Source organism: Chanos chanos, chromosome 5 (assembly GCF_902362185.1).
Source record: "Chanos chanos chromosome 5, fChaCha1.1, whole genome shotgun sequence".
Lineage (NCBI taxonomy): Eukaryota > Metazoa > Chordata > Actinopteri > Gonorynchiformes > Chanidae > Chanos > Chanos chanos.
Genome location: NC_044499.1, coordinates 41,842,187 through 41,985,540, shown reverse-complemented (window position 1 = coordinate 41,985,540; position 143,354 = coordinate 41,842,187). Strand labels below are relative to the sequence as shown.

Below are 143,354 nucleotides of genomic sequence, written 5' to 3'. Positions count from 1 at the left end.
TTTTTATTATCCTGATAAATTTACTTGTTGACACAAATATATAAGAGAAATATATTATTGTGGGTTCATTCATCTGATTTCGAATAGCTGGATGTATGTATGTGTTTGTCTTTGCTCTGGCTTTTTTGGATTAGTAATAGTATTCCTGGGCCTTCACTTTGTCTCTGTAACCTTATCATTAGTGTAGTCTCCTTTTGGAATGTGCTTAGTTTCTAAAAATACAGACTCCAGGCGTGATCAATCTTTCCAATTTTTATTACATGCCGGCATGAGTGAGTACAACTTACAGAGTAAAGAAGAGTCATACACAGAGGAGAGTGACTTGCCCTTTTATACCTTTAGAAAGCGACTCTTGGAAGTCGGTCGTATAACCAAGGGCAGGTTGTTTTACCATATGTATCAAGTGGTCTTGAACAGCACGGTTCTCTTTTCCTGTCACATACACAAGTTACACTAAGTGCCAACATTTAGCAGGATGTTCTTTTCTTACAGTGCGTGGGTTTCACTAAAACTTTCTGTTCAACATCAAAATCTCTATACATTTCCTAATATAGCACTCGCGATGGTTTTAAAGTTATTGCTTCCTCTCTCTCTAATTTCCCACTCTCCTCTAGACATTGTATAGTCAAACATTTGGATACATTGAATATGCAGCTAGATACATGTTAAAATATTTCCCACATTAGGCATCAGCAAGAGCCAACAAGGGACCCTGTGATCCTCAATGCCTTGCTGTACATCTGTAAGACTATGCATGACTCCGTCAAGTAAGTTTCATGCTTTTTAATTGTCTGTTTGTGTGTGTGTGTGTGTGTGTGTGTGTGTGTGTGTGTCTATGAGCATGTGCATGCGATGTTCAACCACTTTGTATGTGTCCCACAGTGCTTTAACTCTAGATGATGAGAGGAGATCATTAGCACTACTGATCAACGGCTTCATTCGCATGGTGAGTCACATAAGGCCCAACCATTTGTGCTTAACACACCACATGGGCCACATGGCATATGTTACACTAACACAGGTTTTTGCCGCCCTCAACAGAAGTCAGTCTTAACCCTTGAATAGCAGGTTAAAAGTAACACTACCCATAGATACAAGAGGAACCGGCCTGTTCTGGTTATTTATTTATCCTTTTATCTCCAAAGGTGTCATTCGGACGCGACTTTGAGCAACAGCTAAGTTTTTGTGTGGAGGCCAGAGCGACTTTCTGTAACTTGGAGCCTGTCATTATCCAGCTCATCCATGTCAGTACTTATATACCTTCTGCCTGCTGTTTCTTATCTCTGTGTGTGCATGTTTGTGTGTGTTCAAGATATGTCGGCAGTGTTACCCCTATACGTTGTTGGGAGGGGATGTGTGTGTGGGGGTGTATCCAAGTGTGTTTATGCTCTCTTAGGATCTCTTTATGGAGTTTCTTACCCACAGAATTACTGTCAGAGTGATGATTTGTTCAGGTAATGCTAAGTACTACAAGTGCCAGACTCTCTGTAAGTCAATTGAATGGTAAAAGGCTTTAATTCCATGACATGTTTAACAAATCCTATATAGGGCTTTCTAACAGTCTAGTTATGAATGTACTGCACTCCCTCCCTCATCATAACACCACCTTATAACACAACAGATTGTGATAAACAGTAGCAAGTCCACAAAAAAAGAGCTATTGATGGCATGTGTAAAGGTTATCTGTGCCCACAGACTGTCAACCAGCTGGCGATGGAGACCAGGCGAGTAATGAAAGGAAACCATTCACGCAAGACAGCCGCCTTTGTTAGGGTTAGTCCATCAATTACAAATAGATTTGAACTGTCTGTGAAGGAAACTGGCCCGGGTATTTTCATACAGAGCATGTCCTGACCCCTGTATGACCCTTGTTTTCCACACCAGGCTTGTGCTGCATACAGCTTCATCACCATTCCTTCCCTCACCAGTATTTTCAGCCGCCTCAACCTGTACCTGCTCTCAGGACAGGTTGCGCTAGCCAATCAGTGCCTTTCCCAGGGTAAGATCAACAAACGGTCCAATCAGCTGCTCTCTTTCTTTTCCTTTTTGACTTTGTGAAGTGGTGGAAAAGGCCTGAGTTTCACTTAGTTTTGATGTCTGGCATTTTTCCAGCGGATGCGTTTTTGAAGACAGCAGTCAGTATTTTACCCGAGGTGCCACGCACTATAAGTATTGAGGGCAAATTGCGCTCCTCCGAAAGTTTCCTACTTGACTTCATCAACAACTTCCTCTCCACATTGCTTGTGGTGCCGGTAAGATGAAATGTTGTCTCGTGGTCCTACTAGCTCTGCCAGTCAGAGACGTGTTTGGAACATTGACTGGTACATGGCATGTCTTCTTTTGACAGGCTTGTCTAGGTGTTTTCACTTTGCCATAGACAATGTTTTATTTCCCTGTCTTTTTTATGTGAAGGCAGCAACTGACTCTGAGGAAAACACCCATGTCCTGTATGCATTTGTCTAGTATGTGTTTGACTCTTTCAGGACCACCCAGAGCAGGGAGTGTTGTACCTGGTACGGGGCCTTTTGAACATGGTGCAGGACTACACATGGGAGGACAACAGTGATGCTAAAATCCGTGTCTACATAAGTGCTTTGCCATTACTTGCAGCACTGAGTCAGGAGAGTTACCTTTACACTGTTCCCAAAGGTAAATTCTACACATGTGACATGCTTTCAATTACCTGATTTCTATCTGCATTTCATTTTTTCCCCCCCACTTGAACGAGCAATCTACACTGTGTCTGCTTTAGTGGATTCAAATGAGACACTTTATGGAGGAGATCCAAAGTTTGTTGCCGAGATTAACAAGTTATGTGAGACGCTGATTGGGCAAGTGCTGGACCATCTGAAGAGCCTGGGGCGAGATGAGGTAGGAGCTTTGCATTCCTCACAAGACTCCAAAATTCCTGTACGTACACACACACACACACACACAAACAACTGGGAGCAGCGAAAAAGATTAATGGCTGTTCTGTACAAACAGTTCGGTTCTAAGTGAAATTTTTGTCTGGAGATAAAGCACAAAAATTCTGCAGTTTTTTTCCCCTCTCACTTTCTGTATTTTTGTACATGTCTGTGGGGTTATAGGGTTTGCGTCGACAAAGCAGCCTGGCCTTCTCTCTTTTTGGATGTCTGCTGGCACATGGAGACTTGCGTAACAACAAACTCAACCAGCTGGCCGTCAATCTGTGGAACCTCAGCCACAAGCACGGTTACTGTGAAACACGCACCTCGGTTCGTAGCGTATTTTTTTTGTGTTTATGGCTAACGTAACACGTTAAATAAGAGGTGCCAATGTGTGATCCGTTAGCAAGGCTAAGCACATAAATGACTAAGTGTTGCTATATCCTGAGTGTTTAACTCTTAAGTACAATATCCGGACGCTCCAAAGCCTCTCTCTTTCAGTCCTGTTTGTTTATCCTCATATTCTCTCTCTCTCTCTCTCTCTCACTTTTCCTTTGCGTTACTGGTCAGGTTCGCACACTGGAGTACATTAAACATCAAGCCCTGCAGCAAGATATGGCACATCTCTCAGAAATGTTGCTACGACTTTCTCTGCAGTCCAGAGCATGAGAAAAAGGTTTCGGCCTGCGCTCTCAACTTCCTCTCATCTTCAGGCATTGTCTCTGTAAACGCTCCTCTGCAATAATCGTTTAGTGTCTCCTTAGACCTCTGCAATCCGGAAAGGAACATCACTTTCGGTCACGGTTGTCTCTCTGCCGTCATGAGAGAAGTATTTGCTCATTTTCAGTTTTGAAAAAGACTATAGACTCATATTAATTCAGCGACTTTCTTCTGTTCTTATTACCATAGCTAAATGACTGGATACCTACATCTGCAGAAAGCTTCCCCTCAGTTCTTTTCACTAGAGCATGGTCATGTAGTCACATGGGAGCCATTACAGCGAGCCAATTATCCCTTGGTAAACAATGAAGAATGTACACGTGGAGGCTTTCTCATTGGACGTTTCCTTGTTTGATTCCACTTTCATTCTGTAATTCCTTTTTGTATAGTGAAACATTAAACGTTATGAAACAAAAAGAAAAATATACTAAAACAACAGCTTGTTGGGAGTGCTAATAGTCTGATCTCTCATAGCTTAGCTTGTTTTGAGTGTTAATGAACTAATCTCTCAACTTTTTTAGCTCTGACAAAAGATTTTTCATTTGTCTCTTATAACAAATCTCGATTCTCGAAGGTAATCACAAACAATGCTGCAAGGAACCAAGTCCTCAGTTCAAACAGTCAAATTCAGCAGGGGAAATTTGTCTCAATATTTCAGTCCATTTCAACTGATTTTACAACCAAATAGAGCATTACATCACAGAGAGCATATTTCATTCTCTGCTTTAACACAGTTTAAGAAGCATTCAGATTCCCTTGGCATTTTGCTCTTACAGGCTTGCTTAAATCTAAGTGCAAGAAAAATTGCAATAGAAAAGTCAGCATCAGTCATGTTTATTTAAGTAATTAAGGTATCCTTGAAAATCATCCATAATCCCCCTCTGCATCCAGCATCCAAAAATTATCCAGTTTCACGTTAAAACACACTGCCTGGCAAAGAACCCAGTTTTACAAAGGTATCAGTGACGCATTTTGTGTATAGTTCTTCATGTATAAGCACATTATACATTCAATTGACAAGCCCAACTATGCTGTCTGTTTTAGACAGTGCATTGAGCTATAGGGAAATATGGGGTGTCTGGTCCTCCTCTTCCTCAGGTTCAGCTCAACCAAATGCTGACCTGAGCACTTCAGACTAATTAAAGACCTAACCCAACATTTTAAATACATGTTTCAAAGCAAAATTTACTTCCAAGAAAAACATGCAAAGTTCATGTTACTTCCTGTTTTATGTCATTACTGATTTGGTCCATTGTAATGATTACTGAATCCAAGTGGGCAACATTTTTAACAAATCACCACTGTTCATGTCAAAAACTAAACCCTGATAAAAAGAAAATACAAGATAATCAGGTGGCCATATTTATATTCCTAAAAGTGAGGCAGTTAAAGAGAGCATTAATGTAGCACACATGCTTCTATTCATTTCTCTCCTTTTATTGAGTTCATCCAAACCTCAGAGATGAAGAGATGCAGTTATGTGTATCAAAGCAGAAAAGTGACCATTACACTCAGGACTGCTAACCAGACTCATGTAATGTTAACTCACACTCCAGTTCACGTGTCACACGCTGTACCTTCATCAGCATCCATAAGCGCATTCACACACTGTGCTTTCTGGTCGACAGAAAAAAAAAATGTCAAATGTTTCTCTGACACCATAACAGAGAAGTAGTGGTTGAGTGAGAATGAACGTGAAGGTACAGTAAATACATCCCTGGTATACATTACTGACACACATACAACCAAGCCACTCACTGTATCTAACATACCGAAAATATCAAATTCATGGATTATAAGTTATTTTGTAATGTCTGTTAATACAATCACTATCTCCACCCCTTGTGGTTGGATAGGAAGGTAAAACTGGATCTTCCCCTCTAATAAATGAGGGTTTTATAAACCCATAGTTAAACATTGGTGTAATGATGAATGGGAAATGTTAATAAGATCGAAATGCAAATGTTTTTTTTTGTTTGTTTTTTTTTCACTGGTGCATTTGTTACTGTGGATCAGATGGGAGAAAACTGAAGTCCAGGAAAATGGCTGTTGCTTTCCTCCTTTTTAAGAAACTCTACAGAGGCCAAAATCCAGAAAAAAAAAAACTGAAAGAGAGAAACACCCCCAGGAATAGCTAACAGTTTGGCTGGGCCCAGATGGTTCTGGTATAGTATAGTTTGGGATGTACTGGAGCCCTGCTGTGGTGGGTTTTTTTTTTTGGGGGGGGGGGGGGGGACTGATGTTAAGGGATCAGCATGCCACTGCCCATGGGCAACTACTCCTCAGTCCTGTTCAATCCAGCTCAATGGGGCTACTGTCCTCCTGAGCTTCCTCACCCTCCTCTTCCTCTCCAGAACCCATTAGACTGTTCAGCAGGTTTCCTTACAGATTAAAAGATCACAATTAAAATCTGTTTTAGGTATTAGGCAACGCAATTTGGATTCTGCTTCATTTCAATTCACACATCATTTTGTATTGCACTAAAGAAAACTAATCCCAGCTTTGATTTTCGAAGATTATCTTGCAAAAAATAAAGGTTTTAAAATAATTTGGTTGTATGAAATAAATACCTTTCACTTATTTCACATGGAAAACTGGTGATGGAAAACTACTGTAATTGACTTTCTATTCTTTATTTTTTTTGGTTTTCATTCACATATTTGCACTAAATCTTAATAATCTTCTGCACTTACCTAGCAACCCACCATATGATGAAGACTGTTTGGGGGGAACTCCAAAAAAGACCTGTCCTATTCTGTCCAGGTACTAGTGCAGCATGCGGTCGAGAGAAGACAAAACACAATTAGTTTAGCATTTAAACATAACTAAATTCAGAAAGCAAGCGACAGGAGTATGCAAGGTTTAGAGCTTAGTAACATAAATATCCAGTGTCTGGAGTGAAGCAAATCATAAATGACACATTACCTCATTGTACATTGGATCCCTCTTCAAAGATGGCTGATACTGTTCACATAACACTGTGAAGACTGTTAATTTCCCACTGTGCAAGAAAACACAAAACATCACATGAAAATGAAATGAAAATATCTACTCTTATTTTATGAATATATGTGATGTAAAACACCTCACAAAAATGGTCAAAGAATGTGACTGCTACGTCAGTCTCTGAAACTTTGTAGAATACCTAAAAAGGCAACAGGAGGACTAAACAAACATTCAGAAACGATGACCTTACCCGTCCACTGCCAAGAGAAGGAACCAGAGGAAATTGAGGAGTGGCTGCACAAAGGGGGGACCTTTCTCTATTGACGGGTGTTTCTGTGTGTATGTGCTAAAAACCACAGACGCACTAGTTTTGTTCTTTAGACAGAGGAACCTGGGAACACATTAAGGAATAGGCTTTAAAAAAATGTAACGTATAAATGTTAAAATAATTGTTGCACCATAAAAACAAAGTGACCATATGTGAAGTTACGCCTTTATTACTATAAATTTTTTCCTGTTATAGATTTAGTCTAGATTACAGTATCCAAGTGTGCATTCGGCATTTTTACAGTCATCTCATCACCTTGCCTTATTTGAGCATATCGACATGCTTCAGTAACAGAGCTGACTAATCAACATCACATGTGTGGTTAAGGTGTTGGTAATGATTATATTACTGCCTCATATAGTGTCATGACAGTTTGTAGAAAGTCTTGACAGTGACACCCTGATACTCAGTTTTAACGGTCAGGAAAAGCACTGATAAATGTCCACTCACTGTAAGACGGCCTGTGCCACAAACATATCCACCTCGCTACGAAAGCCCCTGGCTGCAGAGTACTCCACCAGCATCTGGGCACAGCCCTCACCATCCGTGGAATGCAAGAAGTGGTATCGGGATTCGCTGTAGTTTTGTTCTACATACAGAAAGTTCATATTCATAAAGTGAATGGTTTGATATGTTGACAGAACTTTTACAATGCAAAAGTGGTGGTCTGCTGATAAGGACACTGCACACAGAAAAAGTGACTAAAGGTCATCTGTGGCAAGTGTCATGAACATACGCTGTTTGTCTGCTGTTTATACAAGCTGTGGTCAGTTGTTCCATGTAACCGAAATCCTACCTTTCCACAACGTGACAGCCAAAAGCTGGTGCAGCTTTGGGTGCCCAAGTTTCCCCGAGCCACCAGTGGACCACTTTAGTGCTCTGGAAACAAAAGCTGCCCTCTCAGGAGAGTTCGGGTCCATCAGGCTGAAAAGCTTTGCCAGATGCTCTGTAACATAAGTGTAGTCAACCCACAATTTCTCTATCAGAGAGCAGACATCCACACAACTTCTGTCGCAGACCAGACACACAGTGTCTATTATCAATGACTTGTGTTCAGTATGTACACTAAGAATTACACTTAAGTGTAGGGTTTCACTACCGAACTACTGCTTGGTTTAAAATTTCAAAGTTAACAAATAAGTATGCACAAAATACAGTTCAACCACCACTGAGATGTAAGCTGTGCACTGCACTACTCTGACATAAAAGGAGAATACTGTGTAATGAGAACAATTAGCACAGTGACAAATGATGACATAGGCAAATGGAGTAATACTCACTTAAACGAAATTCAACTCACCTAAAGTGTCATCATCAACCTCTGCACCAGATTTCTCCAAGGACTCTAGTACTAGCATGGACAAGTCTGCTGCACTGTTTTGCTGTTGATGGGACAAACATTCTGAGTCTTAAAAGATAAGGTTATGATATGCCCTAAGGGCTGGTTTCCCACACACAGGTTTAGTCTAGAATTGATAAGAGTAAACTTCTGAATGGATTATTTCCATTCATGATGCAAACTAGTCTAGCCTACAGGGCTGTATGCTGCAATATTTAATACCTTAGGAACAGGTATGATTGTGAACTATTTACACAGGCATGGTTCATCAGTAATTTATAAAGTGCAGTGCTGGACAAAGGTGAGACTGGCGACTCCTTAAAGAATCCATACCTGGTTATAACTGAAGAAAAGCAAAGCTCCATTGTACATCAACTCCCTGGCCTCTGCATATTTGGCCTGTGACATATACCTGTACGAAGTAGGCAAGGAAAAGACAGTCGATATTTATGTTTTGGATGCAGGGCGTTAGAAGGGCTGTTGATGTATCCTGCTTTGCAGGTGTATTCCATCATCGACACTTTAAGACGATTTTTTAAATGGACATCATGAACTTTAAGAACCACACCAACGAAAGATTTTATCATCTTGGTTAACAATTATTTAAAAAGGTAATTTAGTTTATCTTCGATAGAGTTCAGAAACTGACCAGATAATCCAAATGCGGATGTGAGCTGATTAGCTTGTTGCCAGGCTAACTGCCTTGCTGATTCTGAGTTAAATCACAACATGAACATGACAGCGATGGACAAAATCAGTGACTCGCATCACCCAACCCTTATGTGACAGGTCTCTGGTAGATATGAGACCCTCTTTAGGCATTCCGAGGATGTCATGATTAGAGACACTCATCTGACACCTTGAACCTGCCTCTGAACCAAATATTTATGTGTTAGTTTTCAATCATGCCATCTTGATTGCAGACCTATCGTGATGCCAAACTATGCTAAGCTAAGTTAGTACTGGAGGCTAAATTTAGCTAGTGGATGATTAGCTTACATAGCTACAACGGTCTTAAATAACAGGGTCAGTGCTATCACAGTGAAAATTATTTTCTAAAAAGCTATGTTCTTAGTCGGACTGTTACATCGTTACACTTCCTAAATAAGTATAATGCAGAGAACAAGCGACAAATGACAAAATATTGCTTGGCCAACACCACACACTAGCATAAAACCTCTATACGAGGCAGCTGATAACTTTGCCTGAGTGACGTTTGTTGCGTCCAAACAGAGGGCAGAACACAACCACGAGGCGGTACAGAATAATCAATCTACCAATCAGCTAATAACATGATAGGGGCTAGGTAGCAAACAGAATGATCTGGAAAAGGCAGGCCCGAAAACCCATTGACCATTCTTGCTGGCAGCTGGAGAGTAATCTTACCTAAAAAATAAAGTGCGATACATTTGATGGGCCTCATAATAATCCCCTCTCTCCACGCTGGCACGCAACTTTCCCTCGACTCGCTGAACCCCCCCACGGTTCCTTGCACTGGAGCCCTTCAGAGCCTCCTGCTCCGACATCATTGTTTGTTCCCAGCTACTAAGCCCGGGCCAATCGTTACCGACGACAGTGAAAAGAAGGGAGTAGTATGACCCGTACGACTTGCCGTACTCACTCATCCATTGTGTAAATGGTGAGTTTACCATTAATTGAGCTAATGTTTTAGTCCAGCAAAGCTAATAAACTGGGAATTTATCTACAGTTATGACAAAGTTATTTCACTCTTCAGAGTTTCAAAATTTGATTTAGGATTGGCGATGCTTAAGAAAAAAGAAGGCAAAAGCAAAATTCCATTAAAATTAATGGAATTTTCCCGTTATCTTGTAGGGGAAGTATGTTTGATTCGGTGCGCTGCTAGCATGTTGTTAGACTTGGTCTGTGTCTTACTATGATTCTCAAGAGTTAACCACTGACATCAATGTAGCACACTTCTCAACCATGCTCATGACAACGGTGCATCCTCATGATCATGTCTTGTTTTATATCAGGAGAGGGCAGTGTTGGTCCTACATTAACAAGCCCCTGTATTTTCTGTTTCACATTTACAGTTGCAATCGGAAATATTCAACCCCCTCACTTCAAAAGACGTTATAGTGATGTGAATCGAGGTCAATGAAATATGACAAAAGGCCTCATCAAACAACAACAACAACAAAATGTTTATATACATTTGAATTATTTTGAGAACACAAGTTGACTTAACTTTGAGTTCAAATGAAAAATGTAACTCTTCACAAATGTGCATGTGCACTATTATTCAACCCCCAGCTTCAGTACTTTGTGGCGCTACCTTTAGCCTTTATAACTTCAAACAAGTGATTTCATTAAGTGCTGACAAGCTTCTCACATCTCTCTATTGGAATCTTTGGCCATTCTTCATGTGCAAAAGCCTCTAGCTCATTGATGTTTGCCCTCTTTATGTTTGCCTTCCGCTGCCTTCTTTAATTCCCACCAAAGATTTCCAATGGGATTTAAATCTGGGGGCTGAGAAGTCCACTCCAGGATCTATTTCTCAACTAAGTTTTGGTTGACCCAGTGTCCTTCAGTTGCAATGAAATAATTTCCTCTCCTTAATCTTACCTGTGATTGTAACTCATCTTGAGCACCTTCACAGGTGGGGTTTATATATGCATCAAAGCTGAAGCAATCTAAGGATCATTATAGAGTTCCCAAAGGCTTAATTATGTTTTAACTCCACTTTAGGCCATAAAAACTAGCAGAAGGTTTTAGAAACAGCAGTATGGTACAGGGGTTGAATAATTGTGATATGGCTAGATTAACCAGATACCCTGTTACTCACGAATACTACATCATACATTTTCTTGGTTGATTTTATATATCTCTCAACTGATAAAGAAGTCATCTAAAGCAAAATCTAGCTCTTTGAAAAAAATTTGGGGGGTTGAATACTTCCAACTGCAACTGTAGCCTTATCTTCGAAATTGAACTCTCTTAAGAGGGCGCTTGGTAGTTTAAATAATTGTCGTAAGAGGTACTGCATTGAGAAGACACATTGTTTATTAGGTTACAACACACAGAGGTCTAAAATGGTTTTTAATTCCAAACATCTTATATACATTTAGTGCACATCACGGTACATTCTGGCTGATATTATGTTACTGGTTGGGGATTTAAGCAGCAAGACGAGTGGAATGAAGGAAAAAAAACAAACAAAAAAAAAACAAAGTATGTACAAGTTGCATTTTCATTTTCAGTCTGCAAGACTTCAACATTGTAAACATCAACCGATACACCTGGCTTTGAAGATAAGCGTTATCTACAGTATCCATGTCTTTCATCTGATATAAAATGAAGTGGGCATTCTCAAAGTCTCCCTGCTTAAAATGCTTTACATAAAGAGTGTATCACATCATAAAATACATCAAATATAAAGATACATTTATTACCCAAAATATAGATTTTCTAGATTGTGTTGCTTCATTTTGATATTTCATCAGTGTCATTTGTCCTGCTTGGAATAGGTCTAGGAACACCTGGTCCTTGTTTATATGACTGAGGGGTAGGGGCTGTATTCTTCCAGTAGTCATTAGCATGTGCCAGCTCTTCAGACCTAAACAACATATTAAGTGTTCAGAATCAAAGAAATAATGGATCAACAACAGATACAGCTAAATATACATATGGAAAATATACATACAGTACTTTTCATATCATAAATCACGTACCTAGTGTTTATACTAGAGGCAGCAGCTGGATATGGAGGAAATGGCTAAAATAAGGGACAAAGAGTGCAAAGTTAATACCACCGTGCAAGGAGTATTAAACACTGACACAGAAAACTGACAGAGAGCTTAGGCTTCAAGCTAAATATCTTGGGTTCCCAAACTGCTGTAAGCCATCAAGAGGTTGTAAGACAGGTTCCTATCCCAAAAGCACTTTCGGTTTCATACTGCAGCAGGACCGTTTTTGTTTAAAACACGTGCTGTTCCACACAAATTGCAGCATACTACATTACTATGTTAAACATCAAAGTAAGAATGTAAAAAAAAAGCTTGTGTTCTGTTTACCTGGGGATTTACTGGGGGGACTTGTGTAGGAGGCGGTGGAGATGTAGTTCTCTGTGTGTTGCCACTGGACTTGTTACGTGACCTGATTTAAATGGATGTTTTCAGAATGGTGAGAGGAATGTGGCATATTGCCATTTAGCTAAATGAGTCATTCAAGGATGTGCTTGCCATTAAATTCTTACTTTCATGGGTCAAAGTTTACAGCTTGTTATTTTACATGCAGGTTATCTGCATTTTGTTAAATTTTAATTTAATAAAATGAATTAAAAAAAAACACATAAAATCAAGATATTCATGGACTACAAATCCCTTGGCTAAAGGGAAGAATGCTATACATTCCTCCTGAGGAGCCCATTGTGTCTATAGAGAAGAGCCAAAGCTGTCGTCCGTATGCACTAATTATTCCTGCTGAAGACATTGAGGATTTTCTAGATTTACCTGTATTGTCGAGAGCGACTGGCCCTCAGGCAGCCAGTCAGTGCATCTCTCTTGAACACATAGAGAACAGCAAATATGAGCAGGACCAGGAGGGGCAGCACCAGTAAGAAGAAGATAAGCAGGCCGTTCCTCAGAGAGTAGTCTGAAGAGAGAGAGTCAATTTATGGTGCAAAGCGGGTTAAATGAAATAAATTCATTTGTAATGAATCATGAAAACAAAGTTCCTTAGAACATCCTCACACAATTCTTGTAACGCCGGTTTCTCAAGTGGGTTGTGACTGTACAGAAAGTGATTACGGAAGGGGAAAAAAAAAAAAGAATGACTGTACCGATCTGAGCCGGGCCACTGTCGACACTGCCTCCTCGACCACCTCTGTTACAGTTAGGGGGACCCCAACCATCATTACAGTGACAGTGTCCCTGGTCATTGCACACCTGAAGGAATATGAAAACCATCCTCATCAACCTGTTTTTGCTGAGGAAACAAATATTCAACAGGAGAGTCTACTGTACAGTAATGACTGTTAGAATTGTTCCGAAAGGCCAAAGCTGGCCAAAACACGGCACTGAGCTGAACAACTATCACATTAGACACATTAGGTTCCCACCTAAAAAAGGAATAAACAACCAAGACCCAACAGTGTTGTGTTCATACCCCATTACTGTTGCATGTAGTCTGGGCATCACAGCCAAGGTCTGTTTCCAATGCTGATGCATTCACACACTGAAAGTCCACGCAAACCTGACCGGGCAAAACACAACTGTTACTCTACAGCCTCCTCCTGGAAAACTACACTATATGAAGGCTTTTGAATCAGTCCTACAAAAACACACCTATTTCATACCACACCTATTTCATTAGGCCTGATCAGAATATTGCAGCGCTTCAGCCCTCCAGATGGAGTGTAAAATTGTTGAAGAATGTGTCCAGACACCAATTTTGTATGATATAAAGCATATGAAATCATTTGTTTTCTCTTAATTGTACGGCTAATTACCATACGCTTACCTTCCCTGCAGCACAGACAGTCCCTGTATTTACATATCCAGGGTCTTGGACATCTGGGCCAAGGTTAAAGTCTGCATTCCTACATGAAATTCCATCTTCAATGTTCTCAATACTGATGACAGCTCCAGCTGGTGGAGCATTGGCATCAAAATTGGTGCACTGAATTTTACCACACAGAGAGTTACTGGGGACACATACACAAAAACAGGGGTATCATTAGCCTGATCTTTGGTACTAGTGTGAAATGCTTATGGTATAAGAACCACACTTGCAAATCTAAAAAAGAACCTCTAAAACCTACTACACAATTCTGAAGCACATATTCTGATAACATGTTTCACTACAACTATCAAACTACAACACTACTATGATTGCAAAACAAACTCTCAAGACTGTTATCTTACAGAAAGAAACAGCTACTCACGCCACAGTGCATGGAGTATAACGGGAACCAGTGTATCCACAGTTGCCAAACCTATCACCCCTTGTGTTGACATGTCTAAAACACTTATCATCTGCTTTTATCGCCCCTTAAGGAGAGAGGAAAATAAACTTAAGGGTAAACATTGGTAAAAGGCTGTGGGAAAAACACTACTATTTCCCCAACACGGGTCATTATGAGACACAAAATAAGAGGCACAGTGCTTTAGTGACGATGTCAAATAGGTCTATGGTCCTTAATGAAGGCAAAGAAGAAGTAAGTATCACACCCTAGAATTAAATTACCCGAGCCAAACAGCTGTTCACACTGGTAGCTGAAGAGCTGGCATCGGCCTTCATAGCAATAAGCAGTGTTCCCTGCACAGGGCAGGCCATCCATGAGGTAGAAGTCTGCTGGGCAGGTGGCTGAATTTCCATCACAGAACTCGGGCAGGTCGCACTGATTAACAGACCTCCTACACGGTGTGCCAGACACCTGGAACTAAAGCAGAACATAGAACATACATTAGTGTCCATTCGGTATATATATATATGTATATATATATATATATATTTTTCTTTATTAAAGTGACTGAGAAAAGGCCACAAGGCTTTGTTGGAGCTATAACTGAGAGAGCTGAACAAAGCCTAACCTGACAGTCTTTACAGCAGCTTCCCGTAGCACAGGCAGATCCTGCAGTGAGTGTGCAAGTGGCTGCATTGCAGCACTTATTGTTACACTCCTGCAACGCAAAACAAACAAATCCAGTCAATCACGGGGCGAAGCAGACACAGACGCTAGTGTTTGTGCCAGGAATGAGGATGTGATATAAAAGACTACCTCTGGTGTGCCACAGTCGCATTCCTCTCCTTTCTCCAACAAGCCATTCCCACACTCTGCCACGGTAACCACATCATCCTGGGAGGGCTGGTTAAGCAGACACACCCCTCCACCACGTAGGATCAGTTTTTCAAAGTCACTTTCACTGCACGTGCTGAACTGAGTGGCCCCTCTAACAATGTAAAATGAACATAATTACCGAATGATGATTAAGGTTTGGTTTTCTCAAGTGTGGTAAAGGCGTAGCAGGAAAGGAAGCAAGCCAGTAACTGAAAGGTTATGGGCTTGATCCTTAAGCATAATGAGTTTCTGCCACTGTGGCCCTGAGCAAGGCATTAAACCGCCGCCTTAGAGGTGAAAAATCACCGACACGGAAAATAGTCGTAAGCCACACTCTGTCCAGCAGGGCCAGATAAATAAATAATGTATTAAATGTAAAAAAAAAAAAAGAGGCCATAACACAATAAAAGCTCAACTGAAAAATATGCAGAATTTTTTTTTAGTTTTGTGTTTTTGTCTTGGTTATTGGTCTGTTTTACGTTAGTTCATTAAAGTCTTTCCAGATGTTTATTACATCAAAACAGGATGCAAGAATTATGTAGCGTGTGATATTGTTGTTGACAATAAAAAAGAGCAAATTACACTGTGTTATTTCAAAGTAAATGAATAAGGAACCGTTTTACTGGCTCCAGAAAATTATGATTCAGTGTCGTTCTGCACCCAAATGAAAAGAATTGACATGACACTCTTCCTCAGTCAAAAACAAAATACTAGTTCTTCAAGGCCTCTCTGAAAAATCTCAGAAGTTCAAACCATCAACACTGCAGAATCTGCAGTCAGGCCAATCAGAAGGTGGGGCAGAGTTCTAGCTGTCAGCTATTCGGTCTGTACATATGTCCATATGGTCTCATGAACGTTCTTAACTATGCAGTCATGTCAAGTTGGAAAGCCAACACATTCCAAATGCTAATGGGCGTGTCAAACAAACCAATCCATTATAAACATATCTATATAACATCCAAATATGAGATTCCAGTTTTCATACTATTGTATGATGATGTGTTTGTATTTTAAAAATGCATGACGTTCTATAGGTACTGACGTGGCAGAGGCTCCCATGATGCAGCCACCATCACAGGAACAGCGGGAGTTGTCATGATTCATGCCCAGATTGTGACCCAGCTCATGGGCAAGCACGGTGGAGAAAGCCGCCAGATTGTTGTTGCTGAACTATAATGAAAACAGATGATTCAATTTAACACTCGGATGCAAAAAAAAAAAAAAAACACATTTGAAAGGCCATTTAAAGAACAAAAAAACTCTGAAATGAAGTGAAAAATGATTAAATACACAAGATATAGATATTGTACAAATATAACAACCATATTGTAAATTCCAGTGTCATACTTTAGTATTTAGCAAACAATTACAGTAGAACACAATTATGCTATACTATAACATAAACATATTTACAAAAGAATCTGAGGTGTGTAACAGGCCAACAAAGAACCATTTTTCTCCATTGCCTTCCATTCATATTTGTTTATCCATTATGGCCCATACAGTTGTCTTAAACAGCCTCAAGCAGTCAGCTGTGCAGCTGTCATTTAGAAGACACACCTTTAATGAATAATGCACATTAGTATCAGCTTGCTGACATACACATGGCCGCAACACTCTGGATTAACAGGCGTGACATCCAGCTAAAGCTACGTTTAAAGAGTTAAAGGCAAAATGTTAAAGGGTTCTGACCACGTTGATTCCTCCACTGTTGTGCGCAGAACAAACTGTTCCTACGAATGCCATCCCAAGCACGCCTCCACTGTACGCTCCTGATCGACCGCTGTTAAAAAAGAGGAAGAGGAAGCATGACGAGAAGAGGGAAGAACACCAGCTCAAATTACCATTAACAACTTCTCAGGCAATAATCAGACCGTATTCCAGAAAGCGGGTTTAATGAAAACTCTGAGTTAGTTAAGGAAGAGGAAGTAGTAAACCTCCAAACAGAAGAGCCCTCTGGCTTTGTTTTGCCAGGAGAATTAAGCCTTAGGGCTCTTTTGTTAGGAGCTCTTCTGGGATACCCCCCAAGACAAAGACATAAAGAAAACAACTGATTATAAATCATTTGAATATTATAGTTAACGTTTCCATAAAATCTGAAGGGGAGAAGACTCATATGGTATGAACTGATTTTCTACACTTACACAATGAGCTGCCCAACATCGTGCCTAATCACAGGTAAGAGCTCCGACCTCCTCCAACGAACAAAGTTGCCCAATACCTCCCCCGGAGCCCCTTCCACACTGAAAGGATTTCCCTCCTGAAAGATATTCAGGCCCACCAGTGCCACACGAATATTCAGCTGCCTGTAATACTATGACGGACAAAGAGACGGTTAATAGCCATTAACCGGAACGTGACATTAATACAAGAACCAGAGAGAAGAGTCACAGCAGTTACAATGGGATTATACGTTGACTGCCTTCTGTACTGTTTTAAGACAAAAGCAGTGTTCTCACCGAGTCCAGCAGATGAACTAACTCTACCATCTCCTCTCGCACTGCAGTCTCATTGCCCTGTTTGAAATCGTACTGGGAAATACAAGGCAAACAAAGAGAATTTTGTCATATAAGAAATGTTTAAATCAGATAGGATTTGAGAAATTTGTTTTCAGAATGAGTACACCTTTGTGAAAAACCTACCCTTTGTTTGTCTACCACTAGCACCAACTCCACATATCTGGTTTGAGGTAAATTACGTTTTCTCTGTCAACACAACAAAACAGACAAAGAGAAAAGACTAAGTTTATAAAGAGCTGCACCTAATACAAGTGTCAACAGGAAAGTAGTTAAGTAAGAAAGTAATATTTTCCTACCCGTAAGAATGATCTCAAAGACAAGGCAGGGTCATGAGCTGAGTGGTCGTCATCATGAGATGAATCATCGGCCAGTCCACACACAAATGGCACTGGCTGATTCTCCCTCAGTGAAAATAAAAGATGTTCATTGGCTGAAGACCGGTTCAGGGCAGGCTCAAGACCATAGCCCTCATTGCCAATAAAAATGACACCCCTGGGATAATACACAGAACATGAAAAGTCACACTCAATATTTTGTCAGTTCTGTGACCTGTGAGGCAGAATGATCACATAAGAAAAGTTTGTTTAGGTGGACCAACCTACTCTCAGCTCTCACTCAACGGTAAGCATTAAGGATCTCAGTTAACCAAACTGTGTGCGGGAGACTGGTTTGTGTTGGCATAAACAAACTGTTATATTTAAGCACAGGATTGGGTCAGAGGTTAAGAACATGAGATACAAGAGACTAATACTGCCCACCTGAGACCTTGACAGGTGCTGAGTGCCACCAGTGAGTCCTCATATCCCTCCACATGCCCATAGTAATAACAGTGCCTCTGTAATGATCAAACCCCCATTAGAAAAGCAACATTAAGTATTCCTTGTCCTTTAAGAATCAGCAGTGAATGAAGTTGCCAATAGTTGTGACCATAAAAGATTCTGATAGCGTACACAGATTTACCAAAGGTTGCGCCCTATTCAAAAAAATACAGTTGGCAGAAGTTCAATGAGGGCGCAAAGTACACAAGTATTTTACTTTTCCATAGAACTCTTTTAACATATCGCATACCTCATTCCAGATATTGTTCTTAGAAATGTTTCATTTATCCACCAACAGCATTTTTATCTGCTCATATAAAATTCAAGGTCTACGTCATGACAACAGTCGTGACAACACATGTACAATGTTTGTAGAAATGTATCATTCTTCGCATTCTTTTACATTATTCCAAATATTTATCTCAAATATTTATCTTGTAACATATCCATACAATACTATCTAGCATTAAGATTTAAATAGAAATTCAAGGTCTTCTTACATGTCCTTTTGAATGTTTCTTCACAGAAGTACCATTAGCAGCATGGGAGACCACCACAAAGTTCTTAGCTAAGAAATCTCTGAGAAGATAAACACACACAAAATAAGCAGGACAAATTTATGTAAACCCATTAAACTGATTGGTTCATGACTGGTATTAAGTCATATGAAGTATTGTTTCACATAGGGTCCATGGCCTACTTGTTCCTTTTCAAGTGGAGGAAATGCTCTCTGCCATCAATGGCAATTGAGTATGTAAGGTGTTCGGAGTTTTCTTCCTGGGAATGGAAATATGAATACTTGAAGATAAAATACACAGCCTTAGGTCTATATTTACATATAGCTAGCCTGTATCTAATGGATACCTCTTTGTAGTTGTGTGAACTGCTGGACTCCCTCTTCCAGCGCTCTTGTACAAGCTGAGGATTTACAACTTTGTAGTTTTTTAGTTCTAATGTCTGGTATGGATCTGCAAACAGAAAGAGTCTAACTTAAAAACTTCTCGCACAGCGAATCACGTAACAAGCTTGTGGGGATAAAATGATAAAATTTTATATTTGCCCACCAAGATCATCAGACAAATTGACACATTAATTAGATCCAAATGAAAGATGTTTTATGCACTGATTTCATTTTTGCTTTCAGATAATATCCGTGTGTGTACACACATACACACACGCACACACACATATATTCCAAGACACAGGCTACATTCTAAATGTTTCTTGAAATTAACATCTTTTCAGCCTTCAAATCAAATGTATTGCGACTTCGCATACATTTTTTATTTTTGAAAAATTTCTATAGTAATAGTAAGGAGCTGTACACGGCATGTCAAAGGTTTTCCGTGTACAGTTTCCTCTGATGAACAAATTACCCAAGAAGTATGCGAAACATATTTATGTGTGACAAATCATATCAAGAACAGACATAGAACTAGTGCTCTTTTGTTTTGCAGTCCGAATGCTGCAGTAGTTAAAAGTGTCGTTATGAAATCGATACTGTGAATTTTTCGTAAAAGGTATTTCTTACCTGTGCTGTGAATTCCACTAATAAAATACAAAGAAACTACAAAAATATGCCATTTTTGTGTACCCATGGTGTCGCCGCGAACAATTTGTCTACTGGCTGTTGTTACGTTAGTCGTAGTCAGGTGAGATCAGGTGTGGGGTGTGCCAAGGATTCCAATAGGTGGACTAAACTAGCGCTAAAGTCTATTAAGAGCAGTTCAAAACAAGTTTAACAGGTCAAACATGATTCAGAAATATTACAGCCTATAGCGCGTTATGTTCATCTAAACGATTCTCTTTTTAAAATTCAGCCATTTCATCTTACAAGTATGGCAAGTTGCACCTGAAGCTAGTCGCATTGTGGTTCGCATCAGCGACGTGCACTATTGTTTGTTGCAATTTCCGGTGCTTACTTTGGATAACTGTCAACCTATTTTTGTTTCACCATATATCATAAATGAATAGCTGTGAAAGAGACGTAAAAAATGAAAAATTAAGAGAATCTAGGACAACCTGTATTCAGCCAGGCCCTTCGGAACCGGACAACATGTATGACCTATATAGGTTTACAGTACAGAAGAAAATAAAAAAAAAAAAAACTTGTGCTCACTCTCTAATAATAATCTGTCGTAAAAATGGGGCTAATTACATGCCCTAGAGAGTCTCACACTCAGTTTTTTAGTTAATCACTATGTAAAGACTGGCAATCAGCTTTCACTGATCGAAAATTAATTTGTATGTCTCTCCCTCTCTCTCATATATATGTGTGTGTGTATATATATATATATATATATATATATATATATATATATGAGAGAGAGAGAGACACACACACACACACACACGCGTATACATGCATAGCCTATGTGTGTGTGTCTGTGTGTGAAAAGATATTTCTCAAGGGAAAAGGACCTCGACAGAAATCAGTATTCCAGTATGAGGGTAATTTTTTTATAGTATTCATTTCATTAAATTCCTTCATCTGCTCATCATAACAGATATTTCTCAGGGGAGATGCAGGGGGAAACTGTTATCAGTAATCAGAATGCGTGTGATGTGGATGGTGTTCAGTTTTTCTTTTTTATACAACAAGGTGTAAATATATTTTGTAGGGAATTGTCTTGGTATAGATAGATAGATAGATAGATAGATAGATAGATAGATAGATAGATAGATAGACTATTCATGCCGTTCTGAGCTGACGCACCATTGACTCATAGGTAATGTAAAGGAGTATTGTATTTTCTCTTGTAATATATGATGGGGTTTCATATAAATTTAACTGATATGAAAAATTTTTACAGTCGTAACACGATAAATTATAGAAGTACAAGCCGATCAAAGGCTCGTTTGGAGTCTGATAAATGTTTTTTATTCAGGCAAACTGAGACCCGGGATATGGGTCCTTCTAGCACAAACGTCGCTATTTATTTTCAGCCAACAACAACGGTTGCATAGGCATGTGCACTTGGAGCTCAACGAAATCTTAGAAATAAAATTTTTGAACGTGACACAGCTTTCCCCCTGACCACTTACTTCGGTTATAACAGTTAGGTAATGAAGTGTATGAAGAGAATGAAGTGTATGCTTTTTGCCAGGTTTGATAGCTAGCCACTGAAGTTAGTTTAGCAGGAAGCTAAGCAGCAGAAGTAGTATTATCTAAACAAATCTGAGCCGCTGAGTGTATTTTGCTTGTGACGTTTGGGAATGTGTTTATTACTCTCAACATTTAAACTGATTAAGCTTGTAGGCTAACGTGTGGGTTAAATTTTGGGAGTGGAATATGGCTGGTTCCGACATGAACCCAAAGAATGGCATTCCCGTTTCCGGACATACAAACTGGCTGTGCAAACCCTCCGAGACTCAGATTGCTGGTATACTCATTACGAAGGAAACAGGGGACAACCACTCCATCTTAAACGATGTCGTTACGGGAATTACTACCGAGTAAGTAGTCCTTAGCTCTTTGTTGAGATGTGAGGGAAGTAGTCTCCCTACACATCTTAATCATTTGTTTGCCACCAGGAACTGCCAGGATGAGACAGTGTTCCTTGAACAAGTTGACGAAACCTCACCGTGCATCATAAAGCTACACTGCACTCCAAATTCTGGCAATGTCATCGTCAGTCTACTTATCATCAGTGAAGCTCGTACCATAGAAGTGTATTCTGGCTCTGGCGACTACTGCGGTACCTGTCGCGGGGAGAGGGATCATGGATGGCACGCTGACAGGTATAAAAGGGAAAAGGTAACCGTAGAGTTCAGTCAGATATCACAGGCCAATATCACATCTGCTTTTCAGCAGGCATGATTCATAATATATCATTAACCTCTCTGTGTATTCAAAAGCATTGTCAAGACTACAAGAATCAAGCATCAAACCTATTTTCCTTTCTTTTTTGAAATACCTGGAGGGAATTCATTTATTTTTAAAGTCAGAAGATTATCAGATGTATTCTGCAAATTAACGCATCACTCCTCTTAATGTGTTTCTGTTTTAAGTACTGTGGAGGAAAAGCTGTTCTACAGATGTCATTTGGTATTGGAATCCCCTGCCACATCATGCGAGGTTAAGGTAGGCTGTGTTTACCAGAGCTCTGCCTTTTAGGTTTACTTTAGATAACCCAGTTAGGTTTTATTGCTGTGGCTTTTTAAGAGCCATGGGTGTTCATGTTATACAGAATGCAGACAAGTCAACAATGTGATGTGTGTGTGACATTTTGCATTTTCTTTCTTAGAGCAGCATTCAAAATACTTCTAACAGTATTTTTATGAATAGGATAACAGTGCCTTGAAAGATGAAGAGCTGTATTGCTTGTACTGTAGCCTTAATAAAGCTGAACATCTTTATTACAGTTACAAGTAGTTGGGGCACATTTGTGATCCAGTCCCATACACCCACATGTATAAATGAGTGAAAAGACAAGACAGGGACAACAGATTGATCCTGAGTAAAGGGACATCTGAACCACTACATCTTGAACAGATATGTCATAAAAGTCAGAAAGTTCAAAATGTTTCAAACTGCTTGCCTCCCCATGTTGGATTAGCTGCTGTCTCTTGGTGGGCGCACCTGCGTGGGCGTGGCTCGGATCGTTGTCGGACTGCGGTTACTGAAGGCCACACAGCGCTCCCACCCTGCCGGGCCTGGCATTGACTTGCAACGGGTACAGACCATGATGGAGGAGATGGGCACCACCCTCTCACCAGGGGCCAGAAGCCTGATGGACATGGTGCAAGTCCAACAGGTCTGCCAGCAGTATTATTAACCACGCTTTATAGCTAATTATAAAGATAGCCTTTAAGATAAGTTCTGGTAGATCTGGAAGTGTTAGTCTCTGTTTCCATCTGTTAAAGGAATCACCCCTCTTATAACTCTTGTAAAATTCACTGCCTAGGCAGTTCTTTTGGATCTGTACTGTCTGGCCAAAAAAAAAGGTTGCACTCACTAAAATTTCGTTGGACTATGTTTAGCTTTGATTATGGTGCACATTGGCTGTGACATTGCTTCGACAACCTTATGCAATGTCACAACACCTATTACCATTCAGAGTTGCATTAATTTTTGGCCGAGATCTTGTTGACGACGGGAGAGTCGAAGCGCTCCGTAAAGTCTTCTCCAGCACATCCCAAAGACCTTCAGTGGGGTTAAGGTCAGGACTCTGTGGTGGCCAATTCATGTGTGAAAATGATTCCTCATGCTCCCTGAACCACTCTTATACAATTTGAGCCCGATGAATCTTGGCATTGTTGTCCTGGAATATGCCTGTGCCATCAGGGAAGAAAAAATACACTGATGGGATAACCTGGTCATTCAGTACATTCAGGTACTCAGCTGACTTCATTTTGTTGCCACATAACGTTGCTGCGCCTAGACCAACTGACCAACTAAAGCAACCCCAGATCATAACACTGCCTCCAGAGGCTCCAAATCCAAACAGCGACTTTTTTTTGGCCAGGCAGTGCAGTTTGCTGCACTTGAATTCATTTTTGACATCTGTAACTCCACTGTAGTAAGTTTTCTATTTATGAATTATCATCAGATGAATGTTTCATTGTTTGTTACTCAGGGTTCTTCTGCTCTGCTTAGGTTTTGTGCTGGAATATCTGATTCAAATAGTCAAGGGTTTCATTAGTTGAACAGGGTATACCAACAACGCCAAGTAGAAAGTGGAAACTGCCTACTCTGCAACATTTGTTTTCATTCAGTTCACCTAACATGGTATTCATGTACATTATTAGCTGATACATTTCACTGAACTGTGAATTTTGACTGATACTCATCTTGTTTAGAATTACAGTGCTTTTCTTAGAGTTTATTGTTCATTATGAAATAACATCAGTACCTTTACCTTTACCTTGCCCTTGTCATTATATCCCTAGAGTAAAGCAGACGTCCTGGGTGGCTTTCTCCCTTTGCTCATGGGTGGTGGGGCATTGGCTGGATTAGCCAAAGGAGCCAAAGTACCCACAGCCACAGAGCCCAAACACCCATCCTCTGTGAACTCCACACCCTGTGAGGAAGCCGGGTCAGACGGGGCAAAATCGCCCACGCTACAATGCCCCCAGTCTGCTCCTCAGGCCCTGCCGTTCACCATGAACCACAGCAAAGTCTCAGACATGCTGTCAGCGCTCCTGAACGGTCAGCCTAGTCAGCAGAGTAATCCCGATCTGCTCCCCATGCTGCAAAGTGTGTGTGGTCAAGTCACACAGCTCCGCTTGGACGCTTCCACCTCACCAGAAAGCCAGAGGAACGGACCAAATGGGTCACGGTAAGCTCAGCCGGCATTAAACACCTCTTCTAATATGCACAAGTACCGCTTGAGGACGAGGGTTGAGTAAAAATCCAGATGTTGCAGTTATGAATGAGCTATGTGATGATGACTGTGGTTTCTTGTCCCATTGACCGACTATCCATCCAAAGATAAATAATGGTGAGGCTAATGCAAGGTAACCTAAACAACTTTTCTTCCTGAACTCTACAGCTCATGCCCATGACTCAGATAGGAATGAACCTTAGATGGTAAGGTAACGAATCCAACAGACAGTGTTTCTTAAGCTCACCCTTATATGTAAACCGAATAACGTCTACCCCAAAGACCTAATAATTTACAACATGTGTTCGACAGTTCCAGAAAAATAACAGTCCAGCTAACTCACTGAAGCAATCTCTCTCTCTCTCTCTCGCTCTCTCTCTCTCTCGCTCTCTCTCTCTCTCTCTCTCGCTCTTTCTCTAACTGACTTTACACATTGCTTATGAATTCAGGGGACAGTGTTTTTAATGGCTGTTCTTGCTGGTAGATGAAAGTGCTTTTCTGTGTTTTGAAGGGAGGAACATGTGTGCTGTGAAGTTCTAGAGAAGGCTCTGGAGAGACGCTTGGAGGAAATGGAACAGAGGTTAAAAGAGCACATGGATCAGCGTTTGAATGCCTTGCAGCAGAAACTAGAGCTTGCTCTCCAAATGGTCCTCACCCAAACACCAAACCCTACATAAACACAAACTCAAGTATGATTAACAAGAGAACTCATTACCCAAATTCAGTGTGAGGACAGTATTCATGAAGTTCAGCAAAATCTGCTAATGTTCATTAACATTAGCTAACTGTAACATGTTAATGTTAACATGTTAAACTCCCGTTACATTTGAAGTAACTCAGTCTGTACTAAATGTTTATACTTTGCAAAATGTTCATGAACAGTGTTGCCTTTGCTGCTGCAAAAAGTTTAAGAGGTTGTATTTTGTACCCTTAGCTACCAAGCTAATTATTTTTTAAAAGGTTTTTATAAATCATAAAAACGAAGTTTAAAATGATGTTGGCAGTTTCTGCCATGTTCACATTTAGGAATAATGCACTAATTTTGCTACACAGGTACTGATCTCTGAGTAGATTTTAATATTCTTGGCTGGGTTAGCTGAATCCCTCAGCCCTTGTTGATATTGTTTGCACGTGCAAACTATTGATACAACGTGTAATTAGTCCATGGCAGACACACTGATAATGCACTGACGATTTCACTACTTTTAACTCAGAACCACTGCATGTTCTTAAAGCTTTAGTCAGTCCTCTCTCTTTTTGTTTGTTGTGTCATAGCGTCAAATTGTATGCACGTATCTAAATGTTCTTTAAACGGTTTACAGTAAATATACTAAAGAATTTATGAAAAAAAATTATAATATAATAAAATGTATTTATACTAAGCAGAACCCTTCTCTCTTTTTCCTTTGCAATTTTGTGGGACGTTATGTAACCTTGTTCTGTGTGATTATGTTCTGTTAATGTCCAAGCTGTGGGAGTCATTGCCATGGTGGGATATTGATGACTGTGAAGAAAAGCTGCCTTAGTTACAGTACATGCCAGGAGGAAAACACAGCTGAATAAATACATTTTTCACAGAATAAAGCACCAACACGTAAAAGTTTTAACGCTTGGTATAGAGAGTCAGTAATGCTAACTTGTGCAAAGTGATGTTGGTTGTTCTGGAAAAAAACAAGCACATAGGCAGAGTACGCTCACAGCATAACTGGTTGTCGTGCATAGTTCTTTACTCCCTTAATAAAATTATGAGTTGTCTTGTTTTTATTCTAGTGCATTTTCAAAACAACTTTGTGGTGTCTACTGTCTGTCCATGCCCAGGCACCTGGAACCGGGTATAGGTCAGCGACTGAGTTGATACTTGCCAATATGATGAGGAGACGTCCACTTCTGACGCGTTTAAACCTCAGACACATGGGTCAGGGGTGAAGCGTGGGTAGAAGTGGAACACAGCTGTCTCTAGGCAAACAACAACCCACTCACCCATGAGTGTTAAACAGGCCCAACTGTATCAACACAAACCGCTGCCGCTGCCCTCGCTGTTGACAACACAGTCAAGCCTTTTAGAAACCAAAAAAAAAAAAAAAATCTAAAACCTCTTTGAACATTTAGTTATACAGTTTTGGCTCTGAGTTCTAATGACTAGACTTGTTTTTATAGCACTGAATGAAAAACCATATTCTGAATTCTTTATGACCTTTTCTGCTGAAGAAAAATCAAGAAATTCATCAGTTTCATGCTCAAATAATCCATGTATTACATTGTGGATTAACAATTAAATATTAAAAAGATGGATAGATTTCAGTCTCGTGATACACAGTATGTCAGAGTGCAGCCGCGTTGGTTCACATACATCAACTCAAACAATAAGCACCCTCATGGGCTAAATAATAGGACTACTTTACAATGTAAACACGTGTATGGTAAACGATTACATTTTATTTTACCCACAAATCCCAGATGTATAGCTTTATGGTTCCAAACACCACTGTTCCGGGTTCAACCACCATTCAAAGATATTTACAATATAATCCCCCTAATTGTTTAGTGTGTGTTTTGCATAACACACACGCAGAAACATGGATGTACAAGGTACCCTGTCGATGAATAGCAGAGGGTTATTTGTTGCATAAGAGACACGTTGTCCCCATTTTTCAATAGTTGTTCTTGATTCATACTAGTGCTGTTTGTAGCGCAACACCCTGACAAGTCATAGAGGGGAGGTAACACCAACAAAAAAAAAAAACCCATAAAACATGATTTTGATTTGAGTAAAATGACCTAATTCTGTCTCTACTTCTCCTGCATGATGTTTTTGGCTTTGGCCCTGGCTGTCCTCATTGCGACCTCAGACAAAGTCACACTTCCTTTCAGAGCAGCTGAGACTACAAGTGTGAGATGACATACACAAGCCTACCATGTTATTTATTCCCTTTATGAAGTCATTTAATGAATCCAAATGGCGGGAAAACATCCCAGTGGACTCATTCCACTGTACCCAGTGCATGACCTCGTGTGTGTGTGTGTGTGTGTGTGTGTGTGTGTATGTGCACATATGTAATTATGTATACTGGGGATTGTAAATGCACAGGCTTTTACAAATGTGTCTAATCAATAAATGTTCTCAAATTGATTTCATAGATCTATACTGTGCTATAGCTACATACTAGTAAGTAAAGTGGAGCTGTTATATAACCATTCCATGCATTGTATATACAGTGGGTACATGCACAGTATAGTGTGTGTCAGTGGAGACACACATTGTTTCAATAGATCGCCATCAGAGGGCAGCATCACATGAAACGTACTTCCATTCAGTGAAGAGAGGAATCCTGTGTCTTGTGTAACACTTTTTGGCATAGCGGCAGAAACATTTGGCATAACTAAAGACTGCATATTATGTGCTGGGTGGATTTCTAAGGGAGGATCGGGGAGTTGTCAGATTTGCTGTACATTAAACACTCATCACTGAAAAATGTGGACAAAGCAGAAGGTTTATCTAAGCTCTAAAGAACTTTGGAAGACAGCGTCGCACGCACATCCCTTAACTGTCTCTTCAACCAGATTGTTCATACACAATTAATCATTCAGTAGTCTGTCTTCAGGACCACAGAAGACAAGTATTATACGTGGATTAATAGGAAAATATGTGTTGAAACACGAATATGACCGATAAATGTGAATTTTAGTGAAGAGAAAATGTGGAGCCAGTCTACAAAAATCAAAAGAACACACTATTAATACTCTTATAAAATCTCCAATGAAGAATGAGTGGAACCATGTTCCAGCATTGTCCCTGTTCTCTGTTTGTTGCACTGCCAATTGAGGGGAGTGCTCTGCAAAACTACATGTGTTCATTTTGATCGAATCATTTCATCCATCAACATTCATGAAGAGAGACCCATAACACTCAAAAGATTTAAAAACAACACACTGGAGTTCTTTTATTCCCTTCAGAAATCGTTGTCAAACACAGAGCATCACAAGAACAGAATAAAAGAACGATGTCCTACAATGACCCACTTTTCTGTCATTCACTTAAGTGGGTGTCTCATGGAACATGTATAAATACAAAGGTGTACATAGTGCTTTTTCAATGTATACATGGAGAGAAAATGAAATTCACAGAGCAGGGCTGAAGTCAATTTCATTCCTACCCCCCCCCGGGACTCAAGATTTAATTTGATTTTCCTATTTGCAGGAGGAATACACTTCCACATCTCATTTCTTGCTTAAAGTAAACTGGCCCAACCCAACCCTGGGAAGACAGAGAGGATGACTGAGAAAATGAAACAGGACAAAAAAAAGTGGGAGAGAGAGAGAGAGAGAGAGAGAGAGAGAGAGAGAGAGAGAGAGAAAGAGAGACAGCAAAATGCAGGGAGACAGAAAGAAAGAAAGTATAGCTTTAGCCTCTCAAGTTTGTGGGAAAGAGGATTTTTTAGACACTATTCTAAAATGAGCTAAAATGAGTGCGGCCCCAGACGCACACTCTGTAAAGGTCCATAATTTTAAAACACTGAGAACCAGCTCATTGAAGAGATGGAGGTCAAGGGTCAATCTCCTCGGGAACGATGTTGAGGATGACGTCCTCGTTGCCGCGTCTGACCACGGTCCGTAGCATCTCGTCTCTCTTGATGGCAGTGCTGACATCACCGGCCGAGCTGACCTGTTGGCCGTTGATGCTGATAATGACATCACTCTCCCTCAGCCCCCCTCTGGAAAAGACATGGAAAGTATGATGCTGCAATGCCAGTTCTCAGCACACTGCATTTTTTCCCAGAATATATTTAGCCAGAGCAGGCACTGTCTGGGCTTTATGGCGTTTACTGCACTACCACACTCTCAGTGTGCCGTCAGTTTTAACGAGACATGTGTTCACTTTTAAAAGACAATTTTCAAATGTTTATCCGCTTTATAATGAAACGCACCCGTGCAGAAAATTTTGGTTTAGCTGATTTAATGAAACCAAAGTTGTTTAAATATGTACTGGAGCTAAGCGGGAGGAGCTCTCTCATGCTTTTTGAAACAGGTTCATGTGAAACTGACCTGTACTTAAGACTCTAACTATATGAGACCACTGGCAGTTAGTGGTAATGATATATGCGGAAAAAGCCACCTACAGCATTATTTAACAGTTAGGGAGTGGTAATATGGCACATTGGAGTTTTGCCCCCCTTTTTAAAGCCACAATGTGGGCACAGTCATGGCATATGAGAGTGTTCACAGTTTCACAGTGTGTGTACTGTGATTCTGCAGAGGCTGGGAATGCCAGCGTCACAGACCCTCACACTTCAAATACAAGCAAAGCCTACACACAGTGAGAAGAGAAAATCTGAAGAGGTCTTGTAGAAAATGCAGATAATTTCCTGTTTTAAACAAACCAAACCACAGAGGAGAGGGATATTACTAGGTCTCCTGAGAGAGATTGCAGTCTCAGCGCGATTATGCTATTATGTGGGAACAAAAATATGCAGACAGGACATTCTTGGAGAGTCAAAAACACAATGCTAAAATGTTCTGGTAATGATGGCCATGTACAGAAAAATGTCAGTTTTGCAGAAAACACCCTAAAATTTACATTTGACTGTATCTGAATGGCTGACATGAAGTCAATGTAAAGTGCACAAAATCCCAAAATCCAAGTTCACTGCACGTGCCTGACTGCAATCTCAGCTAAAGCCTCCTAATGAATAGGAACACGTTGTTCATTATTAACAAGCTGCTCTGTGACACATTCATGTTTTGACAGGGTACTTACGCTTCAGCTGGGGTTTTGGGAATGACTTCAATGACATATGCCCCTGAGGTGACATCAGGGAAATCAGACTGTCTATCCTTCAGCTCTTTTGCAAGGCTACATGAGAGGGAGCAGTAATAAATGTTTAGAATTTAACACAGCACTGTAACATGATGAACATGTTCTTAAACACATTCTTTGTATTCTTAGTCTTATTGTTATAGGCTTCAGTATAAAGAAGGACTCAATGCTTACGTTGGTGTGAGAGTCATCATCCTTACACCAATGTACTTCTTTTTTGTGGTTGTTTTTCCTAAAAAAACCAAACAGGAGACGGTCAGCAGAACCAGTCCAAAGCAGAGATGCTGATCAGCAAGTTCCATTCAAACAGCAGTATTTCTTACTTAGTCATAATGGCTTAGCTTAAGCCTTGCAATATTTATGTCAATGTATGAAGTTTTTCAAGATGATTTATGACTGATTACAGAAGACCAGAGGAGCTGTATTACATTTTGATGGGGGTAGTTACATAAGCTTAGGCTCTACAGCAAAAATTGCATTATGTAATTGGAGCCGTACCTTTAGCTTGTCTATCATGGGATTCAGCAAGAAACTGCCGGATCTTGTCGGAAGGAATGGCAAAGGAAATCCCTGCTGTGACCTTAAGAGTATTTATTCCAATCACCTCACCATCCTGTAAACAAAAATAACATATGTCTGGAGGAGCACTGCATTAAAACACACACACACACATTCCCACACACACACACACACACACACACACACACACACACACACACACACAATCTGCCTACAAAAACATGTTATCTCTTGACTTAGCTGACTTCTCTGATGATAAGATATGGTTCACACAAACACATACACACAGAAACATACAGGTATTCATTTTATAACAGACACTGTGTGCAGCTATCAAGACATTCAATGATGCTCTAAGAACAACGGCACAACAATCATAATTCTCAACTGTGCAAACAAGCGTGTGCCAATCACAGCGTCATATGCTCTTATTTCCACACTCCGTATTAGAGATTCATTTGTTTACTTCTGAATAGACCCATAAAATAAAATTTAAATGCCATCTTACCAGGTTCACCAGGGGTCCTCCTGAATTTCCATACTAAAAGAGAAGAGAACATTCCCTTAGCTCACATGTCTGTAAATTCCATCATTCTGAAGTGAAAACGTAATGTGGCCGGCGTTAGAGACTTTGGGAACTCACGTTGATAATGGCGTCGGTCTGGATGTAGTCCATGTCAGAGTTACGCAGGCCCAGCTCCTTTCCCCCACGCTGTGTAGTGCTGACAATCCCAGTGGTAACTGTGTTCTGGAGAGAGAACGGGCTGCCGATGGCAACCACAAACTCGCCTGGCCTCAGGTCAGCCGACCGGCCCAGGAGCAGCACTGGCAGCTTCATCTGGAACATAAAGAGAAAACCAGGTACTGCTGGATGTCCAATAACTAGACAGTCTATTGAAGACCTTGACGGTATGAAACAAGGCTATTCTAGTATATCTTACTGCTGTCCACTTTATGTGGCACTGCATAATTTGATCAATATTTATTTTCTCTGGCTTATTTTCTCTGCAGTCCTCCGAAGGGCTCTATACTACCTAAAGCCCCTGCATTTAGATATTTTATGGCAATTGATTTTGTGATCTTGGATGAAAATAGAACACGATGCATATTGTCAGTGGATGATATAAGCATACTTTAAAGGCAGGACTGAATTGCCAATTCATCTACTTTTTCAATTGTAATGTTCAAAAGAGACAGATGATTAACATCAGTATATTAGTACCATTTGAGACAGCAATACCATTTGGCCCATAACAAATGCACCAGGAGACAGGTCATAAGTCTTTGCATACAGGCATGGACCACTGTAAGCAAAACTGGTTTATAAACAATAGTGTCAGAAAGGAAAGGATTAGAAGTATAAGGAAAGGATAATAAAGGGTAGGAAAGTAGGAAAGGATTACAGATTTCCCTAAAAATGTGTATGGTACTGTTTGCTTTTCAACAATTTTGTGACATTTTAAATAACTTTGTTGTACTTCATACTGACTTATCACATATAATAGTAATATGTACTGTTTTTGTCTCTATTTGTCTGAACTTGTACCACCCAGCAAAGCGTGAGAACTGTCCACCATCAACATGTGAACCGATAATACACATATAAATATGAATACAAATATAAATCTAGGCTCTTCTACACATAGTGACCATGAGGCTAAATGTTTTTTTTTGGATTTGTGTGTGTGTGTGTGTGTGTGTGTGTGTGTGTGGGAATGAGTGTGAGCATGTGTGTCTGCATGAAGAGTAACTTGTGACTCTCTGTATGGAGCAGCGGGGTCATCACAGGAATAGCAGTCTGTCTGTAAATCATATTAGCAGATGGAAGTGGAAGTGACAGAAACGTTGGAAGGCTTGTGATGGGAAAGAGAGAGGAAGAGGCTTAGGTAAATGAGACATTTGTCATGAAGGCTTCCAGTCACCAGACTTTCACAGAGTCTGACAGTCATGTAATGGTTACCAAATAATACTGCCCTGAATAGACATTTAGATGGAGCATATTACAGCCTCGACCAGTGAATAATGACCGAGACATCTGTCTGCCTTGGGTTTTTCTGTCTCACACGCATTGACACACGCACATACACACGGACACACACACACACACGTGTGTGTAAACAACAGATCATCTTCATACATGAGAGAGGAATATGAGCTTCATGAGTTTGATTCTCCATTTCAAAAATGGACTGGCTCAATATAGATTCTCCCACACGGTATACCTAAAAGAGAATCTACTGAGGAAGGGTTTGGGGTTATGTCTCATGTCTCATGAAGGACCATGAATCACACATAGTTTGCATTTGGTCCACAGGAACAGATCTCCCTGCTATTGACTGTTTGGCTGTTCCTACCACCTTCTTTCTGCTCCAAGAAAATAAAAGTCAGTAATCCACCCTATCTCTTCATCAGGTTACAGATGCTATTTACATTGGCTGCCATGTGAACAACTGAGCCAACAGAAACTCATAAGTTTCTCAAAGGAGACTTCTACAGGGAGATAACGATGAAGAGAGCCCTGCTTTTTTGAAACCGTTACAGTGCGAGAACATGAGAGGTCGGACTGTGCGTTCCAGGCTATCTTTTTCACAACTGTGCTATCATGGTACGATCCTGAAAATAACAGTATGATTCTTCCCTCAGAAGGGCCTGAAAACCCGATCACCCAAACTTCACAGCCAGCATCTCACTCTAAAACACCCAAGTACAATGTGCAAGGTTATATTTACACTGAGAGATGTCTAGACAAAGTTATACGGGCGGGTTACCAGGTTACTTACTTAATCTGGAATTTTGTTTCTTAACCAGTACAATATAACCATGAATAACAATGCTTTTCTGTGACTCGTAGTGAGTACGATTCAGAACGGTAGAATAGTGTTACCTGTGCCACTATCTGTTATCTCTGACCTCTGACTTTCTCTGTCATTGTGTTTCGAGCAGGCCCTCATCAGCGTTTATTTCGGGAGCATCTGGAGACTGCAGTGGTTTTCTGTTTCTGTCGAATCGCAGTGAAACGTAATCGTACACCACTTTGGCCGGCCTTCACTCAGAATCAATATAACAAGAACCTAAGCCGAGCGCCTCTTTGTTATTCCTTTAGCACTGCGTAAGAGAACTATTTCTTTACCTAACATCACCTCGCAATCGTTCCCCTTTAACGCGCTGACATTTAGTGCTGACCTTGCAGTTCCTGGCTGTAATGCTAATCAGGCATTCTGGCGAATATGATCAGGCACTGAAGGGTGAACGTGAGTGGGGGTTGGGGGTGAACGAGAGACAAACCCTCAGCAAGGAGAAGTATGGCAAAAGTCTATGAGGAGTGAGCCAGTTGTCATGGTTGCCGTGACAGTATGTGTGATTGACGCGGCATGCGCTGGAACATTCTTGTGAGGGCTTTTGGGTGCCATCCAGCCAACAGGCCTGGACTGGCTTGTTTTTGTTGTTGTTGTTGGTGGTGGTGGTGGTGGTTTTTCTGTCGCTTTGTTTGGAAACAGCTCTGGATGACCAGAGGCAGAAAGACAGAAAGACAGACACTTTGCTAGAGAAATCTCTACTCATAGTAGTTCTATTGGTTTGTAATGAATAGTCTGCCTCACTAGAGCTCTGAGTGAATCTTCACGCATCACTTCATCATGCTGTGTCCTAAACAGACGGAGAGCAAAGAGCTTGTGATAAAAAGAAAAGTCAAATGCTAAATGTTCATTGCAAATGTAACACATCATTATTCATGCACCACGGTTTTTAAGATGACTTTTAGTTGCGCATGGGAAAGCCAGAGAATTATAAAACAAGAACACAACCCCCCTTTAAAGCACTCAGTGAACACATTATCCATGTTAAGCCTGCGTGGAGAAAAAAAATGCTGCTATAGCCTCTCCACAGAGCCAGAAAAGTGAAGCTGTTTCACCTTCATGAGACCACATTACACAAACTAGATGTTGTAGGACGGTTTCCATTTGGCCTATGTCACTCGGGCTTACATTCAAAGGACATTTTTTTTCCCCCTCCTCTTTAATCTAAACTGCAGTACTGAACCAAATTGGTTTTATTGGAAAGTGTATAACTCATAAATTGTTCAAGGTGACTCAGATGTTGTGGGACTGTTTCCATTTGGCCTGTGTGACTTACACGTGGATCCAGATAGAAAAGATAACCTTTTTTTTTTTTCTCCTCTTTAATCTAAACTTCAAAAAAAACAAAACTTAGTTCGTTTCACTGTGAAGTGTATATCTTTTTTAAAATCACGTTCATAGTGCTCTCTCAGGCCTAATAAGAGTAAATAAAATGAGGACATTCATGGCTGTACTTTCAGATCCAGACCTCCGCTTCTTTCATCGTCTTTTGGTGAACTCAGTGGACTGTGGGCTGGTTGCATAGAGTCTCATGGTGTGTGGCTCAGCAAGTGAACAAACACAACCCATAGCCTATAAACACTTTACCATCTGACCGATAGTCACGGAGTCACTAAGATGAGGTTTTACTGTTCGCCAGAACCTTGAGCAAAACAAAGATTTCATGAATTTAAGTCTTTAGAGATGAATATTTAAACTTTGATGTCCATGCGAATTTAGCTACACACCAAAGTCCAAACAATCTGTGGCAGAGGGAAAAGTTAAGCTAACATTTACTTTGGTTTTTCATATGAGGGGCAACAGAAAGCTACTGAGACCGAGGCAACTTGGTTTGGAGGAAAAAAAATCACCATATCAACCAAAAAAAACCCCCATGGTTCTTAAAAATATACACTTGTGTTGCATGACAAACAAGTAACAGTCTGTAAAAGGCAAAAACAGGTGTGTTATTTTTCAAATGCTTGACAGGTTTCCTAACTAAGACCACACATCAATCAACATAATGGAACAAACAGGTGAAATGAGGAAAAGAAGCGGGTATGTTTAGTCATTTTTTTCTCTTGGTTTTGTATGATCATATTTCCTTTTGACTGCTTCAAAGACCAGATCTTAAGAAGTCCAGATCTTAAAGATTAGATGTGTTTTGTAATGTTTCAGATTCAAAGAATGGAGTGAAAACCTGGATACAATCACAGGCCACAAGCACTTTGTAAACATCAACCACATGACGGGCCTCTTCTGAAACTTCTTTAAATGATTTGCACTGTGACGAGAGATCTTAGCTCTCACATGCTGATATAAACACATTTCAGATGTAACCAAGTGCATATGAGGGCTGGATCTCTTCTGTGAATCCACCACATCTTGCCAAAAGGGTAGACCTGACTGAAGGTTCGTTTTCTATGAAAACAGAGTAAATCAGAGCTCAGTTTTGACCAAGGCTCCCACAGTCACAGTCAAACAGTATCGGATGCAAGTGTCTGTTTAAAAATGCTAACAGTTTGACATTACTGATATCTGGTACTGAAGATCTTGCAATGTTTTTGCAAGTCCTAATAATTTAAGCATGAGTTTTAGATTATACAACATAACAAGGGCAGTTCCTTTTGGGCCCGTCTGAATGATAAATATACATACTGCACAGTGAAATCGTAAGCCTAAAACTGGAGGTACACTAACTTCCATTCATACATCCACTATCATTTAACTGAAAACAAAACAAAACGAAAAACCTCAAAAGGGGATACGCCTTTGATTTATCAGGTTAAAACATCGTGGAGCCCACTGTGTGGTTTTCATTAACTCTACATTAATCCTCCACCTTTGAATGGCACAATCACACTTATTTATTTTTTTTAGACAAAGAATTTGACCTAGTTTTAGTATGTAGTACTACACGTCATGGAGAAAGACTGTAAGACTGTAGTCATGGAGGACAAGACCAAACCTTTGAAAATATGCATTCAGACAACTCAGAAAGAGTGATGACTGTATCTATGCCAACATTTCAGCACAGACAGACATCCAAGCATGTCAAATCTCCCTGTGTACTTCTTTTGATTCACACCAAACAACATGGTGCGTAACCACAGTTATGTGCACCTGTGGTCTTGCTTTATGGTTTGGGATCTTCGTGGAAAATATATTATGACACTCAACCAGTAAAAACCAGTACAAGATTATGCTGCTGTTTACTGAGTTTCATATTTATCCTCACTTGCATGTGGAATCAGAAGCTAGCTGAAAAGAAAAGGCTCCCTTTCATAGCAGAAGTGAAGTACAGTCAGTGAGATGATTCTGGGCAGTGTGTCAGTAGGCTTCACAACAGGAACCTGGATTTGAACCAGCAAAAATCTGGTGGAAGTCAGGCTTAAAACTCACATTAAACCAGACCTATATCCAAAAATTAGACTTTAATATGTTTCCCAACTTTGAAACACTTGATATATTTTGAGAGGGTTATATCCTGAGAAAAATATATTGATGTCACATTGGTATAAGGTCTTTTTTGTTAGCAGTCATCAGAATTTACCTTGTGTGTGTAGAACTGGCATGATTATTCTTCCTTTTCTTTTTCTCTGAATGTACTGATCTGGTAATACTGTCTGAGTTTGAATGGTATTATGGAAACTGCACAGCCCATCTATAGCCAATGAGCTTTCCAGTCATTCGGATCTAAAACCATTAGGGGAGAAAGGGAGGAGGTAAGCAAAAAAAGTTCATGTAACATAGCGTTAGCCCTCTGTGACCTGGTATGAACACACGGCTCTAAATGCTGGCAACAGATTAAAAAACGGTTTTCAAGTACAGTCATAATGCACATTGTGAATTTGTAAAATGTGCGTGACAGGACTGTGTGATTCATCTAATACTGCTCTGAAGTGTAATTAAGTGTTAGCTCCAAAATCAGGATACCTGCAGCAATAATTATTTGCTATTAACGATTCACAAATGCACTGTGGAGTTGCATCGCATCACTAACTACGTGACAGACTGCCTTTTCAAACATATGGCCTGGAACATTAAGAAACATAACCTTTATTCTGAGGATCAACAGAAAGACTAAACACTACTTGGTGGAGAAAAAAACCCCAAAACACTGGTGTGGACAACTTGCATAAGACCGCTTAAATTACAAAGCAGATCTGTGTCAAGTTTGTCCCTCTGTATAAACTGCCTTTCGGTTGCAAACAGCTGCTAATTGTACTCATGACTGGTATCAGCTCCCCACCACCCACAATAACAGACCAGCCCAGAAGAAACCAAAAGGTCCTCGCTGGCAAAAGCTATGATTTAGCACCACAGGTTCCTGCATGTGAGCAAACACAACACAGTGTGGAAGTGAGTCATCCTTACAAGAATTCACTTAGGATGGATGCATGAGCTCAAAACAATGGTAATTATTCTGCAGATGAGCGCCAGCAAAAGACATTGGCATCATCTAAGAGAAGCTCTCCAGATCCGATTGAAAGGCATGCAAATAACGGGCTTCTATTCTGATCCAAATCAAAAGCCAGCTGGCTTTTCATCAGCGCATCAGATCTATGCAAACACAATCAAAATATTTGTGTGTTTTACAACATCTGTTTGATCCATACTGCTTTTGTATAATGGAAAAAAAATACAGAGAGATGGCGTGTTTTCTTAAGGACTTTGTGAATTATCGCAGTTCATCTAAGTGCATGAACCTAAAACGAAACTATGTGTGCACACCTTTCCGTGCCCACACACACTCCACTCTGTCTACTGCATTCAAATAACATGTTTATCCTTGTAAAGACAAAACTTGCTTTCTCTCTCTCTCTCTTTCTCTCTTTCTCTCACACACAGACAGCAGCATACACTAGAGAAAAGCTTTGTAACCCAGATCTGAATCAGACAGATTCCAAACTGCAATACTATCTCTCCTGCCAAGACTCCATTTCTCGACATCACTCGCAATCAAGGCCAAAGCCTGCTGGGACTCATCCTCTTACACTATGGAAACTGGAAGACAGGGAGCACAGGCAGTAACATGCCCCAGTAGTGTCAGTCCTTCCTGTTCATCTGCGAGGACTTCCACCAGCATGGCCAAGTAGCAAAAGGTGCATAACTGCTACTGCAATCAGTCCAAGCCTAGTTTCCAGCACTCTGTCAAAAACAAGGTCAGGGAGTTTGGCAGGCCCTCGTGTAAATGGTCAAACACTCTAAAGTATGGCTGTAAATACCATCTCTGTTTCAGTGCACCTACCTTGAACAGTGGATCGCAAATTAAACACTTTGGAGTTATTTACCATGGAAATAAAGTTTCCAGAGGTCAGATTAAATCAAAGTTTGGTTTGCCCTCACACAAAAAAGGTATCAATGGCAATTTATAACCCCACCAAAACAGTGGTCAGTAATGCTAATTTTCCATGAATTAGTGGGGAAAATGTGAGAACTTTGAGCTAATAAGAAAATAAGGGAATCCTGTGCAATCTCAAATGAGTACCAAATTGAATAGAATATGGGTGGTTTACAAAACAAACACCTGCAAATAATCAAACCAACTCTGTTACTCAAGAGTGAGTCAGCTAATAAGGAGAGTCAGACAGAGCTTTGGGGTTGTGGGATGATTCACTGCAACGTGGCAAAATCTCCCCAGTTAAGAAAATCCAGTTAGTTCTGACATCCATGCAAACGCTCCATACCAGATCCATCTGAGTCAAATTACAGCAAAATTATTTTCCAGGAGAACCTTTTTAAATGGCTTATGCCTTTCATTACTTTCTGGATGCCTTGCAAGTAATTAACTGACAACATGAAATGATAAGTCATAATTACTGTTACTTCGGACCTCTCCTTTCACCTTTTCCTTTGCAAGGCAGCAAGTTGAGACTGGAGCCAAAAATAGTCAATCATTTGACTTTGTATGTACTGTTCTTGGAGCAGCTGGGTTTTAACACCATTACACTCTCCCGGCCCCACAGGACCCTGAATCCGAATTGTTTCATGGAGCTTATCAAGGGACTCTGCCCTCCTGCTATCAGTACATAAGCCTGCAGCTCTACAGGGTTATTACTCTGGTCCTCTCCTTACTATAAGAGAGGACTGCCAAGCAAAGCATGCCACAGTCTGTCTCTACAGAGAGACTCAGTGAGAGAGACAGAGAAAAAATTAGTATAATAACCCAACTCTGTGAGGTAGCTTGCTCACATACATCATATTTCATCGTTCATGATATACTTTTATCAATAATCCTTTCATTATTTTGTATAAAATTATAAATCCTGCATTTTAATCATAAACCATTTCGAAGGCTAAAATTAAACTTGTTATGAAAGCTTTGCTCTTCCAATGATTTGAAAGCCATAATAAATAAAGGAATTTTGCGACGGGTAGCATTTTCATTCGCATAGAATTTTGCGACATTTTCAGACAGGTAGCGACATGAAAGTTACTGATGTTATTTACCTTTTTTTTCTGTAGGAGACATCACATTCCCATGCTCTAGATTTGTCTTACCCACTTACACAAGAGACAGCTAAGCCTTACCGGGGCGTCGATTTTGATGAGGGCGATGTCAGCCTTCTCATCCACATCTTTGATCTTAGCATCAAAGGTGGCCCCAGTTTTCAACTCCACCTTCACCCTGTGTTTGTTGGCCACCACATGGGCATTAGTCACTATCAGACCATCCTCCGAGACGATGAACCCTGAGCCGCTAGCCACAGCCACTTCCCTCTTAGTAAACACCATCCTAAACAAATGATCGAGCAGACAGAGGAAACAGAAACATAAACAAAAAAAAAAAAGAGGCCATGTGTAAGATGTCTGATAAGAGAGACATTTTGAAGAGCATCTTTAAGGACTGAGTACTTCACATTAGAGCAGTTATGAAAGTTATGAAATTCCACTGAGAAATGACATCCAAAAATGCATGGGTTATTTTCCAAATTACAGAGCTCTGTTAGTTCAAGCAGGAATCACATACGCAGTACATTTCTACATGCCTTCTGAACTTTACCTCATACAGCTGGTTGAGCACATAAACAAATAACATTCGCCCTTAACAGCTGCACAAGTAAACATGGAACTCTACACAACCTTATAGCATTCAGATGTGCAATGTACTGAGCAGTCTCTCATCTATTTTTCAACAGAGAGTTATACACAGATATCTATTGGCAAAAGGTCTCAGCTCAGCTGCCAGAAGTATGAAGAGTGTCAAATAACACTGCAGGCCTCCCTGAGGCCTCTCCATCTACACTGCAGAATAAAGTAGTATCATAAAACCAGATAGAAGGAATGTGAGTAGACCTTCTCGCTCTGAACATTTTCCCCCAAAATAAAGACACGGGAAGAGACACTCTAGCATGAGAAGGGAAGAGAAAGTCCATCGCTGACGTTGAATTGATGGGGAAAAGAAAGATAGGAACCATATATTGCTATTTTTTTCTAAATAAAGCTTAGCAATGAAACAAGTAGACTTACTGAAGCGAGTTTCTAATCTTTTGTGTGTTTTTTTTTTTTTTATGGTCAGATACGAAAGGGATGTCTTACTTGCGGAATAGTTCAATATGAACCACGGCGGGGGCAATCTTTTCCACCACATCAGCAATGAAGTTATATCTATGTCGCAGGCTATCTGGATTCTCCTCATGACCTGTAAAACATCAACCAGAGATGAAAAGGTTATATGGATGTTACACACAACAGTCAAGCATACAAATGCATAAGACCTCCATTTGTCCAGAAGGAAACAGGTTTACATTAAAAATAAAATATGTTTAAAGTCCACAAAGCAAATCCAACCCATAAAAGTTTGGAGATCTAACAATAATTCCTAACTGCAGAGGATACCTTCACAAACAACGTTACTGCTACTGAAGCCACATAATTTGAAACCAAGGGGGAAAAGAGTCATGAAAAGGGAAGAGATTGAAATAATCTTTTATTTACATTTTGTGTTTCAAAAGAAATGAGATAAGCACTTGATTTTAACTGGTAGCGAGTCTTTGATCCACAAACACTTTGCAGTAGCATGAGAATTCAGTAAACCAAAGAAAAGTGTCTACAGACTAACTTCAGGTAATTCAGCTGGATGTTTTTGTTTTCCAAAATTTAAAAAAAGGTAAATTTAATGGTCTTATTTCCAAGGATGTTAGTAATTCTGCGTGTCTTAATGCATACAAGTAAAATCCCAAAACTAGAGACATAACTTGACCAAGTGAGTAGTCAATAAATAGGTCAGTGTCAAACCTTGAAACAGGAAAATGGGACTTGATTCAAATAGGCCCAATAGCAGACTCTATGTAAGATCCTTAAGGAAGCTATAAAGAGCTTATAAAACAGAGGAGAATGACTAATGATTTTTTCTAACCACTGACACGTAACACTCTCTTTCACCTTGCATAACCCCGATTTCACAACATCTGTGTGCAAAACATCTGCTCATGTGCTTCCTTTCCATTGGTTGTTTTAAATTAGTTATTCCCCTGAGGGTCTGTATCCGACTCAAAACACTTGCCCATTTAAGTCTCCTGAATAAATAACACCTTCAGTCAAACCTACTTAAAAAATAAATGATTTTCTTTTTATTCTTTTTTTTTTTTTTTTTTTTTACTAAACTCTCCCTTACCATAAGATACTTTTCGAGTTGGGCCAGCAGACAGTTGACATAAATGAACAACAGATGGTCATAGCTGAATGGAAGCCACTGCACATAAGCTATGTGGAACAGCTATGTGAGGAAAACATCCTAGAATTTCTACGTTGTATGGCTGGAGAAAACAACAGAAACTGATTTGTTTGTAGTGCTTCATAAACTAAAACTCCTCCGTCTGAGCTCATATTTAGCCAAAATCCCATGAACACTTAAAGTCATAAACATCAATATGTGACCTCAATCATAATTGTGGAATACCCCCCCCCCCCCCCAAAAAAAAAAACACTTTTAATAGAATCAGGCTACAATTTGCTAGTAATATTATTCAACATCTGTTTGGTCTGTAGTGTTTTGTAACTTGATTCAGGCTACACATGGCATTAAGCTTGGCTTAAAAAAACATCTACAGACACTTTAAGATCTAAAGCTTTTATTCTTTTCTCTTTGAGACATGCTGTGGTAATTACAGGCCCTAACGTAACGCTTTGCCATTCAGCAGGTGCCTGAGGTGTCCCTGAAAAGTCAGACATGGGCAGGTTCAGAGACGTACTCCAATTGAATGGGATCTTCATTTGGCATATTTACATGGCCCTACGAATTTTCAGTGTTTAAGATTTAAAAGAAAAACACAGTTTTGAAGGAAGTCTGGAACAAAGCCCTAAGTCAATGCATTGTCTTCTACATAACACCCACAGTTTGAGAACCTTAAAACATGTGGAAATAGATTTGTATTTGTTTTTTCAAGATAGAAATATGCTACAAATACTTTGAAGTGGCACATTTTTGTTCTTTCAAGGTTTTCCATTATTTAAAAAGTAGGGCAACACTTTCGGTGGTTGCTCAACCTGAGTAATGCTCGTTGATCTAAGTGGGGTAAAATAATAACCCTAGACAAGCAGTCGTGTTCTCTTACAAGGATTTCCTCCTCTGCAGAATTTGGGCCAAGGCTTGTCTCTTCTTGCCCTTAAAGTGGTTCTAACATTTACATTTATGACTCTGGGTCAGCTACTCAGCCATCTGAAGCTCTGTTGCTAACTGTTTGTACATCCTCATGAGGAACACAAATGTAATTCAGAGAAACATAGCTTATCATGCTTTGATCTGATTTGTCAAATGGAACAGGATTCCATTACAGTACAGAATCAATTCAAAAGTAAGACAGTAGAAACCAGTGCAAACCAACTAACAAAGTTTTTGTTCACTGGCTCAGACATCGTTAAGTGCTCAGTTCTCACCTCCTTCTTATTTTGGTATAACATTTTCTGTACATTTCATCTTAATCAGTTTATTGTTATTACAGTAACATCAACAGAAGAAAACTGTTTTGTCATATTTCTATGTACTGAGCACATTCCTAAGCAAATACAGTACGTTATTTACTTTTCATGGCTATTTAATGACTATGATCCTATGAAATGAATGGGAGATATGAGGTGTGACATTAACCAGGAACGAAGCCCACACCAGCTCATCAATATACCCTTGCATCCCTACTGATTCCCATTGTGAATATATATATATATATATATATATATATACACACATATATACATATGTATATATTGGCTGGTACTGTGTACATATATATATATACACAGTACCAGCCAAAAGTTTGGACACACCTACTCATTCAAGGGTTCTTTTTTTATTGTTTTCTACATTGTGCTTTGTTTACACTTTTTTTGCTGACTACATAATTCCATGTGAGTTATTTCATGGTTTTGATGCCTTCAGCATTGTTCTACAATGTAGAAAATAAAAATAATAAAAAATAAAGACAAACCACTGAATTACAGGCAGCTACTATATCTCCTTTCAATACATGTCTATATAAGGAAGGAAGAGAGAAAATCTCAAATAATGGCTCATTTTAGTAATGCCTCTCTGAATACATATTTTAAGACTCTGGTGAGTCTTTAAGAGTATGGCAACTTTTATTACTGTTACAGTTACAGTTTTATGTAATGTGATGTGTTTCGCGGGTTTGGGGAACTTAATTATTTCCGCTGGTAATGGTGGGTGAGTTTGAGAAAGGAAGTTTCTGTAATGCAATTTACATGACGCTAATCTACCACGGCACAGTGTTTACTAAACACTTTAAGAGGTCACTGATAAGACTGCAAATGTTTCTGACACCACTTTACTTTAGTAAAAACATGTTTAATGTCAAAGCCAGTGTTTCGCAAATGAACAACCCTTCTACTGTGCAATAGTGTTGGTCACTGAAAGGTCTTCAAGTACAGGATAACTTAAAGTGTGCAACTGGAAGCAGCTGAGAGGGATTTTTCCTGAAGTTGATGCTTTGACATCTGTTTCAGTTTGAATAAACCTGGACTGCTGGACACACTGCAGATGTCCCAGTTCAAAGCGTTCTTACGATTAAATATTTGCCAGTTTAGTTACATTTTTTTATTTAACCAGGATAGTCTAATCAATTTACAAAGCTGTTTTGTTTTTTTTTTGTTTTAGCTAACCCTGGGGCATATATAACAAATAGAACTAAATCGAAACCATGTGACATAATATTTCAAGCTACAAAATAATTGTTTTAAGCACATCTTATTTCCTATTTGTATAAATGGTTACAGATATGTCTGGTGTTTAATTACAGTTTGTTCAAGGGCAGAGGTTCAAAGGACTACAGACTTCCGAGAAAAAGCCATGTTCTGGGCTGCTGGCTGGACCAGTTGATGAGGGTCCCATTTGTGGTATATTCTTTTTGCAGCTCTGGTTTGCCTCTGTAGGATGGGTGGAGAATCCCACATGAAAAGGTCCCATGATCATCCTGGTAATTTGCATCAAGATGCCTTGAACAGAGACACTGAGGTGTTTTTCTGTATCCTTTCTGACAGGGGCTGTGCAACCAACATTGTGGAGCAGATCCCTAGTGTTAATGTGTTCCTACTTACAATGCCCTGCTGTGATTTGTGGTTCCTGTTAATGATCATTTCGAGTTGGCATGGTTCTGTTTTATTGCATTGTTGTAAGGTTGGCAGTCAAAGCAGGGGTAATAGAGAGATGTTATTATCATAGTGTGGTAAAATGTCAGAAGAATTTCTCTGAGGACAAGATCTCTGACCCGTTTCAGGGCTCCAAGCCCAGCATTAACGTCTCCTGTGACCTATTTTGTGCGTTCAACCCATCTCAGTGTAGAATCCAAATTCATCCGCAAACGCTTATTCCAGCCAACTTGCTTGTATGGGTCAGACTATCTGATATGTGCATGGTTTGTCTAATCTTTTTAGACTGTCATACAGCACTGCCTTTGTCTTAATGGAGTGTAAGTAAAGTCTGTTATACACAGACCAAGTCACTGTCCTCTTTATGTCATATGATGCTGCCCCCTCACATTCCCTTGTGGTCCTTGCAGAGGAATACAAGCTGTGTCATCTGCTTATTTGTGTATGGGACAATTCTCCATGCACTTCCAAGTATGGCCAAGACTCTTGCCTGTTAGTCTAAGACAGAAAATGTCTATAGACTCTAATCAGCTAAAACTGTTTCTAATCATCGACCGCAGAAAATTTAAACTCTGGGCATGAGTTCAGCTGTAATGGTATGGAAAAACAATTAAACGTAAAACATTAAGGTTGGTCAGAAAGTCGTGATATTAAGTCGTCGATCATACCTCCCTGAAACATGACTTGAGTTAGATTAATGTAATTAATGAGTCAGCTAGAGATTCATTTAAAACAAATCGCTGCATAGCGCTCTCAGTGCCCCTTTAGCCTTGACTGGTGAAACTTGCACCCATAATTGTCCATGCTCAGTATGTCCACTTCTCCCTGTTCCTTGTCATTCCTTGCCAGTCCTAAACTGCACTCAACTCTCTTACTGCTGTGACACGGGTACTTTATGAGTCTTTCCACGCAGCCCTGGTCCTTCCTGCTGTCATGCCCACCAGCTGGGATTAGACTGCAAGTTGCATTTTCCCCTCCGACGCTGTCTCAGCACTCAGGGCAAACCAAGCTCTGTGTGTGTGTGTGTGTGTGTGTGTGTGTGTATGTGTGTGTCTGTCTGTCTGTCTGTATGAATTGGCAGCTCTGCAATATACCCACTGCTTAAACTAATGTTTATCTAGACACAAGCTCTTTCAAGCCTTGTTGGTGAATCGGGAACTGTTTTTGACCGCACATAACTGAGGCAAGTTTTGATTCAGGTTCACAGTGGCTCTCTATAGTTCACCTACATCTCTCTGAAAAGACAGCTGTGACCAATTCAAGTTTCAAAACTACCCTACATTCTTGTTTTTACACAAAACAAAGGTGAAATTGTTAAAGAAGCATGCCTGAAGGATGACAGCGCCTGCACAGGCCACTTTGCAAACAACTACACTACACTGTTGAGTCTTGATAAGTGACAGTCATTCATTGTATACACAGCGCAAGAATCAATTCACTGACACTCTTCAGCATGCCATACCAAGAAATTAGGTTAAACGAAAGTAAGGCACGATGACACTAAAAAATCTGACCTAGTTCTAAATCCGTTTAGAATAAAGTATTATATAACGGGAAGTTCAAGGAGCCAAAGGCATTACGTCATGGTGATGTGGGAAGTTCTAGCTAGGCCAGAGAGTCCAGGAACCTTGTCCAGCTCATGGTAATGGATGGGTTTCGGCATCACTTCTCTGTTCGAAGTTAATGACATAGTTTATGACGAGAGAACTGTAGCAAGCATGCAGGTGTCAATCATTTGATGCTTAAAAGCTAAAGACACAGGACTGGCAATCACGCCTAATTCTCTCTGCCCTTAACACGCTACTAAATCTCAGCCATTAACAGGACTGAAGTAAAATTATATATTAATGTGTGTGTAGTATTGATATGTATGCAGGATGAAGAGAGGAGTGGATGGTCATTGTAGCAGATACAATGTGAAGCAACTTTTATTTTGACATGATTAGTTGAAGAACTTTGATCACATGTCAAGTTGCACACTGATTTTAGATTTATCTAGAAAAAGTAGTGAAAAAAAATCATATCTTTGGGGGAAAACTTAAGCCATGCTAAATTATTCCATCTTCAGATTTCCAGGTTTTGCAGTCCAAGTGGGTCAAAGAGTCCTCTTTGAGTTCTTATGAAACCGATCCATCCCCAGCCATTTTAATGAGCAGGGTTTTGGGAAGCATAACCTGTCCAGTTGTCTGCATAATGGGATGGGCTTAAAAGTTCAAAACAGAATCTCACGCTGGCAAAGCAGTATGAGGGTCAGAGGTTTTATTTTGCCATGGAGTTATTAACTTTTAATACAAATGAGCCTAGTTGTAGAATTGTCGAATGTGAAACAACATCATCTCATAATCACATAAAAAGAAACACCACATGCTAATATCAAAACTGCAACTTGAACTGGAAGTAATACTTGAAATTCTCGAGCTTAGTTCAGGTTACGAGCTTAGTTCAGGTCAGTTTCTCTTAGCACAGCGGATATATATTATCACTTAACTCCTTAATAAAATGGGTTTGACAATAATAATAATAATAATAATAATAATAATAATAATAATAATAATAAAGACAATGTTACCTTTACCGCAGGCACCTCTTTGAATTAGGATGACTGGTGGTTGCTGCAGTTTTTGTGCTTGGTTGCTTACTCTCTTCAATTCGCAGATGTTCCTGTAAGACACACCGTCACTGCCGCACACCGGCTCGGAACTTTTGCAAGTACACACACCGGTTTTCCCTCGTCTCCTTACGGTAGAGGTGTAACCCACCCCATCTGACACCACGCATTCCATGCCCTCTCCACATTCTGGATCACCCAGCCGTCCAGTGCCGCCGCAGATCTCACCCTCTCCGGACGCGCACACCGGGCAACAGTCGCACTGGTCTAGGATGTCTCCGGCCAAACAGTCAGCGGGTATCGGGGGGCAGAGGGATTTGTCACAGCGTTCAGGACACCCGATGACATATCTTTTGGTGATCCTTGCCTCGCATATTAGGGGAACTAGAAGTAAAGCCGTGCACACAACGTACGAAAGCATGCTTAGTACAAAATTACTGTTAGATGATATCGCAGAGGAGAACTTTGAAATTCAGTGAGTTCACAACAACAACAACAAAAATAATTCAATCCGCAACTGGATTAACGTCGACAGCAGATAAGAAGGCTGCTACTTTCAGGTCAGCTTAATTCAGATGTCAGTTCTTTTCTGAATTTATTTGAATTTCTTCGATGACCGAGTTTTTAAAGGATACGTCCCTAGTTTCAGACAATATAAACAAGAATCCGGATTGGTGGAACTGCGTGACGTCGACTTTTGGGATGCGGCGCAGTGGGAAGTATGCAACCCCACCTCCCGCCAATGGCTGAACGTTAATATTTCAAATAGGTAAAACATCAGATGAGAGAATGGGGGTCATAAAGAACAGATGAAAATGTGATTATAAGGCTTGAAAACAAGGAGGAATCAAGTCTGTGAGTTTGCGCTGAGTTAGTGTACACTGTTTTCACCTGAAAAAAAAAAGTTTTCCCAAATCTTTTTTCCCCAAAAGTTTTTATTATTATTATTATTATTATTACGAGAAAATAATAGTTTGCCTACTTTTGTATGTAAATTAAATTTGTTAAAGCGATTATTTTGTCATAATTACATGTAACAACGTTTAAGAGGTTTCCTGTGTTTTTGTTTACACAGTTTAGGACAGCGCAGCAGCAGTGATTGTTTTAGCCATCCTCGTGATGTAAACATTCCCATTTTTACTAGCTACGTTTAAAAAAAAAAATAGGTCACTAAGAACACTATGGATAACATCAAAGTTGATCCCTGTGACTGAACTAAAAGTGTGAACATGTTCCCTATGTTTGAACATTTTCTTCCCATAATTGCCCTCTGTTACCAGTACTGTATGTTCATAGAAGCCTAGTCGGATTTTGCACTTGTTCAATAAGTAAATTTGACCTCTGGTATTAATGTAAATGTGACCTGGGGAAGTTTTTCCTTGTATAATTGATTTTTCCACTGAGTTACTGCCCTGCCACAAGTCCTACACACATAGTGTTCGTGGAAGCTGCATTATTACATAAGTGTAATCCCAAAGTGAAAACGTAATTTACCACTGATTGGTTTTTGGACAAATCAATGAAGCAAAAATATTCTTCAGACTATGCGTCATAGACATTCAGTGACAAAACAAACAACCTTAATAAGCATTGTTTCATGGACTGAAGCCTGTCATCCAAAAAAAAAAACCCCAAAAAAACAAACATAGAACATTGTAGCCACCAGAGGGTGATACTGGCAAACAAGTGACTATGGTTTAGGGGAGAAATGTTAATTAAGTATGACGAACACCCTGTTGTGCTTTGCTTAATATGAACCTCATCTAGCGTGTGAGTCTGAGCAAAGAATGGCATATCTGAGAGCCTAAGCATCCTCCCATATATTTCTCTCTAAAGGGAGTTGGTCATAGACTAAGGGAGTGGCCATAGACTAAGGGAGTGAGGTCTATAGAACTAGACCTCAGATTACGTTTATAGTTGGAGATCTATTGTTGATGTGAGTGTCTTGGAATGTGAAGACATAACCCTTTATCTAAATGTAATCACAACATCTCTAATCTGATCCATGTGTTGTAAATGGTGTGGTATTGTTCAGTATGGTAATGCACACTCATACACTTACACAATTCAATATAACATGTTTTCATGAACTTCCTTAATCCAAAAACATCACTCTTTTTTCTGATTACCGTGAGATCTCATTTCTGTTTGTTTTTGTTACTGTTACCAGCCTTATGGCCAGTAAAGGCCCTAAAGAGACCCCTGGGAAGCCCAATTTAAAACCTCAGAACTGATCATTTTCATGCCAAGACTATGTTATTCATTAGGCATGTTTCAGAGAATGAAACATGATTTTATGATAGTAACATAAAAGTTTTTTTTATTATTATATCATACTTTTTTTATTATATGTGTTATCCTAATTTTATGACAGTAATGTAATTTAACAGCACATCATATTATGTTATAATGTAACAATAAAGCATGTTATAATACTTAATGTCCTTCTGCTAATACTTATCCTTTCTTTGAGTAGTGCCACTTATTCTACATATCCAGTGAGGATTTGTTTGGTAGCAATCATGGAAAATAAGCAGAGAAGGTAATAACATAAATGGACACATTTTTGTTTGTTTAACATGATCTACCTAATCAGTTTTTGAGTATTGTGAAGATTATATGTGTGTACTCTTTTGGGAAAAAATATGAAGTTTGGTTCCTTGTGCAGAGTCCATTGTTCAAGAAATGCTTAACATAGAAAAGTATGCATTCTGATTCGTGTAAAAGGTATTCATCATCTGTGTTGTTGTGTAATGACAGCAGTAAAAATACCATTTGGCAAAATATATTGCTGTGTTTTTTATTATTTTTTAAAAATCTTTTATGTTTTGGGGTTGGTCACCTGTTCATGTGATTGGATTAACCGAGAAAAACTGTACTTCATTTCACTGCCCTTTTTATTTTAAGATGTCCGGTAAAGTCGATTTAATGTTACCATCAAGCATTTCTGTTTCCATCTTGTTTACCGAAAAACATCTCTCTGACCCATTGCTTTCTGGAAGTGTTCACAGCTGTTAGCTGTGCAGTTCCATTTGATATTGGCACTTATCCCCTTAAAGGGGACCTTCTTTTGACATACGCACTCATTTACCCAATTACCCCCTTGGGATTAAAAAGTTCTTTTTTTTTTTTTTTCCTGATATGTCATTTTAGACCATGGTTTGAAATGTAAAATAGCTTGTCTTGAAGACCAGGGGTAAACCACACTGCTTTGCCCTCCCTCCTGTGCGAACAAATGAAAATGGAACAATCCAGATCATACATGATATAGAGGACTTTAAGCTGGCTACTAATGGGTCTTTTTTTTTTTTAAGCTTTTTCAAAGCAAATAATTGTGAATGTATCAACATCTGCCACCGTTAATACCACAGTGCATCTTTATACTTTCAGTTCATCAAAGAATTTTGTTCACCAAAGAAACACCCCCCCCCCCCTTAAAAATCCACGTGATCCGCTTAGCACTGTTCATATTTTTGTACATACCAGCTCAAACGGGTACCCACATGAAATATTCCACAAGTGAAACTCATGTCTGATAAAATCACTTCTGAATCTCTCTCTCTCTCTCTCTCTCTCTCTCCCTCTCTCTTTGCTATAACTTGTGAATTATCTTCTCACAGTTTGTACAGTGAGTGGAGCACACTGCTGTCCTGGACAACAGCCTGCATTTTTTGAACCAGTCCTCAGTACAAATGAGTCACTTTCAGGTCTGATGTTCCTTTGCCATATGTTCCAAAAGCTGTTCAAATTGAATTACTGTTAATAACACACTACAGAATCAGATCTGGTTCCACACTGTCCAGATGGGAAATTTTATATCATGTCAGTTGTTTTTCCTTTCCACAGACATCTTCAAACTTTGTTTTTAAGATGGCATGACTTTCACCATTTGATTACTGTCATTTCTGAATATGAGACTGTGGACAGATTAAAGACTAAATTTCCAACCTTATAATGTTATTAACTCTCATTTTCGGTTTATAAATTGGGACCGTAGTATATTAAAGGTAAAGTGATGCGTCATTTTAATCTCTTGCAAGGACACCGTGACATGTTTCATATACTTTTGTCCTCTTTGTGAGATAAATCCAAATTATTCAACACTGACATTCATCAATAGTGATGCAAGAGAAGTAGGGTGGTGGAAAAGAATCAATGTGTTCTTTTCATTCCATGGCCAGATGCCAGAGAGAGAAGTCAGGAACAGTGAAACGCTTTGACCTCGCTCGGTCACGGACCCGTGGCTCTGGTCTAATCTGTTTACCTTGCCTTGTTGAATACTTACTTTATTGCTGACATTCTGACACAAACTTAAGAGGGTAACCTAAGAACCGCAGTACAAAGAGAGCTTGGTGATGCAAGCACGAATGGATGGGGACACACACACTGTTCGTTTTCGCAGAATGACATGTGCTGCTCTCTTTGAACAATACCAAGAACTCTGTTGTCTCCTTTTTATGGTTTTGTTTCAGTTCCATGTTTAAATTGAGTGAGTCCACTCTGTGGTCCTCTTGTCATCTGTTCTCTCAAGTCTGTTGGCAGACTACAACAGTTTGGTCAACCACAGCTGGTTATCATGGTTGTTCCCACACTGGAGAACAAGTTGAATTGCAGCCACTTTGCTGTGAGAATCAAATCCAGCTGAATTATACAGCGCCACTATAGGTCAAATTAAGTGCCAAGGTGCTGTTGATTTGAGAAATGAATTACTTTCAAAAGAATCCCAGACAGTTTTTTTTTTTTTTTATTTGTAGTACTTGTTATTTTTCTGTGTTATGGACTGTAGTCTCAGGGGTAAGAGTATAATTTCCAGTTCGTTCTTGTTGAGAAAGGCATTCTGTAATTCAGAAGTTTCACCATTTGTTGGCATGTGAATTTGTGTTCCTGTTTCAAAACCTTTCTGAAATGTTAGCAGGACCAGACAATTTGAGCCACACACTCCAGCAGGATGAGACTTTTGGAACAGGCTTCTAACAGGATGTAGTTTACAGTTGGTTTGTTTTGTTCTTTGATTGCATAAAGGGATATTCAACTGTTCCATGTTGATGACTGATATCACGAGGACACAGAGGGACCAGATGACAGCATCTGAAAGACTGAATGATGTGAAGATTGACCTGGTCATCACAGTACACCAGCCTTTGTTTAACTGTATTACTCTGCGGTAACACAGCTCAGCTTTTCTCACAAGCCACAACACCCTGTTGCACAATCATTGTGGGCCAGTGTCCACGTCTCAGACAGGACAACCCAAACCATTTCAGTTTGCCTGACATTCAAACACCAGAGGGACAAACACAAATTCCTTTCTATCAGTGGTGCTGTCTTTTAAAAATGACAAGCAGGAATTTCAACACACGTGGAAGAATTACGGGAGTATGCCTATTCGGCCGAACACGACCCCTGTATACACTGTAACACTGCAGACCTCATCAAAACCAGCAATATCATTTGTCATTTACCACTACTTTCATCAGAGGAGAGACACTTAAATGATTCTGAACCAAAATGTTTCTTACTGGCAAACGCTTGTCTTCAAGAGAGAACGTACTTAAATTGTGCTCTTCGGTGAGATGTCACAAAAGCGTCAAGGAAACTGAGTGCTAGGTTTTACCGAGGTCCAAATGTTATTTTTCAGTCCCTAAATCTGATTAGTTGGAGACCTATTCTGCAAACGGCTGGCCAAAGAGAGAAAGATTCTGCGTTAAGGTAAGTGTTTTATAGGTGGGGTCTATGGCTGTCATGCATTTCTGAGAAGACTAACTCAGGAGATCGTGTGGGAAGCTTTTGCCAGATGGCACGGGGAACTGAACATCATTAGTCATTCTCATTTGTCCTTGTTAATGTCCAATTCAATTGTAGGCCTTAGAGTAACAACATTTGGAGGGCGACGCATACCTGAGACTACACCCTACTGCCACAGTCTATAGCAGAAGACACCTCTATGTCCCATCTCTTTCTCTCATTCTTTATTTCTCACCTTATTAAATAAATAAAATTAAAAGTTTGTTTTGTCCTCTGAGTGTCATTTATCCTTTGAAATCACTGAGAGCAATCCAATCAACAAACTAAAAGAACATGGTATGCTGCACGAAAGAGACAAATAGTTCATTTTTTTTCTATGTTTATGCTTTTTGCAGTTGTTGTTCATCAGGAGTTTAATTCGATACCATTTTAAAATCCGTCCTTATTATTTTCACTTTATACATCCCGAGCATGTAGGTAATTTTGTTGTTTCACCCTAGGACTAATTTGAGATCAAAAATGTGGGTGTGTAGCCATATTTTTGACATTTACATTTATACACAAACCGGTTGGTAACATTAGGCCTTTCAGTGAAATACATAACTTACCACTGATGTTTGAAGTGATGTTTGAAAAAATGCTGCAACAGTGCAATGAACAGACAGTTGTTTCCACAGAATACTTTGGATGTGCTGTGCATATTTTAGCGAGAAGAGATAAATCAAAATGTTTTCAGCTGTTGCCTTCTCAGTGATTTCTTGCAGTTTCCAGAAATGAGAAGAAAATGAACCGCTGCCACTAGAGGGCAGTATAAGCATGTCTAACAGAGCTTGCTGCACATAATACCTCAAACAGGAGTTGACTGAAAATCAGGGCCTTCTCTTATCCTGACGTTTACATCTCTAAATTCATGGTCAGAGAAAACACGGTGCAAGTCATATTATAACATGTCAGGTCACCTTTAAGAACTTTCTCCCACGTTGTTCATAAGAAGGTGAGTCTAGTTTGTGGAGACTGAATTTAGGGCCGTAATACACAGAGTGAATGTGCTCTACTGCCGCTACTGGAAACTTTGTTCTCATAAATGCCCATTGCAGTAAACAGAATACATAACAGGACAAATGTAAGTCATGGCACTGTATCAAACCTCTCCATTTTACACTTTTTTTTTTGTAAATGTGATTTTGCGCATTTAGAGAAACAAAGGTGCATGTTCTCAGAATAATTAAAACAGTTATCTAAAATCTTTTTTTTTTTTTTTCAAAGCTAATAATCAGCCGTTTTCTTTTTTCTTTTTTTTTTTATCAAAACTGAGGCAAGTTTATGAACACTTCAAATGAAAATCTAGCAAATGTGAAAAAATCTGTTTCGATTTGCTTTGATCTCACAGAAACCTGGCGTATGTTCCAGTTGCATCAGGTGTGTTAGTAGACTAATTGCTAACTGTTTAATTATTCACTCATCGAAGTGCACCTCCTTACACAGACTCTGATGTGAGAGAAGTGGAAGGCTGGATAATCAACGACATCACTGATTACTATGAAACAGTAGATCGTTTCTTTTGATGCCATTTCCTCTAAAGTGTGATTGCATTTGCTAATCTTGAGTGCCCATATTTTACCTGTGAGCAGGCAGGTTTCAAGCGTGCAATAATATTGCTTATATAGTCCATATCCTGTTTACGACGTGATGAATGAACACACTGTTATGAAGTAAAACTTAAATAAATTTTCCTGACAGTTTTTTGTAAAATTAAGTTATCTCATTTAGTACAAAAATACAATGAATATTCTGCATTGTGATTCTGAGCTAGCTGTGTTTTACTTTTACAAATGATAAAAATATACATAGATGTACAGTTTTGCAGAAATTTTGAAAGGCCAAAATCTGTTCAGGTGGCTACGTAAACTGAATGGACAACATGCACTTATCTTGAGAACCTGAAAGGCTGAGAAAAGATACAAGGTTTGTCAGTTCAATCTCTAAACTGTAGGTGGCACTGTTACATTATGTGAAATTTACACCGGACGCCACGGTGATCAGTGAAGCAGTGTGCATTGCTGTACCTGTCAAAACATGAAAATTACTGCAGTTTGGTGATGCATTTGGAGGTTGTTGAGCACAGGCACAGAAAACAGAGACATAAACGTGAAAAATTTGGGAACTGGTTTGATTTTAATTTTCACACATAATAAATAACGCACATGATCTCTAAACATTAGGTACACAAATAGAAGGATCAAAATAGCTTGTTGTCATATAGAAAGTATGCAGGCACTTAGACAGCTATACAGTTGGAGTTGTGCAACACGATTACAGACAGACGAGTTACTACAGGAGGGACTGAGCAGTCCAAAAGAGACAGCACTGGTCAGATTTGCCTTAGCAGCAAAACTATTCCTCCCCAACAAACTCACAGCATCAGGAATATCATAATCACAAAGAACCAAAACAATATTTAATAGATCCAGGGCCACATTCAGTAACCACAGTTCACACACAGTGGCCGTGAGTATGGGCCAGACAGACCGTTGACTGTACAGCATTACAACTGATGTGACGTCGGGCGTGCGTCTGTCTCAATGCAAAGACATGCTGCAAGCACCTTATGGTGTGGTGAGGTGCATTTATTTTGGCAAACACAGAAGTGCAAATCTACATGTTCATGTGTGTATGGGTGTATGTGTATGTGTGTGTGTATGTGCATGGGAGATATATAGAGTCACGCCTGGCTGTGTCTGTACCAAACCTGAGTGTCTTTATTAGCCATCCAAGGCCACGGTCAAAACAGCACACACAGTGTCCCCCCTCTCTTTATGAGGGAGAGAGAGAGAAAGAGAGAGAGAGAGAGAGAGAGAGAGAGAGAGAGAGAGAGAGAGAGAGAGATGATCTGTTGTCTGATAACTTTAATGTATGAGTGCGTGCTGTAAAATAAACTTGATTACAGTGACAGTCTACACAAACAGAACTTAGCATCAACACTCATCACATCAATACCTATTACATATTGAATATCACGTCTCTAAAAACAGTTCTGATTCATGTCATAGGTGTAGGCAGCACATCTGCCATGCTTTGGTCTGGTCTGTAATGTACACATCTGAAGAGTTAAAAACAAGCAAATCAAGCTCAACAGTTCAAAACATGCCTGTATGGTAATGAGTATAGTCCAACACAAAACTGTTTAAATAATATCAAACTTGACACTGAAATAAACCAGTAAATGTAGTAAAACTATGTCAGTCCTGCTTCCCCTGCGATGCTGGGGAACACACAAAGCCTCAGTTTAAAAGGAATATAGACCAATCACCAAAAAAAAAGGACAAAACAACAAAACAAAGAAATATAAGCACCCACAATTATCAACATGTGTTATCCATCCATGAAGGCCTCATTCCTCGTGGTCCTATGAAAACCCTCGTCACGTTGGGCTGGTAGAAAGTCTGAGCTGCAGCTAAGATGAAGAAAGTATTGACTGTGTTGCTGTGCTTTCACCAATTCACTGTGTAGTAGTATATTACGGATCCGAGACATTCCCGTTCACTCCTGTCAAGCACACACCACACAGGCTGAGGAAGGGCCAGTCCATGTCCTCTTAATGTTTTGCCTAGTTTGTTCAGCTCCAGTTTGAATCTTGAATTTTTTTCTGTTCTGTTTTGTGTTAGTTTATCTTCCCATTTATAGCAATCTCCAAAACCACGGCTCCCTCTGGGGACGTTTATGTTTTTTAAAGCGTATGTGTCCAGTTTCTAAATCACACCTCAGTAATGTGTATATCTCCTTCCTCCAGTTGTTGGGGAGGATGCGAAGATTCGTTCTCAAAGCTACTGCGGCGTTGCCATGGCGATGAAAAACTGGCCCTCACTTGAAGAGGAGACGCGGGGTTTCCTGCAGAGACAGACGCGTCCGGGGCACCCCTGGCAACAGGTTGCTGAAGTCCTGGGTGTCCAGGGCCATGCTGAGGGCCCTGGGGGCCAGGGCATTCTGGGAATTGTAGTTCAGAGGAGATTGGCGAGCGAGGGGCTGGGGGCCCCTGTTCACTGCAGTAGAAGGCGGAACTGGATGAGTGGTGGTGGCCATGTTCCTGTGGAAACGTTTTTGGAAAACAAAGGGGCAGGGAAAAAAGGTCCGGTAGAAACACAGAGAGATGGTCAGTGAGATGGAGGATGATGAAGAGTGTTCCACACTCTCTCTCTCAAAAAAAAAAAAAAGAGGACATGGGCAGGTACAGCAAAGGAAAATGTGGTTTCAGCTTTAGGACAGGCAGGAACTATGTCAGTACTGGTACAGTTGTTGAAACATTTAGCTTCAGTAGCACAGTAGCAGTAACTTCAGTAGTACAGGAAGCAGCGCTAGCAGTCACTTCAGTAGTACGGTAGTAGTACGGTTGTAATAAGTTCATTAGTTTTTAAGCGGTAACTTCAGTAGTTGAGACAACAGAACAGCTTCAGCAGTATTGATAGCGGTAGCATCAGTTGTAGAGACCAACATTAATTTCATCAGACATAACTGAAGGAAGCTACAGCGGCGGTAGAAACAGGAAGTCGTAGCTGCGGTAGCTGAACGGTGCGGGCAGGAGGAATGAAGCAGATGTGGGAAGTTATGGTAGTCATTTTTGGAATGTTAATGTCTCTGTGTCACATTTCACTCTCTGAAAGATAAAGACAGGAGAGCACAGAGAGACAAAGGTGATAAAATATTTATTAGCCGAAAACAGCACGACACACACACGCGCACACACACACACACACACATGCGCTGCCTGTTTGTTAGCTGCTTAGAGAGCGAGTTTACGTTCAGCTCAGCGGGAACACGGGTGAAAAGAGAAGCTCCATACAAGCGGTCGAGGAGAAAAAGAGCTAATGGGAAGTAAAAAGCTAGAGCTTGCAACTGAAAAAAAAAAAGTGTGTCTGAAACCGCACACACAGCAGGCCATTTTGAAACAAACAAATTCAAACAAATGAGCTGACAAACATTGTTCTTATCTCAATCAACAGTTTACGACTCAATTTTGAAGTGTTACGGTTATTCTCACGTCACTGGTGATCTTGTAAGAAACAGAGACGGAGCGGTAAGTATGTGGGGAAAAAAAAAAAGATTGAGAAGTGATGTGAAATCATACAGAATGAATGGATGTTAAGAGCCCAGCTGACATAAATGATGAGGCTCTCAGCAGAGATGTGAGAGAGCATGATGTGAGTAACGCTAATGATCCTCAGGATGTTGTACCACCTTTCTATAAAGCCTGTATTACAACTCTTAACGTACCAGATCTTTTGCTCCCTACCTCATCCGAGCTTCGTCTGACAGCTGAACCAACCTAATCGCTCCCTTAAACAATCAGTTAGACAACTTCAGAGGTCATAACCAGAACAATTTGAACGCTCTGGCAGTGAAATGTTCAAAATTCACTAAAATTCAGCAGGAAGTGTCAATGATCTAAAGCAACCAAATCATTTCTGCAGATCTAAATGATCCTATTATATTTCAAATGCACCTGGGTTTTACACTGTAAGCTAGAGTCGATGGATTAATAATGGAGCATCTGTCCGTGAATCTACACCCAACATTCTACTTGTGTGAAAGAGAGATATGATCATTTGTTACAAAGAGAGTTACTGAAGACTTATGGACACGCTTTAGAAATTTTCATTGCAAAATGCCAGCAGAGAGTTCTTCTCACTGTGCATTAATGTGAGCAAATCACATTTGCAATGAAATATGCCATTAATGCATCATCATTTTCATTATGCCAGTTATTATAATGCTCCTGTCATCTATCTGAAAGTATTTTTCGTGTGAGGGAGGAAGACAGTAAACACAGTTTATATTTAGCACGCACGGGGATCAGATGGAGAAAAAGAAACGAAATGTTCACACCTCTAGACTACAGACTTAAATCCTGCGTGTGTTTTAGAGGTAGGGCCTAATAAAAGATGTCCAAAAGAATAGCTGAATTCATTTGACTTGGACATAAAGTGTTTCTTACAGCGGAGTGACATTTTAACATTTCAGAGATGATCAAACGTTGTATTCAAGGAATGTCTGCAGAAGTTCAAATGGGGGGGCCGGCGGGGGGGGGACAAACCAGAATCCGCTGAAAAGCATCAAAACAAATGGAGGGTACTGCACTCCAGTGAGAAGAGTGAGGTCAGTGGATGTTTGTGCGTTAGTGAGACGAATCAATCGATGACAGGTTAGAGTGAAGCTCCCTCCTGCTGGAATGGAGAGGGAGGGTGCCAAGGGGGTGAGGTTAGGAGGTCACTCAAATATGACATGCGGCTTGGACCGGGTTTTGTTTTGTTTTGTTTTGCTTGCTTGTTTGTCTTTGATGGTTTGGGGAAAAGAAAGGTAGCCAGCATGAAATGAAAACTGCATCCACAATGCTATGCTCGGAACTAGGATGCAAACAGAAAGAGGAGGGGAGCTTGGGTTTTTGTTTTTTGTTTTTGTGTCTTTTTTTTTTTTAGCTCAACACCAGGACTAACATACGTGCTGCATTCACCATTGCGAGACGTATACCTCTGTATACAAGGGTTCGAGAGCCTTCTGGCTTGACGCATCTGCAACAACACATCGCAAAGCCTGATTAACAAAACGGAGGAAGAAGCATCCTTTCACAGGCAAAGGGGTGAGATAACAAAGGTGTCAGATCTTTGGTCAACCACACTCATCGTCAGACACAAAACATCAGGCACGTCTAAACGCGCGTGGCATTCGGTAGACGAGTGCTCGGCGCAGGCAATCAGACTTCCCTGTCACACACTGGTTATAACGTTCATTTGGCCGAGTGAAAAAAGCGCTACGTACTGAGGCTGCGGACCGGCCGGGGCCGCGCTGGGCGACGATGGCGCCAGAGATAGCCTTAATCCAGCCATGCATCTCTTCTGGACTGTCCGACTGAGAAAAAGACGAGAAAAACAGTCAGATATCATCGTTTAATACTACTCCTCCATCTACATTTCCTGCTTCAAGGTCATGAATGCATATTTTGTGCACACATGGTTGTACAGTGGTGACTGTGTGGGTGTGGTAGCGTGTGTGTGTGTGTCTGTGTGTGTGTGTGTGTGTGTGTGTGTGTGTGTATTTTTGTTTTCTTTGGGAGTGAAGAGGACAAAGTTAGAGGTGTTTAGTGAAACATTATCAGAATGACAGATCAGTAAATAGCGAGTACTATGTGTTAGTGTGAGTGATAACCGTGCATTACAGGAAATGTAAAAAATAAATAAATAAATAAAAATTAAAAATAGAAAAAAAAAAAACGGGTGGAGCACATGCAGATAAGATCTCTACTGTCTACTTAAGATCCTGTGCAAAAATGTCTTACCTGAATGTAGAAGGTCCTTGAGGTAGTGACTAGTTCAAAAAGATTGTCCCTCATCATCAAATCACTACAGCAGGACAGAGTAAAAGAAAAAAAAAAAAAAAAGACTTTTTTTTTGTCAGCTGTAAGTATATAGTCAAAGCAGTTAGCGCAATCTATCAAGCAAACAAAATACAAGCATCCACTGAATGACACTGACCTCTGCTTACATTCCTGAACCTTAGTAACCTCCTTCAACGGAATAACACGCAAAGGGTCCCGTTCCTTATGAAGACAGAAAAATGCAGATAAAGCCAAAGAACAATCAAAAGTTACATACAGGAGTGTAACTCAGTTATGCCAATGGAACTGCCATACTACAGTCCCTCATACATCCTCTATCATTCATGTATGTTTTAGTCCAACAGTACTGGAGTAACATGCTATGGTTGTTTTAGAGAGTGGAAACAGAACGCATGCTGTATGGTTAGAGGAACCATAAAAATAAACATGACTTGGGCAGGATCTCGCTACATACACAGCCCATGATTATCAGGCTAAATCTGGGATTTTATTGACTCTGTGCTGTGTGATTTAGGCTATGACAAAACCCCCTTACCGAACCCTGCATCCTGTAACACACCTCCACACACACAAAAACTACAGAAGCATACGCACACACACACACGTACGCACAAATGCACATACACATACAGACACAAACACACACACAGGCACACAAACACACAGGCACACACAGACACACACACACACACACACACACACACACACACGCAAACACACAGGCACACACAGACACACACGTCACTGGCTTCCTGTATTTTTGTTTTCAGGCATGACCCCTCAAGAGAGCCAGGCTCCTGTCGTACTTCTGGTACAGATCTGCGTAACAGTGTTTACAGTGTCCTGTTTTCAAGCTCGCTGACTCCACAGCGCCAAACATGGTACAGCACCACATAGATGGTTCATATGCACCACACATTAACCTCAATCTGTAATTGCATGTTCTTCATACATAATTCAGAGGGAAGGAGCCCTAATACGGCCCCACGTCACAGCAGTCAGAGTCTCTACGGGCAATGAGACACACACAGACATGTCAGCGCTTGCCCAATCTGTCAACATGTGCAATGTGACGAACGGAATTTGAGGCATAAATTTCAACATGCCGAGACAACCATCCCCAACAGTAAGTGATACATACACACACACACACACACCGGTGCCTCAGATGACTGTCCAGTGCAGTCATAGGTCCAAAGCTCAGGGTCTCTCAAATATAGGATATGGAGAATGTGTTAAAATTGAGTCTTGTAAGGAAGGCCTGAGGTATGTAGGGTGGGGCGTGTGTGTGGGGGGGGGGAGAGAATATCCTCTATGTTCTCTTTCTCGGTTTTGGAAATGCGATGCATTTGGGATCCTTGCCGAGTTTTTGAGTTTGTGAACAATGAGCAGGCATGGACTTTCACTTATCTGATCTCTGCGGATCAGCGGGCCCACGGACACACAGGTGCTACACAAAGGAGAACCAGAGCCAAACAGCTCCAGGAGAGAATTAGTGTGCACCACTCAAGGACAACAGCTTTCAGCTAGGAAACAAGAGGGAGTGAGACAAAGAGAGAAAGACAGACAGAGAGAGAGAGAGAGAGAGAGAGAGAGAGAGAGAGAGACAGACAGAGAGAGGGAGAGAGATGGACTAACTCACCAAATCTGATTTAAAGTAACTGATGGCATTGTCATCCAGAACAAAGTATCTCCTCTTCCAATTCTTCATCTGCAAAAAGAGAAAAAGTCACCGTAAAAAAACAGAACCACGTGAGGACTGTAAAACGTGAACGGCTTGTTGCTCTGGTGCATTTACAAAGCTGCCCCACTGACCACAGCTCCCTGTTTGACACAGTATCCAGCTTTGATGACGCTCTGGTCCTGTGCAGTCCGGCTCAGGTAATAGGGCACCTGGCCGTGCTGCTTCCTGAGTCCACCGCGCTCCGCCCCGTTCTGACCCTCTCCCTTCTCCTGTCACACACAGGGTCACAACGTCCAGGGTCAGTGACCTCACAACTGACAACCGAGTCCAAAATATGCATTCGCACTCAGTTACAAAACTCATGAATCCTTATCTCATAAAGCAAGTGAGAGAGAGAGAGAGAGAGAGAGTGAGAGACAGAGAGGGAGAGAGAGAGAGAGAGAGAGAGAGAGAGAGGGAGAGAGAGAGAGAGAGAGAGAGAGAGAGACAGAGACTTTTTGTGCACTGTTGACTAAAACATTGATCTGCACTGATAAAAAAAAAAAAAAAAAACAGCTGTGGTTCACACTTTTCACGGCTACATGGTTTCGGCACTGCCCTTCCGCTCCTCTGCTACAATGATGCATTCAACGCCCACACACACAAACTCACTATCACACATCTGTTTAAGTGCTGAGGGCAATTTTTAACCACTATTTAAACACGCTGCTGCATTCCAACAAGACAAGTCAGAACCTGAAAACTTCAAGTGGCCAAAAAACATGCGTCTTCCTCGGTTACCGCTGCTATTTCAGTCTAGCTTACTCATATGAGACTATGGCCACAACTGCCACTATCTAACTGCCAAAGCGGTGAGATGCACAGGATGAATCCTGTCCAGTCTTAAGAGTTACGCAAGCCTGTAGCAGACTTAAGCAAGAAGTATATATATCTGTATAAGTCACTGCTTTTGGAATCCACACAGATGAATCAGAAGGTGAAACTTGGAAACGGTTCCTGACCTGTGTAGTGGTGATGATCGGAACCCCTCCTATGATCTCCGTCTTGTACGAGACCTGTTTCATAGCACCGAGCACTTCCAGTGGGGACTCTGCATTCTGTGGCACGTGGTCACCTGATTTTGGCACCTGCAAAAACACCAAAAAAGACAATTAACTCAAATCTCAGTGATTGTTATTACATTAATAATGTCTGACATTCAATGCATAACAGCCTTAGTTTCAGTAATAAAGATAGAGCAGCCATGCCAAATGTTGGTACTAAACTGAACAGATCTACAATATCGACAAACACCAGTCACACAAACTAAAACCCTTAAAACAATACAATGTATATCTACAGCCTACATTCCTACGACAGGAGTGACTTTAAAATGCCCTTTCTCATGCGTGGTAAAGTACAGAAAAGTATGGAAAAGTTGTGTCCAGTCCTCTGTTTATGGAGTCATAGAGTGTGAGACAGAGTGAGTTGAACTTTTTTCTGTAACTACGTAGGAGCACATCTTTTCTCTGTTATGACAGCTCCCAAGAAATAAAGATATTGTTCTGTTCTTCCCATTTTGACATTTGCTTTGTCCTGTCATTCTTCATTTCAAGAGAGCCCTCTGGTTGAAAGCCCCTCCTCAACACTGCAGCCAGCAGTGATACTCTCCGCAGCTCTACCTTAGCACTCAGAGGCAATTACGGTGAGGGAGGAGAGAGGGAGGGAGAAACAATGGGCAGGAGAGAAATACTGTGAGCCAGTAATGACTCAAAAGATCACACAGTGTTGAGGAACTAATGTTCACTTTGGGAAGAAAAAAAAAAAACTGGTGCAGGAAAGGAGTAGTTTGTATTGCTTTCCAAGGTGTGCATGTCTGTGTGTGTGTGTGTGTGTGGTTCAAAGGAGGGCATGCTCTATTCCCAAACACGCCACAAAACCACATTCATGTTTAGGGCAGAGGAACTGACAGCTGGGATATAGGTCATCATAGGCCAAAGAGCCTTAAAAAATACTAGACATTTTACATCAAAGTTACAGATGTGTTAGGAATTCTGTGTTTAGCTTTGGCTTCAGTCAAACCTTCCCTCACCAAACACTATCAACAGTTTTTTTTTCCATCTTATTTGTTATCTTAACAAAGGTCTTGTAGCAACACTGGATGCGTGTATGTTACATGTTATAAAAGCACCCCGCTGGTGAGGTCAAAGAGGAGATACACACTTGTAGTTACAATCGCTGCTTATTTGCTTTTAACAGGCTAGTACTTATCAATGTTTCACTCTGTGTGTGTGTGTGTGTGTGTGCGCGCCTGTGTACATGTGTGTATGTGCACGCTGATGGCTTATTGATGAGTGAGGGATTTTAGCCTTCAGGCATTAAGGGCCACAGCATGGTCTTTTCCCCCCAAAGCGCTCGTGTGGGATCCGACTGTGACATCAATACACTAACACACACACACACACGCACAAACACACACACACACACGCACAAACACACACACAGACACACACACACACAAACACACACACACACACACAAACACACACACAAACACACACACACACACACACACACACAGAGACATACACACAAACACACACACACACACACACACACACACGCACACAAGCAAATTCTGGTCCAAAGCAATTCACGTCATGGGCTCTAACCCAATGGAAACAGCACTAAATCACAATATCCAGCACAGCTTTGAATGTTCTTTCCCTCTGTGATAAGATCAAATAGTGGTGATATATACTAAAACGAGTCATAAAGAACACCCTAAGACATGATCAATGTTTTCACTGAAACTGCCTTTCCATAATTACATGATCAGTTAGACGGACAACGTAGAAATAAATAACGTGTAGCTCAGATACCGTTCCAAACCGACTACACCTTAAAACAGCTCTGTGTTCAGGGAGAAGAGGAAAATATCTCCATGGCTGATGCTTGTCTCGCATTCTCCGATTTTATCTCAACAGTTCTGTGGAAGAAGGTCCTGAATCTGAGCCTGAGGCAAAAAGTACTTGGCCAGACTGCTCGGTTTTCTCTGGGACACTCACTGTGATTTTAGTTGCATTGTTGAGCACGCCAACCCATTCCACCAAGTCCTGCTGATCATTAGCCTGTAGGTAAAATTTCCTCATTCCAGCATTGATGACTAAGGACAAAAAAAAAAGAACACAAAAGAAATGAACTTTAATAAGAGAACAATTTGTCAAAGGAACATTTCACTGTTGTACCAAAAATGATAAACTGCTAAGTGCTGTTTTACTAAGTAGCACAGAACATTCTGTGTTACCAAGGACTTAAATAAGCATTTTCTCTGTTCTAGGTCACTATCTACAGAAATGCAGTGCAGTACAGTGTTTTCAGAGCCAGGGTTAAATACATGAATGGATATGTGAATGATATGAATACTGGCCTTCTAAACAGCTCAAATGTCTGAAAGCCCTAACAGTGGTCTGTCTAAAGCATTAATGGAGAAGATCGTTTCCACAATAACTCACTGGGTACACAATGATGCGCTTCTTCTGATTCTCTCTGAATTTCAAAGCATACAATGTGTCCTTTCTTAAAAACATGCCAGTTTTTCCTCCACGATTTTACTAACGCTAGCTGTGCCACACACGCTTTTCTAAGCTGTGTGCTTTTCTGTTTCTGTCTATCTCTTTGTGAGCCTGAGAAAAACACAGTCCAACTGTTCTGGAGAGAAGAAGAAGTACAGACACCAGGCCTAGAAAAGCCAACAAAAAAAAAAAAAAGAAAGAAAGAAAAAAGAAAGAAAGAAAGAAAGAAAGAAAGAAAGAAAGAAAGAAAGAAAGAAAGAAAGGTTTTATGAGGGTGTCTCTCAAGCAAACAGTGGATCAGTGCCCTGTATAATTCTCCAAGCAGGTCTGATTAAAGTGTCCTACTGTTCAGCAGAGACAAGAGGCCCCAGTGCAAGTTAGTCAGGAGGGACTGACTCCTTTGTGACATAAATTCCACCGTGAACTCCGCACTCTCAGTCAGAGCATTGAGACGAGCATCCTGTGCCGAAGCATTTCGTTGCCAAATCCGCTCCCCGGTGAACAAGCCCCACGTCCAGGAGGGCCTGATAAACACTTCAGTAGCTGCGGGTCACAACAGGAAGCCGTTCCACCGAGATTCCATCTGAGCTCTGAGTTCTTTCGCGCCAGGAGCAACCTGCTGCAAGCTCCCGGTTCACCCCCGTGCATGAACTGGGGTCGAGCAATTATCACGACCGATAACAACAACAGATGTAAATGAAGATTCTTAGGTTTAAATTGTTCACTTATGTTTTGACTCCATCCGCTAAAGTTTCTTGTAGCGGTCTAAAACCCGAAACCGTTGTGTTTATTTAAGGTTCAGTGCTTACGGGATAAAAAGGAAGACTCGCACGAAGCGGTCGGTGGGGAGGGAGGGAAAGTTGCTAACGTATTTGACGAGATTGCAGTCGGAGGGGTAAATATCCACTGTCCTGCGTCTAAAAATATCGAAGAGTTTTGGAGAGAAGCTCAGATTGTGACATGAGCATCCTGTGGAAGAGTCCGGAGACACAATCCCCACACACCCCATCTCACCGACGCCACAGCTGCTTCACTCCAGTGGGGGTCAATATCAGGTCAACCTACTGCTTCCTTCAATTGAGTGTCTGAGCCACTCTGCATTTGTTGGGGGGACAAAGGGGCCCTTCAATAACACAGCGTCACATAGGAAATTGTTCCCAGGAGCCTGGGAGAGCATAGAGGAGCAAAGCAGGTGTGATGAAGGCTGTGTGTGTGTGTGTGAGGGAGACTTTAGGAGCTACTCCCTGTTACACAGTGAAGCGTTTATCATACGCTAGCTCACTTTAGACTTCTCATTCTGCCGGTACCTTTTAAATGTATTCACTCAGCTGACCATCTAGAACAAATTACAGCTATTACTTTCCACGTCAGAGGTCACACACCTCTGGGGCCACCTTGGTTGAGTCTCTTACTCAGAATACGCTGGCAGTGAACCGCCAAGGCTGTGGCTCCAGTGACTGACTCCAGTTACTATGCCGTTTCCCTTAGCACCGTGCTATTAGGCTGCAATGGCACAGAAGAAAGTCTCAGCATTATCTCTGTATAAACTGGGTCACGCAGAGGGCCATGGTGGATATACACGACACAGACTTTCAACTTCAGTTAAGAGCAAAAGAGAAACAACTGAAGAGAGACACAGAATTCTGCTGCTTTAAATACAAAGAGGTCTGGCATGCAACCATACACCGCTGCCGCGTCCCCGTTTTGAACTCCTTTGGGTAAAGTTTACAAAGCGCTCCGAAACTGAGTTTTTTGCTCCTGTTTTTTTTTTTTTCACAACAATAGCCTGGGGGGGGTCGGAGATCTTTGCGTAAAAAAAAAAAGCCCTCCCCATGCCCCCTATTTTCCACAGGCACTTCCTCAGGGCGCTGTGAGCACAATGAGATTGTCCGCGCGCGCGCGCGCGCACACACACACACACACACACACAGAAAATGCCATCACCGTACCACACTACCAGCGAGCCAAACCACAACTTAAACATCATTATGATGAGGTCAGCGGAGCAGAGCAGACAAAAGAGAGACTCACCGAAGCAGAATTCCGCCTTGGGTCGTAGTTTGGTGGCATCGCTCACCTATAAAGGTTCAAGTTGGACATGGGAGAGAAAAAAAAAAAAAAGAGAAGAAAAAAACATGTTCGCTGTCAAGGTGCCTCAAACATTGCCTGTGAAATTCATTTTGATTCGTGAGTAAATTCTTATGCACATTTGTAAACTCGGAGCTGACTGACCTTGGATATATAGGTGAGTTTGAGGGAGCCAACGATGGGGGCCCCTTTTGGCAGGTTCTGATGTGGAGGGCGAATAAAAAAAAAAACAAAAAAAAAAACAAGGGCATATTTAAGAATATTCATGTCAGTTCATACCGACGACTCAATGCCATATTCAATGAAATATTCATCTTCATTCACTCCTAATAATTTAAACCATTCACAACAGATTCCATTATGTTCGAATGGCATGTAGCCGACGCACCTATACAGGCATTATTGATATAAGACGTGTGCAATCTGAATGTGAGGCGAACGAGGGTAGAATACACACATAGGGAGAGTTCAAGCCTTCAACAGAAATCCATAAAAGTTTAAGCACTTGTCTGGAGATCAGTGAATTATTCAAAGCACAGAGCAGCATCAATAAATTATATTTTTTGGCTTTAATACTTGTGCTTTGGTATGAGTATTCAACACAGAGCTTGCAGTCCCAACAAAACAAGCAGAGTTGTGTAAGCCTTTGACAGACCACTGTTAAGAACACATTCCACGGTGACAGACTGAAACACTTATGTACTTATGCTGATTACAAAGATAGTCGATGCTGACTGACTTCAGCTACACGTTCTCCAAATCAAAGAAATGGTCTTCTCTTCCAGTCGTACGCATACAGACAAAAAAAAAAACAACTTCAGATCGACGCCGTCGTACTTTTGGGATGGCTTGACAGCTCTTCAGCTCCTCTGTCTCTTGATGGAGATGTTGTTTTTCTTCTGACAGTAGAAACCAAACTTTTGTTTTCTCCAGACTGTGATGTATCACTTTTGCCGCTTTGTAAGGTGGTTCCATATTGTAGCAACCGCTAGCTTTATTTAAATGAAAGTAATACATTAAATATCTTACAATCTGTAGTTTTTCTTTAACTGACATCATCAAACGACCCTCGTTTTGACTCTTTCTGACACAACAAGCTAACTGCTCTTTGAGGTTCATTTTGCTCTTTGCGTTAGGCTGAGCGATGCATTCTTTGCTTTAGAGAGCTGTAATCACAGTCGCTGTGACCGTGGAGATAAACAGCAGGCCTAATCACACTGTTAAGCTGTGGACTCCTGCATGGAAGTGTGGAGCAGACATCTCTTCAGTTGGTGAGGGTGGGGGATGCATGAAGTACACCCTTAATTAACCATAAATCATTTAGACAATGCTTGGAGTATATGGCATGCGTGGGTTATTAGCTACCCAGTAACTAATTAGTGGGACAGCAAATATTTAGACTGGTTTTGGACGTGAGATAACACTGATCCATACTGCAGAGCTCTGACATGCACACACACCTGTGTGTGTGTGTGTGTGTGTGTGAGACTCAGGCACTTGGTATAGCACTGTCACTTCACAACCAAATCCTCATCCCTAAACAGACATTCGCTATTTGACTGGCGAGAGAAGTCTGAAGCATCAGGCAAATCAGTCTCCTCCAACACTTTCTAAGATTTCAAACCCCCAAATGACTGTTCTCCCATCAACCTATTAAATAAACCTAACTGCAAAATATGCAGGTACTGTACACCTTCTAAGTTTAATGGTAAGGCTTAAGCATAACTGAACTGAAAAAGCGTGAATCGGCAGAACAACAATATTTTGCCTGCATAACTCACAAGCTTGAGATGTGAACTGCACTGCAGCTTCATACATACATCTCCCTCTTTTCAGGAAGATGAGAAGGAGCAGCATCTTTGAGCTGTTTGACTCGTCTGAAAACAACTGGATGACAATCTAAATGCATGCCACACAAGTTCTCAAAAATTCACCACAGAATACTTTCTTTATTGACTTTGTGAGGAAACAAATACTAAATCTGTTTGGAGCTGACTCTAAATTTGTCTGAAGCACTTTAAAATGCTCTTGGCCCATAAAAAAAAAACAAAAAAAAAACCCCAAAAACTATTTCAATGCCTTCACATCAGAGCTCATGAGCCATTATCGAAGACAGAACTAATGTTGGCCCTGTAAACAAATGCTGTCTATACAACTACAGGGTTTTATGGGAGAGCAGACTTCAGCCGCCCCTCCTCGCTGCGGCACGGCCTCTGTTTCTCAATGGGACCCGTACCTGTGGGTTGTCCATGTACCAGACCAGGCTGCCTTCGGCCGTGTCCAGGATGAAGTAGCGGCGCAGGAACTTGCCGCTGTTCTCATTCTCCTCTATGTCCAGGAAGCCACAGATCCGGTTCTGCCGATCCACGTAAGGCATAGCTGAACCTGTGCATTACACTGCTGCGGAAAAAGCAGAAAAGAGCATGAGGGGAGGAGCAGAGGGAAGAGGAAATGTGACAGAAATCGAGGAGAGGCCACCGAGCAAAGCAAACGGGTTGGAAAAGAGCTGCCAGAAGGAGAGACTGAGAGCGTAAGCAAATGAAAGTGATGAGAGGGAGAGATCTGAAGACAGAAAGAGGGAGTAAGGGAGAATGCCAGCATTGATGTCTATTTTCGGCTGCAAGAAAAGTGGTCTCCAATGACATCACCCTTTCATTATGCCACACTCTCTCTCTCTCTCTCTCTCCCCCCTGATTAGACTCCTTCTAACTGATGAACCTCTTCATTGTGTCTCTCTTGCATGGTATGAATACAAATGGACTGATTACTCAGGTCTCTGGCTGCCTCAGAATGCCAGGAGTCAACATTTCCGCAGAGAGGTGGTGACTGATACCAGCTTAAGTTTCAATTCACCTGCAGCTAGTTTAAATGTCACGACAGCTAGCAATGACTACGGCTGAAAGAAGGCTAAGCTTTAATTCTATAATCTCCCATGGAAATGGGTTTCCATAAATTATAAGCGCAGGGAAAAAAAACAAAAAAAAAAACAGGTCACGTAAATGTTAAGGTGGAAATATTCACTGACCTTCTCCACTCGCCATCCCTTTATCCTCACCAAAAAGTTGAAGAAAACTTCTCGAAAGCTCGCCTATCTTTGAATGGACGACAGAAGTTCTATGCCTGCCGATTTTTCACAAGCATATGTGACAGCGCACCTGTCATTTGTGTGAATGCGAGTGCTCCAGTTCATTAGACCCAATCCATTCCATGGAGTGTAATTGAGCCAGGTAGCTCTATTTTTAGCCAAGCCCTTAAACCTGTAGCACAGCGAAGTATTAAGGGCAACACTCCCACAACTGTTGGATCTCCCCATACGGAGCTCATGTACCACACATAATACCAGTCAGTCATGGTGCTTACAAACACAATGGCACTACCTTCCTCTAAAGTCCCAAGGACAACAACAGAACTCTGCTTAAAAAAAAAAGCAAATAAAATTAAAAAAAAAAAAAAAAAAAGCTTTTAATCACCTGGTTTCATGGTCTTGGAAAACTCACTTCAGTTGGAGGATTTTATAGAGTACTTCTAATTACAGGTTCAGAAGTTACTGCAAGATGTGGACTCCTTTTGTAATTACTGCGGACTTCTATGAACTGTCTGTGGAGTGTCAAAGCTTATGATGTACCCAGTGAGTCTGTAAATTCAAAGTTTGTCAAAGAGGTCCTTGGGCCACAATGGGACTTCCTGCTTGAATAAAGGTTAAATAGATCAATTTAAAGTGTGTTCTGGGTTCTGAAGCATTGGGACAAGTGCTGGGTCTCTCTGAAGCTTGGTGGAGTGGATGGGAAATGTGTGGACATCCCCCTGGTAGTGTGTGTGGGGCTTGGTGTTCCAAGGTTGAATACACTGCAAAAGCTATATCAAAGAAAAAAGAAATCTCTATTCATAAAATGATGGCAGTGAGTAATCCCTCAACATCCATTGAATCCAACCACAGTCTCAGTGGCTCTGTCCCGACTCTGGTCCTTTGTTCTGAGAAAGCAGCAATACTAAAAACTCTGCCCAGCTCCGCAATGCCAAGGAGCGACGAAGCAGGCATGGGATCAACGCTGTTAATTTCCTGCCGCCCACCACTGGGAGGAAGTGACCAGCCTTCGTGCTGGAACTGTTTAAAAAACAGGGCAGAACGGCAGATCTGGGACTGTGTGCCCCCCCCCACCCCCACCCCCCCCAGGCCATGGGAGTTCTCCCAGGCTCTTTTCCCATGTCGCCAAGCCATCAATCAGCGTAGCAACACACAAATGTTCTCCCTGCGGTCGCTGGATGTGACATGACCTCTGCCAATATGTGTGTAATGAGCAGCCAGTTGACAGGCAGGGACAGAGTTTTCCAATCACAAAGGGATTAGCACCTTAACTCAGGCAGGCGCCACATTGACCACGGCACATGCCCACTCACAGAGAGAGAGAGAGAGGTGACTCTTATCCTGTCTGTGCCTACTAGTGCTATGTAAAATACAAGCTTGCACACAGACACAGCTAGAGAAGAGAAAGAGAGTGGGGGCGAAGAGATAGAGATAGAGATGGGGGGAGGGGGGGGCACAGAATGCAAAGGGGAATCGAGAGTCAGGGTCATAAGTGTAGTGAACACAACTATGTATTCTATAGGCCACTGGTGTCATACAAACATGTTATAGGAGTTAGTTTCATGTGTCCCTGACATTCTGAAATACCGTGAGTGCATTTCTCCTTAAACATGCTAAACTTAACGGAATGTGGTCTATTTTTTCATAAATTGTCATTTTTATTGTACATAACTGATAATTATTACGCACAATATTGTATATACTATAAATTGAACTGTAATAAATGTATTATAAAATTTAAAGGAGGATATTCACTGGATTTAAAAATGGATTAAAATCTGAATATTTAAAAAAAAGAGTGGTATTTCAATTCTGCTTTCCTGTGGGCATTCCAATGACTACAGCTGGTGAATCATAAATGATTAAAAAATGAGCAAAAAAAGTATTCCGATGAAAATATAATAATAATAAAAAAAACCATTTCCCTCAGGACAACCTGTGCAAGCATTCATTTAGTCAATGATCGAAGCCATTCATAAAGTTTGAAAAGGATCACATTAGAAGGTTCACCCATAAAGTAAGCAACAGTTTTTCTGCACATCTGCAAATACTAACAGTCACAAAGCACGTCGTCTAACCCATGATATCACATGGCAGTCTGAGAAGGAAATGAAGGTGAGACATATTTGCATGCGCTAATAAAAGCAGATTCATTAGAGGGCACAGTGGTAGTCTGGCATGCTTTCACCACAGTCCTGAAGACTGCATTTGGTGGTTCACTCTGGAGTATTATAAATACATTTCCTATTCTGGCCCTTTAACCATTTCTTGAAACACTAATAGTTTGCAGCGAGCGGTAAGAAAGCAGGGATCTATTTTTCAATGGAATGCAGGCAAATTCAATTTGCAAGTTACAACGATAAAAAAAAAAATCCATAGCCCAAAACACATTATTTTCCCCCAACAAAGTCATTCCTGTTTTGCTCTAAGTATGTCCTTCAGCCATTGTGGTTCACTCTTTCTTGTTCTCTGTTGGCGCATAACAGACACAAGTTCTGGCATGTAAGCTTCTCCGCGACCGTTTTTTTCTTCTAATTCATCTGCACGACAGACCTGAGGTCTTGCATTTCTCTCTCTTTCTCAAACCTTTGTGGTTTCACATACATAAAGATAACAGGAAATCACGTCTCAAAAGCCAAACATTTCAGTGTGTAATAGCCTAGATGATATCAACAAAACTGTACCTTTGCTGGCCTGGTGAGACAGCAAAGGAGTGAGACAGCGTTTTGAGAAATCAACATTTAGACACCTTAAATTAGGATTATGTCCAACATTCCCACGGCCTTTGTTGACAGAGACGACTTCAAGACCGAAGAGGTCAGTGTGTCTGATTATCACAGGATGGCCTCCCTTGCGTTCAGGGTTTGATATGCTTTACAAACCATTTCTGATCATCTGTTTCGCTCAGCGGTCCGCATCATCAGTTGCTTTTCAGGGTGACACGATATATGGGCTTATCTTCACAAAAATACCGTCCTCGTAATTTAAAATGTACCCTACTGTCCAAAAGCAAGTTCTCTCTCTCTGATTTTACACTCTGCCTCATGCCCTGTTTCTGTCTGAAAGCTCCCCTGGACTTTACCCTAATTTGTCCTCTTACTGCCTCCTCTCTCTTTCTCTCTCTCTCTCTCGCTCTCTCTCTGAGTTTCTCCTCTCTCACTTGCTTCACAGCTGTGACTCAGCTCTGATCTCCCAAATCTCATGGTTAACTGCACACATGCCCTCCAGAGATCTGCCCTTTTGTTTCCCTTTAGGAAGAGAGAGAGAGAGAGAGAAAGAGAGAGAGAGAGAGAGAGAGAGAGAGAGAAAGAGAGAGAAAGAGAGAGAGAGAGAGAGAGAGAGAGAGAGAGAGAGAGAGGGAGAGAAACAGAGAAACACCGAGTTGGGGAAACACAAACAGACACACACTCACACTCAAGTTTCAGTCTGGCTAACTGAACACTACCTTCTGTCACTGCTGTGACCACTGAGCGTACAAGGTCAGAACCTTAACCTCAGACTGTGGTCTCTGTGTTAAGTCTTCTAGTTCTAGAATGGTCTGTGTGCATAAGGTCTAAAGACCTAAAAATGTGGCCTACACATAGCTCTGCTTGTACTAAGAGGTGCTTTCCCACAGCTTATGGCTAAAATTTCACACCCTTATGTCTGACATATTACATTTCCACAATATGTGTACTTCCCCAAATTTTATCCTGGAATGTCTTATGACGTGAAACAGGAACCTGAAAGGAATAAGCTTAATTCTAGAACAAGGACACAAAACAGACTTTTTGTATACCAGCGACATGCCCAATCTAAATCTGGGCTGTACTGACTTGCACACACTGAATTGAGTTGAATCAGCTTTCTGATTTGGACAACAGTTTAATTGACAATCACAGATGGCAGATGTCCCTCACAAATCTCATTTATCATTTGGAACAGCCATTTTACACATCTAGCATAATTCTGAGAGACTTAAATGGGTAATATTCAATGAGTCTTGACAGTACAGACGAATTTGATTAGGACTTCGATTAAAACAAGAAAAAGAAAATGATACATCTAAATTTATGCATATGAAACCTTGTGAAGAAAGGATAGAAAATACTCATCTACGGTATAAACATCATTTCCACTTTCACCTCTAAATTCTAGTAGGCCTATTTACATTCACAGATTCACATCACACCCTCCTCTCTGAAGCAAGCTTTGATTTTGGAGAACATTGACAGGTTTAAGAAGTTTGATCCATAACTTTATCAGCAGCTTTAGGATAAAGGAAAAATAAGGTGCATGACCCCCAGTGTTCACAGCTAGATTCCCAAGTCTCTGTTATATGTTAATTCATTCAAACACACACACACACACACACACACACACTTCATTAAGCACGTCCCCCTAACCCTAAGCAATCACATTAATTGTCAAAAACTGTGAAACATTTCACAGTGAAACAGCTGAAACATTTCTACATTTAACGTTTAAGATTTAAGACTTCTACATAAATAGACCATCCCATCACATCAACGCATCCTGTGCAAAGTGATCAATCACGTTCGCGCATCTTGACAAGACTGCATGGTCTATTACATAGTAAATAAATGATTTCATGATAAATAAGCTCAACTCAGCGAGAAGTCACTACAAGTAGACATGACATCATCCCAGGTCTATGTTCAGATCTCATAATACCATTCACTTGGTCTCATTCACTTTACTTTCATCAGTATTCAACGTAGGTAAAATCGTTTAATTTACCCGATTAATCTGAAATTGGCGTAATCACCAAACGGTTGAGAAATGAGGTTGACGTTTGATGAACTACAAAAATGTATAAATTCTAATAACATTATCATTGATTAAACGTCTGGCGATACATCCTGATTAACCTATTAATGGCTAACTTTATGTTTATGAACAAGGACTTTGAGAGACATTAAAAGACAGCGACAGGTTTCGTATACAGTAACGCTGCTTAGCTTGTTAGCTTCACTGTAATGTTGCTCCGCTTCACTACCTACTGTTCAAAGCGTCGTTCACTTCACCAGAATGTTACATGAAAAGCAAAATTTTACACATAATTCACTACTTTGAAGAAAATACTTACATAATTATAATGAGTCTGAATGCTTGGTGACACCTGGCTCAATCGACCTCTCTCAGACTTTCAGCCCATCTCCCACACTAACTTCCTACTGCTAAGCCTACCTATCCCAACGCTCAAGGGTGGAGAACTGGGGGGCGTGTTTCGACTTTTTGTCTGTCCGGAAACAGTCATGCAAAGGATGATGGTATGCGTAGTACTTTGGGGACAAATTAATAAGCACTGTGTTTCTATCTTATTGCACAACAGAGCCTATTTGTTTCCCTCACGGAGTTATAATTACACATTATAAATTAATAAAGAGCTCGTGACAATGTCATACAGGGATGAGTGTGCACCTATTTGAATTTTGCACACATTTATGTCTTGGCACACAGACCGATTTTACTGGACTAGTCCTCTCAGGTAAATATACAAGCGTGACAAGACGATACTGTGCTAAATACGAAGTGCAGCACTGCTCAGCATTTCAAACATAATCTATACCAAAGCCGTACAGTAAAGGAAACAGTCGTAAAATAGCTGCCAAAAGCAGGGAAATTCCCGAGCTAAAACAAGCATCCTTCAGTAAACAGGCGTCTCTCTCCTCAGTGACATTTCCGTGTGCAGCCTATTTTATTTGTCTGTCTGTCGACCTATGTCTGTGCGACTTTCTGTTTTCCGAAACCCAGACAAGAGGAGACCGACATTAGTGAATTCCCTGTAATGCCAAAGATGCTTGGCTGGCAGCAGGGAGGGCGCACTGACAGATAAACGTCGTAGAACTGAGTGGATAGAATTATCGGGGTCTGTTCAAAAAGACTACTTACTGTACACAAACTGATATAACGTTTTTAGTAATCGCGACCCTAATGGCACTCTGGATCGAAATTGTTTAGTGATGCTGGCACCAGTGTAATGCTGATTTTCAAAAAGAAGCAAAATCAGATTTAAAAAAACTGAATATGATGCTGACTGATGGATTATCTCATATAGTCTTTTTTTACGGGTTGATGACTGAGGCTTAAAAGTGGGTCAGGGAGGTATAGTCTAGTCTCTGGATTGTTCCTGTGCTTGTCCGCAAAGCATTATCCATGATGAATTGTGATGGGATGATCCGGAGTTGGGCTGCTCTCTGAGTTTCCTTAATGGCAAGCTGCCCATGTGAAAGCAGAGAGTGCATAACACAAGCATGCTTCCTTTTCCCTCAAACAGGAGCTTTCGAAAACAATAGCAATGCAGCTTATTTAGAGACCAGAGGAACTATTTTCAATCAGCGAACCATGAGACGTCATTGGTCATTTTACACACACAGTAATGTAGATCACAAATTCCAACTGAGTTCAGTTTTTTTTTTTTTTTTTTTGCAGAATGCTCACCTCACACTAAGACACACTATTATTATTTATCAACATATTTTCCAAAATCTTTGTATTTAAAGATGATCCTAACTCTAAGCAAATCAAACTGCACTAGGATCTCATTTGAGACATGTCCTGAAGCAATTTTGTGCAAAAAGAACAGAGGTATTTTGCAAATTCTTAGTTAGAGAATTACAAGCACTTTGTGTAATTGAATGAAGGAGTGTGTTTTCAGATTTGGAGTTAGACAAATATTGCCCCAAACCTCTTTTGCCACCCTTTGATAAGTGTCCCTTCACATATTATTCCTGCACAGCAAGCCATCAGAATAAAATCTTATGTCCAGGATTCAGTCAACTCAGCAATAAGCCATTGCCTCCATAATAAGTACGCTTTCTTGTTTTCACAGCTGTACACCCTTATGTTATGGGCAGTACAGCACAGCAGTAATCAGAGTTTTCGGGCACCCTGACATACTGTGGACCATCTAGGTAAAACTACATTAGTATAACTGATGCTTTCCACCAAGGCCCTCCCCACACAACCACAAAGCCCGACTGGACAAAAAGAAATCTCCAGAGACAGACTGGACCATTGCTAGGTGAAGCTGTATTTGTCCCAAGTGAGGATCTCTATCTCTGTTGTGTAATGAGAGTGAATGGATCAACACCTGGGTAATTACGGTAAATGGGGTCATCCAGTGCAGCTAAGGGACTGAAACAAGTGGACACAATCTGATGAGCTGCCTGTCCTAACAAACAGCGCATATCTCCATTATGTCTCCCAGGCAGAAACTCTGCTTTTGATACTGGGACACAGAATCAAACCTTGGTGTAATAATAGCAGTCACTGCTTAGTGGATTGTGTAATGCTGACGTACTGTGGCCGACCCATTCACACTGAGAATGTACTTGCTTTTGATTGCAAATACACATGTTGTATTGCACAAGATTACAGTTATATAACTTTAGACACAGAAAAACATTGACTGAATCATCCATGAGTTATGTACGTAACATGTGATGTACCTGTAAACAGTTCAATGATTCAGTGTGTGACAGTGACATATTGCCAAAATGATCAAAACAACAACCGAAGCATATTAAGGTGTGCTTTCACAAACATGCCAAAAGACTTTTGTTTGGGTCGGCAATGCTTTTATTAGAGTTGTGGAACACAGTATTAAGATGATGGAAAGGCCAAGGCAAAGGTAACCAAGATGGGAACACACAGCCCTTTGAGTTTATACATCTGTAGATCACAAAATGTCCATTACTTCCACATTATTATCTCATACATTCATTTGCATGTGTGAATGTCTATGTGTATGCCAAGTTATGTGGATGCAAGTGTTTACCTGGCTCTTACAAAAGCGTTTTCTCAGAGTGAACTTTTGATTGATAGGGCCACTGCTGAACACCTGCCATTCTTGATTTATGCAGCTCTGCACTGTAATCTGGTAACGCATGTGCCGCTCTGCGACCATGCTGAAGGGGCATGTCATAAAGGAGTCTGAGGACAGTTCAGGGTCCCAGTGCCTTAACCTCTGCAGGACAGAGAGAAGAGAAGAGAAGAGAAGAGAAGAGAAGAGAAGAGAAGAGAAGAGAAGAGAAGAGAAGAGAAGAGAAGAGAAGAGAAGAGAAGAGAAGAGAAGAGAGTTGAAGATGCTATCACACTGTAAAATGCAGTACACTGTGTAAATATACTTGAGTATAACTCTCAATATTTCATACCAAAAAGTTTCACCAGATGAAATCAATATTACTAATGTGTATTAGTCTCCACACCTCATTGGTAGTTGTAATATTCTGACATCTAGTGGTTAAAATTAAAACAATTTATTTCCATCTAGTAGATGGGGATGATGATAAAATAGCCTCACTGACATGTTATGCAGATTGAGGTACATTTAAGCACATTCTAGCCTCCAGCCAGAAGAAATTCTAACCTCTAGAGAGAAGCCATAGGTGTCTGACGTATCCAGGCCGGTAGATTTAAGGATGAAATAGAAGCCATAGAGTCCAATGGTTTGAATGCAAGACTGTGATTCCTACAGGATATCAGAGAGAGACTGCTAACCAGTCCTAATGCTTATACGTTTGTGACAGTTCTCTTAAATGGTATCCTTGATTTGTCTTCATTCTCTCACAGCAACTGATTTCACATTCACTCAAACAACATGTAGCATTTCTGCCATAATTCTTTCATTTTAAATGTCAGGACAATGTAAGAGATGAAAAGGCACCCGTTTAAGAGAAATGGGAATGCATATAAACCCAGGATTATGAGAATTTAAAGTTTAAGAGAATAGTGAAGGCTAAAAAAAAATTGAAGCTAAATGACAGCAGGAGGTTACGGTACATTTTTGATGATCATTCCAAAACGGATCGCATCTGTGGAGAAATCAGTCAGTGACATGTCACCGCCTCTCTGAAGCTACAGGGTAAGTGTGAGACAGAGAGAGAGAGAGCATTTTTTGGGATTCATGACAAATAAGCCAAAATAAATTATCAAATTCATAAAGACAAACCAATCAAGATACTCAAAGCAGACTAAAATGAAAAGCTAAAAAAAAATCTTCTGCCTTTCACACACGACACTCTTTTCATATACATGTATTATTTATCCATCACAAATCCGAAATATTTAAGACATTTAAGTAACAAAGCAGGCCCAGATGATATGTTCAGATAGACTCACTGTGTAGTAATGTCTGGAGAAGATGAGGAGCAGCCAGGACTGAGGAAACAAATTGATTTGCTGGATTTCCTCCAGATGGTGCCCTAAAACAGAGAGAGTTTCTTATTTATTCCAGGCATGTTTCTTTGAAAATATGCTATTTGTGAGCCTGTCTCTCTCTACGCACGGACTCATGTGGAGTCCAGCTGGGAGTCCGAATGCACATCCATATGAGTATGAATCTATACATATATTCCTGAACGTGTTTTAAATTATTGATGTCCGAGACAGGATTGTAGGGATGTTTTTCTCACATTGTGTGGATCATTTCCAAGCCGATTGCCTATTCTCCGAAGGGAACGAGAGTGAAATTTTTGTGCAGACATATGATGTGATTTTATTGTTGGGAAATGGGCTGGCTACTGGCAGCGGAGCAGCACAGCTAATAGGTACACACACACACACACACACATATCACTAAACCCGCAGGCTTTTTAGTTAAGAGTCTCTAAACAAATAAGAGTTACGTCACAATATCGAACAAGCTAACACAAGAGTAAACTGGCCAGATGCCTCATGATGATTTACATTTTTCATAAATCCCAAACTTCCTATGGGATAACTGGACAGGCATTAGTGCCAAAGTGATCTGCTTTCATCTCTTTGTGTAAAGTATCCCTACCTTTTCAAACGTGTTTGTATGTGCACGTGCGTGTGAAATTCCTCACTCACATTCTGTGATGCCGTGTAGATGAAGTGCTTGAAAAAGAACAGTATACTTCTGTCCTATAGGCTGCTCCAAGAAAATTCCTGCCTTGAGAGAGCAGCTAGAGAGAAAGAAAGAGAGAGAAAGAAAGAGGAACAGAGAGTCAGGAACACTGATGTAATAAGCGTGGCTATTTGCTCCACAAGCCACATAAAGAAATCATTGAGACTATGAATAAACACACCATATGTTTAAGGACACACACACTTTATGAGCGTAGCATCAAGGTCAGTGTTTTTTGCACATCAAAGAGAGATGAAATGATTCCTGGGATGAGGAATCAGAAACTCTGATGTCCAGAGTCACAGCGATGGTAGTAAAATGAGCCATTTCAAGCATATTCATTATACAGTATGGCTATCATTATAGTGAGAACATCTGTTGGCTGTGGATCATTATGAAGTCCCAAGTTAATAATATAATCAAGTTAAAGTAATAAAATTATAATTAAGAACGTGCATGTGTGTGAAGGTGTCTACGTATGTTCGTATCTGTGTATACTTGGAAAAGAAGGTGATAACGGCACTGTGTGAAGGAAGAATCTGATCGTTAGGGTTGATCTGAAGATAAACCCAGAGCAGAACCGTCTTCAGGAGCTCATATTCGCTAGAGACAAACAGTCTGAAAAACATAAACCCAAAAACATTAAATTACACCCACACTCTAACAGACATAATGACGAACTACAGGCATCAAACTCGCTCGAATTTATTCCTCAGGTTCATTGAAGGTGCAATAAGGTTTTGTATTGTGATTTTGTTTATGCCCCTGACAAGCACATATTATGAGATTCGCAAATAAACTGTGGGACCTGGGGCATCGCAGAGTCTTGAGTAGGAGGTCAAAGGGCAGATCTCTCAGGTTGATGTGACATGAAAGATGAGTTACCAGGTGAAGCTCTAGCCAACGTTCACATGCTCTCTGAAGAATAGTGTCTTTATACTGCATCATAAATACAGATACACAAACAGACACAGAGAGAGAGAGAGAGAGAGAGAGAGAGAGAGAGGGGGGGGGGGTCTGGCTCAAGGCAAAAATAGAATCCAACATGCAGAAAGAAATGGTATGATGAAACAAATATGTTCCCCCTACTGCGTAATTAAGAAAATGAGAGAAAGCAGACACTGGAATGCATTCTAAATACCCCTTGCTCCAGCCCCTGATTGTTGTCAATCTAGTGTTGTGTGATGGTGTCTGATGTACCAATCATCTTTCATGTTTCCTCCTGTAGCCCAACCTTTACCTTGTATGAAACATGATGGAAGTCACACACGGTCACAGAACTGATCTTTTGCACCATCTCATTCAAACACCTGTCAATACAATGAAATTTCAAAGTGATGCTTTATTCAGAAATTAGATACTCATTGTTTGCTCAGCTTATTTAGATGTATATCAATATATTGGCATGCTTGCTGACAAATATACATTCTGTGACCAAACTACAACAAGAAAACCCTTGGCATTTACTTTTATATGGTGTTTATGTTGACCTTTTCAACATTAGTTGTAAGCATGTCACTTTTCGGATGGGTGGAATGTTGTTGCAGCCTTACTTAATCAAAAATGACTTTATTCAGAAAACATTCTAACATCACATGAGACACCAGACTGAAATCCATCTCCACCCACTGTCTTGAACATGACTAATTTCCTTTAAATTAGCCATTCCACTATCCCCAGAGACAGGGGAGTGGATTCAGGAGGTACGGTTTGAATGCTGCCAATACTTACTCAACATTTTCACATTTCACAAAGGAAGGCTAACCCCAGACCTCCTCTGCACTCATTAAAGGTGTAAGAAACTTGGATCTTCCGAAAGTGAAGCCAAGAGGCTTGATACTCAATATTATAGCAGAGATAACTGGGTTTTAAATACTGTTTAGCTGACTCGACCTTGATACCTTACTGTCATTGTGTATAGTGAACCAGCATATTCATTTACAGTATTTAAGTTTCAAAAAAAGGACAAAAAGGGACAATCAATACTGAAATAAGTCTCACAAAGTATGAATTTAAAATGACTCTAGGTTTAGCTCCACTGCTGTGGAAAATTTATGGTTAACCTTAAAAGGAGCAGATCTAGAATTTTCCACGGTGGTCTACCCTAACAAGACTTTGTTAAATACTGTTTGAGCTTATGACTTACTATACTTGGGTCATTGTTACGAATAAAACAAAATATCTTCTGTGATATAGCTTTGGTAAATGCTTGCTGGCTATGTTGCAACTACTGAAATGTATGCAACTACTATAATGTATCTCGTCTACACATGCTAATGGTGATCAGGTTGGGGCTAATTTTAAATCCTCAAGATTTACTACCTGTTAATATATATCGTACCTCTGGAAGAGGTGTGGCAGGCCAAGAATGGTGGCGGTAGAGAGGATCCCCTCTTCCCAGTGCTCAGGGCACTGAGAGGGGCTGTAGAGAGTCCTTAGGGCAAAGGACAGAGCTGAAAAGAACAAAAATGAAACACAGTTACACAGACATGGCACTTAACAGGATTTACACATCACAATAGATCCGCCCTCAGCAACAAACATTAATGCAAACTGATGGGGTGGGGGGGGGGGGGGGGGGGGGGGGGGGCAGCAGTCAGCTTTGCTTATTGACCTATACAGCAAAATGATCTCAGAAAAATGGTCATGTGGTATGACGAGGTGCTTGCTGAGAGAAACGTTTCGTTTTGGACTACTGGAGTAAATAGTAATTGGGATGGAGAAAGGCCATCTTCAGACAAAAAAAAATGCTGAAAAATGGAATCAAGCTGAATGATAACACTACAATCTGAGGTGAATCTGATCTAAATAAATCCATGGATTGTCGTCTGTGCTGAACCATTTGCTGGTGAGTTTAAGTTGTTACAATTCTCTCTTATATGACTTGATCCAAATAAAATTTCTAAAGCACTTATCACAGTTAAAGAGAGGGAATTAGAGAGCACTGCTGTGGAAAACATGATGGCTTTTGAACTCTTACTCTCTTTGGTGACAGATGGTTCTTTGACAGACAGCTGGAGGATAGTGGGACTGGTGACAGTTCTCCTTGTCCTCCTCAGACGTTTTGTGTCTATCAACAGGAAACATCCTGCTCCGCAACTGAACTTGATACCCAACTTACAGCTGCTCATAATACAAAGTCTACTGCAGTCTCTTTGTCTCATTACCACATTCTGTCATATGCACTAACACACAATATAATTTAAACAGTGAATATTAATGTAAAATTGACATTAATGGACTCACACACCATTTAGCCAAACGAAATAACTCTAGAAATTCCAAGCTCGGTAGGGGTGTAACGGTTTTCTATCACAAACTATAGTAGAAAACCGTAGTCTTACTTATCTTTTTCACCCGAGCTCTGTACAGTTTATCCCCTGACATTATTCCAAGTTACAGGCCTATATACCAATATATAGGCCTATTCTTAGTATGGGAGAACATTTCACACTCTTTGTACTTTTGATCATTAAAAATAATATATTTTTGAAGTTGGAATGGCCTTAATTTTTCTTTTCATTATTACGAGACAATATTCACATCATGAATTGCACGTTCGCTTTAACTGACCAGACAATTATAACGGCTTAAATGGAAATGTTAACAAAGCAGCTATATCAAACAGCAACCAAACACATGGCGTCATGACCATAAATGACATATGTTAAGATGTTGGTCATTTCACTGTCATCATGCGTTTCTTTTTCTGCCGAAATGGCATGCTTGACACACTGGCAGTCCCGAAAATGATGACCTTTCTGTCTTTTTCAAATCGCAGATGCAGTGGTATTTCCGTTTCGCCACCATTCGCAACAATCAACAGTGTTATATGAAGATCTGGAATGTGCCAGGAAACACTTCGGAGTGGCAGCACATCTTCAAAAGTATCACAACCAAGTTTAAATAACTGTTATTAAAGTTGAGTTTCAGAAGATTTCTCTTTTTTTTTGCTGCCGTTTGAATTATTATTTGTGTGTGTGTGTGTGTGTCTGGAAATGTTCTTTTGTGTATATGTTTAAATTAAGAAGGAAAGAAATTTTTCAGTTCCAAGTTGGTCCAATGATCTTTCAAGCCAAACTATGACACACCATACTGTGGTGTGTCATAGTTTGCAAACTGAACTGCATGCAAACTGAACTGTGAATGAGTTGAACCACGACACATCTTAAGATCAGCACTTGCTTTCATTAATCACTGAATAGATGTTTCACAACGTACAGAGCTTATGGGACTCATTTCTGTGGCCTTTCTATGAATATAAGATATGTTGACATTTCTTTTACTCTCACAATGTCAGTCACACAGAGAAAAAAGATCTAAACACTATTTCTGTGTTATGACTGATGTTTCCATGGAACAAATGCTGACAAAATCTCAGCACTTTGTCATGAGTCAGAGTGAGATTGTAACAACCTGTTGTGAGACACTATTAAATGTTACATTTCTGATATGTAAATCAGTTGGGTTAATTTGAAACCTGCTGTGTCCTGAAGCTGTGTGGTCCCCTGTTTCTGACTGCCCTCACACAGCTCGGCAAGAGTAACTGCCTTGGTCAGGTACGGATAATGTAGCTCCCAAATGCTCCCTAGGCACTCCAAAATCACATCTGAAAACATAAAGCAGGCAGACAACTGTGAGAAATTCTCACACCTATTTAACTTGCCTTTCCGAGCCATTTTACATCTTCTTTTAAAAACTTTTACAATTTTTAAAAACTTTTTAGCATGCTAAAAAATTAAATATTGCACTGATATACTGGTAACAGTAATGGCAGAAGTAAAATCTCACACAAAGATATTACCTGCTGTATCAGAATGTACCACCCTGCGAGAGAAAAGGTAGAACAGTTCTTCTGGAGTGTCTGATTGTGTAGGACAAACACCAGCACTGTAAGAACGCAGCGTAGAATCCATGACTATTAACAAATGTACATATTCATATTCATATAAGTATGAAAAAACACACCCACACACTTCTATCTGTCCTCTCATGTGTTCTTTTAAAGATAAAAGCAAACATAATTTGTGTTCAATTGAACACCAGACCACTGTCTAATTCTTCTGATCTCAACATGGACAGTGCACGGTGCTCCTTTATGATAACAGTTGCATTCAGGGGCCAACCGAAATTAAAGATCATCATCCTCTAATGTGGCGAACAGCCTGCTCCATACTGATAGCAGGGGGCTGGCAGACATCACATGGTGACAAATCTGTCCCCAATGTATGATCAACTGCCGTTCTGCTTCCCTGCTTTTCTTTCGTGCTAAATGGTTGTCATGGTAGCCCAGGTGCCCCTGGCAGCGTACCAGTGTCTGGAGCTATTGGGCAAACTGGATTGTGGTAGTTGAGTGATCCGTGGCAGAGGGGACTCTCCATGGGGGGCATCGTCACGCTTGCGTAGCACAGAGTCAGCTGGAACACAAACACACAGTAAGGGGCACAAACTACCCAACAGGGCTCATGTTCAATGCAAATATGTCTGTAAAGCTCAGGATAAACCAAAAAAAAAAACAGTGCCCTACTGATCTATAGAGATGCCATGGTGGCATACTGCCCTACTATTGGGACATGGAACATAGGATGTAAATTTGCATGCAGTAGTTTTTTTTTTTTTTGCCTTATTTATTACAGGTAATTTAATCTCCATTTACTTTATTTTGGATTAAAAAAAAAAAAACACACACGCGCACACACACACACACACACACAAAACTGAGGAGGCAGTATCAAAGGCCAAATTGTTTTAGAGGTAGCTGCCTGAGTGCCAGTCCTCTTTTAAAATAGCTTGTTGCCAGATCTCTCCAGGTGCTCATCTCCAAGTTGAGGCCAGTTTTGTGACACCAGGTTGGCGGGGTTGGCACAGAGCTGGTTTTGAACCCCCCCTTGACAGGCCAGGGTTCTGGCTCAGGAACACTGACTTTGACATGGCAGTCACAACATGGCATAGGCAGAGTCTGAGGGCTTAGAACTATCTGGTAAGCTCCACAAACCCCTTGATATACCAAGGCCCTGAGCCAAAACACATTGCCAAAAATTTCTTTTTGAATGGTGTCAAATGATCAGCAGAGAAAAGTAAAAAGCTGATTACTCTTTGGTAACATTAATTACCATGATGAACAAAATGCACCAGCATGTGACAAAGAAAGAAGAAAAGTTATGGAAAAATATTGTGCCCATCATTTGAATGCCAAATACGAATAATGTTTTCATATTATCCACAATTAACTTCTTTATTAGCTGCATATCTTGACCATACAGCTATCGTTATATTGCTATCTAGAAATATAAATATAGTCGGTGTTGCACAGTGTCCGTCTAGATTCTGCTACTGGACATCAAGGCTAAGCAGTATGTAATAATAATAGCCTAATAATAAAGTAGCGGATGCTTCATGGGCATGCCAGTCTGTGTGTACGTTCAAGTTATTCTCCAGACCTTTCTTGGTAGTCTTGCGTGATGTTCTTATGTCAGCTCTCATTGCCCTCTCTACCTGGGCTTGTCCAAGGAGGTCACAGTCAAGCAGACTGGTCAGCTGCCGACGATTGGTGTGACCTACTTGCTTGCGCTGCCCTGCTTGCATCTGCAAAATCAACAGAAAATGTTAATCTATCATTAAAACTTATATACTTACGTAAATTGTGCAACAATACACATGCACTAAAATAATTTAATAAATAAACTAAATAATTAATTAATTTAACAGGACTGAATGGTGCCTTAATTTCCGGCAGTTTGGGAACCATCCAATACTTTATACTTGGTACTTTTCCTCTGTGACTTTCAAATTGGTTAGTGGTCAAGAACAAAGCAACAAGACAGGTGATTGCATGTAGCCTCTCACTCTGTCGATGGAACACACTATAGCTATAGTTTTGTACATCATTCAAAACCTGAGTCGTACAATATACCCAGTAGATTACCAGTAAAACGTCAATATATTACCACCAGTCCTTCAAACTGTATGCGTCACCTTGAACTGAAAGTCTAGTTATTCAAAATGAGGTGTTCAGGATCACTGCGATTTTTGTACCAGTTAGTATTGCAAGTATTTGCATTATGACGCTACTGAATTTCACATCACGTGAGCGCTCTCTGCACAATGTTGATAGGGAACCGAATTTTATTGAACAGCAGCTCACGGTATTCTATAGTAAGGACTGAGACTCTTTACAAACATCAGAAAACATACTTGCCGAATATGATATTTCCAGACACTCCCACGATAACATAATTGCAGCTGAAAATTTGCATTTGCAACACGCGCTTACTATTTGCAGATCGTAATTGTAAACCTTATTTGCTGCACCCAGTTACATTTACAACTTTCACCAATTGGCAAATTGGTCATTATGTGCTGAAGATAAAATTCATTGGATTATGCTAATCATATCATATCACGAGTCCGGAGTCCCAGCATTTAAACTGATCAAGAGAGGAGCACATAGAAACCATGAATATGAATGCCTGTGTATAATATTACTCTCCTTGGTGGCGTAACACTGGTGGGGATCTTTACAATTAGGGGTCGTAACATGTACCACCTCAACGTCGCCCTCCAGTGTCTCATTCCCCTCAACTACTAATCTTGTCACAGCAAAACGTCTTCGTCGGATGTTTCGGCATTCATCACGTTTAGGTTTGCTCTAAATGGACGAGTTTAAAACTTTTTACAAACATAATTCCATTAAGATCTGTCTGTAGTCACAACAGAACACTTCTCTTTAGTCATCAGAAAGATGCCGAAGAGTTCCTTAACGGTATAATACGCAGAAAATCCTGCCTGTCTGGAAACGATTAAATAATCAAAAGCGATCTAAGAACACATACTTATGACAGTAAAAACTAGGCAATTTTTATTTACTAATAAACTTTACCAGTTTTATTTACTTTTATTACTTACGTTTATTTACAGTAAAATGCCTGAATTACAAAGCAGTCCCTGATGCATTTGACCCTTACTAGGACATTGCTCTGGAAAGTATTTTTTTAGAATTTGTATTTTTACGCTTAATCTCAACTCTGTATTAAATTAGAAAATTATGTAGTAATGAAGGAAAAGAATAAGGACACTGCCATTCTGAATCACATTTGGTAACCAGACATGGGACAAATATGTATTTCCTGTATTTTAACCAATGTCCATGTCAGTTTTCACTGTGCTTGTGACCTTGTCCTTTTGGCCACGAATATTATGTGTGATGCACTCTCTTTAAGACACTCAAGTAAGCTATCTATCTATCTATCTATCTATCTATCTATCTATCTATCTATCTATCTATCTATCTATTTGATGCACATTCAGTCTTTTTAGAATTTTGGTATTGTCAGAGAAAAAGTACACAAGGAAAGGAGTGGTGCAGAACTGATACTGAGCCCAATTATCAAACGCTCCGTTAAAGTACATTTTCACCCTAGTCTTTTGGCTGCACCGTCTTTGTGGTCCACTGGGAGATAGTGTACTCTCTTTATTTCTCCATCTACTTTGCCCGATATTGCTAAAAAGTCCTCCGATTGACTTTATCAATATATTGTCCATCAGCTGCCAGGGCAGCCAACAATGTCCAAGTCAGCCAAGTGTAGAGAGGAACAAAGGAGGGGATAGTGAAGGTGCTGTAAGATAAATCTAACTCTGGACAGTTTGCAAGAGAGAGAGAGAAAAAAAACACTTTAGTCAGAGAGCAGCCACTGGGGCCAGCTATGCATATTTGTTATCTGGAAGGGCTGTGATCAAGATAAGGGCTGGCACGAACCGCTGGGGAGCAGATGGGGATGGAGCAGAGTGCACTATGCTCAACATAGCAAAAATTACAGAGCAAGCACTACAACACCACAACCCGCCAGCAGACATAAAGGGCATTCAAACAGAAAACAGACCACGCTACGAATAAGACTGCTCAAAATAAGGGTCAAATATGAACAAGGTTTTCACAGTGACAAATAAAGATGAATAAAAGTGCCTGGTCAGATGTAATTCATCTGACAATTAAGTTAGACAGATAGGAGATTTATAAAGTGATCTTAATGTTGAATGCAGCACTATTTAATCTTTCCAGGTACCTCTAACAAGTCAAATTAAGAAAACTTTATAAAAATGTCATAGATCAAAATATACAGAGCTATCATTTCCTTTCTCATTAGTGTTACTGAGTGACAGTGCCTATCCTGGATGGACATTGAGATGTGTATAGTTCTTGTGCTCTGCTGTTGGATGACTACCACATGTTTGTGGTGATGCACCTGCTTGACTAAAGAGTGCAATGTTGGCTTTCTTTATAATAAAACACATGATCTTTTACTGTCCCCAAGATTTTCTATAAGTATCCTTACATGGCCTTCCTCATTAATCTTTACAATTGATATACGATTAAATACATTCTTACTTCGCTATTGGCTTATGGTTTATTTTGAGGCATTAATCAACAGGATGTTTTGTAGTTTGCGACAGGATACAATTTCATGTATTTATGCATATCCTGGACTCCATTCATCTGCATAATTATGGTTTGACCATAACTATAGACATCATCCTTGCCTGTTATGCTCCTTGGCATGTAGGGCTCTGCTGTGTCTGTGACAGGTGTTTTTTTTTTTTTTTTTTTAAACCAATCAGAGTGGCTACACCTTAGCAACCCCTCAAACCTGTAGGAGCATAACACTGTCAGCTTGCTAACAGGCTAAGTTAGCATGTCCTGTATGACACAGTGAAGTAGTAGCATTACAGTAAAGTAGTAATTAGTCACAAAAATGGAAGACTATTGTTTCAATGACTCTATCAGACTTTTTAATAACAAACACTAAAATGTTTTGTATACATAGGCTTATAAATATTTTAGTATGTATTTTGTTTCTGAGCCCTTTGTAATTTATTTGCTATTGTTTATATATCTCCTCAGTAACAGAGTTCCTCATCTTGCCCATCAGGGATGGTCTTTGTGACCACCTTATGCATAACTCATAGGGCTGTCTCAAAGGAATAGACCTCAGTAAACAGAAACCCCAGATCCATGTAGGCATGCATCTCCACAGCAATTTTTATACTCTTACACTGAGACAGTCTGCTGCAGTTGGCTTTACAATGTGTTGCACTCTACACGTAACTGTTATCTTTAGAGCGTCAGATGGTAGATCTCTCATGCCTAGCTAGAAACTCTAACGTTTCTCTTTAATCTTACACACCATTGAAATAGCAGGGATAGCTTGTGGTTATAACTGTAATATTTTGTAATAGCTGTAATAATTGGCTCAAAGAAATCCGTTATACGTGTGGGATACTACACGTATCTCTGTAACTCTGCAATTTGATGAGACAGCAAATAACTTTAAATCCTTTAAAATGATGTAACTTGTGTGCTTTAGTTTCAAAATACTACATTCGCTCACCGAGGGTCTATAGCACCGAGGGTCTATATTCACGCTTTGTTATACGCTCGTTTACAAACCTAGACATGAACCTATTTCTCTCCAGTACCCAGCTGCAGCAAAAATGTTGCTTTGCATGCTCCCACTCAAGTTCAAGTCAAACATACAACCAATCACAGTTTGAAATACTGAAATACTGAATCGCATGCGCTCGAGTCTAAACAACGCATACTACCATTGAATTCTCTTATTGGACAATGGCTTACTTTCCGTGCGCGTACGATGACGGTAGTGTGAAGCGAAAGGGCTAGGGAGGGGGAGTTCGAATGGAAACCATCAGTGTTGTAGAAGCGAAACAATCGAGTCAGAAATAGCTCTGGAAATTGAAGATCGTGAATTGTGTCCATTGAAATAACTCTAAATCGGTAGCCAGGTCTAGCAAGACTAACAGTGGTGTCGGACTGGTCTGTATCAAGCTCCACTGGAAGGAGCTGCTCCTTGTTTATATTGTGCAAGGGGAGCTTGATAAGGAGGCCCGATTTAGTGTGAGTGGAAAGAGGCGGCCGTGGCTGAGAGTGAGTAGTGGTTCGGCCTTTCGCGCATCAGCCAAGTAAGTAGAATTTATTATTTTTCCTAGCTGCAAAGGTATCGCTAGATTTGATTCAGAAATCGGAGCAAGTAATTACTAGAGTTGCAGTTGGAATTTCATGTTTGGTTGGACTCTTTGTTATTCGTGCAATTGAAGTCGATGTTTTTATCTTTAACAAACCTTGCTAGGTTAGCATGTTCTGCTAATCCTGTGAGCCAGCAGACAGCTAGCGAGTTAACTAGCTTAGCTAACGATAGTAAACAAGCTTACATCAGCTAGCTAGGTTAACTAGGTAGCTTAATAGCAATTTAGCAGGCCAGCCGGTTCGACTTGGTAGCTGTAAAATGCCACCGCAGATATATTACTTCTGGTGTGTATCATTGACGACTGATCAATTATGTGTAAGGGATTGGACAGCTAGCTATCACTGTGTTACTTACTGTGATGCAAATACCTGCAGAATAGCAGCTTCATTTAAGATAATTCACGTATGCCGTGTGGGCTAGCTCACTATCATTAGCCTGCTAGCCTGGCTAAGAGGTAACGCTAACCTACGTTAACATGCTTGACTGAAACCATGACTTGTTAATTAGCTGTAACCATTTGGTTGAGTTATTGAGAACGTCTTATTCTCCTACACGAGCTTACTTGTTAGCTAACACTGATCGAGTAAGTTGAGTTTCTGCCGGACAGTTAGCGGCAGTGGGTTTCATGTTTACGCTAGGCCACCGGTATTAACATAGACTCACATACATGTGGATATTGCTAATGTAATGCACTCTGCAAACACTGTATAAATAAGTAAAAACAAGTAAACTTTAATTATATACTCGATAAAACTTGTAATATACGCAGTAGTGAGATTGCTTTAACAGGTCACAGCTAGCCTAACTTTTCCAGCTAACAGCAGATGTCCCATCATTGAAGAAAAGGAACTTATTTCGACTTAAATAACGTTTAACAAAGATATTTGAAATTAAATGTTGTTCGACTAATTTAGAAGGTAAGAAGATACAGAGTTGTATTTTGGCAAGTCTATTTTCACTGTCAATATTTGCTGTGTAGAAGGGTTGCATTTTGGGTAACATCATTTTATCTGTTATGTAGCTAGCCATCTTAAAGTCTACTTGGAAGGATCGACCAGTAAGTAAACAATTGATCGCACCAAACTTAAAGTGAAATTAAAATAGACGATTTCGTTAACTTTACGTTGCTATAAGCTATTTGCTGTAAAAAAAAAAAAAAAAAAACCCAAAAACGTTCAGTAAAACACCGGCTCTGACTTAAAAAATGCGAAGCCCCACCCCATCCCCTTAAGTGCTCCACAGGTTCTGTGATAGGGTATGGTGTCAACGCTACAGTGACCTGTAAACTAAACCCAGCATATATCTAGAGTTTCATCAAGAAGGTAAATTCTAGGTTGAATTTATAAAGAGGTGCTTTTGCTGTCAAGGCTCGAACAACATCTCGCTCGGACAACCATAGTACGTCTTGCTCAGTAAGAGAAATCCTCGTGCTGGACAGGAGAGTTTTACAGTTACATTTGTTCATTTAGCAGACGCTTTTACTCAAAGCGTCTTCCAAGTGAGGCAGAATACAATTTAAGCATTTACCTTGTACAACAGCCAGCTCTTTAAAAGTGCCACAGCGAAGTTCAGTGATTGAACAGATAAAGTGCAAGAGTAGTTGAAGAAAGAGTAAACTACAGTCAAACACAGCTAGAAACAGTGCTGATGAACAGGGGCTAGAAAAGTGCAAGAGAAGAAGTTATGGCCCAGTGCGGGGGATGGAGCAGTGCTAATAGTTAGGATGCTATAAACAGTAATTAACGAAACAGCTTTACTACTGCAGTAACAAAAACAGGTCTTCTGCACCGTAATGTAAAACTGTAATGTGCAATTAAGAATAGAGTATCTCCAAAAAAAAAAAAAGTGGTTAGCAACACCCTTCATAGTGTCAAAAAACTACATCATAAAATGGACACTGGTCAGCTTAAAGCATCAGCAAAGAGTGTCTCCAAGGTAGTGCAAGATAATATATGTTATAGAGAGTCAAGTAATGCAAATTCTGCACTGGAACATAGTGCGTATGAACTATCAAGTGGTCACATTTTTGCTTTCCATGGTGGAAACATTCCCCACATTACAGTGTACTAGTTTTCAGTCATATAGTAATTCTAGTCACTATATGACGAAGTATTCTGTAGTGTAATAATATTCAGCTGTTTTGCTGACAGAGCCTACTCTGCAGCATGATCTATTCAGTCAATTCACTTACCCTCAGAGTAGGAAGATAATAAGGACTAACACTTCATTGACAGTGCAAATAATACATAATTATGAACTAAATCATAAAAAAAAGTTCCACTGTGCTTTCTTTTCTTATGAATGCTATTCTTGTGTTTCTGTACTTGTGCTGACTGAGGTCTGTGGTCCTTGACCATTTTCTTGTTGTGCGGATATGTATAGATTTATTTATCCCTAAGTTATCCTTTCTTGCTTAAGAGATGATCCATGATGCATAACAGTAGCAGCAAAAAGTCTTTGTAGGATTCCCAAGCAGCCTTACTATTTCTTTGAACTCAAAAGTCAGATTGTCACGGCCTTGAATCCTTGAGCAAAAGCATCATCTCTGACATCATTAAAGGATAATAAAAGTGATTCCAACTGTTTAAGAAGTTGTGTGGTGGTGTGGGCAGTAATGTTGGTGTGACTTGTGTGCAGATATTAAGCTGATATAGGCCTAACCTGGTTAGACTGAGAAACCGTACAGGCATTTCTAATGTGAATGGAGTCGCTTGTAAAGCAAATTTAATGAAATGTCAGTGGTGTTTGATATACGCATCATAAGTCATTTTCCACCCTTTTGATTGAGCATAGCACGGAAAAGTCTTTATAAATGTATGCGGAGACAAAATATGTTTCAGTTAAAGATATGCCTGAACCATGCATAAGGTAATACGTCTGTCCTTGCTTAACAAGATTTTCTAGCTCTTAAGCGTGTATATTTATTTTATATCTGAATCCTTCTTAGAGAATATGAGACAGATGCCACAATGACATCAAGATTTGGTAAAACCTACAGTCGAAAGGGAGGAGATGGGACCTCCAAATTCGATGAAGTCCTTTCCAATAAAAGGGCCACACTCAGCACCAAATGGGGTGAAACTACCTACAAAGCTCAAGTGGGCTCCAAACGACCGGGCCTTAAGACCGACCCAGCTGATCGGACCAAGAAAATGAAGCGAACTGAGGATGACGGCATGGAGGACCCGTTTGGCTTTGACAGCGACGATGAGTCTAAACCAGTCTCCTCACGCATCGGGACCCAGCCCAAGGTCTCCCCAGCCAAAACAGCCTTGTCGGAACCACCTCGCACCAGCTTAACTCTGGAGCCCAATAGTCGCGTGAGCCAACCAGCTAGCGTTGAAGCTGTAGCCCCAAGTCGGGCTTCATCCACTGCTGTCAGTGACAGGAGTGCACTTAGAGTCCCAGAGGACCCTGGAAAATTCTTCAGCAGTTCTGGTAAGTCGACACTAAAAGTTTTGCTGTGGCATCGTCATGAGTGTTAGTTTCTATTAGTATGATTTTCAAATGTCAAATAGTATTAGGTTTTTAAACATGGTTACGTAAATTTCAAATACAAAATTTAAGTTTCGTGAGTTACTTAAAAATCAGACAGTGAACAGTTCAGACGGTGTCCAAATTACTGCATTTCATTAGGTTTCCTGTAGCCAGACCAAACCAGACAGTGCTCTAGTTAGAGATATCAGTATGTCCACTTGTGTAATGTTCTAACCTGATAATGAATATTTTTGCTGTTGAATATTTCTGGCTGTTGAAAGTTTTAATTCAAGCATTGCTGTTGTTATCAAAGCTATGTGGTTATAAACAATGAAAGGCTGTGTTACTGTCCCTTTTAAGCTTATCATATGAAATCCTCCTCCTTTGCCTTTCTGTTAGATTGTGCTGATTGCTTGTTAGCTTGTCGCTGCCTTATCTTAGGACCACTTATCACATTTGACGTTACTGGCTTGTGTCTCTCTTTCTGATTAATTTAATTGGTGAAACATTTTTTGTCTTAGCTTATTTACACTTGCCATGCTATGTAACTTTGTAATTTCACGCTTTTTGCATGTAGTCCACACAAACTGTAGCTGCTCCAAATGACTTCTATTGATGTAAGCACGTCTGTTTCTCAAATTTCACATCACTAATAGGCTTGAATTCTAGAGTGAAAGATGTGCCAGTTTAAGAATCAGAAATGTGTGTCATACCAAAACCGGCAAGCACCTCAGTCTTTATTTCCTCTAATGAAATGGCAGACAAACTTTTTTTTTTCTGTCACAGATTTTTACAATGTGCCCAGTGCTTTACAGTCAAGGTTTTTGCAGACATCATAGCAAACAGAGTCACAGACAATGATTCTGAAAATGTTTTAAGCACTGAAAGAAATCTTGCATGATGTCTTACGTTAGTCTTTATTCTGAAGATGAAAGAGCTACTCTTGCTTCTTGAGGTTTTGCTTTTCTGTTACAGCCTAAGCTATAGCATTGGGAATAGCTGACAGCCTGGCAGGTAGCTGCCACCTATCATACCCTAACATTCACATCAGGGAGTGTCAAACACACCTGAGCTACAGGAAGTCATGCTTGACAGGTAGAGTCTGATTTGAGTGAGAGTGAAGGCTCTGATACGGCACAGGCCTGATAGGGATTTCAGCATCAGTAACAATGATCACAATTGACCTTGTGCAACCCCCGAAGACACAACCTGAGATGCTATGTTTCTTACTCACGGGATTATCTGTGCTTCACTGCAACCAACTCCTAATTTGAGGTCTGAAGAGCAGGCTTATAGTGGAGTACTTATCAAAATCTTTAACAGGATGAAAAGTCTTGCCATCATAAAGACAGAAATCAAACAAGTCAGTGTTCTGACCAACACCTATGATAATAAATCTAAATGATGTATTTTGAAGGACCTTAAACATCTTGCACTCTCAGACACTTTCCAACTGTAGCCTACTAAAGGTCTAACTTCTATCTCCCTAGCTTTGGCCTAGTTGAATGAGTCTGTAAGACAAACAGTAAATGCAAGAGTGGGACTCCCTGATGGGTCAAAAATCTGGCTCAGGGTTACAAATTATATCTGGTTAAAAGTTCTACTTGAATTACAAGTAGTAGGGGTCTGTACCGATTACTGATAAACAAGGAGATCGATAACTCATATTTGGAGCTGATATTCATTTGCAGTAAATATGAAAATTTTAGTGCCAAATTTTAAAATAATCAAATCTCCAATGCAAAGCTTTCTTTAAACAAGCGTACGTTTAATGAAATACTTTGAGCACAACATAGAAAAACATTGAACATTTAAACATTGCAACAAAAAATTAAAGTGCATGGAACTCCAGTACGGTACAAAAATTGTCAATATTTTGTGAAATAAATGTGGAGCCTATCATTCTAAATGTATAAAATCTACCGACAGCTGTCATCTCAAGGTGTGTGTTTGGCACCTGACTCACATATGTGAGAACTTTTCGCTGCCAGTGCTGGCTGCCATTCATTTTCGGTGGGTAACGGTGGAAGCAGCGTAATCGCTGAAAGTGGCATGTTCTCTTTTTATTCAGATGTTAAATCCTCTTCTTATTGAAATGTAAGCAGAGCAGGAGCAAATCAGATGGGGACGTAGATGCCGAAGCTACTTTGATTTGATAAAGAGTGAGGTCATTTAATTAACGGAGCCCCGGCAGTGGCGGGTTCGAGCCAGAAAGAGCAGTGAGAGTGGGGATTGGCCACACGTGTGTGAGTCGGGCAGAAGAAAGATGAAGCATGCTTACACCACCCTGGGGGAGTTCTGTAACTTTAGCGCTCTTTTCTTTGCTTTCTGCTTGATGATGAAGGAACATGCTTCTATAAAAAGTTTCTGTTTGCCGTATCTCTCTCTCGCAGTCACTGTGAAGAGTATTGATTGGCTGTTTACTTGTCATTGTCTAGTTTCCGATCAATCGGATAATGCTGCGGGTGGGACATTGAGCCCAGACAACAAAACTGTTACTACCCACAGAGTGGTGGCCGCATCAGAGGAGCACGTGCACATCTCTTATCGGCAAACATATCAGTCAGAATACGAATCTGATGATCAGAAAAATGATGAATATCTGGCTATTGACTGGAACAACAATAATTATCATTTTTCCAGTCAACCCATGATAAGTAGAGCTGTAACAGTTCACCTTACTCATAGCTTGGTTTGTACCTCAATTTTTGAGCCACAGTTCAGTTTATATCCCGCTCTGGCTTGAGAGAAGGTTGTACCAACTCAGAACTGAAGTTTTTCTTTCTTTTTAAGTTGAACATATACAAATCTACCAAAAAAATATCTAAATTAAAACTACAGCAAAGCTTCAAAGAAACGTTCATTTAACACTGTTATAAAATAGTTGTAGTTTTGTCAGCAGAACAATCTCCGTTGTCACGACTGATGGCAAAACCGGTGCCACTTTGATATAAGAAAAACAAGTTAACGCTAAGAGAAGCCTAGAGATTAGATGTAAATTTTTATATTACAATTTAGTATTTCGCAGCGACTTACAATTAGTGCATCAGCCAGGTTTAGCTAACTACCTCATAAGCAAAAGATGAGCAAAAGATATTTATGTGGATTCACATAATCCAATATAAGTTTTCTGGTCTGAGTAATGACGCCAGGTTTTTTGCTGTAATTTAAAATGATTAGTCAGTCAACATTATCATTAAAGTTGTTGTAATCATATGCTCATTTAAAGAACAGGTGCACCACATGGTAAGAATTGTTCATGTATTTTTTTTTTTTTTTCCAGTGGGAAATGAAAAGAAAAGGCTACCTAGCTTTAGATTATGATTATCATTGTTCTTAATAATCAAAAGAGCAAACTGTGTGGGATGTTTTCCTACACTACAAATATGTGTTCCCTGTGACTTGGCATCACATTTGAAAGAGAGAACATGTACAAGAGCTGAGGCAGAAGAAAAAGAAAACCCACAGTTCACTGCACACATACTGTGAACTGAACAGAGGACTCCAGAACTGTGGTTTTTGATTTTGGTACAAAACTGTTGTTACACCCCTTCAGATGACTATAATTGATGTTGTAGTGTGGCTAAATTAATAAGGCAAGACAAAAACCAGCAGTAGTCACGTGGCTAACTGCTTTCTCATTTGGGGAAATCTTCAAAATTGCTATTCAGACAGAGGTATCTCATGGGTGTGTTATGGATCTGTCAGGAAAAGCATCTCTAATCCATTCTTCTCAGTGACTCTGATCATTTACAAGCAGAGTTAGTAACTCTCAAAAGTTCTCCAACAACCAAATAGAAAAATGTTCTCTCAGTAAACCACAATACGCTAGCTGTTGTACAGTGCCATGGAAGGCAGACAAGTACTGATTAGTGGTTTGTAGCCGGGCAGTTTGTTTCAGAACTGATTATAAGAAATGTGAAAACTGTGAACTACTTGAAACATTGCCCAAAGCTCCTTATCCCATATGGAACACATAAAGAATGTATGAAGTTTATAGAAAAACAGCTTTAGATGAGGACTACAGAAAGCAGTATCCAAACTGTTGTAGTGCTGTTTATGATAAATATATTCAGTCATATTCTTCTGTGAAAAATGTGAAGATGTCACTGAACCAGAATAGAGCTGTTTCATTTGATATAATGATGAATCTTTCATTAGAAAAAAGGCAGAACCGTAGAGTTCACTTCTACAACTGCTTATTTGTGCTTCAGTCGCCTTAACTGTAGAGTGAACAACAATACACTTATGATTTAATATTTGGTGTTTATATCATGTTTTCATACATTTTAAGATTTCCTCATGAGAACTGATTTGGGAAGATAAACACATGTATGAGTTATTTTAAATGTACACACGTGAATGTGCTGAAAAGCAGTAGGGTCTGCTGTTTTTTTTTTCTTCGTTGTTGTGCTCTCACCTTAAAATAAGCCTGTAGATGGGTGTTTGTTGTGTTCCACTGGCTTTGATCACTGAGTCTCATCATGCTAACGCTAGTATCTTCAGCGCTAGGGCTATAAGAGCCCGTACTAGAGCCCGACCAATAAATCAGCATGCCGATATTATCGGCCAATATGAGCTAATTGGTATCAGCATTTATAACGGCCGATAACTGACGATTAAAAAGGAGACAGAAGATGGATCCTTCAACCATGTTGTGACATTCATGTCAGCCATGCCTGGTTTTGCTTCAGTATCGTGAAAGACGGTACAGTCAGTTAAACATCAGAATTACAGCGCTACGGTAGTTGAGTGGTGTAGACTATGCTGTTGACAAACTTGATTGTAGGTTTATTTATGAAACAGCGTGCAGTTCTAGTGAGTAAACAAACGACGGTCCTGTCATCGCTCCTTCGTCGCCTCTAAAAATTCTCTGACAACATCGCTTACAGCAGCTTATATTGCTGTCAATTGCTAAATTAGGTTGCTGACAAAGCTAGCTAATGCCATGTTGATCAGTGGAAGACCGCTAACATTAGTGAGCGATTAAACTGTAGCATTTACCTTATTCTACCTCAATGGTAAATGTATCTGCGACTCGCATATCTGTAGTTACAGTCGGTGCATTGGAAACTATTAAACCAGAGGGGACACGTAGATAAACGAGAGCTAAACAGGTACCTAACATGACTTGGTAACCAAACAAAGTTATCTAGCTTCTCTTTCAAACGTGTAGTGTGAAATCCCAAAGTCATAAGTCCTTGACATGCCATGACTACAGTCATGTAGTATTAGATGCATTCAACAGCAGCATTTACTCTCCATCACTGTATTAGTTTACTGCATTATTTACCAAAACTTAAATATATTTTATACTTTTGTTCAAAGTACTATTTTTGACAAGAAAGCAAGTTTATTTTTAAATTGCATTATGTCATGTTATCTTGGTGAGGACTCTTAAATAACTACACATAACAAAAGGGAAAATCTTTGTTTATGTTGTGTTTTTCCAAAAAAAGGAAGAGAGAATATCGGGCGATATAATATTATTGGAATTTTAAATCATCAAATATCGACATGGGTATAGGTCTGAAAATCCTGTATCGATCAGGCTCTAGACCGTAGGCCAACCATGCATTTTTAAACCTATGGTAAAGTTTAAAGTTATTCTTTGTTTCTTTCTGAAAAAATAAAATATGTTTCATCGTATTTGTTTGATGCTGGCAGGTAGAAGTAAACTTACTAAATGAATTTATAATAATTTGCTTTGACATTGTATAGCCATTAACAACCTGACGGATACATAATATTTGAGATTAACATGAGATTAAATTCATTTCAGATTTGCACTTCCATCTCATATTTTGTAGAATTCAAAGTCTTGGCCTTAACATAGGGAATCAAGAAAACAGAAGTCGTGTTTTTGTGTTTAAACTTGGAGTCTGAATTTCTGAAAGATAAGTCTCCAAGGTATTTTGTAGAAAATGACCACAGAGACTACAACTTTTAAATAAAATAACAAAGACAGAAGAACACAGTTTAGTTTGTTTTTTGACTCGAATGAGTTTCAGACAAAAGAGGCAATAGTCCAAGTCATTATTTCATCTTGCTAACTTTTTAAAAAGATTACACTGATTTGTAAAATTGTTGATGGCTTGAAAATTGGATAAGAGCTATTGTGCAAGGACTGTTTTACCTTTCAGAGGCATTCTGTGAAAAATTCCATTTTGACTTACTCTCTCAGACCTAATTGCTCTTCAGTAAGATGGAGCGCTCATTCAAAGGTGTCATTAGCTGCACTGCTGCGTTCAGCTTTGCAAACTTACCTATCTCTTACTTAATGTCGGGAGAATGGGCATGATTGTAGATATGGCTGCTGCTGTGGGCCACAGATATAGCGGTAGACAGCACAGACTAATGCATAGCGTCTGGGTTTGTGGGGCAGCAGATGGTATTTTGACGATATGGACTTGATTATTAATTTGGGATCTTGCGGAGAACTCTCACGGTGTGCGTACTCGTAGGGCCTCGTTAACACGTCGTTTAGGAGGGAGAAAGGCTCCTGGGCCGTAGTTTGGGCTCAGGAAAATTTGAGTCTGGAACCACAGCTTCCACTACCCCTTCTCACCTCGTTGACCTCGGGTTTTAGATGTAATACCAGCACCTCTTAAAGCATCTGCTTCATGTTGAAATGTGCATGGCTCGTTTTTCCAAGTGAAATTAATGGGTTTTAAAATGGTCTTCATTTTTAAAAGGTACATGGACGTTTCAGAATCCTCCCAACATATTCTCCAAGTAATGAGTCATATGCTTTGAATATTAATAATAAAATAACTAGATGGTTCGCCAGCCGGCCATTCCCCATTGCATTAGAGAGATGCACGAGGCCAATGCACTAAATGGCCTTCAGATATGTTTTCAGGCATCAAGTGTATCATAAATACTGACTTTCTTTTCATTTTTCCACATGTATTAAGGGAAGACCCAGAGCTGGTCCAGTGAAAGCACTGAAAGGCACAGCTACACATGGTACAAAAATGCCTCAGAGAGTGATAGGAAGCCTCTGACCCAGACCACCACGCTGAGAACGGAGAAGAGCGAGGACAAAGACTCTTACGACGCCTGGAGCTCAGTGGTAGGACTTGGGGTCAGGTCCACCTCTCCTGTCACTGGTCCAAGAGGTTCTCCGTCTGCCATGTTGGCCTATGGACATAGCGTGGAAAAGCCCTCTGTAGATTCTCAAAGCGAGCAGGTCGGGTCAATAGACTCGGACGTACCCGTGGAACCCTGCGAACTGGAGGACAATTCCCAGTCCGCGCTCAGGACCTCTAATTGCAGAACCTACTGCCGCCCCAATAAAGGCAAGCAGCTTGGCGGTATGGACGGCACGGGCTCTGCGTCAAACAGCAGCGGCATGGGTGGTTTTAGGAGCAGCAGCGCCGAGAACAGCGGTAAGCCGGTGAGCCGGGGTAGGACGAGAGACTATACTGTCCTGCATCCATCTTGCGTGTCCATGTGCAACGTCACCATTCAGGACTCGATGGATCGGAGCATGGAGGAGTACACGCCCAGCACTGCCACACCCGATCCCGGGGAGGCTGGCCGACTTAAGAAGAAAACAGAGGCAGAGACCAAACCAACCAGGTAACAAATATCGTTCCTCTCTTTAGAGCGAAAAAAAAAAAGAAAAAATTCCCAATTCCCTGCCTTTCTGAATGAAGCTAGAACATAGATATTCATTTTGGTAGCACTTTTTTTTGTTTTGTTTTGGTTTTTTTTACTTGTTCTTTGTAAAATGTCTCAGATGTAAGGTGTTTTATCAGGTAATACATTTTATGTGTTGCACTACCAGTAGGTCCAGACCTCCTCAGAGCAAATCAAAGAAGGATACCAAGCTGGAGCTCTTTGGCTTTGAGGAGAATGAGGGCCTTGTTGAAGAAGGGGACTCTGTAGCCTCAGGTAGCTCCAACTATAAGATAAAATACTTTGGCTTTGACGATCTGAGTGAGAGCGACAGTGATGAAGAGGACGGCTCCACTGCGGCTCAGAGGAGAAGGGCGAAGAAGAAGGCCGCTGCCGCAGCAGCAGCTTTCTCCATGGAAACAAATATTGACGGCCCCCACTCTAAAGAGCCTCAGGACAGCCAGGCCAGTAGTAACTCAGGTCAGACACAGAACCTCAAGCAAGGTTAGTATTACTGCCTGTCGCAAAGCCCACACTCCCACACATAAACAAACAGTCTTTATTTACTGTTTACTTTGGACTTTGGTCGATTTATAAGGTGTCTGTTGGAGAGCACTGCCCTTTTGTTGCTTGCTTTTGTTTTATATATTGTTTTCTTTTACCATTCTTCACTAGCATTTAAACTGATATGCCTGTTTAAAGCTAATTCCACTGATGTGATTTTGTAGTATGATGATAACTTGGGTGTAACCAACAAAATGTGTATATGTTGCATGTGTATTGGATGAGTAAGGCAATAAATAGAACACAGTTGCCATACCTTGCTCTGACTTGGTATTTTCTACTTAACCTCAGATCTTTTAGAGGTCCCTGTGGAGGACTCTCCCACTGTTTCAGAAGTGCCAAAGAGGCAGCAGGGGAACCAACAGGAGAGGTCTAAAGAGAGCAGCAGGAAGATCTTTAGTGGGCCCAAGAAGGTAAAGCAGTTCTCTGCATGTCTGTCTCTCTCGCTCTCTCGCTCACTTGCTCTCTCGCTCTCTCGCTCTCTCTCTCTCTCTCTCTCTTGCTCTCTCTCTCTCTCTCTCTCTTGCTCTCTCTCTACTTCTCTCTCTCTCTTCTTGCTCTCTTCTCTCTCTCTCTTCTTGCTCTCTCTCTTCTTGCCCTCTCTCTCTGTCTCTTTCTTTCTCTCCAAGGCTTTTCAGTACCCTTAACATATTGATGTTGAGTCCTGTCTTCAAGGGCTTGCTTTTCTGGCAATTCTTTGTTTTAAACAATAATAATAATAATAATAATAATAATAATAATAATAATAATAATATTTATTTAGAGCCCAATATCACTATTTATAGTCTCAAAGGGCTTTACATGTCTATAACAAAGTCGAATCAAAATTATATCATGCATAAGTTCGACAAAATAGATAAGTCTTTAGTCATGTTTTAAAGGTATTGAGAGATTTTGCTTCTCTAACTTCTTTAGGTAAACCATTCCAAAGGAATGGTTTAAACCTACTTCAGGGCCTGATTAAACAAATTAATCTAAACCTTGAGCCAAAAAGGGAAAGTCATTGTTCAAATGGGTCGTCAAAAATAAGGAAAACTCTAGGCTCGGTTTTGTGACCGTCATGTTTGCTGTACCCAGCAGCTGTACCTTCTGGTTGTTTATAGACTTTCAATAGAGCTGACGGCTCTGTGCTATATTATGAGTTACATCATTCTGTGATTGTTTAAAAGGCCTGTGGTTAGTCATGCCCTGCTTTCTAATGTCACAAACAGCTCACAACTGGATTAGCACCAGTGTGTTCGAGGCACTTTCTCTTCTCTGGGATCTTGGTTTTATACGTGGTAGAGCACATCTCATTTTAAAATGCCATCTTAATCCGAGATTATACGCCATTATTTAGACAAGCTTTTTTTATGTCAGTAATTTCTTAGAGTTCACTTTTAAGATGGACTAATAATAATTATTTTGTTTGCTTTATTATTTGTTTTATAGCGGCAATTTTGGTGTAATGTGTGTATTAGTTTGTTAATGAATGATTTCTTTTGCCCTGGAAAACTTTTCTAATGGCTTTATATCAGTAAGACTATTATTCCTGACAGCACTATCTGTTATCTCAGTGCTCAGCCAGAGATGTTTATGTAATAAGGACCGCATACTTACCATCACGCTGCCTCACAGTTCCCTCCTGCAGACAGGCAGAGGGCACAAATATACACCCTCACCAAACTCCATTTCAGCTGCATCATTCGTTAATGTGAAAACCACTAACTGTCTTTGTCTCTCTCTGTTGCCCCCATAACGTACGTTTTCTCAGTGTGTGTAGCAGACGTTACATTTGTGACGGCGAAAGCTCCTTAATGTCCGTGCACCATCGCCTTTTGATCGCTCTCTCTCAGAAAACCATGGCAGACCGGTTTTCTCGTCCATGGTCTAGTTGTGGTTTTAGTTTGTTTGTTGTGCGTTTTGAAGACCTAATGACTGTCAGGCATTTCTCAGACTGCAACAGTTGGGCCCTGCGGAGTCTGAGGCCTGTTTGTGAGCGGGGGCGGAGTGTGATTTGGCGTTGGGGGAGGGGTGGGGGGGCGGGGGGGGGTTATACATGTGAGAATACATGCTGGGCCTGATGGCAGATGAATTAACTGGGTTGTTGAAAATGCCTGACAGCAGACTTCGTTTCGAGGCCGTCTTGGGAGAGCCGTTTACCGTGCAGAGTTTATGGCTGCTGTTTATGGTGCTTAATAATGACTCATTTCAGGCGGCTAGAAAAAAAAAAATCATTAGAACGCGCGCGAGTATTGATTGCTTCGTGCCTGACGTTCAGGTCGGTGAGTCGCGCAGGTGTGTGTTTTTTTTTTTTTTTTTCCTTTTCATCGTCGTCATTTCTTTCAGCCTGACTACATGACCATGAAACATTGAGGAAATGTCCATTTGCAGATTAAGCAAAATGCTTCAGTGCAGATAGTACGGCCATTTCAAACCGCAGACAGAGTTTGTCATACAGTTGTGATTACCTGTATTTGTATTTCTCTTAGCTACCATAGCAGTTATTATTTGACTCCTTTGCACTTAAGTAAGAATGAACATTAAGGTTACCAACCAAAAAAAAAAAAAAAAACCCGCCTGCTTCTTCGTTCAGAGCCCAATTCTTTTGGGAGTCCGCCTCACTTGTCACTGCTCCTTTGTGTCAGGTTGACACTGCTTAGTGTCAGGTTGACACTGCTTACTGTCAGGTCAGCCCACGTGTGTAAGTGTTTAGACAGTAAACCCAGGCAGGTCCTTGTGCACGTCTTTATTGACCAAACAAACCTGTAAACCGATCATTTAAACATGCAAACAGGTGTAGTTGCCCTGTTAAGATTGGTACAAATTTTACATTTTACATTATCTACAATCCTGCTCCTGTTTTTTTTTTTTTTTTCTGAAGCTTGTGGTTTCAGCGTCAAGGTCGCAGTCGATTGGCCAGATACGCAATTGTTCAGATTGTCTTAAAGAAAGAACTCTTCTGCTAAAGCTAAGACCAGACTTGGCAGCTTTGAGCTAGGTTTGAAAAGGGGACATTCCAAACCTCTGTGGGCTCACACCAGGGGGTGGTGGTTGGAGCAGAGTGGGGGTTCCAACCCCCTCCCTCCCCACCCCCCCGAGTCTCTTTGCTCTTTGCCCAGTCTGATGATCCCTCTGTGGGGTCTGCTCTGCCACTCCCTGCTTGTCAAGGAAAAGCTGCTTAATTATAGCAGATTCAAATCAGTTTCCTGTGGTGCTGTGTTTGGAGCCAGCAATTTTTCTCGCCACCTCTTGATTTTTTTTTTTCCCCTCCCTTTTCATCATAATTAATAAACCCAGCTACAGGTCTGACCAATGGAGTGTTTATGCAGCCATCAGTTGCCAGGTTATGGCCTCCTCCCCCTGTGTATATCTTGGCTGTTTGTCTTGTGTACGTCTTGGCTGTTCATCTTCACTGCGTCCTGCTGTTTGAGTGAATCTGGCTCCCTCTGCAGTTTTAATCCGTGTTCATCTAAAGCGTCTCCCTGGGGTGTGACCTGAATGATATCCTGCGGAGACTAATGACTTTTGCCCAATTTTTACTCTATAAAGCAAACAAGGAGCTTGCTACCATTGCCCTTATTAAGTTTTAATGACAGACTTCTTATTGTTTAAAGGAAAAAAAAAACAACCTTAATATGGCCCACATCAGTTAATTATATACAGTTGCCTGCTTCCTAGTAGTAATAGTGCTTCCGTTTGTTTAATTTAGAAAGTGTAAAAGTGTTCTTTGAATTATACATGCTATTACGTTTTCCATAAGTGTTGAATCTTAATCTGTCTGTGTTGTTTTGCTTTGTGTTTTGCACTAGTCCCCTACTAAAGCTGTGTATAATGCAAGACACTGGAATCGACCGGAGCCTGAGGAGCTGCCCCCCCCACCGCCCTCCCGATCCCAGGCCACACCGGTGAGTGCTACGGACCTCTCCGCCTCCATTACAGCCAACACTTTATTCAGCTTTTCTGGTGTGAAGCACACACACAGCTTACATTCTGGGCTCACACTGTCGAGCCCCCCCCCGGGTGCGTTTCTCTCACCAGGTCGACCTACCAGTGGGTTGTGTGAGAGCTCAGAGTAGCAGCCCCCCACCCGCTCCTTCTTAAAGCCTCGCTAACAGAGAACCCCATTATTTAACCAGCTCGCTCTCTCTCACTCTCTCTCTCTTCTCTCTCTCTCTTTCTCTCTTTCTCTTTCTCTTTCTCTCTCGCTCTCCCTCTCTCTCTCTCTCTCTCTCTCTCTCTATTTTGCCCGCCAACACAGCTGAATCAATCCCACACAAACGAGACAGTCTGCATCTGCTGCCTCAGATGAAGTCTAATGTAATATTATACAGCCTCCCTTCTCCTCGCGTCACCCCCTCACTCCCTCTCTCTCTCTCTCTGCCTAGCAAGGCCCACACTTTTCAGTTTCTGCAACTCAACCCACGCCAGCTTCATATTTTCTACAGATTTGGACAGATTTCATTAGAAACGCGGGCGAAAGTCCGCCACTTCCCCAAATTTATTTGCCCGTGAAAAAAAGCGTAATGTCTTTGGGTTACTGATAGCGTTGTTGGTCATGTTTTACAGGGCGCCATTACTCTAGCCGAGTCTGAAACTGTTGAGTGTGATTTTTGGACAGCTGCTCACTGTCAGCTCATATGTAAGAGGCAGCGAGAGAGCCGGCTTGGCTCGCCAACGCGGGCCGTAAGTCAAGGGAGACTGAAACTCTGAGCAGGTGTCCTCTTGTGCGTTTTTCCAGGCCAACCTGTCAGGAGGCAGTAAGGAGCCCAACGCACACAAAGATGATGGCGTCTTCAAAGCACCGCCCCCGCCGCCCAAAGTCATCAAATCCGTGACCATCCCCACCGAGCCTTACCAGGACATTGTCACTGCACTGAAATGTAGGAAGGAGCACAAGGAGGTGAGCCGGAAGCTTCTGCAGGCACCCTTAAAGCCCGTAGTAATACAGTGTAATGGTATACATGGGAGCCGTGTTATTTCTTTTCTTTTTTTTTTTTTTCCTGAAGTCCCTGAAGCACCGCTGCCTATTAATGCCCAATTTGGAAACTCAGTCTCGGCTTTCGTAAGACTTTATAAATGACTCATGCTTTAATTAGTCATGAACGCAAGCAAATTATGCACCTCCCACACAACAAACATAGCCTGTTGAGGTGTGTTAAATATTGCATGAAATGAGTTTCTGAAGATGAAGGCAAAACATACGGTTCTTACAATTGCAAATAGAAATGTATATAAAGTGTTAATGGTTTACATGTACAAAGTTGAGTCGGTGTCCATTATGAATTCTAAATGATGCCAGTTGTCAAGGTGCTCTCCAGTAGTTGTTTTTTTTGTTTTGTTTTTTTTTCTCTCCAGGCGTCAGTCTAAGCTGTTAAAACTTCATTTACCCATAAGGTGAAAATACAAGGCCTCAGTAAAGGAGCTCTACCAAACCATGCTCTCGTTATGCTTATAATTGAAAGCGCAATGGTTAAATTTCCGCGGATCACCGCGAAGAAACATTGCATTTGCGTTTTGTAATAGTTGCTGCAGGTGCAGGTTCTTCAGTGAGCACGGGTCTGCTTTAAACAATCCAGTACCTTAAGAGAAACCGTCTTCTGAGAGACGTTTTTGAATAACTCGCCCTTCAAATTCCTCTTTTGGCGACCGAACAGGGCTCGAATAATGTCTCAAACATAGAATTTGAGGGTGCCAGGGGATGCCAGGACTAAAGCAGACTGTTTATTTGTCTACGCTGGTGCGTTAGTCTTTTGTTCCGTCTCTGGCTCATCAGCGATGGTCACCCGCTGCTGCTGCGGTGTGGGCAGTTCTACTTCGGCTGCCATCCCGAATCATTAAATTCCACCTGCAGCTCCATTTGCCTTTTATGTGTTCTCTTGGCTGGTGACCAATAAACCATAGCTCTCGTTCTAAGAATAGCAGTGCTGAGTACTTGTACTGCATCCAGCAATTCTGCACCATTACTGAGGGAGGGAAAGTTGCTCCTACATCACAGCATTATATAATCTTGCTGGAAGATTAGTTGTGCGGTTCGAAACTTTTTTTATGAGATTCTGACAGCATTTCAATTAGTTTTTTTTTATTTATTTTTTTTAGTTGCGCCGCATAATGAAACGCTAATAGAAGAAACGTGTAGCTTTGCGCTCCCGTCGGACAGCTATTCCTGACGCGGGTCTTTTTGTTGAGTAATAACGTCACCTCCTTTTTTTTTTTTTCTTCTCCTCCTCTTCTCTCTTTGTAGTTGTACACGGTTGTACAGCATGTGAAGCACTTCAACGACGTGGTGGAGTTTGGGGAGAATCAAGAGTTCACGGATGACTTTGAGTACCTGGCCACAGGGCTTAAGAGTGGTCAACCCCTCAACACACGCTGCCTTAGGTAGAGACCTTTTTGAATAATTCACGAGGGTTAAAAAGATAATGTTCTGTACGATCCTAACTTTCTGAATCACATCACGTCACGGTTTTTAAGGCAGTGCCATTGAGATGAGGGTGACTGAGCCCGAATGAAGTGTTTTGGGTATGTGGCTTCATTAAAGCTTCTGCTTGTCCCTCTCTCTCTTTGTCTCTGTCCTTGTGTAGTATTATTAGTCTGGCCACCAGGTGCGCAATGCCAAGCTTCAGGATGCATCTGAGAGCCAGGGGGAAGGTCGCCCACGTCTTTAAAACCCTCAGTGATGCACCCCAGCACCCGGTAGGAGCAGGTTTTATTTATCCATACCACTCCTATTATTCATATTCATCACTGTCAGACAGATTGGAATGGTCTCTTCTCATCCCTGTCACGATCAATGGCTGTATTATAATGCTCAAAGCGGCATAACTTTTTCTCTTTGTGCCTCTGTCTCCCACCACCGTTCTTTGACTCTCTCTCTCTCTCTCTCTCTCTTTTTTCTCTCTCTCTCTTAGAATTTGGCTCTGTGCACAGCATCTTTGATGTACATTCTGAGCAGAGACCGACTGAATATGGATCTGGACCGGGCCAGCCTGGATCTTATGATCCGTCTGCTCGAGTTAGAGCAGGACAACTCTGCGGACGACCAGCTGACTGCTAAAGAGATGAACAAAGTCAAAGAGAAGATCCGTAAGCTCTGTGAGACGGTCCATAACAAGCATCTGGATCTGGAGAACATAACGGTAGACTGTTTTTCTTTTTTTTCTTTTTCTTTCTTTTTTTTTTGTTCTTGAGTATTTCTGTTCTTTTTAGGCCTCTGTCTTTTATCTTGCTTTGTTGTCATGTGAATGAGTCATTATGGGACATGTAGACATATCATCGTCATCAATTTTATCACTCTTTCTTTCGTGAGATTGTTTTTCTTTTTTTTTTAAACTTATGTATCGTTGTTTTTGTTTTGTTTTTTTTTTTAATTATTTTTTACTTCCAGAAAGAATGGCAAATCTCTTGCAACAAGAGATTTTGGTTGTCTTGAATAAATGACAGGGGTGTACTTTGTTGTCTTTTGATCCGTCGAAACTCTAGCAGATGCGTCAGATATCTCAAATTTACCATTTCAATATGAATAATTAATTTTACAAGCAGTCATTTCTCTTCGCAAACTCTAAAAGTGCTTTGTTGAGAGAAATGAATTTTTCAGCTCTCCGTAATTGTGCTTTAATCATTAGAAATGTAATAGCTCTCATGTATTTTGATTCTTTTTTCCTGACTAAATCTGTTTCTCCCATTGTATTCTTTGTGACACACAGACAGGGCATTTAGCCATGGAAACATTATTATCACTAACATCGAAGAGGGCTGGAGACTGGTTCAAAGAGGAACTCAGGCTGCTGGGAGGGCTTGACCACATTGTAGATAAAGGTACGGAGATTTTGCTGCATGTGTAGGAGTACTTCATGCTTGCTGTAAGCTTTAAGCCCGCTGGATGTATCGCATGTTGGACGTGCATTCTTCTTTGTACAATACGTAATGCCACTATTACAATTAAAAACCATAATGACATCTTCCACACAAAGTCTTTTCCGAGTGCCGAGAGCATTTTGTATCTGATTTGACAGGCGTGTAGGCTTTCATGCAGTTACATGACTATAAACAAGAGAATATGTTCTCCAAGTGAAATATACAGCATGCGTCAAAGCAGGGGCTGACACACTCATTCAGTCTTTAGACTTCAGATTCACAGTTACCGTGAATTTCAGCAACATGTGGAATTACATTGTGTAGCTTAGCCCCCAGATGGACATCCTTCACAGCTAGGATCAGAGTTCTCCAGTACATGGATTATGTCAGGTCACTGTATTCGTTGTCGCTTCCGCAGTAAAAGAATGTGTGGATAATCTGAGCCGCGAGGACGACAAGGAGAACCTGGTGGCCTCGCTGTGGGGAGCCGAGAGATGCCTGCGCGTGCTGGAAAGCGTGAGTAACAACTCCTCAAACACGCTCGCAAAAAAAAAAAAAAAAAACCCCTCCAGCGCACTGATCCTAAAAAACACGTACATGAGCGCGTACCCTCAGACCGCTCGTTAGACTGCTCCGCGGAAAATAACCCGTCAGCGCCGCGACGTTATAAAAATATATCATTAAAATATGACGGGAATGTGCTGCTCCTTGACAGCAAACACATATGAAGTGGGGGGAAAAAAAAGAAAAAGGAGATCTTTTATGGAGATGTCATCAATCCTGCATTTCACATTATTCTAAAAAGTTTTCCTAATGACACTTTAATATACACCAGGCAACATAAATTCCCAGAAATTTAAGCTTCTGGGTAGGAGAGGAGATGGGGCGATAATGAATTCAACAGAGTTGACTATATGTTTTGATGGGAATTTTAGGCTAATTTAACCTTTGTACTGACTACCGTAGCCCGCAGTGCTCGTCTTAATACTTAATTATGGCTAGAGTACAGCGTGTGCAAATCTAAAAATCAAGTTTCTAATGAGGCCAGAGCCGCTTGTTTTAACCTTGGCACTAAGCTGCTGTTTATTGATCCTTGTGCTCAGTAAATCCAATGCGTTTCTGCTAGAGGGAGTTTCTTAAATTATGTGTACGTGGTTTGCCATGAAATTCTAATGAATAAGTCTTGTTTTCATCTCTCTCTCTCTCTCACTCTCTCTTTTTTCAGTTTTTCTTCTTTTGCCTATTTATATCTCATGTTGTGCGCGTCTCTTGTTGTTCTAATCAATCGCCTTTTTTCCCCCCTCTCTTTCCTCTATCACAGGTAACTGTTCATAACCCAGAGAATCAGGGCTACCTGATTGCTTATAAGGACTCGCAGCTCATTGTCTCATCTGCAAAGTAAGTGGCCCGCTGAGGGAAGCGGGTGTCATGGTTTCTGTTTCCTCTGGCATCTCTGTGTTCTGAAGACTAGCTGTGGTAGTGTTTGGAAGAGCCTAGGCAGGGGAGAGGAGAGCAAAGCAGGCTCACCTCATTAGAGCTGGCAGTCTCTCGAGTCAGAGAACTGTGTCATTGGAGCAGCAGCAGACCCCCGTTCCTTTCCGGCAGCGCAGTTGGCCAAGGATACGCAGACAGGGCAGAAGCACTGGGCCAAAAACTGCCCTGTCTGCTTAGAGCCGTACATCTGGGGCCTGGCTGTTTTTGTTTCCTTACCGAGTCAAGACCAAATAATTGACTGACTGGTTGAATTTTGAGACGTGCATTGCGTATCAAGTGTATCTCAGTTTATCTCGCCATCAGACTGTAATTGAATAAATGGAAAAACTTTTTGTTTCTATTTTAAGGAAAAACTCCATTGTCAGTAGTTTATTAGCCTAGAAGTATTATTCATATATATATATATATATAAAAAAAAAGAATGTTTATACTTCTTGATAGCTAATCATCCTTTTGCTTGACCCTGTAAGATCTCTGCTCTCCCATCTGACCAGTACCACACTTCAACTCTGCGTGCCCTCCTGTATTTCCTCCATGAAAAAAACGCTTTTTGCTGCTGACTCTGTGCTTGTCTACGCCCTGTTTAGCCGTGTTGGGGGCAGCCGTCTCGCCTCTGCGGTTCACCCACCTCTCAGACATCCACCCCCACCTCACCCCTCAACCACGTTTTTAAACTCTCCCCCTCATTCTTTTAGCCTCCTATCAGTACCCCCCCCACCCCCGGTTTCTTCCGCCTATAATGAAATTAGCCGCTGCTACTCCTGCTGCGCGGTAAAGCTCTAAACCCCCTTGCACAGTGCTCCTTGAACTGGCCCTCGCGTTTGGGACCCAGATGCTTGGGGAGGGCTGCAGTGAGTCAACAAAGCGGGCTCTCACACATGCCTCTCAGTGCACATTCAGCTGGCTCTAATTCAATTAGGGATAAACCAGGCTACCGCCACTGACCCCAACTCGCTTTCCTTATACATTCTTCTGCCTCCGCTCCACTCTCTATAACTAATGACCTCCCATTATGATAATCATATTATTTAGACATTTTTGCATGAAGCTGTTGTGCTGATAACCCTGCTGCTGCTGCTGCTGCTGCGTGCGTGCGTGCGTGCGTGCGTGCGTGCGTGTGTGTGTGTGCGCGTGTGTGTGTGTCTCACATGGGCTGTCTCTCAGCCAGTGTGTGGCCCTTGATGCAGTCGGGCCAGTTGCGTTCAGCACAGACACGCTGTCCTAATGACTTGGCTTTAATAGAGATGGAATTGGCTCTCTTTGTCTCTCCCAGAATCTTAAAGCAGTCAGTGCTTTGACTGACTATCTGAGCTAAGCGAGTCATTTAACCCATTAAAATCTTTAGTGCGCAGCTGCAGCTGTGCTATTGTTCTTATTTTACGGCTTTGCTGTTTTGTTTTTTTTCCTCTCGGATCCTGAGCAGTTGTCCCCGCTATTTGCTTTTATAGTTGTTACTGTTGTGCTGTAAGTGTTTATGTTGAAAATGGAGGATTTTGACATTGTCCTGTTTGTTTCGTGTTGTTTTTACTCAGAGGCATTTAGCCTGCAGGTTTTAGCTGCGGTTCTCACTTTGTAGGGTCTTTTGACGTTGCTTCCGACGCCCTTTATTTTGCAGAGAAAAGTGTTTATTTTTAAACATGTTTTTCACATTGGCTTTGCATTTCTTAAATAAAATCAGCATTGGGCTCTCTCCTGCACGGAAACATCACGGTAGTCTGTTTTGTTTTTGTTTTTTTGTTTTTGTTTTTTTATTTCCCAAACAGCCAACAGTTGCGAGATGAACATGTTCGGCTCACGCGGCGTGAGCGCGCGTTTATATTTATGCACTGACGTGTGGATGTGTTGACAGGGCTCTGAGATACTGCGAGGAGATGATCCAGCGCTACAGCAGAGAAGTGAACAGCTCTCTGTGTTCGTCTGGCACACCGTTGCCTTACTGCAGTAACAGCAACGTGGGCAAAGCCGTGGAAGACTGCATGAGAGCCATCATTGGCGTTCTGCTCAACCTCACCCACGACAACGGTAAGGCAGTCGGCTCTCCACTCCCACCGTGTAGTCTCTTCAAAACCCACAGAAGACAAACGCTCTGTCACACGTCCAGGAACATGGAGGAAACGGGAACCTCGCTCACTGCACAAATATGTAAAACTGTGAAATCTGCTCAGTCCTTACAATGGCAGGCAATAGGGCTGTTTAAAGGTAAACCCAGTCTTAAAATAAAGAAGTTATGTTCGTTTTTGTGTGTCGGTTTGAGTGTGGTTTTCTGCTGTTGGGTCAAAAGATTTGAAGTGAGAAAGAAGTCTTTTGCACCAGCTCACCGCATTGTGTGTAAATATTTGAAAATCTGGTTTATTTGTGATATTGCATTGTCTAACAGCTAAACTGCCTGAACCACAAACATTTACATTTATTCATTTGGCAGATACGTTTATCCAAAGTGACTTACGTGATGAATAGATACAATATGTGCATAGCTAAACTGACATGAGACAATTATAATACTACTGATAAGTGTAGTAGTTACAGGTGCTATGCAACAAAGGTAGAGAACCTAACACCCAGAACAAACTGTACACTGCAGATGGTTGCGTCATCCTATACCAAGGATTTAACTAATCGTGACATGATAATGTCCTATTACACCCTGTGAAAGCATAGATGTATGGCCAACCAAACCTAGATGCCCATACAGTTATACAACATACATATGAATAATGGGGAGGAAAATCCAGGATTTACAGTCACTCCATCTCAGAATTTAACACTTGAGCAGTCATTGAATAAGCTCCAGCTTATGCCTTTTGTCCTGTTCATCTTCTTATCTCTCTCTCTCTCTCTCTCTCTCTCTATCACACACACACACACACTCTGTCTGTCTCTCTCACACACGTTCTCTGTCTCTCTCTCTCTCTCTCTCTCTCTTTCTCGCTCTCTCACGAACACACACACACGCTTTCTCTGTCTCGCTCTCTGTCTGTCTTTCGTTCTCTCACACACACACACTCTCTGTCTCTCTCTCACACACACACACACACACACACACACTCTGTCTATCTCTCTCTCTCTCTCTCTCTGTTTGTGCACAGAATGGGGAAGCACAAAGACGGGGGAGCAGGAGGATCTTATAATAACAGCACTGAACTGTGTTCTGAGGGTACCTCAGTACTTGCCCCAGGAGCAGAGATTTGACATTAGAGTTCTGGTGAGTTTGATACTTATCTGGTTCACTACAGTCAAGGGACAGATATGACCGAACGCTCTTAATTAGCACCACATTTACACCACAGACTTATGGATCAGAAGAGTTCAGTAGTGCTCAGTAGTTCCTAAGACAAGGTTACCGAATTCCCATTCAGCTGTTTCAGCAGCATTGTGTCCAGCACTTTGATTAAATTGTACTGTCATTACTTATCCCACTTCCAGCTTTGGCCTAAGCGGACTTGTGCGATGTGAATGTGTCCATGTTTTGCACAGGGCCTGGGCTTGCTGATTAACCTTGTAGAGTACAGTGCAAGGAACAGACACTGTTTGGTGGAGATGAAGATGGATTACGGGGGACTGGGGGACTCTGTGTGTGTGCCTGATAAAGACGAGCTCAAGTCGGAGGGTTCCCTCAGTGCTATTGCTGCCCTGGTGAAGGTGGGTACTGTCTACACACCCCAGAGAGAAATAATCCACAGATACACTCAGTTAAAATGATCACGTTGGAATAATGAAATAACTGCTCCTCATATGTAGACATATATTATCTGTGCCCTCTTAGTGTAGGTTAGTAAGGACGTGAACATCAGATCCAAAAAAAACTGTGATCTGTACCAAATTTTGTGCTATGTATTAAACATATAGTTTACTTGTTCATGTGGCCAATGGATTTTACTCTCAGCAGCTCTCTGGCAAGATAAACACCAGACCAAAAATAGAATTATTGATTATTATATTTGCATCTATCAGCATGGAATGGCAATCATAAAATTCTGAGGCAGCAGAGTAGAGGGATTCAGTGGTGTGTTGGCAGGGGCAGGAGCTTGATTAATGATTAATGTATGCTGACATGGGCATGTGAGAGGTAACTTAATGAGCTGAAACTGAATTTCCTCACTCTGCGTGTGTGTGTGTGTGTGTGTGTAATTGTGGTTGGTAGCTTATGAATTGTTAAGAAGTATGGGCATTGTAGGGTTTCTTTTTTTTTTTTGGATGTTTCATATCATGTTCATATCATACTAATTTAAATGTAAATGGAGCAGAAAATTCTGTTATTATGCTACGTATTGGTTGCGCATTTAAGAGATATCAGAGAAGCGTTCACGTATTGACCTAAAGAAAAAAAAAAACGGTTACTAAGGCGGATTGTTGAACTGTGGTCGATGACACTGCGTGTTTGTTCGCAGCTGTTTCTTCAACGCGAGCATGCGGCCGTGCTGGCGGAGGCGGAGACCGATGACTTCATCAACGACGCGCCCAAAGCTCAGCTGGACCAGAGCGGGGAGTGGCAGGAGACCTCAGGAGAGATCCAGTGGGTCGCCTCTGAGAATAACACCACCAATGAGAAAGAGAACAAAAAAGAGGAAGAGGATGAAGAGTTAGACCTTAACAAAGGTGAAGTGTTGTGAGGTGACCAGCTGACCTGCTGCGTGTCATGCCGGCAGGACGAGAACAGTTTTAGACTCATCTCTCTCTCTCTCTCTCTCTCTCTCTCTCTCTCTCTCTCTAGCTCTTCAACATGCTGGAAAGCACATGGAGGACAGTATTGTGGCCTCGTACACTGCACTGCTATTGGGCTGTCTCTGCCAGGGAAGTCCTGTGAGTATGACATTCCTTAGTGTGCTAACACACATCTTACACACGTCAGAGTGACTGCTCTCACCTATCGGGAGACTGTCCTCTGAAAAAGCACTGGCCTGCCTCTCTGGGTCACCACTCTGACCTACACCAACAACACTTGGACTATGAACATGTGTTTATAATCTTCATTAACAGAATTGCTTTAATGCTGATATCATTCTTCTGTTATCCCCCATAAACGATTCTTAATAATTGTGTCTTTTCTAACTTCAGCGTTAGAAAATCACTATTCAAGGCAATGGAGATATTGTTTGTGCACAACTCCAAACACTGCAGTACAAACAACATGTGTATCGCCCACTCTGCATTGTCCTGAACTATAGCTGGCTATTAATGCAGTTTTCAAAGGTCTGCATCCTTGATGCAGAATAATTCAGTTCGAAGTACAAAGTTTTTCTGGAGGCTGTCGTAACGGATCCCCATCATTTGGCAGTTATATTCTGGCGGTGTGGACTCTAAATGTTGTTTGTCTAAATTGTGGTCTTAAAGTTTGAGGGTGGCCATTAGAGGTAATCCAGCCTGTGATGTCTTGTCTGTGCTAATGGCTTTTCTTTGTGGATGTTAATAACAGTGTGGTGCTTCTGGGAGCTTTGTCTTACTCGTTGTAATGGACTCTCCTGTGTGCCGTTAGTCTGTGATTGACACATATGGTCATTATCTGACCAACTGCTAAGTCTGTGCTGCACACATACATACACACACACACACACACCATGTGTTCGCAGGAAGAAGGTCATCTCCTCATTTAAAAAAAAACAAAACAAAACAAAAAGCCTTTCCTTTTGGTCTTAATTGAACTAAATTTCAGATACACTCCCTTTCTAGTGGCTACCTTGGTTTACAGATTTGGCTTTGATGTATTAATGAACAAATTGTTTTGACTGTATTTGTTAAGCCATCAGATTTGATTCAGAATTGCTGAAACTCATTCATAAGGTGCTTTTTTTGAAGCTGAGCTGCATGAATCTAAATAGGGTGGAAGGAAGATTTTGTTTTTACATTAATCCTTGGTGGTTTGTTGTTGCTTTAAGAAGCTCCTTTAGGTACGGTATAATTCTGCTCTAGAGCTCAATCTATGTTGGGATTAGATCCACATTATACATTTGTGTGAATGCTTGAAATAATTTCTATGTTCAGTACACACTGGAGGTTTTTACAAAGGTGGGCTTTTTCTTGATGCTGTAAACAGATTTCCAATTCATGTTTACAGTATTAACATAATCTAGTTTATAACTATGATCTCTTGGTGGTGTACATGTTCCCAAGGAGTAGTTACCTGGTTCTGTGACTTGTGCTAATGACGCATTTTTCTTCTAGATGAATGTGACTACTGTGAGGGAAAACTTACCAAAAGGAGATTTCTCCATAATGACGGAAATGTTGAAGAAATTCCTAAATTTCATGAATCTCACAGTAAGTACGGACAGTTGCTTAATCTGTTTTCACTTTACGCTGTGTGTGTGGGTTGGCATATCTGAGTACATTGCATATTTTTGTATTTGTAACGCCTGACTTTTGATTGTTCCTCTCCCCCTTTCGTTTCCAGTGTGACGTTGGCACCACAGGGCAGAAATCCATCTCGCGGGTCATTGAGTATCTAGAGCATTGTTAGGGTTACACAGCTCTGCTTTTCTCTGCTATGTGGAGGATCAGCGATCTCACAGGTTCCACAAGTCCAGCAAAAGAGAATCCGCAAGGACACCATGCACCCATCTTCATCACCTATCACCTATCATCTTCATCCTCAGGAAGACTGAATTTGTTCCCATTAAAGAACTGAAGGATGAAATGATAGACCATGATAGGACTTGACAAAAGTAGGATCGTTATTCTGTTGATCTTCAGCTCCCAGGAGTTCACAAAGACCTTTTCGTTACTATGTCATCTGTTGCTAACCTTGATATGAGCGTTGTCCTTTTTTTTTTTTTTTTTTTTTTTTAAAGGGGTGAGTTTTTATGCCTCTACAGGATGATCTGGGTTGATCCTGGTTACACATGGTGGTATTTTGGTTCAGTCAATTACTTTATTCTTCTGACTTTTCTGTCAGTGTGCCCAAGTGGAAGGAATTGAGTTTCTTTTATGTAGGTTTGTTCTAGCTGTAATAAATAAGGTTTTATTCTTTTTTTTTTTTTTATTGTCCTCACAAGTCTGTAATTTTTAAAATGGTAGGCACTGACCCAAACAAATGGAAATTGAATCCAAAGAAAACGCTTTTGTTCTGACTCTGCTTTGATACGCTGAAAGAAATGCCCTGATGGTTCAAAGTCATTGCCTTCACTCACATGTGATCTCTCTTTGTTTTGAAAGTTTCTGACCCGGACCATAATATTGTGTCAGAGGTCGAAACAGGAATATCTGGCAACTCTTTCATTTCAAAAAGGTTCCGGACTCACAACTACATTTTAGTGGTCCCAACATGAGGGACTCTGAGCAGAATCTTACACTTTGCTCTTAAGGGTTCATGTAGCGCTGATTACTAAAATCTGGTTTGTCTTTTTCAGATTTTCAGACTGTCACATGTTACAGTATAGAGTTTACAGGCTTTATATGTAGTGATTCTGTAGTCAGACCATGCAACTGGTTGTATGACTTCAAACCTGAAGAATGCATCTCATTTAGTCTAAGAAACATATTACATACACAAAACAAACTACAAAACCTTCCAACAGGAAAAACGTCCCATTCTTAAAAGCTATCAGTCCAATAATATCTGTATTATTAAAATAGTGTTCTAGGTTAAGATATTCTAGATTCACAAGCTTTATGGTCCCAAATGTAAATCATACTCAGATGAGATTTGACAGTTTGGCTTTCTCAGGGTCTTAAAGCAATTTTGATTAGCTGTAACCGGTATGATAAGACTACCCTCAGAATTTTAAAGTAAGAAGAAAAATATAAGCTCCTCTCACACTGCAGCAGTTCCTTTGTTGCCAGAAATTGAATGCATCATTTATTAATGTGCCCAGTACTTGCTGTGCCCAGTTCGGTATCCCCCCCCCCCCTTTTCTAGTTTCTTTTATTTTTTATTTTCTTGACGATACTGCTTAACTTGCCAATGTTTTAGGATCAAGATTTTACAACTTTGGTGGAAAAAAGCACTTAAGTGATTTCACAACATCTTGTTCCTCCAAATCTTTAAAGAGAGCCCAGCTTTTGACCTGATAAAGAGAAAAACACCCAGTTAATTCTCACACCCAGTGTCCCAGGTTAACAGTTACATCTTAATTTCTTTAAGGAAATTAAAAGGATAAGCTTGACAAGTGCTTGATCTCAGTCAAATAATCAACTCATTCCATATGCATAAGCTGTCCGGTTGTGCATTTCTTCAGACACACAGGAAAGAAAGTCACCAGAAAAGCCCTCGTCACTTAAGAAGGTGCTCCTGCGATGTGAAGCCGCAATGCATAATGGATTTTGAAACTGGGAATAAATGCATACCAGGATGTACATAATGTTTTTTTTTTTTTTTCCCCCTTCTGTGTTTGTTTTAATACCTGCATTTATCCTCCCTTGCTGTACATTTCAGTTGTTCTCTCTCATTTGTATCCTCTGTGTCCTGCAGTGGTACTCCAAATTTTAGTACAGTTTCGCATGAACTCCCACTGTACTACACCATCACTTTTTTTTTCTTTTCTTTTGAAACAGTAAAGCCACTTGGGCTTTGTGCTTTGTAGTCTGTTAGTCCTCGAACTGGACCAGGACCACTGAAGTGCTGCAGTTATTTTGTATTTTTTAGGGCTTTATTCAGTGCCCCAGTGATTACAAGAGGTTTATTCAAAATTCTGGAGATGAACTGAACAACAAAAATGTAAATACTCATGTAAATATCGGTTATTGGAAGTTAGAGTGATAGACTACTTTTCTGAATCCAGTCCTATTTCTATTTTATACAGCATTTTCTCAGTTGTGTTATTTGAGGTAAAATTAAGAGTATCAAAAACCAACTGCAGGAACATGAACTTTGTACCGATTTCAGAAATAATGTCTTTGGTTACTTGTACATAATTGAACTCGAATAAAAATTGCTACTTTCAGTATTTATTGTGTTTGACGGTTATTGATACCTGTCTGTCCATAATCTTTATGTTCATTATATTACGACAATGAATGTTTAGCACAAGGAGTTTTTTTTTTCTAAAGGCAATGTTTATTTCATTCGTTCTTAGTCGTTGTTATTCGATGCTTTTTCAATTCTGTGAGATAATAAGTGAAACAACACTACATAAAAGTATACTTTTTGAAAAATGTCTTTTTCGCAATGTAAACCCATTGTCCACTGTCATTTTGCGCCACTGGTTCTCTCCCAATGATTTGTAAACCCTCTAAGTTCTGTCTTTTGACCTTGGCAAGACGCGCGCTCAAGGTTTCCGGTGAATTTGCTCCTTTTATTGGCCGTAAGTGTAGCCGTGTCCACTGTGGAGTGATCATTTGGTCTGTCCGCCGGGGCCGAACGCCCTTGTTCAGCATCCAACATGAGGCGAGGATAACTGCAGTCCGGACCACAGTCCTTTTCTTGTAGAAGCTCACTGAGTGTGGTGATGTAAATTTGGGCCATTTGAAGGGTCTCTGACTTGGACAACTTTTTGTCGCTCTCCAGGTTGGGAATAACACTTCTGAGCCGGTCAAAGGCGACGTTAAGCCCTAGCATCCTCCTCCGTTCCCTGGCGTTAGCTGCCAGTCGCCGTCTTCTCCGTGCTCTTGCAATGGCACTTTGATCTTGCTCTAGGTATGACAGCCCCGGAATCCGGAGTTCAACGAAGGCACACGGGTCACAGTCCGTCCTGTCCTGCGTCCTCCGCTCCTCTGTCCATTTTGTCTGTATGAACGCCTGGACCGGCGGTGCACGTTGGAGCTCTGTTTCCCTCAGGATGAACGGCACGTATGGACTTTTTCGGCGAGGCATCGTCCAGATTACAAGTGGAACTGACAGACAACGACTTGTCTTCAAAGATTTTTCTGGCCAAAACCTTCTGAGAGCTGGTATTTATTGAAGAACCCCAAAGCGTGTGGCAGCCCAAGGGGCGTGGTAGTTAGGGTCGTGTGCGAGAAAGAAGAGGAATAAGTCTCTTTGATAATAGCAGCGGGAAGTCTATTAACCAAGTTCATCAAAAATGGATTAGGTCCATTTCAGTGATCACTCGACACTGTCATTGTGCCCCTCTTCAAAACTCAGCGCAGAGTAAAGACCTACTAACTGTTCGTGGCTTAACTGGCGAAGTTCGTCCTCATAGAATAGGATGTAACGGTCTTACTTTGAGGAAGTATGTTGATGATAAGTATTTAAAACTATTCCAACATTTTAGTGTTTTTTTTCCTCTACATGTAGTAACTTTATGAAACTTGCCCGGATGTCCCAGTTGCCGAGATTTTTATATGTATTTATACGTTAATTAATTTATTTACCAAACAGGACCAGTGGAGGCACATATAACGCAGCGAAAGAACTTGGTAAATTGATTTCATGACTGTGAGTAGAAAGACGCAGCTTTGTTTAAAACGGCTGGGAAGACTTCAAAATTTCTAAACGAGTAAAGTAGTAATAAATTAATTAGTTGAAGTAATGGGTAAATTCTAATTGGAATAAAAGTCATATACCTCTGATTTAATAATAGTTTCATTAAGTTCTTGAGTAACTGACAGTCCACATCCGTATCGCTGTTTAATCAGGTTTTGTGGCGTCCAGAAAGCAGTAGGATTGCAAGCACTCGCCAATTTGATTATATTAAACATAGCCTCAGGTCATACATCCAGACGCACTTGTCTGCCGAACAAAGCAAGCTATAAACACTCACTTGTTGAGCTTTCCTCGCGTTACGTTTGAACCACGTGCTGTTAGGTAAGTATTGACAGTATTGGCACACTTCGCATATTAAAATTAATGAAGCGTCTCATTGAGGCAAGGACGCGGGTTTGAGATCAAACTAGCGCCGGGTGGCAAGATTAGCCCACCCTCCTTCCCTCGCGTCGTAGGGTGGATGCACGTCTGTCAGGGTAAAACCAGTGGAGATGAGACCAAATTTTCATTGAGAGGATTAGTGACAGAGGATACACTGGCAACGTTTTTCTTTTCAAAAGATGCCAGCAAAGCCACATTTTTATAACACGCGAGCCAAATGCTGAATTGCCCCATATTGCCTCAAAGTGACACTTGTCACAATTCATTAAATCAAACAGCTGCTCCGAACCATGTATTTAGGCATGTAAAGACCGAGTTGGACAAGTGATATAGACCTAATGTCTCACGATTTTGGTGGTTTTTTTTGTGTTAAGGAATACATTGCAATAAAATTATTACAATTAACAATTAAACAAACACTAAAATATAATGTTTATTACTTCTAAGAGCTGTACGGACACATCTTGGAACACAGATTCTTTGGCTTAGAAGTGATGCTGAGACATCATCTATACTCCACCTTGGCCCACTGTGCCCAGTCCAAGGATCTGATATGCAGCTCTTCTCTTTTACACAAAACTGCACTAAAATAAGTGAATATAAGGGAGTGGTGTTCTGAATGATTCTTTTGTTTGAAAAATCTTTTGAGCCTGATGCACAGTCATTTGAGCTGAAACTTTAAAGCCCAGCAGGACAATGTAACATATGAATAAACTTATATGTGAGGCAAAAACATTTTTGTTTCATTTTATTTTGTTTTTATTTTATTTTATTAAATTAGGGTGGATTAAATTGGTTTTATCCATTTGGGGATCTGGCAAACCTCTTTATCTGAAGCCAGACTTTATAATGGCATTTTAGTTCTTTGGTTTCCCTAATCTTGTTCCATTTAAATATACGTTGGGGTTATTTCTGTAAGGATGAGGACTGAGCTATACAAATGAACATTTTTAGAAGCAGTCTAGATCATTAGATCTACATTATGCATAGTTGTAGGAAATGTGGCTAAAACTGTTATCTTCAGAGAATGACAATGTGTAGAATCTCTGGAACCTCTTTTTCTCTCCGTTTCTTGTTTAATGTCCACTAAACATCTGGAGTTGTGAAACAAATAGGTACAAAGACTTTCATGTATTTCAGTGGTGAGGGGGATCTGGCATAAAGGTAACTCCTAGCGTAACCATTCACTTCTGCCTTTGTGAGACCTCTACATTCTCTCCTCCTCCTGTCTGGTCATTCCCACATCTGCTTCGCCTCTGACCCTCATTTGTTTCATTTCACACTGAAGGGGTATGCCCCCACCCCTGTTTGTCTCTGCCTCACCGGGTGCTCCCTGCAGGTCCAATTACCAATCATCGATTAACAAAACCAGCCATGTGGACCAAGGAATGTGTAATCAACCGTCCTGCTCTGCCAATAAGAGATATGCTTCCTCATTGCCCAACTCCCTCCCATCCTTCCAAACACTCATATACATACAGAAACACACCGTGTCACCTTCGTGAAAGCCCCGCCGGGGACTCCATCTTTCCTCTGTGTTTTTCTAAAAGAGAGCACGTATCTTGAATGGGGCGATATGCATCTTTATGTCTAAGTAGGTGAAATGTCGACTCTCCATACGCTCTTTAAACAGGGTCCCGTCCTCCATCCTGGACACACGAGTGGAGCTGAGCAGGCAGCCTATAGCCCTCCAACTGCCATTGTTTCGTCCCACCGTGTTAAATTCCCCAATGATCTTTGAGACTGTGCCTGGGTGATCAGGGAGATGGAGGGCGTGGTCGGTACCATCCCACTTTGCTTCTCTTGTTTCCTCCAACCCCCAGATTTCCTTGCAGAGAGATAATTGCTTTTCATTGATGGAGTCACAGATCCTTTTGGGCTTGTTGTAAGAAGGTCATTTGTTATTCAGCGTTAATTCAGTGTTTGTCCCTGAAAAATCACACTAGATCACAGTAGTTAGTAAATCACCTCTTTGGTGGTAGCAGTACAAAAAAATGTGTTTTTTTGTTTCTGTGTGTAGTTTCACGTTAATTGTACAAGATGGGTTCGTTTGTGTGTAAAGTGACGGGTAATCTGTGGGTTTCTAAGCAACGATCAATAAGTTTAAATTAGCTCAGCCATCTTTTTTCAAAAGTCTGTTTACTCTCAGTGGTACGATATGTTGAAATGCATCATTCATCTTTATCTGGCATTTCAACAGAACGCAGTGAGTGAATGAAATATAAAAGCAACAAGCACAAGAGGGTGAAAAAAACAAAACAAAACATTGCCTTCCTTTAAATAGCACTTAAAAGAATTCCTGGCAGGCAAATCTGAACCATTTACAAATACACATTACCAAGAGAGGCTATAAGATGAATCATACATATGGAGAAGGGTCCAAACAAATCTCTCTTTTGGCACCTCATTATTGCATTCTGTATTGTCATGTCCCTTCTTCTATTGAAACTACAGCCCCTTTAAAATATATCAAATGAAAGCCCAGATGCTGTTTTAGAGGGATGGTATTCTCTGCTGATTCTCTGGTGTGCAACAGGTGGTGAATGGATGGAATGTGACAGAGCTGTGATCCAGCGTTCGCTTCAGAAATCCACCTCATTGTTCTTATTGCTGTATGATAATATGAAAACTGCTGTATGTCTGGTTTCTGTAGTAACATGCAGCACTTTTCTCCTCTTATAAAGTGTATATGGTATAAGAGTTATAGGCAAAGAATAGTTTTTGTTATTTAAAGTTCTGTGTGTTCAAGCGCTAGCTGGTGGGGATGCTGTTTGAATGTACTAACTCTTTGAAAGTACTAACACGACTGTATTCATCAGGAAACGTGAATGATTGTTATTTTTTTTCCCCTGTGAAAGTCACAAAATGCCCTCTCTTTAGAGCCAGAATGTCTTTGAAAACAAGGAGTAAAAGAACATCAAGAGATGTGTTGGCAGCAAAAAAAAAAAAAAAAAAAAAAAAAAAATTGGAGAGCCAGCGAAAAAACTTGCAGGTTTTATTTACTCAACTCTGTACTTAACAGTGCTCTGTTCTGAGCCAATTAAATAACGATCAATATTTGCCTGCACAGGCCATCTTGTTTCTCTTTCCTTCAGCCATCTCTCTCTCTCTCTCTCTCTCTCTCTCTCTCTCTCTCTCTCCCTCTCCCACCCACCCTCTCTGTCTGTCTGTCTGTCTGTCTTTCTCACTCTCATATTTTTACCTTTTTACTGCACCGGACCCACTGAATTTTCATATCTGCCTCTTGATGTAGCAAGCAGTCTCTAATTTGCAAAAGCAGTTCCTAGCAGCGCTCGTCTGCTGGGATCAAATTTGTGTTTGTGTGCTTACAATCATGATAGCAATAGCCATAAATTAGTAACACAGTGGATTGATTTTTTTTTTTTTTTTTGTAGCATGTCTACCTGAGGGCAAATCAGAAGAGGGAAAAGCAACCTGCTGGCCTACGTGCTTGTCTGTCACGATTGTGTGCGTGTGTGCAGTGCATACATGCCTGTCTCTGTTTTCGTGCATAAATATTGGAGAATATGTTTGATGAAATATGTATGCTTGACTGAGTAAAAGGAAGAAAGCTGGACAGTCAGTCATGTTATGGTTGGCGATGTGTAAGACTGCAGGAAAAGTAGCAGAGGAGACAAATATGATACTCCAGGCACACTGGGCAAGAGAGAGTGATTAGACTTTTAACAAAGACACTAACAGGGGGCAGTTCAGTGTGAGTGCAATATGTCGCTGACAAAATCCACTTTTACTCTAAGGAATCATGGTGCATAATTTTCATGGAAAGGCACCACATGTTGGACTGAACATGTTTTGTTTTCTAAATTGAATACTGGAATTTTCCAGCTGATGGAAATAGGTCTCCTTTTAAAGTTAAAATTACATTCTGAAAACCATCGAGCCTACTGATACGAAAAGAAGAGGGAAAATCAAACTGGCGACAAAGGTGTTGTCTCATATTTTGCTGTTACACCTGGTCCCTGATCAGCAGTCCCTTAGAACGTGATCGTTGATCTCTAACCGATATCTGTGATATTGATCGGTTCTTTGCAATTATTTTGAGTGCTTTTGTAATTCAAACAAAAAGAATTCCATTGAAATGAACTGATTGATAAAGACTGGTTATTAACAAAAATACCTAGATCTTGCCTTGAAAACCGTCCACACCATCTATCCGCTTTGTCTTACGTTCCTCTGTTCAGTGTCTGTGACAAAGCTTTAATAGTCTGAGGCTAAATCTCAGCTAAACCGAGAGTGGGGAGAGTGGGTGTATCTGGACTCTTAGGAATCTAATGGGGCAATGCAGAGAATCTGAAAATGTTATTCCAGTAAATACGCGTAGACAGGGAGCTGCTCTATCTCTCTCAGCAGTTTTATCCATAAGCTGGCTTCCTCTTCACAGTACTGACAATTTCTGTTCATCCTTATGATGCAATGGCTCACATGCTCACATATAAACATGTTCACACACACTTAATCACTCCTCTTTATTCTCCCTTACCGATACAGATGTATCCATCTGCAATTAATTCAGGAATGAAGAATAAATGAATAGTCCGCTTTTCCATATGGTTGATTTCTTGTTCTTCTGCATGGTAATTTTAATCTGTTCATGCTTACCATTGAAAGGCTCATATTCTCACTTTTGCAAACAAACAACACACACACACACACACACACACACACACACGTACGTGCATATGCCTCTCTCTCCCATACACATACAAACATATCCATCTTCAATTAACTCAGTATGTCTGCAAAACTGTGAGATGCTACAGCCAGGAGAATATCCATCCTAGTTGCAGTAATCTCTTTCTCTCTTTCTCTCTCTCTCTCTCTCTCTCTCTCTCTCTCTGTATGTCTGTCTCTCTGAGCTATTATTAAAAATGCATAAGTCTGTACTGCATGACACTGATATTAAACTGCTCAGCAACAAACTAGAGCAAACATGTTGGAGAGGAAAGAGGAGGACATTGAGACTATTTCTCATTGCCTGAGTTTCTCACAGATAAATCTAGCTCCTTCCAGAGCCACTGCCTGGGCAGCAGTGCAAGGCCCTCACAAAGATAAGTGGCACCGTCAGTCATTTACAATACGACATTACGCTCCTCCTGCTTTAACGTACTCTTTCTTTTCTCTCTTATTTATTCATTTTCCAGGTGGAAGGAATGTGGTTTAGATCTTTGTGGGATGGTATGGCCCAAATGTCCCAATGAGGGTATTTGGGAAAAAAAAAAACACCCCAAAACAACAGCAACAAACAAATAGTTCAAGCGGAGACATTTTTGCAGAGAAGATGTCAGTAAAACATAGCTTAATATCTCGTTGGTTAGCGTTATGATTAGGGTTTTAATTCTATCTACAATGGCAGGAGAATTGTGTGTGTGTGTGTGTGTGTGTGTGTATGTGTGTGAATGTGTGTATGTGTGTATGTGTGTGAATTTACTGATTATATTTAATACAGCAGCATGGACTGGAACAGCTGGTTCTCTTGCTTGTCTCCTCTGAATGCACTGGTGCCTCCGTTCATTCTGACCTCCGCTGTGCGCTTGACATTCATTCTCCACTCCCTTCTTTCTTCTGTCCCCTCACTTTCCACTGTGTCTCTCAGCCCAAATCTTTCTTATTCCCTCTCTCTTCTCTTCTCCTCTCCTCTCCTCTCCTCTCCTCTCCTCTCCTCTCCTCTCCTCTCCTCTCCTCACCTTCTTTTCTAATCTTACTCATCTCTCCTCTCATTGCTCTCTTCTCTTTCATGTCTCTTCCTTCTCCCCCTCCCCATCTCTCCTTCGATGGTGCATCACCAGGCTGTGGGCTGCAGTGGGATTTTGTATCTGCCAAGTCAAAGCCAGTCCAGCAGGACATTAGTGTCTGCAGTCACGCCTGAAGGACCACTGACTGTTTCCGCCAGGAAACAGACATTCGCATGCATATGAAAACAAGGGCACGCGCAGAACAAATGGCCACCCCTTCAGCACTCCAAGGCATCAATTGAGCTGCAGTGCAACATTACACAGGAGAAAAGTGTGTAGACTCTAGCGCCAGAGGTTTTATTCCCTATACAGACCACATAGCAAACGATAGCCGTAGTGTTTAGCTGGTTGGATTACACTGCCCCCCCCCCCCCCCCCCCCCCCCACACACACACACAGCTCTTGATGATTTCCTTTCTTGTAGTGCTGCACATGCTTTAGTTTACTGGTTCATTTATTCAACTTTAGGTTTATCTACAATTAGTTAACCATGTTCATGCTGTTCCTAAGGGTTTCTGTTGTGATATTCAGAATTTCCAGTCCCTTCAATTCATTAAGTTAACTCCAACTGAAAATCAGATTTAGAGTTATTCACTTCACACGAGGCATAGTGTCATGTGGAGTGGTTGTGTAGTGTCATCAAACGCTGTATTTTGAGATTTTAGAAAAGCACAACACTGCTTTTGTTGTTGTTGTTGCTGTTGACAGTGAAATAAACAAACAAACACATAGAACAAATCTCTCGCCAAAGCAAACATGAGCTGTTTTACATAAAAGAGATGACCCCAGAAAGCCCATTTTAGCATTTCCCACAGAATTGAGCGTATTTGACTGTCAGAGAGAGGATTTTTTCTCCAGGGTCTCTGCAGAGTTCAGTGATGTCTGATGTGGAGGAGAAAAACCTCAGAACACTTTTGAACTGCCTTCATTCATAAATGAGCTTCTTTGAACTAAATGTTAATAGCTGATCTTGCCAATACTTTTTTTTTCTTATGCTGTTATGCTTCATAATACAATCGCAATACATCATGTAGATAACGATATGGTTTTGGGAAAAGCTGAGTATCCATCTACATCTCACCTTAATGGCATCTTAGAAACTTCTGTTCCAGTTGAATGGAGGTAAACTTATCAGGATTTCAATTACAAGTTTAAAGTTATTACCTGTACTTTCTAAAAAATTAGCCAAAGGCTAATTTCATTTTGCAGTAACCCCTCAGGCGGTGTCTGGTAGATTTCATCATCTAATTCCTTTCATTCATTTGATATCATCACTATTTTATGCACTGAGATATTTTATTAGCAACACTATTAGCATATTTTGTAGTGGAACGAAATGAAATATTTGAAATATTTTGTTCTTTCGCTAGCTGATTTTACAACTGAGAATGTGGTTTTAATCAGAACAGTCTGGGCTTTGGAACTAAAAAAGAGAATATTTCCTTTGCAGTTTTTCTTCCGCTCTCATTCAAGTGATACCCTGTCTTTTCACTTCTGCCAAACTCTTACAAATGACATATTAATGAATATGCTTGAACAAAGTTGGTGGTGGGTGAAAGGTCGAAAAGGTTAGGAAAAAACAATTTTTCCCAGTGAATCAAAAATAGTATTCCTTTCTAAAGGCAGTGATTTATGAAAAGACCACCTTTGCTACTCTCTCTTGTATTGTAATTTTTTTTAAATTTTACCTGTATTTCTGAACTCTTGAGTCTAAATGATGCTGAAACTCAACGGTGAAGGTTCAGCTCTGGCTACTCCAACATGTCAGGTCAAATTATTCAATCAGTGTAGAAAGAGAGTATGATTTCCATGACCACCATGCAAAACAAGGTGATTTGCAAGATGTTTGTCTTCTTTCTGCCCTTTTCACTAGTGCATATTTGTGGCTGCATGCAAAGCTCCTTACATATTCTCCTATTGCTTAGGAGAGTGTTACTGGGGCTTGACTTAATGGTTCACGGGGAGTTCATTACTTTGGTTCAGCAATGCTCACAACTTGTAGCATGTGTAATGTATTACTCATTTAAAAATATTGGACCACAGGAGAAAGATTGCCCTACTTTACTGTGCATAGAATGGCTTTAAAGGCTTATAAGTTCAGTTTAATTGTTGTGGAGTACTGTTCACTGCCTTTGTTTGGTGATGACATAGATTTACATTAGTAATTCTGCTCATGTGGAGTTACTTTGATTAGTGAAGCACTGTAACAATACTGACTGAGATTCAAAAAGAGACCTGCAGGTGAAACTTTCATCTCATACAGGCCTTTAAGGATAATTTCACAACAACCGCTTAGACACATCAATGTATTAGCTCAGCTCTGATCTCCATGCCCTGTAGCTGACAAACAGGGTGCAGACTGACAAATTTTAAAATATATTTCTCTGAACACAGACATACAGGCTGTTCTCAGTTCAGCTAAGATATTCTGTTTGTTATAGTTTCCATTCAGAAAGTGTTAGGAAAATCTGATACAAGAACTTTGCCTTTAAGGGCAAACACTATGGTGGGTCTGGAAAAAGAGGGTTTTCCCTGTGCTGGGCGGGGGAGGGGTGGAGATGGGGTGAAACTGGGCTTAGCGACAACGTGTGTGGAAATCACTTGTCTGCACCTCTCCCCCTTCTCCCTCTCTACCTGTCAAAGGCAGAATGAGTCAGAGAGCGGCTGGAGATTTACAGGTTCATTTTGTGGAGGCACAGCACCTTCCCCCCCTGTGCTCTCACTCATCTTCATGCAGTATTAAAGCACCTCTTTTGTGTTTTAATCACCCTCTCCATCATAGCCCCGGCCCAGCACGGACTCCCCAACGCGCAGCCCAAAGCCATGTCGACACCCTGCCGTACGCGAGGGCTAATTTTAGCCCCAGAGCATCGCTGCTACGTTGACAGGGGAGTGATGACGGCGGTACAGGTCTATCATGTCAGGCCAAGGTGCTAGTGTTTCACCAATTAGCCATTGGATGGTGCTGTGTCCCTTAGAGCGAGGTAATAAATTGAAAATCTCCATGTCAAAGAGACACAACAAAAAAAGAGAGATGTTTACCAGTGACAAAACAGTTCTCCCCTTACCTATTTACACTGATCAGCCATGTGACAGTTAAATGTATTATATAGCCACTATTCTTTCACACAGCAGTATTTTATAACTCTCTGATCTTATATATATATAAAACTATAGAGATCACAGGTGGCTCTTGCCAAGTTCCTCAGTCTGGTGATTATTATTATATGAGGTGAGAGAAATGCTCTTTCTGAAAACCTTTGTTCAATCATCTGCTCCACTGAGAATACCCAGAGAGATGAGGGGCTAAGGATCATCACTCTTAGGACTAAAGACTTATCTATTTTCTCGAGCTTATGGACAATATAATTTGACTTTGTTATGGACATGTAAAGCCCTTTGAGATTATAAAAAGTGATACTGGGCTCTAAATAAACTTGTATTATTATTATTATTATTATTATTATTGGTAGTAGTAGTAGTAGTAGTAGTAGTAGTAGTAGTATGAAAACTCAGATGTTACGGATCCTAATTCAACAGCCTTTAGGAACCAGCAAACCTACGGGTGTGAGCCCCATGCAATACTGTCATTAGTCAGAGGAGGGCATTCTTTCTCCTGCGCAAACACCTTGCCTCATGGTGGCTATAATTAAAAGCTCAGTTGTATTAATCTGCTGATTGTTAAGAGGTTTAGACTTCATACTAGAATTGAGGATATGTCTCGAGTAAGGGCTTGGGTTTCTTTTACGTCAGATATCATGTTGTTCACACCCCCAGATAGTCCATTTTCATATGAATGAAGGACCTCAGGTGCTGAGAGAGAACCTAATTTCAGTAAATCGCTGTCTAATCTGGTTACTGTATGCAGTGGTTTATATATTCATGGTTTGATATATGAGAGGAAGAATGCATCTGATGCGATACATATATGTGGTATCAGTCCCTCTGTGAAACTGTGCGTCCTTCCTCTGCGCACAACAGTCTCTGTGCATCATATGATGGACAAACTCTATAACAGACGAGATGAGTTTTTGTTGTTGACAGAGAAAACCGTTAGAATCTCTGTATTGCTGCCGGATGCTGTGACACTTTCATTTGAAACAGTGTTAATTTTTGGAAAGGCAATGCAGTGACATTTGAATCCACCAGGACCTTATACACTGTCTCCTTGCAGCACTGCATTGGATGACTCTGATGGTGCTGTGATTGCATTTTCAACGCCTTTCTTTCCCCTCTCTCTCTCTCTCTCGCTCTCTCTCTCTCTCTGTTTTTGTTTACCCGCCTTCTAAAGAAAGGCTGATGCCAGGTTCATATCCTGAAAATCAATGCGAATAATGGCTGAGGCAGGCATATAAGCCAGCACCAGCTTGGTTAGCCACTCTGCTAATTAATTATGGTAATTTTGGGAGTTAATTGACTCATTAAACCTGCATCCGTCTGGATGGTATTGGTGTTCCTAAGGATTTCTCTGCCCAGGAAACCTGTGCCCACTGAGACAGACTTTCCTTTGCCAGGAGTCTCTGTAATTATCCACAGCTTTCCCAGCCCTCCTGACTGTGTGGGAGAGAGAGAAAGAGAGAGACAGAAAATGTGTGTGTGTGTGTGTGTGTGTGTGTACATGTATATATGTATGTACGCGTTGTGTTTATGTGTGTATGTGGGTGTGTGTGGACAGGGGTGGTGATTGTGTTCCTAAAATCAGAAAGTGTAAGATTGGATTGAAACTATCTGCTGCAACTGGTTGATGGAGAAGAATGAGGAGAATACCAGAGAGGAGCAGAGGAGAGAAAAGAAGAGGAAAGGAAAGGAGGAGGTGAGCCAGGTGACCAGGAAACAGAAAGCGAGGTTGTATAATCTGAAGTTTGATGACTATAGGATATATGAATCAGGGCAGGTGAGAGGAAAAGGAGAGAGTGACTGATTTCATTGTACATCTCTATATCCTGCTAGAAATGGACAGAGTAACTTCAAGCGGAAGGAAAAAGTAAGAGAAATTAGAGAGAAAATGGGACATCTGCGAGTATTGCTCTGCATTTTAAAACTGTGAAAATTTTACCCATTCAAATGGTTGCCATACTCTGTTCAGTGTGGTGTATATGTATGTGTCACAGATTGACCTGTATGTATGCCAGAGTGCAAATCCAGAATTCCAGTCTTCCTCTTGCCCTTTTTTTGTTTGTTTGTTTATTCACTCTATAAGAAAAGCTTTTATCTAACACAAATTGTTTGAAGCTATTGTCTGTCTTTAAGAACTTCTACTACTTCAGGCAACATACTCTGGCAAAAGTGTCAGTTTATACTGAGTGTTTTCTTCTGTGAAAGAAAACACTCAACAGCTTGCCTAAAACTCTCAACAGCTTTTGGGTGTTCACACAATAAAGCTTTTAGGTGCAAATTCCAGGCACTGAATTGTGTGGGGCTGTAACGTGGACTAGGTTTTAATGAAGCCTCAGGTTGTATTTGTTAGCTCCTGAGCTGGAGAACAAAGCTGGACTCTTTCAGCGCGCCTTGCTCTACCAGTGCAGCAGAGACTCAGACACTGATAGCATGGCAAATCAGTCCAGATCTGGCCCTGCTCTGAATAATGTAACTCTATGACTCATCAAAGTGAACCTGCTACCAGCGAGCCACACTCTGAACGCATGTGTATGCGCTGTGTTTGTGAGCATTGCCTTCTGCCCAGGGTCAGACAGCCCACCACTTTAGAGTGGCACATATACATGACAGCCAAGCAAATGAGTGATGTGTTATTTGTGTGTGTGTGTGTGTGTGTGTGTGTTCCTGCAGATGGCAGCGTGGCAGAAGGATAATGACATAAAATGAAATGTGGGGTTGGATGTAGAGAGGGAGGTCTGTTAGCAAGCTGCAGCTTCTGTCCCTGACCCATTCCACTCTATCGCTCAGGCTAGAGACTGGCCTGTGTGTGTGTGTGTGTGTGTGTGTGTGTGTGTGTGTGTGTGCGCGCGCAAGTGTATTGTGTCTTTGTGTGTGTGCATGTGTGTGTTTGTTTGTTTGTGTGCACACTCTTTAAGAACAGAGACAGACATGAAAAAATGACTGTTGGACTCTACTGTCTGGACACTTCAAGATGTGATGAGTCCCAAGGGACCAAGTCCTATTTTCTGTCAGATTGAAGAGATGACCTATGGCACAGAGTGTCCCGTGTCGCCCTCATACGCGCAGCCCCGACAAATCTCACTCGCTCTGACAACCTCCCTCCTGGCAACAACCGCTCTGTTTATTGGTGAGAAGCAAAATATAACCAATTAGCACAATTACTCTGCTCTGATACGTTTCAGAGAGGCACAGTCACTTCACAGCTCAATGTGGGAGATAGCTTCCAATTGAGGTTACATTCAGACAGCAGGTGACATGCTTAGACAGTCACTGTTGTCCCTGGGAACCCACGCAAGCATTAACTATAATCAATCTGGCAGGAGGTATGAAAACACTCCTTTCATTGAGGTGGAGAGAGATGCAGATGCGTAGTAATTAACTTAGTCGAATTTATGCTCCGGGAAGCCAGTGGAAAACACTCTGTTACATTGCTTCCTCGACAAATCAGCCCAACCACATGCAAACATGTATGTAAACATGTATAAATGCACATACATATGTTCAGAAGTTCTCACAGTTGGAGAGAGAGAGAGAGAGAGAGAGAGAGAGAGAGAGAGAGAGAGAGAGAGAGAACAAAAGAGAAGAGGCTCTTGCCTTTGAACAAATTTACTCTCTTTCAGCCATATACGGTCATTTGCCTACACCCTTGGACAGACAGTACAAAGTCCTTGCTTGAAACTTCTTGTGCACGCAAGTGTTTATCCAACAGGGATGATTTGGCTTAAAAAATCCCATCTAGGAAACTTATTCTCTCATGAATCCGCTCCGCTCTCATCAAGCAGCTCCATTTAGAGAAAAATACGAGATATGAATATGGAAGACTACAAGCATGAGATACACTTTGCATTTGGCATTTCTTTTGAATGTTGTGTTGCTTTCCCCATAGCAGCCTAGTTCCTAAGGTCACATCCAGTCTCCAGCAGCTTTACGAAGTCATGGAGGTGCCAATTTTGTTCTTCATGGTCTCAGAGCTATATGTAGGCAATCTTTCTCCTTGGTTATCTTTTTCCTCCTCAGGGTCAGTGGTAATAACTTGCCTCTATGTTAGATTGCTCAGCCCCAGTGACTGCTAGCTCTTGCCTTCCCTCTGTTCAGTCTTCCCTCTTTCTCTTTCTCTTCCTCTTTCTCTTTCTCTCCATCTTTCTCTCTCTCTCCAGAGTGTTCAGGACTTTGATTAAAGGTCTAAATCAGGGAGAGCTAGATCTAGGAGCTTCATGTATTATGTGGGTGAAATGTTTCTGAAGCTTTTCTATTGTAACCACTTTCTTCCAGACAACTTTACTAGCCACAATCCTGTTCTGTCTCTCTCTCTTTCTCTCGCTCTCCCATTCCTTTCCCCTAGCTTTGTCTCTCCTGGCATTGTATGCCTTTGACTTCTGTTTGAAAGCCTCTGAAGTCTGGCTGAATTGACCACACTTGTTGAAGAAATCATTGCTTCAGTCAAAAGAAGAAGAACCTGTACTGAAGTGAGACGCATCACTGGGGAGCACCTCTGTTATGTCCTTGAAAATATTGTCTGACTTCCCATTGCAAAAAGCATCACCTAATGTTATGGTACAGAGCTGTGAAAAAGGCCCTTAGTAAACAGATGGCTTAGGATATATTCTGACCGAAGATAATTGCCCCCCCCCCAACCCCCCGCAGCCCAGCAAAGTATGAAGTAAACATCCTTGAAATTACAAGGAGGCTAATTATGTGAACGGAACAGATATGTGGCCAGTAGGGCATCTAATGGGTCTCCCGATGTGTACAGCAAAATGAAGAATGTGCTGCCTTTAAATCTGGAGAATCTTATCTGGACTTAAGACAAGGAGCAGGCAGCCAAAAATACCTGTAACACCTGGAGCTAGACAGAGAGAGAGAGAGAGAGAGAGAAAGAGAGAGAGAAAGAGAGAGAGAGAGTGGGTGAAATGTGTGTGGGTGAAATGAATTCAAATTATTTGTTCATATTACAAATACAGTGTAAAGTCATCTAGTTTACTAAGTTATTGCATAAACCACGTCTGCCAGTGTGGATTGTACAAGCAGTGTATAAACAACCGAAGAGTTAATCTAACACTGGCAATACCATTATTCAAAAAGCATTTCTAAGATAATAATTCATAGTTTTGACTTTTCATGACATCTATACATGATACATTTTAAGTTTATGAATGAGGGAATTATAATTTTTGTTCTAGTCTGATACACTGATATAATAAGCCTTTTTTTCTCACAGCACATCTTATCTTTTCAGGCAAGTTACCAGGATGTTGCACAGTGCTTTGGAGATGCTGCCAGTTGAACTAAGCCTAGAGAAAACTGCCCTTGTGCTTTGTATCATATTGATGTATGAATTTTTATACTTGTATTTATGTTGTATTTGTATTTATAAAATAGAGGCCAACAGAACTGTGCAATATTTTGAAGGATGGTGTACAATTCAAACATTTTTATATGAGTGTTGGTATTGCTGGTTCATTCCAGAATTGGAGGACAATTTAGGCATCAAAACCTCTGAAAAACTGACCCTTTATCATTTTCTCTTATGTATTTAAAACAGGTAATAAACCATCAAATGATTTGATTTGTCCAGCTCAGGCATCAAAGGTACGCTTTTTATGAGACGTTTTATTTGTTTATTTGCTGTGTGCTAATATGTTTTCCTTTTCTTTTTTTTTTTTTTTTTGCTAATTTTAGTATTTATTTTCATTTAATCATTCAAACTATTATAAGGAGAATAGGTTAAACCCTCATGAGCTGAGAAAATTATTTAAGATTATTTTAATGAAAATGATATGGTAACATATGATAACATTGTGATGGACTGGCAACCTGTTCAGGGTCTTTCCCTGCCTTTCACCCAATGAGTGATAGGATAGGCTCCAGCAACCCGCAACCCTAATTAGGATAAGTGGCTTTGAAAATGAATGAATGAATGAATGAATGAATGAATGAATGAAATGGTAACAGGGTTGAAATTACAGTAACAGGGTTGCACAAAGTAAAAGGGTTGAATGGATACATTACTTTTGATTGTAGATCGTGACTTAGATGTAACAAATAAATACTGAGGACCACAGGAATGTTCTTTAATAATATTTTATATATCGTTTCAATGAAGGATCAACAGGACTGCAAGGGTAACAGTAACAGGGTTGCAAGTTAAAGTTAAAGTAACAGGGTTGCAAATCCATGCTAATGTTATTTTTTTCTCAGGAAGAGATGCTAGCTGTGGAATGTAACATTACTGTCAAAGTAAAGGACAAACTTAGTTATATAAATAAAGAAAGACAACTTTTAAATTCATTTGTCTTATTCTGATAATTTGAGTAACAGGGTTGCGTTGGTTAGAGTGACACATTCAGTCAAGGCTGAAAAGATTGGAAAAATATGAAAAATAGAAGAGAGGACTTACCTTTGGTCTAACCATGGTGTTAGCAAATGGCTTGATGATGACGTTGCCTCTGTGTCATGTGACTCACTGTTTTTTCTCCTCCTCTGCCAGGCTAAACAGGTTTCGGTGACAGGGTTGCGCACATGTTGTGGGACACAACTTTAGTACATAATTACTATTATTTAAAATATGTTGATAATTAAACAAACTGTTTTAGCAATTACAAGAGTTGGTCATCAAGAAGGTGGGACAAGAGAAAAATGCCAATTAAGGGGGTGCTTGAGAGCGCATGTTTTAGTATTTTGTGCATGGGTGATTTGAAATTTCATGGGTGGGACAGAAAATGTCCTCCAGTTCTGTAGTGTCCCTGCCATATGCAAGTATGTATATTGATGCTTACCTGAGCACATGGTTGGACAGATGTAAGATCTACCTGAGATTTTGTTAGAGTAACTAGCGGCCCAAAATCCAGTCGTACTGCTCTGAACAGCAGTTCACATATTTAGTAATAAAGGAAGTAATCTGACTTGGAAAAGTAAATAGAAAGCAAGAGCTTGAGGCGCTGTAAGATCAAAGCAAGCAAAAGAATTTTATATATATGTGCACCAGGGTTTCCGTTAGCCAGTAGTTATGGTTTTACGGTTTTAATCATCGCTTTTGCCTGGTAAAATTGATAGAAAACCGATAAATTAAAAACTTGCTGGTCAAAATGTCCAGTAGTAATGCTCATACAAATTGACAAATTGAGAGTGACGTGGCTTATGCGCATTGTAAACTGCAAAGACACATTGGACCCATATTTCAAGTCAGCAGCAGAGAACTCTGCCACAGTGAAAAAAAAGGAGAAAATAAAATGTTACCTGGTATCCTATAAGCTACATATGATGACATGTAGCGTAGCATTTTTTTTTTTAAACAGGCTACAGATGTTACAAATTACAAATGTAATAGCCTACATTTTAGTGGCTATTGTTGAGGTTTTGCATGACTGTTCGTTTTGCTTAATCGTTACTGTTCATTAAATAGTCAAACTGATTAGAGGTCGTTGTCACTCTTTCGTCAAACTGGGTGTAAATTATATTTGTGTTTGTAACATAGACTGTTATTGAAACATGACCGGTAAGTTTCAGATTTGTCCAGTAAAATAAATCCTTTCCGGACACTGGACTGGCAAGAAAAAAAGGAAAAAATCCTAGCAGAAACGGAACCCTCTCTCTCTCTCTCTCTCTCTCTCTCTCTCTCTCTATATATATATATATATATATATTAGGGATGTCCCGATCAAGGTTTTTTGTCCCCGATCCCGATCCGAGTCATTTAAAATTGAGTATCTGCCGATACCAAGTCCTGATCCGATACTTGTATTTTCCTAGGTTGCACTGTGCACATGTCAAGTACATTAAAGTTATTAAAACCACTTCAACGTATACGCTTGACAACTGAATAGCTAATGCATTAAGAAAAAACTTGCCTGCGGCCAAGTTTTTTTTTTTTTTTATTTTACAAAATAACAACGTAAACCCTCTTGTAAAGCTCCGGTAGAGCAGTGTCTGAAATGTAGTGTTGAGAGGGTAAGGTGTACTGTGGGAGTTGTACCGGCAAATATACATAAGCGTTCGATTTTATTCAATCTTACAACAATTCAAGTGGTAAATTGGCTAACTGACAGTTACGTTGATACTTTGTGGTCGTTAGTTTAGGCATACATCACATACATTTATGTGATACATCACATACATTACATACAGCTAAAGTGTTTGGTGTTTCAATTTTGAAATGATACCTTATTTGTTATTAGTGGCCTTGAGGATTAATGTTGTCGGAGTATGCTGACCTAAAAACATTTAAAAGCTAAAAGAAAACCTGTTTGCCTCAATTTGCCGATTTGAACGCACCTCTGTATTCGCTACCACGTGGGCCGGTCATCCAAAGCGATCAATTCTGTTACCCTCTCTGTAATCTTTTTGGCCTTGTTCCTGTCTCGAGGAAATTTCTCTCTCCTTTTAAAAGTATATCCTCCAATTTGTGTCGCTTCGGAGCAGCCTTTACCTGTGTTACCTGAGTGAACTCACTGTATTCCGCTGAGTGTTTATTTTTTAGGTGCTGTATTAAAGTGGTAGTAGCCTACTGAACGCAGCTCTGTGTTACTACTGCCTAGCAAAATGGTTGCATTGCAAACATTACAAGTGGCTGTTGGACTGCTTTTGTTTCCCAATTTAAAACATATCCACACTGCAGACATTTTTGCCACATCCTGCTACAAATTATGCTATCCGTTTATGACACCTGTATGACAGCTGACGTAAAACAAAGGATCGGGCTTAGGGTCGTGCTCAGTAAAGCCGATTCCAATCAGTTAAAAAATGCTTTGATCGGCCCCGATACCGATCTCTGAGATCAGATCGGGATTTCCCTAATATATACATATATATATATATATATGTGTGTGTGTGTGTGTGTGTGTGTGTGTGTGTGTGTGTGTATACGAGCAGTGTGTATATACGAGCAATTAAGTTAGGGGTACAAATATAAATCTTCAAAGCTCAGAAACTTGTTACTAATGAAGTAGGCAACATCTCTCACACTGTTCCAAATCTGGTATCTGAACTTTTTTTTTTTTTTTGTTTAAAGATATTTTACTCTTTGCTCAATGTTTTATATAACATCCTTTTATATAACGCTGCTTTTTATGTTTTTTTAAAAACTTATTTATTTAATTTTGCCGCTTTTCTACTCTAATCCCTCAGGCATAGATATTTCTTACAACAAAAGCATCTCTTCTCTCTCAGGTGTCCATCTTTGTATTTGAGAGTTGAGGGATAGGGGGAATATATGCTCCAAGATGACAAGTCTTGAAGAGTATGTTTTCCTGAAGCTATGCATTATTAAACATGCGTCAGTCCCCAGGGCTGGTTGGGAGTAACGTGGAAACCCCCCAGACACTCAGTGTCCAGTGTGGCACATCAACATTCAAACACTTCCATGGAGCAAAGAGGATTTATGCACAACATTTTTATTCAGACGCCCGTGCAGCTCGATTCTAAAACAGCTGCACTAACTAGGCTGGAGCCTAGACCATACACCCTAGGAGAAAACAGTTTTCTATACCTGGCTCCTGCTCCAAGGCCGTGAAGTTTTTGAGTGTGCTTATGAAACGTGGCCTTGTAAGCCTTCAGCAAAACACAAATGCTCATGTGTGCACATGCACACCCCCCCCCCCCCCCCCACACACACACACAAACACACACACACACACACACACACACACATACACAGAAAAGCACACACACTCTCTCTCTTTCTTTCCTTTTCCATGCCTCTCACCATAGATTTAGCGTTTCCTTATCCAAAAGATGTTACTTTCTGCACTGGTCCTTTGTATCGTCAGGGGTGTACGAATGAGAGGATTGTGGATAGCTCACAAACAGAGAACAGAAGAATGCATTGTGTGGTTTTGTAAACAGTACATTGTTAAATTAACTGAGTACAAGCAGGTCGTTGCACTGAGGTAGTGTGAGACAATGAAAACTCTCAGACTTACTGGTCAGCACTGATGAGGTTCCTTTCTCAGATCTACAGTGTGCACACCTCTTCTCCATCATTCTTTTTCTCCATATAATGACATATATACTATAGACCCAATTTGGTAAATTAAAACAAAATGCTAAAGAGTGGATGTCAGAAATATTATTAAACCGTTCAAATGTACGAATGTTTTTCTGAATGTTGTCAAGGTAAAACTTCAAGTGTCCAGTGACATGTCAGACTAACACAGAGTATGTTTCAGGCAAACCTACTGTGCGGGGTGTATGGAAGTGGCACCCTTTCTGCAC

General features: G+C 40.6%; 8 protein-coding genes across 13 annotated transcripts in view; 3 read left to right on the top strand and 5 right to left on the bottom strand.

Moving 5' to 3' along the window:
* Positions 1-4,043, top strand: part of vps35l (VPS35 endosomal protein sorting factor like) — a 9,432-nt gene extending 5,389 nt beyond the window's left edge. Inside the window, exons 21-30 of the mRNA XM_030773645.1 lie at positions 687-767; positions 883-946; positions 1,146-1,244; positions 1,696-1,773; positions 1,885-1,999; positions 2,113-2,252; positions 2,484-2,649; positions 2,753-2,871; positions 3,090-3,236; positions 3,477-4,043. Of these exons, the coding sequence (XP_030629505.1) occupies positions 687-767; positions 883-946; positions 1,146-1,244; positions 1,696-1,773; positions 1,885-1,999; positions 2,113-2,252; positions 2,484-2,649; positions 2,753-2,871; positions 3,090-3,236; positions 3,477-3,575 (1,108 nt within the window). The 3' untranslated portion in view covers positions 3,576-4,043. The remainder of the gene's footprint in view (positions 1-686; positions 768-882; positions 947-1,145; positions 1,245-1,695; positions 1,774-1,884; positions 2,000-2,112; positions 2,253-2,483; positions 2,650-2,752; positions 2,872-3,089; positions 3,237-3,476) is intronic.
* Positions 4,044-5,850: 1,807 nt separating this feature from the next.
* On the bottom strand, positions 5,851-9,805 carry get4 (guided entry of tail-anchored proteins factor 4). Of its 2 annotated transcripts, none has more exons than XM_030775683.1 (9): positions 9,626-9,805; positions 8,573-8,651; positions 8,201-8,282; positions 7,697-7,846; positions 7,351-7,489; positions 6,823-6,963; positions 6,552-6,627; positions 6,320-6,392; positions 5,851-6,007 (listed from the first exon to the last, which is right to left on the bottom strand). In XM_030775683.1, the coding sequence occupies exons 1-9, from the start codon at positions 9,766-9,768 to the stop codon at positions 5,919-5,921; spliced, it is 972 nt and encodes a 323-aa protein (XP_030631543.1). In that variant the 5' UTR covers positions 9,769-9,805; the 3' UTR covers positions 5,851-5,918. The 2 variants fall into 2 exon arrangements, with proteins under 2 accessions (XP_030631543.1, XP_030631544.1); XM_030775684.1 differs by having other exon boundaries at positions 6,332-6,392.
* Positions 9,806-11,197: 1,392 nt separating this feature from the next.
* adam9b (ADAM metallopeptidase domain 9b) lies at positions 11,198-19,976 on the bottom strand. Its single transcript, XM_030775038.1, has 22 exons — positions 19,973-19,976; positions 19,243-19,346; positions 19,079-19,155; positions 18,879-18,957; positions 18,319-18,395; positions 17,857-18,052; positions 17,684-17,746; positions 17,501-17,572; positions 17,186-17,355; positions 16,734-16,824; positions 16,084-16,211; positions 14,982-15,153; positions 14,794-14,883; positions 14,447-14,642; positions 14,145-14,250; positions 13,721-13,904; positions 13,367-13,453; positions 13,041-13,146; positions 12,712-12,853; positions 12,274-12,355; positions 11,932-11,975; positions 11,198-11,240 (listed from the first exon to the last, which is right to left on the bottom strand). The coding sequence occupies exons 1-22, from the start codon at positions 19,974-19,976 to the stop codon at positions 11,198-11,200; spliced, it is 2,313 nt and encodes a 770-aa protein (XP_030630898.1).
* Positions 19,977-21,352: 1,376 nt separating this feature from the next.
* c5h10orf88 (chromosome 5 C10orf88 homolog) lies at positions 21,353-25,578 on the top strand. The gene is made up of 6 exons (XM_030775441.1): positions 21,353-21,834; positions 21,913-22,119; positions 22,390-22,462; positions 22,938-23,135; positions 24,271-24,659; positions 25,216-25,578. Exons 1-6 carry the CDS (start codon positions 21,671-21,673, stop codon positions 25,379-25,381), a joined length of 1,197 nt encoding a protein of 398 aa, XP_030631301.1. The 5' UTR covers positions 21,353-21,670; the 3' UTR covers positions 25,382-25,578.
* Positions 25,579-29,171: 3,593 nt separating this feature from the next.
* htra1b (HtrA serine peptidase 1b) lies at positions 29,172-48,508 on the bottom strand. The gene is made up of 9 exons (XM_030774222.1): positions 48,049-48,508; positions 41,415-41,517; positions 40,407-40,611; positions 31,682-31,876; positions 31,547-31,579; positions 31,018-31,132; positions 30,694-30,751; positions 30,460-30,555; positions 29,172-29,416 (listed from the first exon to the last, which is right to left on the bottom strand). The coding sequence occupies exons 1-9, from the start codon at positions 48,506-48,508 to the stop codon at positions 29,248-29,250; spliced, it is 1,434 nt and encodes a 477-aa protein (XP_030630082.1). The 3' UTR covers positions 29,172-29,247.
* An 8,677-nt stretch (positions 48,509-57,185) lies between these two features.
* Positions 57,186-76,793, bottom strand: plekha1b (pleckstrin homology domain containing, family A (phosphoinositide binding specific) member 1b). Of its 4 annotated transcripts, none has more exons than XM_030775686.1 (13): positions 76,720-76,793; positions 70,782-70,945; positions 68,690-68,746; positions 68,489-68,534; positions 65,951-66,048; positions 63,905-64,030; positions 63,035-63,172; positions 62,862-62,930; positions 61,356-61,420; positions 61,160-61,223; positions 60,643-60,732; positions 60,325-60,395; positions 57,622-57,916 (listed from the first exon to the last, which is right to left on the bottom strand). In XM_030775686.1, exons 2-13 carry the CDS (start codon positions 70,920-70,922, stop codon positions 57,694-57,696), a joined length of 1,188 nt encoding a protein of 395 aa, XP_030631546.1. In that variant the 5' UTR covers positions 70,923-70,945; positions 76,720-76,793; the 3' UTR covers positions 57,622-57,693. The 4 variants fall into 4 exon arrangements, with proteins under 4 accessions (XP_030631545.1, XP_030631546.1, XP_030631548.1 ...); XM_030775688.1 differs by having other exon boundaries at positions 63,035-63,169; XM_030775685.1 differs by lacking the exon at positions 60,325-60,395 and having other exon boundaries at positions 57,186-57,916.
* Positions 76,794-79,238: 2,445 nt separating this feature from the next.
* Positions 79,239-88,389, bottom strand: btbd16 (BTB (POZ) domain containing 16). The gene is made up of 15 exons (XM_030775037.1): positions 88,351-88,389; positions 87,925-88,089; positions 86,816-86,921; positions 85,985-86,113; positions 84,485-84,574; positions 83,846-83,957; positions 82,745-82,814; positions 82,313-82,443; positions 82,003-82,122; positions 81,468-81,562; positions 80,757-80,839; positions 80,418-80,492; positions 80,005-80,106; positions 79,414-79,602; positions 79,239-79,307 (listed from the first exon to the last, which is right to left on the bottom strand). Exons 1-15 carry the CDS (start codon positions 88,387-88,389, stop codon positions 79,239-79,241), a joined length of 1,575 nt encoding a protein of 524 aa, XP_030630897.1.
* Positions 88,390-92,204: 3,815 nt separating this feature from the next.
* On the top strand, positions 92,205-120,297 carry waplb (WAPL cohesin release factor b). Of its 2 annotated transcripts, none has more exons than XM_030773598.1 (20): positions 92,205-92,478; positions 95,491-95,981; positions 102,938-103,604; positions 103,816-104,147; positions 104,499-104,620; positions 107,999-108,094; positions 108,928-109,089; positions 110,431-110,567; positions 110,771-110,882; positions 111,098-111,325; positions 111,893-112,004; positions 112,462-112,559; positions 113,365-113,441; positions 115,387-115,559; positions 116,624-116,739; positions 117,012-117,176; positions 117,926-118,133; positions 118,249-118,337; positions 119,697-119,792; positions 119,926-120,297. In XM_030773598.1, exons 2-20 carry the CDS (start codon positions 95,513-95,515, stop codon positions 119,989-119,991), a joined length of 3,525 nt encoding a protein of 1,174 aa, XP_030629458.1. In that variant the 5' UTR covers positions 92,205-92,478; positions 95,491-95,512; the 3' UTR covers positions 119,992-120,297. The 2 variants fall into 2 exon arrangements, with proteins under 2 accessions (XP_030629458.1, XP_030629457.1); XM_030773597.1 differs by having other exon boundaries at positions 103,813-104,147.
* Positions 120,298-143,354: the final 23,057 nt, after the last annotated feature.

Coding starts and splice junctions, on each gene's coding strand:
- plekha1b (XM_030775685.1), bottom strand. CDS start 70,922: ATGCCTTACGTGGATCGGCAGAACCGGATCTGTGGCTTCCTGGACATA. Junction 61,421..62,861: donor GTTACTTTAAATCAGATTTG/GTGAGTTAGTCC, acceptor TGTCTTCATAAG/GAACGGGACCCTTTGCGTGT. Junction 61,224..61,355: donor GTTCAGGAATGTAAGCAGAG/GTCAGTGTCATT, acceptor GTCCTGCTGTAG/TGATTTGATGATGAGGGACA.
- htra1b (XM_030774222.1), bottom strand. CDS start 48,508: ATGCTTTCGTACGTTGTGTGCACGGCTTTACTTCTAGTTCCCCTAATA. Junction 30,752..31,017: donor CCATGATAGACAAGCTAAAG/GTACGGCTCCAA, acceptor TGGTTTTTTTAG/GAAAAACAACCACAAAAAAG. Junction 30,556..30,693: donor ATGATGACTCTCACACCAAC/GTAAGCATTGAG, acceptor CCTCTCATGTAG/CCTTGCAAAAGAGCTGAAGG.
- btbd16 (XM_030775037.1), bottom strand. CDS start 88,389: ATGTACAAAACTATAGCTATAGTGTGTTCCATCGACAGA. Junction 86,922..87,924: donor GTCTGGAGAATAACTTGAAC/GTACACACAGAC, acceptor TTTGTGTTCCAG/CTGACTCTGTGCTACGCAAG. Junction 82,123..82,312: donor AAGACTCTGCGATGCCCCAG/GTCCCACAGTTT, acceptor TATGTTTTTCAG/ACTGTTTGTCTCTAGCGAAT.
- get4 (XM_030775683.1), bottom strand. CDS start 9,768: ATGATGTCGGAGCAGGAGGCTCTGAAGGGCTCCAGTGCAAGGAACCGT. Junction 8,652..9,625: donor TATCGCACTTTATTTTTTAG/GTAAGATTACTC, acceptor TACTTCGTACAG/GTATATGTCACAGGCCAAAT. Junction 7,490..7,696: donor GGCTGTCACGTTGTGGAAAG/GTAGGATTTCGG, acceptor TTCTGTATGTAG/AACAAAACTACAGCGAATCC.
- waplb (XM_030773597.1), top strand. CDS start 95,513: ATGACATCAAGATTTGGTAAAACCTACAGTCGAAAGGGAGGAGATGGG. Junction 111,326..111,892: donor TGGATCTGGAGAACATAACG/GTAGACTGTTTT, acceptor TGTGACACACAG/ACAGGGCATTTAGCCATGGA. Junction 116,740..117,011: donor GATTTGACATTAGAGTTCTG/GTGAGTTTGATA, acceptor TGTTTTGCACAG/GGCCTGGGCTTGCTGATTAA.
- adam9b (XM_030775038.1), bottom strand. Junction 17,573..17,683: donor TAGTGGTAGACAAACAAAGG/GTAGGTTTTTCA, acceptor TGTATTTCCCAG/TACGATTTCAAACAGGGCAA. Junction 14,251..14,446: donor TGAACAGCTGTTTGGCTCGG/GTAATTTAATTC, acceptor TCTCTCCTTAAG/GGGCGATAAAAGCAGATGAT.
- c5h10orf88 (XM_030775441.1), top strand. CDS start 21,671: ATGGCTGGTTCCGACATGAACCCAAAGAATGGCATTCCCGTTTCCGGA. Junction 21,835..21,912: donor GTTACGGGAATTACTACCGA/GTAAGTAGTCCT, acceptor GTTTGCCACCAG/GAACTGCCAGGATGAGACAG. Junction 23,136..24,270: donor ACATGGTGCAAGTCCAACAG/GTCTGCCAGCAG, acceptor TTATATCCCTAG/AGTAAAGCAGACGTCCTGGG.